Source organism: Mus musculus, chromosome 16, assembly GCF_000001635.26.
Source record: "Mus musculus strain C57BL/6J chromosome 16, GRCm38.p6 C57BL/6J".
NCBI lineage: Eukaryota > Metazoa > Chordata > Mammalia > Rodentia > Muridae > Mus > Mus musculus.
Window position 1 is genome coordinate 32586450 of NC_000082.6, and position 141863 is coordinate 32728312.

A 141863-nucleotide genomic window follows, 5' to 3' on the forward strand; every position below is an offset into this window, starting at 1 on the left:
TGCTTCACATAGGGTGAAAACATATCATATGAAATGATTACTTCCTTAAATCTCCTCAATTCTAATATATATAAGAGTCCATTTAACTTTTTCATAACCTTGAGGGTGCCTATAAGATGCTGGTAGTTCTTGTATAGTAACTGGATAAACTAAGCTCGGTTTTCTAACAACCTCGGCCCATCCCTCTTCAGTTTCATCATGCAGTGGCACGATATGTTCTTATCTAAATTTCTGTCTGTGTCTAAATATTTTCTTATTTTCATCTGTAAGTCTCTCTAAGACTTGTATCTTATCAATCCACTTATCATATTTGGCCCAAAAATCGACTATAGCTAGTAAGGATAAAATATGAATTGCCAGACTAATAGTAATTATTATGGGTACTATGTCAACCTCAATTAAGCCATTTATCTTCTCATTTTCTGCTTCTATTTTCAAGCCATCTAAAGTAGCTACACAGGGTCCTAACCTATATTATGATATTTCTCATCCTTAATATGGGAAAGTTTTTTTAAATATTGTTTAACTCTCTCCTTGAGGTCTTTCCAGGTGCCTTACAAAATCTGATGACTTTTGAGTTTGTCTGCAGCTGGCATGAGTTCTGTGTCTGTGTGGTTGTGCCCAACATTGTTTTGGGTTTTTTGTTTGTTTGTTTTTAGCAAAAATCGCAATTGTTCTATTTTACCAATGAAGTTCTGGGAGCCAGGTGCTGGGGTGAAAGGCTGCTAGCTCAGAGAGGCAAAGTACCCAGCTGACCTTCCTCTTCAGCCAACGATCAAGAAGGAATGCCCTCTCTCATGCCATCTCAAAAACCTACCTTCAAACTGAATGTCCCTCCCTTCTACTTCCTGTACATCTCTCCATCTGACCTCCTGACTCCTTACTCTCTATGATTTTTTTCTTAATGTTCACTTTCTGTCAACTGGTTGCTTGCTCTGCCTCTTGACCTATGGTTGACTTTATTTAATCCTGTTTACAATATTCAAGCAGAAAGCTCTTCAATTAAAGGTGTGTGCTAAGGCTGAGCCACATTACAACTCAAAACAGGTTTTTCCAATAAATAACACAATCTCACAGATCATAGTATGATCAAATATCCTACAACAGTGGGACCTTACATACCCTCACCACATGACTGCCATGTATAAGGTAAGAAGAGACAGGTGACTCAACTATGACATGGGAAAAGGCCTAACAAGGAGTATCTAGTGTGAAAACTGTAGCTTGTCATCTCCTTAGGGGCTAGAATAGTTTTAAGGCAGAAAAGGAGAGGGGTGGGAACTGATTTTTTTTTCTCATTTTTTGGTCTGAGGTCAGCCACTGCTAGGGGCTAGGGAGGTAGGGTGTGGGGTGGATTAAGGAATGTCAGATGACTAATAATTATCTGTGTGGTGGCGATTACTGGGATTGATGGGACAGAGAGGCAAGAATCTAGAAAAACAACTCGGAACTAAGTTACTTTTATTTTAGGGGACTCTCATCATTTAACCAAAATGGAGGAGCATTCCAAAACAGCATGGCTGTTAGATTTCTGAGGCATCTTAAAGACATAGAATGTGGAAAGAGACCATAGTGTGACCTCAACAGATGAGATTGTGTTTATTAGCGAGCAGTACAAGGAGCAGCCTCTCTTATGGGAAGGAAATGGAGGGATTTGTAAAGGGACAAGGCTGCCTGGAACCCTTTTTGGGGTATGGGGTGAGGGGTTGGGAATGAGGAAATTGTTGCAGCCACGGGGGGGGGGTGCTGGGGGGGTCTGCAGTCTTTCCCTCACGAGATTATTTGCCTAAGGTGAAGGCAAATTATCTTGTGAGATGGGCTGTCTCAATGGACATTCCTTTCTGGGCTGATTATAACAATTGAGGAGGTCAGCTGCTTATAGGAATCCTATTTTTACAACCACAGCACTCTGTCATTCCAAAGTCTAAAAGCATAGAAAAGGGTGGGGAACAGAGCCATCAAAGAAGAGGGGGACAGGAGCATCGACTCTTTCTCAACTGCTTCAAGCTGAAGGGGTCCTTCTCAGAGAGGGGTTAGTTCTGGGTCTGTAGAACACGAGTTCCTCGGGTCATTTAGCGGAGGAGTTTTAACTTGATCACTGTTGGAGGAGGTCTTGTACTCTGTGTGTTCAGATGCTGATTTCTGTGACCCAAGATCTAGTTACAGTCCAGATGTGGGCATTGTCATGAATATCGAAGAATCTCCCGTATCAATGTTGCATAAAGAAATGATCCCTGATTATCTCAGATTGGCTAATAAAAGTCATTGGCTCTGAACAGCCAATGACTGGGCAGAGATAGAAAGGTTGGACTTCTGGACCCAACCAGGAGTCTGAGGGAGAAGAACCAGGTGAGGGTTCAGGAGAAGAAGGGGCATGTGGCAGATGGAGGGAAGAGAAGACAGGTATGAGAGCCTGTGGAAAACATGGAGGATTCACCTGGAGGACACACATGGAATAGAACAAGCCAGATTAAGACTCGAATGGCAAGTATTGGGGCATTTATCTGGCATTAACAGTCGAGCAGGGTTAGAATACATCAGAGCTTGCCCAACAGAATGCCAGCAGCTTGTTAATAAAAATTACCAGGTCTCTGTGTCTTTTCAGGAGCTATACAGGCTAAAGTAGACGTAGAGATGTCTGTAGATATCTGTGACATGAGACCCTACACCCTGTGAGTAGGGATTTTATAAGAAAACTTTATTTATTATTTTTATTATCTAAATGGCTCATACTCATAGAAACTGTCATTTCTAGTAACCAGAAGGCTTTCCTCCCCTTTAAAGGTAAAAGTGAAGAAAGATCTATTGTCTCTTTTTAAAATAACAGTCAACAAGTTCAAGTTCAGCTATAGGCTAGTGGGAAGGTGGTGGCGCACACCTTTAATCTCAGCACTCAGGAGGCAGAGGCAGGCAGATTTCTGAGTTCCACGCCAGCCTGGTCTACAGAGGGAGTTCCAGGGCAGCCAGGGCTACGCAGAGAAACCCTGTCTCAGAAAAGTACTTTATTTTTTATTCATGTATATGGGGGTGGGGTATTGTGGAACTGCAATGGCCCAGGATTATGGAGGCAGGGTTGAGGGAGCTTTAACACTAATTACCTCAAACATGAGGATGGCAGGAGTTGGCTACCTCCTCCTTCTCAACCTGGAACCATAAAGCTGCTCCCGCACCATCAACCTTAGTGAGAGTTTATTACCCTGACACTTCAAGCTTCACTTCTCGTTTGACCTTATAAAGTTCCCCCCACCCCCACCCTACAGCCCCCAAGTCTGTAGATGAAGCATCTTCCAACACCCCTGCCCTGGCCAATGGTACAGGACCACACAAACCTTGCCCCAGAGACTGTGGCCACCTCCCCAGGGGCATAAATACCCATTTTCCCCAATAAATGATCCAGTGTGTTCACTGTCTATGCACACTTCATTGACAGAGATCCTGCACTGCACCTAACAGCACCCAGTTAAGGTTCCCTCCCTCCAGTCCAGCTCAGTGTGCAACAGGAAGAGACGCGGCACAGCAGGGTGTGTGCAGGGACTTCTGGAGGCCAGAAGAGTTGGACTTACAGGTGCTTGTGAGCTGCCTGACTCGGGTGCTACCAACTGAACTTGAGTCCTCTGGAAGAGCAGCAAGTGCTCTTATTCACTTAGCCGTCTCTCTAGCTGCGCGCTACGTTTTGAAATCCATTAATATTTCCATTTGGTTGCCTCCTGAGAGGTCTAAGATGAAATAAAGCCCTTCCTTCCCCCAGGTTCTTTGGGTCATGGTGTTTATCACAGCAACAGAAAGCAACCTAGCAGAGCTTCTTAGCTAATTCCTGAATCTAAATTTATGACCCTCTGCGAATCTTACTCTTTCCGGTGCTAATGGATCTAAGGATGTGGGAAACTATAGGGAAGTAAAGGTGTGGCTGGACAAGAGATTCGCAAGGACCCTTTGATTTTATAAACAGCAGCACTGAAATTAAATCCGAGGACATCCATTCTGTTCTCCTGGCCGTTCAGGACTGCTGTTGTGTGGAGGAAGGAGGTGTTTTGTTTTGTTTTGTTTTAGGTATTTTCTTCATTTACATTTCAAATGCTATCCCAAAAGTCTCCCATACCCCCCCCACTCCCCTACCCACCCACTCCCACTTCTTGGCCCTGGCATTCCCCTGTACTGAGGCATATAAAGTTTGCAAGACCAAGGGGCCTCTCTTCCCAATGATGGCCAACTAGGCCATCTTCTGCTACATATGCAGCTAGAGACACGAGCTCCAGGGGTATTGATTATTTCATATTGATGTTCCACCTATAGGTTTGCAGACCCCTTCAGCTCCTTGGGTACTTTCTCTAGCTCCTCCATTGGGGGCCCTGTGTTCCATCCAATAACAGACTGTGAGCATCCACTTCTGTGTTTGCCAGGCCCCGGCTTTTTGTTTTGTTTTTGTTTTTGTTTTGAACTCAGCCCATGTTTATTTATTAAGTTCTAAAAAAAAAGAAAACCTGATGGCATTAGTAAAAATAGCATGTTCCTAAGTCTGCTGACATCAATCCAAAAGTGCCAACATGTACCTCCTGCCTTGATGGACCCAAGCTTACCTTTTAGCGACTTTTCCTTTGATTCTAACTGCCAAATAAAAAAAGCCCCAAGTTCCCCTCCTTTCCAAGCAACAGAGCATGACCTTAAAAGGTTCTCAGGAAACCTGCTTAACTTGTGAGTTCCAACACACGATGTAAGATCGTCTTCTGACCATAGCGGACCTATAAGGCTTGCTGTTCGCGCCAGCTCAGCTTGGCACAGGCCTCCTTATTACTGAGTAAATCTTGCTCAGTTTTTAAGTCTGTGGCACAGGTATGTCGGATCACCAGAACAGTTTCGAAGAAGCCATTTCCATGATTCTTGGAGCTTGGGGATATCTGTGATTGCCAAACTGTCGTCTTCTGTCTCTTCCTCTCCCCATCCAGCCCACTCTATTTTATAGTCTCTGAACTCCTCAGCACGCATGCGCCATATCTTAAGCGTGGTGCTGCCTAGCTCCTCTTCAGTCAGCACCTCACAACCTAACACAAAGGCTCCCTCTTCCTCTACCATCTCCTGTTTGCACAAGAAATCCCAGCATTCTCACAAGAGCGGCTTTTCAGTTTCATCCTTTGTTCCCTGCAGTGCAGTCTCTCGGACTGTCACCATCTGAATGTCAGCCGTGTCATCTGTGTTGTTAGGATAGGGCTCAGCAAAACCATACATATGAATCAGTTGCCAGTTAGTCATTTGCCCGTATGTGTTGAAGATTTCATGACCTTCAAGAATGGGCTGAGTAGCCACCATCCGGAGATAATCTGCAGAGAACTCTAGATTGGCATTATGATTAGCTACGTGGTTTAGTATGTCTGCAGCAGGCACCATCAAGGGTGAGTTGGGCTCCATTTCATCATCTTCCTCCAGCGATTCTTGAAAGCTATAAGCCATCACAAGGGCGAACAGTGGGGCTGAAGAGATCAGAGTGAGCCTCCATGAAGGGCAGGACGATGGAATAGTATTCGCTATGGATGTTCACCAAATCCTTCTCCATGGCCTCGGGGACACCTGTACTCTTTAGGAGTCGCAACCGCTCGTCTTCCGGCCAAAATATGGGATGCTCCAAACGTCCCAGCTCTGGCCAGAGCGCGAAGTAGGGGCTCCAGGGTAAAGCTGGGGCCTGCAGCAATGCCATCAGTAGCAGCACCCACCCAGACAGGTTCTGCTGCGCACCTTGCTCCGCGCGTGAGGGAGGGTGGGGGGGGGAGGCATGCTGCAAGCAGAGTCTTTCTTCACTAAATCTATAATAATATTTTTTCGTTGGTACTTTCTCCTAGGCCATGCAAATGTACCCCTTCCCAAAGTCCAGACATTCTACCAGCCAGATGGCCATGAAGATTTCATACAAAATGGATTTCATAGAAAATGAGTTACTGCCGGACATGCGTTTAATCCCAGTGCTTAGGAAGCAGAGGCAGGCAGGATCTCTGAGTTTGGTCTGAGGTAAACCTAGCCTACAGAGCAAGTTCCATTTTGTCTCAAAAGATAAATAAATAAATAAATAAATAAATAAATAAATAAATAAGAGTTATCCATTCTGACACTGTTGTTTCTGGGAAAGCAGACATTTCAGTCAAAGTCTGACACGATAATCTCTTCCTAATTTTGAATTCCTTTACATTTTATTTTAATATTTTTCCGAGACAGGGTTTCTCTGTGTAGCTCTAGATATCCTAGAACTCACTCCCTAGACCAGGTTGGCCTCGCTCCTGCCTCTGCTTCCCAAGTAACGGGACTAAAGGTGTTTGCCACCACTGCCTAACCCGCTAATTTCACATTTCTTAAGCTAGAACAGGATAGGAAGTGATAGGAGCAAAGAAATATGGCACTGAAGTTTCTGGCATGAAGGGGGTCTCAGCAACTGACAGGTGTCAAGACAAGATGAAGAGAGATGTTAGGGAAGTCATGGCCAATGAAGGGTAGAGTCTGAAGAAGTATTGGGGAAGAAGGGAGGGATAGATGGCAGCCATTTGGATCTTCAGGGAGAGATCGCCATGAATCGGGTGGAGAAGGTGGACAGGAGGAGTGAGGTCAAGGAAGTCAGGAGTAGAGGGCTCACTCCGTGTGACTGGGATGGGAGCTGAGAACAAGAGGTTGGAGCAGAAAACAGCATGGTTAGCTTCAAATTCACTTTGACCTCACATTTGACAGCCCCTGCAACAGTGCTCTCTGACATGTTTGAGGTCTTCCAAGTTCCAGAGCTGCATGTATACCAAATCACGCTATCATCTGACTCAGTGGCCCTGCTCAAGCTTGCAGGAGATTGGATTCTTTCCATTTTACCGGTAGACTTAAGCAAGACTTCAGGGCACAAGGTAGACCCAGATGAGTATCTCTAAGGCAATTAGATAACTTAAAATGGGCTCCCAAGCTGGGCTCCTTTGGTCCCATAGCTGCCTTGAATACCTTCATGACTGCGGGGGTGGGAGTTGGAGGTAGATGCTAAAGTCCTCACAGACTGCCTCAGCCTCCTCCTCAGACCATAGCCTGGTGTCCTGCAGAGTGAATCCATCACACAACACAAGCCAGGCCAAACCAATGTCCTCACACTTCTCAAGAAGTGGTTGAAGAATCAAAACAGGATGCGCGAATGTTTCATTTCCTTGTGAAAAGTTGGAACTCTTCCCATGAGAGTGAAGATACTGGGCTCTGTTGGATGTTAAACACTAGCAGCCTCCAAAGTCTCTTCCTTCAGAGCTTTCTGGCCTGAAGTAGTGGTTTCCCAGAGAGCTTGCTTGATTGGAGCTCAGGCCCACAAGAGTTTCATTTTAGGAACACTTACTGAAAACCTAGAGACGGCTATGGGGAGAGGCCCCAGGGCTGTAAAGGCTCTCCCCTGTATCTGCAAAGCAGAGAAGCAGAGGGCACAGGGTGCAGGAGCATCAGCGTTGAGAAGGAGGAAGAAGAACCTTGCAATACCCTGGAACAATACACCTTGACCAACGCAGGAACAATCTACCTTGCGGGTTAAGGGTTCTGTGTGCAGTTAAGGCAGTTAAGGATATGTTGTTCATTTGTCCTGTGCTTGTTTGACCCATCTGCTCTGGGTTTGCTTGAACACACGTGGGCAGGAGGTACGTGTACAGGAAATAGGTCAGGATGTATGCTTTCCCCTGACTGGAGCTGATGAGAAATGTGGTGAAGTATGGGGTTTGCCTTTTAAGTCTCTGCAAAACTCATGGCCTTTTTCTGAGAGCCTCAGAGAGCTCTCCTCCTGGCCAGTATTAAACCTTACTTCAAACTTGGCTTAAATTTGTGGTAGTGGTCTTATTCTCGCCCTGTGGGATGAACAGATGCTGGGCTGGGTTTTTTCGTTTTTGCTTTTGGTTTTGGTTTTTTTGGTGGGTTGAATTTGGTGGGTCACCCAGGCACCTGAGAATAAGACTCTGAAATTTAGAGAAAGCACACAAATACATACTTATACATGAGGAGAGAGAGAGAGAGAGAGAGAGAGAGAGAGAGAGATCTGACCCTCAGCTCATCACATAATTAGATAATGCTTGGTAATTGTAGACCTCAGAGCTAGTTTGTTTCTACAAAAGCTCTTAGAAGGGGGTAATTATAGAAGATTTTAGTGGTCCTTCTATGTTGTCCATTTGTCTATGACGTCTAATCCTAAAACAAGACTATGTCTCTTAATATTCCAAATGCTTCGATCGCTGGACAAGAAAGGTGCACGTGGGAAAGACCTCTCCCCTGCAAGCACTTGATGGATCCATCATCAGAGAGAGCTCAAGGGTTACTCTGGAGAAACTCTTTGTTACTTAGTTTCAACGTGGCCTGCTGCACAGCGGACACCTGATACTTTATCAAAACACCAGTGAAAAGAGGAAAAGAATGGGGACATGAGCTATGAAGGCGCAGCCAATCTTAGTCATAGAATCTCTTCTGTGAACAAGTGGAAAATCAGAGGCATCCCTGAGACAGGAAGTAGGGGGCAGACAGATGGTCTCAGAGCAAACTCAGACTTCACGATGAAGCACTACAGTCTCTGGTACTGCATAGGTGCCCTCTGCGGCTCAGGTCTCAATATAGATTTGCACCCAGCCCAGTGACTGTGCTTACCATCTGGCCAAGACCAAGGCTGCATCCCCTCTCCCTCCAAAACTAACTGCCCAGAGACATTCAGATGGGCTGGAGTGGTATCTACAGGTACAGTTCTTGAGAAAGTTCTGGGTGGGTCAGAAACATCCTGATTAGAGCCACCGTGACGGGATGATCTATCCCGTCTATCCTAGGCAAGAGTTGATTGATGATAAGTTCCAGCACCCACCCTCCCTGCCTTCGTGAGCTTGCTTAGGATCAGACAAGTAGAAAGGGGGAAGTAGGCCCAGTCTATTGCCACACTCAACAGAACTTTCACCCGACTCCCAATCAAGGTTCCCTAAATGTGCACTTCAGGACCCTTCCCTTCGTGTCTTGTGACTATGGAAGTGGGCAGCGGGAGGGGAGTTAGGCAAGATAGTAATTTTTGTCTCTTTCCTAGCAGGATTTGTTTCTTTGTTTGCAATTGTGACATTGATAGTATTTGCTTTAGAAACATCCTACTCTTGCTCTAGCCTGCTCAGGGTCCATCTACAGGAGCGTCCCAGAGCAGAGCAGTGAGGGCTGGCTAGTCCCCAGCCCGCAGCCTTTTCCAGGACACTTGGTGGAGTTCCCAGGTCGTTCCTCTGGTTTATAGTTTCAGAAACTCCATTTTATTAGTTCATTCAAGGTTATCAAGTAATCTGTACCCAAGGGCACAGAACACAGATTTACAAGGCCAGTTCATGAGTTTGTACCAAGCAAGAGAACCAGTGTGTTCTTCAGAATGGGATCTAGTGTCTTCTCAGGAGGGGAAGTCCTCACAAGAATTAGGACAGGTGGGTTGCTGGGTAATTTTAGACTCCCAGCAAAGGTACTGAGTGTTTTTGAGGCTGTTTTATTTAACTTTGAGTGGGATGGCCACCAAAAATTGTCAGTGTCTGTACTGGCTAGTTTTGTGTCAACTTGACACAGCTGGGGTTATCACAGAGAAAGGAGCTTCAGTTGAGGAAATGCCTCCATGAGATCCAACTCTAAGGCATTTTCTCAATTAGTGATCAAGGGGGAAAGGCCCTTTGTGGGTGGGACCATCTCTGGGCTGGTAGTCTTGGGTTCCATAAGAGAGCAGGCTGAGCAAGCCAGGAGAGGCAAGCCAGTAAAGAACATCCCTCCATGGCCTCTGCATCAGCTCCTGCTCCCTGGCCTGCTTGAGTTCCAGTCCTGACTTCCTTTGGTGATGAACAGCAGTATGGAAGTGTAAGCCGAATAAACCCTTTCCTCCCCAACTTGCTTCTTGGTCATGATGTTTGTGCAGGAATAGAAACCCTGACTAAGACAAATTGGTACCAGCATAGTGGGGTATTCCTGAGACAACCTGACCATGTTTTGGGGAGGACTGTGGAAGGACTTTGGAACTTTGGTCTTGAAGATCCATTCATTGTTAAGAGCTCTGTGGGATGTTGTGTAGGAGCTTGGAAGATAATGTTGATAACAGTGCAGAAGATGGAGGCCTGGCTTGTGAAATTTCAGAGGGAAAATTAAAGACTCTTTTCAGGGCCATTGCTGTTTTGATTGTGAAGATTCTGTAGTTCTGGTTAGCTGGGGCTGAAGAATCAGCTGTGATTAACAAGATACCAGAACTACCAAAGCAAAAACTGCATTACTGGAACTATTGATGCTGGTTAGCTGGAGCTAAGAAATTAGCGGTGATTAAGAAGAGACCAGCATCATTGAGGTGAAATCTTCTGGGAAGTGTTTTCTGAGAGCACAGTGGCTGTGTTCCAGATATAGCCAAAGTTGTACCTTGTGCTGTGGCTGGACTTGGTAATGTGTAAGGGTCACGCAGGTGGTACTGGTTTTGAAGGCATGAAGGAGTTGAGCAGAGCAGCTGAGGCTTGGCACTGTGAGAGGCCATGGAAGGCCATTGGTGAAAGTCCAGCCTCAGTTGCAATTGATGGCCCAGGACTGAAGGGGTCATGCAGTGTTTTGGAGATGCCAGTACCATGAGATGACCACCAAGAGCAGCAGCAGCAGTGGAGTCCAGGCATCTGGAGCCTAGAGAATGACGTGTGTGCTACAAAGGGCATGGCTGGAGAAGTGACCCAAGCCCTTGGAGGAGCCCAGAAGATTGTGAGTTGGATCCCAGACATTGGATGGTTAGAGATTGACTTTTGCTTTTGATTGTGACTATGCTCTGATATTTTCCCTCTTGAAGGAAGAAACTATTTTAGTGGAGCCCACAGTTAAGAGATTTTTAATTGTAAAAAGACTTTGGATTTTAGAAGATATTGGACATTTTAAAGGGATTGACTTTTAATATTAAAGACTGTGGGACTTTTAATGTTGTTTAGATCTTGGGGGTGAATAAGAAATTAAGGGTTGAGGCTTACTAGTGATGTGTTTGTGTGTCAAGTTGACAAGGGGTCAATTGTACTGGCTAGTTTTGTGTCAACTTGACACAGCTGGGGTTATCACAGAGAAAGGAGCTTCAGTTGAGGAAATGCCTCCATGAGATCCAACTCTAAGGCATTTTCTCAATTAGTGATCAAGGGGGAAAGGCCCTTTGTGGGTGGGACCATCTCTGGGCTGGTAGTCTTGGGTTCCATAAGAGAGCAGGCTGAGCAAGCCAGGAGAGGCAAGCCAGTAAAGAACATCCCTCCATGGCCTCTGCATCAGCTCCTGCTCCCTGGCCTGCTTGAGTTCCAGTCCTGACTTCCTTTGGTGATGAACAGCAGTATGGAAGTGTAAGCCGAATAAACCCTTTCCTCCCCAACTTGCTTCTTGGTCATGATGTTTGTGCAGGAATAGAAACCCTGACTAAGACAGTGTCATCGAAAAAATTTAAGACTAATTTTTAGACTAATAGGCCACATAGCTGGGGTGGGGGGGAAGCTACCAGGCAGATATCATGCCAGCTGGCCACACAGCTTGCCCTGTCTGTGAGGAGAATGGAGACAGTTAATGTGATTTCCTCCCCTGCAGCCCTGTGCTGCAGCTCAGCAGCCCTGGCACCACCTCGCTGTTAGAAATGCAAAGTCATCCCCCACACCCTTGACCTTCCAAAGCAGAATCTGCGTTTTTAAAAAGGCCAGAGCCTTCCATGCACATTAAAGTTTAAGAAGTGCTGGGCTAGAATCAGGCTCCCTACAGAAAGGCACTTTCCCCCTCCCTACTGCAGGGTAGTCTGCTGCTATAATGTCAGCGTGAGATCTCCATCTTAGCCACAGTGGCTATGGGGCTCAGCAAAATGGGCTTCTTTCCCAGAATCTCCTCTGTCCAGCTCTCAATGCTGTCACCGCTCACTCTGAACTCCTGGAGTTGACTTTATTACAGAAGCCAAGGGTCCTCTTCAAATGCTCCAGTTCCTCACTGAAACCAGTGTGCCTGTGTGTGTGCCTGTGTGTGTGTGTGTGTGTGTGCCTGTGTGTGTGTGCCTGTGTGTGTGTGTGTCTGTGTGTGTGTGCCTGTGTGTGTGCCTGTGTGTGTGTGTGCCTGTGTGTGTGTGTGTGTGTGCCTGTGTGTGTGTGCCTGTGTGTGTGTGTGCCTGTGTGTGTGTGCCTGTGTGTGTGTGTCTGTGTGTGTGTGTGTCTGTGTGTGTGTGCCTGTGTGTGTGCCTGTGTGTGTGTGTGTGTGCCTGTGTGTGTGTGCCTGTGTGTGTGTATCTGTGTGTGCCTGTGTGTGTGCCTGTGTGTGTGTGTGCCTGTGTGTGTGTGTGTGCCTGTGTGTGTGTGTGCGCCTGTGTGTGTGTGTGCCTGTGTGTGTGTGCCTGTGTGTGCCTCTGTGTGTGTGTGTGTGTGTGTGTGTGTGTGTGTGTGTGTGTGTGTAAGACAGGCACTTACTCTGTAGCCCTGTCCTGGGCTAAATTGTAGACCAGACTAGCCTTGAACTCACAGAGCTCTGCCTCTGCCTTCCTGGGATTAAAGGTTTGTGCCACTTCACTGGGCTCTGAAGCAGTAATCATTTACTTATTTAATCTATCTGTTTATTTTTTAAGGGTGACTTATCTTTTATTTTTGTGCATCGGTGTTTTGTCTGCATTTATGCCTGTGTGAGCGTGTGAGACATTAAAGAATCTTAAACTTGGGTTCTGCTATTAAAAGCAGTGCCACTTGTAGCCAATTATTTTGTCATCTTCATCCATAAAATGGGTACAATACCTGAGGCTAAATAAGATGACAGAGACCTAAGTACCAGCTCTGAACCTGGAGAGTTTAGGGACTCTGTTAACATGAAGTGACTCTGAGGACTGAATCCCAGCCATGGAATACAACTCTTCTGACATTTAGGATGCCCTTGACATAAACCAAAGGAAGCCAGGCCAGCCCTCCCAGATGTGACCACCAAAAATTGGCCTCCTTGAACACATTTCCATGTGGAAATGAAACTCTGGGCAGAACCGGTTACCAGAGGGAAATTTTGTCTACTATGTGTATTAGGCCAAGGAAACCAAAAATTTTCTGATGATTCAGTATTTTTCCTGCATATTGAATTTGCTTACTTGGGATTTTTATTTCTGGTCTTCTTATAATTCTCCTTATCCTTCTTCTTCTTCTTCTTCCTTTTCCTATAATAACTTTAATTGAACTCAGATAGTCAGGATTGGCACCAGGCTCCTTTACCTACTGAGATAGTCTGCTGAGCCAAGGAGCTTCTTTTACACAGTTGTTCATTTTCTTCAATTATATAAACAGTTACAACTTCTTTTCAAAGGCCTCTTTTTTGTCGTTGTTTTGTTTTTGTTTTTTCAAGACAGGATTTCTCTGTGTAGCTCTGGCTGTCCTAGAACTTGGTGGTAGACCAGGCTGGTCTCATACAGAGACTCAGGGACCAACCTGCCTCTGCCTCCCAAGTGCTGGGATTTGGGGTATAAGCAACCACAAACTAGCTTTCAAAGGACTCTTCTTAATCAAAAACAAACAAACAATGATATGTAGTTCATCTAAAGTATTAGGACATCAGGTTTCAATTATGGAGGGAGGGCAATTCAGATAGAGGAAGGCCCCGATGTCAGAAGAAGGAAGATGAGGATGTGAAAAGCCAAGCTGACATTTTAGAAACCAAATTGTACATAATTCTTTTAGCTCAGCTCTCAGCAAAGGCAGGTGTATGGATCCTGGAAACGTAAAGTTGTCAGGAAGCAGGAATAGGCTTGCACGGAGAATGTCAAGTGGGACCATCAGCAAAGTTGCACTGCAAAGTCAAACTTTTTAGACTTGGCTGGGGTTGCCTCTCATTTTAAATATGAGTGCAGGTTTTGAATTGAATCTGGGGTTTAATAAAATGGATCTCATAGATACTGAATCCTCTCAAATTGTCCCACTCACGTGGTCCCTGCAGCTATGTAACTGGAGGGCAAGGTAGGTGGTGCTGAAGTCTAGATCGTGACTGGGTCTGTAAGGAGGCAGGCTGTAGAGTTTTAGAAGCTAGGTGGCCTAGCTTTGAATTCTGGTTTAGTTTAGACAAAATATTCAACGTCTGTATAATGGCAGCTGCCACATCTGGGAGATGGTGATAATATTGTAACAAGGTGGCAGGCCTTAGTAGGCCCTCAGACCTTAGCACAACTGACTCCATGATGGAAGTACCACTCAGGCTGTAACACTCAGCAGGCAGACAGCCCCACCTGCCAAAACTAAAACAAAAGCTGGATCCATCAAAGTCTACATAGTTCTGGGAAAGTCTCTAAATGTACTAACCTTGCTTTTTGGCTTCTGTAGTTCTGCTTCTGGTTAACTGTTCTTGTTAACTGAAGTATGTCAACCTAGAACGTGTTTTTCGTGTTTAGAAGCTCACTATGAGCAAGGTTCACACACTTATTATCTATGCTTCTGTCAATCAGCCCGGGACCAGGCCTTTAACACATGAACTCCTTTGTGGGATGGGGGGAGGCTGTGTAGTCCCCCTAAAACAACAATATGTTACTTCGTATCTAAACAACATAGTCCAAGCTACCCAAGACTCTGAAAGGAATTGTCTCATGAGAAATTACAGATTTACTTTCACTGGGTGAGTAAGAGAGAAACTAGTCATCTGTATGAATGAAGTAGTGGGATTTTAATAATCCAGCCTTCATTTAATGAGCACTTATCCAGAGTGAACACATGAATTAATGTTGCTTCCAAACTGAAAATTCTACCATGGAATTAGTTCTATCTTGCCCAAGCACAGCTAAATCTCATGCCCTATATTTTCACATCATCATATTAGTTGGTATAAATATCCTCATAATTAATTAAAAATTAATCACCTTCCTTCCCTCCATCTAAGTAAGCTTGGCCTTTTGCTATAAAGTGGGGCAAACTCCTTCCTGTCAGTCTAGCCTGGATATTGCTTCTGTTCTATCTTCTTGCATGAGTTGTTGTTTTTTCCCTGGGGAAACAAGGCCATAATGTAGTCATCAATAGAGTTTCAAGTCAGAACTGTCCCAAGAAGGTGTGGAAAGGGAAAAGGGGGGAACCAGAAAACAGTACCACCATTAAGACTGTGAGCTGATTCCCCGGGCAGTGTTGATGTACCTCCTTAATCCTAGCACTTGGGAAGCAGAAACAAGTGGATCTTTGTGAGTTCAAGGCTATCCTGATCTACAGAGAAAGTTCCAGGTCAGCCAGAGATACTCAGAGAAACCTTATGTCCAAAATAAAAAATAAAAAAAAGGGGGGAGGGTCACTAGAGAGATGGTTCAGGGGTTAAGAATACTGGCTGTTCTTCAAGAGGTCCCAGCAATTCAATTCCCAGCAGCCACATGAAGGCTAAACTACCATGTGATAATTTCAGATGCCCTTCTCTAGCCTCCATGGGTACCAGGCATGCAAGTGGTACCCAGACGTACACGCAGGCAAAATGTCTATGCAATGTAAAATACAATAAATAATTTTAAAAAGCTGGTCAGCACTTGGCAGGCAGAGGGAGGCAGGTCTCTGAGTTTGACATCATCCTGGTCAATAGAGCATGTTCCAAGACAGCTTACACAGAGAAACCCTGTGGTGAACCTCCCCCACCTCCAAAAAAAAAAGGAAAGAAAGAAAGAGAGAGAGAGAGAGAGAGAGAGGGAGGGAGGGAGGGAGGGAGGGAGGGAGGAAGGAAGGAAGGAAGGAAGGAAGAAAGGAAGGAAGGAAGGAAGGAAGGAAGGAAGGAAGGAAGAGAATGTGATAAACCAATCCCACTGCCAATCTTTGGACCCCATCCTGCTCCTACACAGTAGAGTTCCACATTTTAGTTTTATGAGTCTGGATCTAAAGTTATTTCCCTGGACTTCAATTCCATGGAAAAGAAAAAAGGAGACGGTATGTTACACAGGCACTGTGGTCAGAACTCACTGTGGGTTGGAGTGGTTTAGAGGTCTCTAGGAGGACCTGCTGTGCCTTAACCAGCCACAGTGTGGGCCACAGCTTGAGAGCCTTTGGAAAGGCTCCTGTATCTGCACTTCTGCCTCAGCCTCCCAACTTGAAATCCTAGGTCAATATTTGTTCAAGTGCAGGGTGCCAAAGAGGAGAAACAAGGAGCCAAGGACCAGGGAGAAACCTTAACTTGGAGCAAGCCGTTTATTCTGCTCCCCGTGAAGGCTCTGGCCTGAGATTGAAAGCCTGAGAGCCCCTCCTGATGTCATCACAGACAGGTCATACTACCTGCCAGTACATATGTACATAGTAGGAGTATTGTCATGGAACTTTCATTTCAGTTTCACGTGTGCCCCTACACACACACACACACACACACACACACACACACACACACACACAGAGAGTGAAGACAGACATTTTTCCTTGAGGCCTAGTTTAAAATGTTTGAGAAACACTGATTGAGGTGACCCTACCACTGATTTGGGCCACATGTAGTACTCCATAAGGAACATTTATTAAGTGGACAATAAATACTATTTTTGTTTGTTTGCCTTTTGACAGGGTAGGGAAGAGCTGAGACAGGGTCTCACTATATAGCCCTGGTTGTCCTGGAATTCACTATGTAGACCAGGCTGGCCTTGAACTCAAAGAGATGGGCCTTCCTCTGCCTCTCGGTGATGGTATTAAAGGCATGTACCATCACACCCAGCCTGGAATTTTTTGTTTTTAATATCATAAAATGTACACAACATAAACAGATTAGTTCAGGGCTATGGTAGCAGCACAGGCCTTGAATCCAAGCATTTGTGAGGGAGGCAGAGGAGGCTGGTGGATCTCTGTGAGTTTCAGAGATCTCTATGAGAGATCCTGTCTCAAAAACTAAACCACCCAACCAAAATAACCAAAAAAACCCGACAAGTCAAGCAACCACAGAACGACCAACGAATAAGCAAGACCTCAAGCCTTTCCCCTCCTTGTGCCAGTCACCTGGCTGAACTGCGCTCCCAGTGCCTTCCCTACCCAACTTTATTGCTTTGCCCAGTCTGTAGCTCTGGTGAGATATGTACTATGTCTTTGCTCTTGTAGGGCAAGCAATGAAGGTTCTCTTTTAGAGCTGGGACTGAAGAGGAGAAAGTACTTTCATTCGGTTTTCTTTTATGCTAGCAGGCAGTGGTGGTGCTTGCCATTCATGCCATCATCAGAATCAGAGGCAGGAGGATCTCTAGCAAGCTGGGCAAGAAGGGCCTACATAGCTAATTCCAGGATAGCCAGGGCTATAGAGAGACAGAGACCCTGTCTCAAAGCAACAACAAAAATAAATAAATAAATAATAAATAAATAAATAACCTTTTCCTGGTTTCTTATTGTACCAGACACGCACATATTAACTAGAATCTAAGCCACAATTTGGAACAAAATAGAACCACATATGCCCCTCTGTGAAGACAATACAGTCCTTTCAACTGGTGCATTTAGTTGTCACAGACTGTGTCTTGCTTTTATTTTTTGTTCCTATTCAACATTTACATGCTGGTTTGTTTGTTTTTTTAAAGATTTATTTATTATTATATGTAAGTACACTGTATCTGTCTTCAGACACTCCAGAAGAGGTGTCAGATCTCATTACAGATGGTTGTGAGTCACCATGTGGTTGCTGGATTTGAATTCAGGATCTTTGAAAGAGCAGTCAGTGCTCTTTACTGCTGAGCCATCTCTCCCTACATATGTTTTTTTTAAACTTTATATTTAACCCATACACGAAAACATGAAAAGTGGGCAGGTGAAAGGGCTCAGCGGTTAAGAGCAGTGACTGCTCTTCCAGAGGTTTTGAGTTCAAATACCAGCAACCACATGGTGGCTCATAACCATAACAGGTCTGACACCCTCTTCTGGAGTGTCTGAAGACAGCTACAGTGTACTTACATTTAATAAATAAATCAATAAATCTTAAAAACAAAACCAAAAGGCATAAAAAGTGAACCTCAAGACATTTTGGTGAATTTACACAGTGTGTAATGTTTAAATCAATCCAGACAGGTCTCCTTAAACGTTAATTTTGTCCTTATGGTAAAAACATTCAAACTCCTTTCTAGAGGCTACGTGTTCCTGACTGCCTTTAAATTCCCTGTGTAGCCGGGCGTGGTGGCGCACGCCTTTAATCCCAGCACTCGGGAGGCAGAGGCAGGCGGATTTCTGAGTTCGAGGCCAGCATGGTCTACAAAGTGAGTTCCAGGACAGCCAAGACTACATAGAGAAACCCTGTCTCAAAAAAACAAAACAAAAAAAAAAAAAAACAAACAAAAAAACAAAACAAAACAAAACAAAAAAAATTCCCTGTGTAACCTAGGCTGGCCTGGAACTTGAGATTATTGTGAGAGATCGCACTACAACCCCTTGCTCCTATATTTTCTTAAAATACCTTGCTGGGAGGCAGAGGCAAACAGATCTCTGAGTTGAAGGCTAGCCAGGTCTACAGAGTGAGTTCCAAGACAGCTAGGGCTACAAAAGAGAAAACCAAAGAGAAACCAAGCAAGCAAACAAAAAATCCTCCATGGAATTGTTTTCCTAGGAATGTGTTATTTGGGACAATTAGGGACTCCTGAGCTGTGCTTTGTGTTGACCAAGGTAACAATGTTATTATGTATTGAGTAATGTTGTATGATGGGAAAAGACATGTAAAGAATGGAGTGGGTTGGGAGAAGCCTTTAGCACTGAAAAGACAAACAGCAGAATGTGTACTTAAAGAGTAAGCAAATAAGAGCCGTGGTAATGGGATTCCAGGCTCGGTGGTACACACCTTCACTCCTACCACTCAGACACAGAGATAGGAAGATTTCTGAGTTCAAAGCCAGCCTGGTCTACATAGGGAATTCCAGGATAGCCAGGGCTACAGGAAAAACACAGTTTCAAAAAATAAAACAATAACAGCAAAAAGAAATGTTATCATTTGTAACAGCAAGGATGGAAGTTGGGAACAGAGTGGTGGTTGCCTAAGTCTGGGAAGAGAAAGGGGACAGGGATGTAGGAATGAGGTCCAGTTAGACAGAAGCCAGAGGGTTGGGGAGACGGCTCAGTGGATAAGGCTCTTGTCCATTCAGATGTCAGAACTGGAGTTCAGATCCCTAGAACCTACATAAAAGCTGGGTGAGACCTGGTATCCCATCTGTAATCCCAGCGCTTGGAAGCCGAGATAGAGTTCCCAAGGCAAAGTGACTAGCTAGACTATTGGAAAGACCTAGCTCCAGGTTCTACGGGAAATCAATTGGAGAGTGGATAATCCCTGGCCTTCCCACCCATATGCACACATGTGCTTGTGTAACTAGACACACACATGAAAACACACTCGATCACACCACATATACACTTGCACCTTTTTATACACATTTGCATTATAGACACTTTTGGGTTTTGAAGACAGGGTTCCTCTGTGTAGCTCTGGATGTCCTGGAACTCACTTTGCAGACCAGTTTGACCTCAAACTCACAGAGATCCACCTGCCTCTACCTCCCAAGTGCTGGGACTAAAGGCATGAGACACCACGGCCTGCCCATCCTTTTTGTTTTCGTTGTTTTGTTTTTTTAGAGAGAGTCTTAGCCTGGCAGTGGTGGCACATGCCTTTGATCCCAGCACAGGGAAGGCAGAGGATCTCTGAGTAGGAGGTCAACTTGGTCTACAGAGTGAGTTCCAGGACACCAACTCCCAGTGATCTGTCTACCTCTTCCTCCAGTGTGCTTCCATTAAAGGTGAGAACCACCCAGCCTGGTTTTGTGAGAACGCTAGTGCATATGATAGTGAGAACTCTAGTGCATATGATAGTGAGAACTCTAGTGCATATGATAGTGAGAACTCTAGTGCATATGATAGTGAGAACTCTAGTGCATATGATAGTGCGCCTGTGCACCTTTTGGTGGAACTGGAAGAATCCTTTTGTTGGTTTTTATTTTGAAAAGCAGTCTGCGGAAGATTGACTTCTGAAAATGGGTAGTTTAAATAAAAGTTATCCAAACTATGTTTCATGTGGCCCCCACCCCCACCCTGCCCCCACCGGCATGGCCTCACTAAGTGGTTCTGGATGTCCTGGTGTCCACTATGTAGACCAGGCTCACAGAGATGGCATTAAAAGCTAACCAAGCATGTTTCATTTCAATCCTGTAAACTACTGAGCCTCCTGGAGTAGAAGAGAAAACGCTCACTTTGGTTGTCATGCTAACAAGAAATGACAATCCATGACAAAATAGGTGAATGTATAGAATAGGAGGCAAAAGAAATGGTTTCTTTTCTATTCTGTTATATACAAGCTCTGCAACAAAGGAAGACAAATTACCATTCATTTTCTTGAGGTTGCAGAGGAGGGGGAGCCTGCAAACCTCCCGGCAAAAGGGGTTAGTGGGGGAGTTAATCATATCGAGTCCACTATCACTCGATAATGCATGAAAAGAAAATTATTACCACTTCTCGGCCTTTTGGCTAAGATCAAGTGTGAAAAGAAAAATATTGGCATTCTCTTTGATGTTGACTTTATAATTTCTGTTAGTTAGTATAAAACTACTACTTGCAATTCCATAGAAACAAATAGTATTCAATTGCATTTCCTAAACCATTTATTTATTTATTTATTTATTTATTTTCACAAAGGTATCAAATTTTCACCCCAGGCTTGGTGCAGCTCAGTTAGTAGAGAGCTTGCCTACCACCCAGGATGCCCCGGGCTCCTTCTTTAGCATCCTGGGTGTAGTAGCATAGGCTTGTACTCCCAGCACTTTGGAGATGGAGACTGGAGGATTAGACCAGCCTGGGCTACATGAGATCAAGTCTCCCTCTCCCCCTCCCTCTCTCTCTCTCTCCCTTTCTTTCTTCTTATTGGATATTTTATTTATTTACATTTCAAATGTTATCCTCTTTCCCAGTTTCCCCTCCACAAACTTCCTCTCCCATCTCCCCGAGACCCAGTCTTTAAGAAAAAAAATTTTTTTTTTTTTTTTTGCCATAAGATGGCCCAGTAAATACCTATGTTTGATCCTGCACAAGATGGGAGGCAACCAACTCCCAAACATTGTCCTCTGACTTCATGAGCACCCAGGTTCATAACCACACACACACACACACACACACACACACTAAAAATAGAATAAAAAATTTAAGTGAAACAGAAAGACCTTCACTTCAAACTGCCATCATTGTTTTCATTTGTTTTTTGAGATGGAGGTTCTTGCTGTACAGCCTAAGCTGGCCTGGAAGTCACCCATCTTTCTGCTCCAAATTCTGAGCTATGGGGGTACCAAACACTGCTGTGTGCTTCTGTGCTTCTCTTACAGGGACTCAGTCTATAGCCGGAATCATTATTTCTTCTTTTTTTTTTCTTCTTCCTCTTCCTCTTCCCCTTCCTCTTCCTCTTCTCTCCCATCCCCCTCTCCCTCCTCCTCTTCCTTACCCCCTCTTCTTCCTCTTCCTCTTCCTTTTTTGTTTTTTGTTTTATTGTTTTTAGACAGGGTTTCTTTTTGTAGCCCTGGTTGTTCTGGAACTCTCTATGTAGACCAGGCTGGCCTGAACTCAAGAGATATGCCTGCTCTGCCTTTCACTGGAATTAAGGCCTGTGCCACCAAGACCTGCTTATGGTCTGAATTTCAGAGATCTCTCAATGGCTGTGTGCTCTGGCTTTATATATATTTTCTGGAGTAGTACAATTTGGACAAAGAAGGGTCTAAAGGGACCAGCAGTTAGTAAATCCCAAATACGCGTTGAATTTTAGAGCAGATAAGCCAAAGGTCAAATTCGTGGCTGGGAAGTAGATTAGTACTTTAAAAGACATTCCCAGGGTCCCTAAGGGCTCCATCTGGGAGCGCGCTATCTGTAGTCCTGTTGTGGTTTAAGATACCACTCTCTTTGTTATTTGTAAATTTACCACAGGCTGGGCAGTAAAGTACAGATAGGAAGAAAAGAGTGTGAACGTTTGCAGTTTTAACAGAACTCCTTTTATTTGCTATGCATTGCAACAACCCTCTAAAAGCAATAATGGCGATAAACATGCAAGTTAATCTACAACTTTATCACCCTAGTAAATCATTGGTTCCTATTTCCCTTCCATAGGCTGAACATAGTGAGCACTGGTAGCTCTTTGCTTGGCTTAAGCGCTGCTTGTTAAAATCTAAAAAAAAAAAAAAAAAAGATTTGCAGTTTTGCTTTAAAGTTTTTCCTTTAAAGCATCTCTGAGCTGCAAAAACTCGTCTTTAGGATATGGTTTTGGCGGAGACCTAAGCCTGCAAGTAGGAATATTTTAAAGAGTAAAGGCTGATACTTTCGAACTTGCACCGCAGGGTTGGGTGTCGGTCAAGGTTAGGCGGAGGGCGACAGGCCAACTCCAAAGACACGGCGGGGGAGGGGTGCGGTGGAGAAAGCGAGCCGCAGCCAATCGCACGCGCTCTCCCGACACCTGCCGCCTTGGCGCCTTTTCTAGGCTACTCCGCGCACGCACTGGCTGCGCGCGCAGTTCGCCTCCAGCGGTCTTGGGGGAGCACCTCGGTAGGTGTACGTGCGGAAGGAAGTGACGTAGATCCAGAGGGCCGGCCGGGGGGTGGGGCCGAGCTATAAGCTTTGGGTGGGAGGCAGCGCTGCCTTCAGAAGGCGTGCGGAGCGCGGGCTGCTGCATTGCGGACTGTAGAGGCGCTTCCTAGTGAGTGACTCCCTTGTCAGCGGCACGGCCCATCGTGGTCCTCGCGTGGCGGGCGGACCAGAGCGAGACGCCAGGGCCTGGGTGGTGCGGGCGGGGAGGCGGAGGGGTGTCGCGGAGTCCGGGGCTGAGGAGCGCGGGTTGCAGGTGCAGCGCGGTGGGTGTGGGGAGCCGCTGTACCCTGCGCCCCTCGGGTCCTCCGGGCCTTCGCAGGCCAGTGCTAGGCCGCGGGTTCGAGAGTCACCACGCTGAGGCGCAGGCTTGTTCCGCCGGGAGCACGTGGTGGCGGCTGGAGGAAGTCGCCCCAGGGAACGGCTGTCGGGGTACGTGGGTGACCTTGGGGCCCCTCGCAGGAGGGCGTCACAGCTGAAAAGGACAAAGCTGTTTTCTATTCGGTTACTAGTGTCACGGACATTTAGAGGGGCGGGGGGAGCTTCCAATAACTGCACGTTGGAACTTCGGCACCACCTGGTCGGTTTTTTTGCCAGTCTCTCCCTCTTGGCCCAGCGTGTGGAATCTCATTTTTCTAGGGCAGAATAGGTCTGAACGCTGCAGGTAATACTAAGAACGTCTCTAGCATCTCCTAAGATGGGAGAACGTAGAAATACGACCTCTTTGTACGAGCTCTTTTAGAACTAGCTGTAGAGAACCAGCGTGCACCCTGGTGTTGGACAGCTCTCTAAAATGGTGTTTGAGGGTAAGAAAACTGCATTTGCAAATTTTTCAGTTAGCACACTTTGTCCCGAGCGTAAAATGAAATGATCTCCTTATACTTAGGCAGAAGACTGGACTGGATTGCTGTTCAGTTTCTGTGCTATTTTTTTAAAATAGGATTTAAGTGGGAAATAGTTGTGTTACAGAAATTCTCGGCTATTCTGTGCTATTTTTTTTTAAATAGGATTTAAGTGGGAAATAGTTGTGTTACAGAAATTCTCGGCTACCTGATACTTTTATTCTAAGATTAGATGAGTTGGCTCTGAGCTGTGAAATATGACCTCTTTGACAAAGACATTTAAGCTGATTCAGGATGTTATCTACAAAGAAAACGGGATTTAGCTTGTGTGGGTCCACTTGCATTTATTTTCTGTTAAGGATTATAATAAACTGCTTTATACAGGAATCCAATATCAGCTGTTTTTTATATAGAGAGCATAATACTTTTTACTTTGAGAGAGGATGTTGTCAAGGAATGGTGGCTGTGAACCTGGCCTGTGTTGACTGGTTAGATCTGTCTGCCTAACCCCACCCTAAGGCTAAGTAGTTATATGCTTGTGGCAATGTGCTTATTTATAATAGGGCAAGATTATGGGCTAAATTTGGGTTAGACAACAATGAAAGTTAATTAAACGACCCTCAGGCCTTGGGTCTACTATGTGTAAGTGATTTCCTTCTCTCCCAGATGAGTGCTATACAAAATAAACTTCAGTGACCTCAAGTGGTTTTGACCTTTTGGTTGCTATTCAGAAAACTATGGAAATGAAAACCTGCTACCTATTTCCTATTGCCTTTTCAATTTCCCAAAGAAGGTCTCCCCTATGAATCCATGGGTAGCCTTGAACTCAGATCCACCTGCTTCTGTTTGGAGAGTGATAAGATTAAAGGCAAGTGCCACCACACCCAGCAAAGTAGGCTCTTAAAACTAAAACCTTTGCAGTCGGGCATGGTGCCACACACCTTTGGTCCCAGCACTGGGGGGTAAGGCAGAGGCAGGTGGATCACTGAGTTTGAGGTCAGCTAGTGCTGAAGAGTAAGAGCCTGTCTTTAAAACATCTCAACAGCTGGGCAGTCGTGGTCCATTCCTTTAATCCCAGCACTTGGGAGGCAGAGGCAAGTGGATTTTTGAGTTCGAGGCCAGCCTGGTCTACAGAGTGAGTTCCAGGACAGCCAGGGATACACAGAGAAACCCTGTCTCAAAAAACCAAAATATAAATAAATAAATAAAGATTGGGAGAGAAGTCAAGGATCTCATAGGTGGTCAGGGAGCTACAACTGCAGTAGTAAAGAAGTAGGACTTAAAAGAACAGGGCCGGCACTAATTTTGAGGATCTAGATCGGGCCCTCAATTAAGGAACTTCCTTTTGTGTGAACTCAGAATTTGAAATGAAATGTGCTTGTCAGAACCATTGCATGGCTTATTTTTTAATGAAAAGTCTGGCTAGTATCTGCTTATCTTCCAGCTTCCAGCTCAAAGTTAAGGTCATAGATCAAAAGAACTATGTCTTTATCTTAGTTGTATCTTAATTTTTATTAGAATTGAATGGTTTTCCTAATGTTTGGTAACATCAAAGGTGTGTAAGTAAAAGTGAGAAATCAAGATTAACTTTCTCTTGGCAAAGATTGTTGACATTGGTGACATCTTGGACCAAATGAGAATTGTTTTACTTTTAAATGTCCCATCAACAGCTCTCAGTTAGGCTGTTCTATCTGGTTTGTCTTGCCATGCTTGCAGAGTATAGATTTGACAATTTGAAAATTCAAAAAGCTATATAAATAGGTATGTTGCTATATGTAAGATTTTAAATGAGTCAGTTAAGACTTAAAGAATAACTGGGTTTATTTTATCTTGTCAGGTTATCACTGTGTAGACCAGGTTGACCTTGAAAACAAATTCTCTGCTTCCCAAGTGCTGGGATTAAAGGCGTGTGTCACTAGCTCTGACACTGGCTACTTTGGAACTACTATGGTGTTCACAAATGCAGAGTTGAGTGTTGGGATTAAATGGAAATTTCATGTCTTTTTTTTTAACTTTCCCTTCTACACAGGGCTTCTCTGTGTAGTCCTGGCTGTCCTTGTAGCTCTAGACTAGGCTGAATTCAAACTCAGATCCACCCACCTAAGTGCTGAGATTAAAGGCATGTGCCACCACTGCCCAGTTCTGAATTGTTGGGGTTTTTTTTTTGTTGTTATTCTTAATTTTAGTTCGATGAATTAAAATCGAAATAACTTGTTTCTTAGAAAAATAAGGTGTAATTGGGTTATAAAGCCAAATTTAGACATTAATACCAACAGCCTGTTTAGGCTCAAAATTGTTCAATCATTTTATTAGTATTATTATTAATCATATCAACTTGAGACCTGTTTGGGAAAGCAGAATATTTTAGGGATAGCTATTTCAGACAAGCATTAATGTGTTAGCTGTTTTTTTCCCCCTAGAATATGATTAAAATTGGCTCAGGGTGGGGCCTTCTAGTTCTGGCTCTAGCGATTGGGTCTGTTTCTGGTGAGGTGGTAGTGATAAACTGTAACAGAAGGGACAAGAGATTGGGCTTCTGAGAACATGTATGATCTGGTATGTGACTTTAATCATTAAAGCATGGGGATTCAAAAATACTAATGAATAGGCCTTAGAACTAGTCCTGAGTGTTTTGTAAAATAACAGTCTTAATTCTCCTAGTTTCTGGATTTTTTTCTTTGTCTTTGGATACTAAGTTTAAGCATTTATTTGGACAGAGTGGTGCCCACTAGCTGTTCTATTCTAGTACTTGGGAGGCAAGAGGCAGAACGAACATGGCCAGCTTGGACAACTTAAGAAAACTGAAAGGCTTGCCATCCTAGTTTTTCTTTTGATTAAACACACTTATATTCTAACTAGTTTTCTCTATCCTTTGGGTTTTGTTTTGTTTTTTATTTGTTTTGTAGCTCTAGCTGGCTGGCTTCGGAATTGCCTGCCTCCCAAGTGCTAGGATTAAAGGCATCACAGTCACTACCCAATTGATATCATGATTCTTAATTCAACTTCTAAGAACAAATTATCACACTCTGAATCTAACATGGAATAGCATTATCCATGTTCAGATATCTTTGTCTCAAGGCTCAGGTTTATCCTTTGTAGCTTTCTTTTTGCTATCCCACCTCTATTCAGCATCCAGTCAAGGATCACTGAGTTGGTTATCAGTAAATTAAACATTTTAATTAATGTCTAGGAGACAGGTTATGGTATAGTTCTCAGTGCTGGGAAGTTGACATGGTAGGATCTCAGTTCATGGCCAGCCAGAACTTTCTGGTGAGATCCTGGTTCAAGCACTACAGAGCTTTTCTAGAAAAGTAACTATATTTAGGAGTAAGTTTGATATAATGACAATCCCATCGTAAGCCTTCAGTAACCTGATGCATTGGTCTCTGTTTTAATATCAGGTACTCCCTTGTAGCAGCTGAGAATGATGGATCAAGCCAGATCAGCATTCTCTAACTTGGTAAGGTACTTTCATCTATCTGAAAAAATGTTCAGTAAAAAACAAAACAAAAACATGACTTCACCCAGTGAGTACAAGATGATACCCCCAATTTTTTTTTTTTTTATTATATGTATGTACACTGTAGCTGTCTTCAGACACACCAGAAGAGGGCGTCAGATCTCATCAGATGGTTGTGAGCCACCATGTGGTTGCTGGGACTTGAACACTGGACCTTTGGAAAAGCAGTTGGGTACTCTTACCCACTGAGCTATCACACCAGCCCCAATACCCCAAATTTTGACCAGCCTTTTTTTTTTTTTTTTTTTTTTTTTTAAATCTGAACTAATGGTATTAAGGTGAAACAGATTGCACAAAAGAGGTACTAGGTTTTTCTTTGAGGCAAGGTCTTTCTATATTGCCTCAGGTTGACCTTAAACTCCAACTTCCTTTTTTTCCCCAAGTGCTGGAGATTGTAGACAGATATATACAACACCCCAAAACAAATATGTTTAGTTTCGATTAAGATTCATTATGTGGGGCTAGAGGGATGACTTAGAGGTTAAGAACACTGCCTGCTCTTCCAGAGGTCCTGAGTTCAATTCCCAGCAACCACGTGGTGGCTCACAACCATCTGTAATGGGATCCGATGCCCTCTTTCTGGTGTGTTTGAAGACAGCTACAGTGTCCTCATACATAAAAAAAATAAACAAACAGATCTTTTAAAAAAAAAGGTACAGTGTACTTATACATTATATAAATGAATGATTCTTTAAAAAATTAATTATGGGAAATACTTATGAAGAATAGGGTAGCTTTGGCTGTTTTGGAAACGTTATATAACAAGGTAGAACTAAAATGTATGCCAGTAATCCCAGAGGAATCATTAGCCAGTCAGGGCTAGTCTGAGCAATGTGGCAAGATAAACCCATCTCTTTAAAAAAAAAAAAAAGTATTATAAATAGAAATGTTATAGGAAACAGGAAATAGAAACCCTCGAAAGGCTGAATGAAAGAGTATTAGTGGGCTGGAGAGATGGTTCAGCGGTTAAGAGCACTATCTCCTGAGTTCAGTTCCCAGTGACCACATGGTGGCTCACAGCCATCTGTAATGAGATCTGACGCCCTCTTCTGGGGTGTCTGAAGACAGCGACAGTGTACTCACATAAAATAAATACATAAAGACTGTTAGTTAGCCTTCATCTACCATTTACAGAACTGGGCACAGAAAGGAGTTCATCAGTTATAAAGGGTAACTTTCCATATGAATGTTTGTCATATTATTATGCATATAGTATAATGACCAAACTACTGTAATGTCTTAATATTTGTATCTCTTTTCTCTTTTTTAAAAATATCAGTTTGGTGGGGAACCATTGTCATACACCCGGTTTAGCCTTGCTCGGCAAGTAGATGGAGATAACAGTCATGTGGAGATGAAACTGGCTGCAGATGAAGAAGAAAATGCCGACAATAACATGAAGGCTAGTGTCAGAAAACCCAAGAGGTTTAATGGAAGACTCTGCTTTGCAGCTATTGCACTAGTCATTTTCTTCTTGATTGGTAAGAATGAGTGGCCATTCAGAAGGATTTCTTATGACTAACTAGTTCTTAGACTAGCTAGTTCTTAGACTAGCTAGTTCTTGTTTCTTTTGGATGAGGAGATGCTTTGTACTTTAAATGGCACTGGGGCTCCCTACCTGCCGGCAGATTAGGTCCTGCAAGATGGGAAACGTTTACATTATGGATGTTTTATTAGAGATATGCAGGACATTTGGAATAGTACTAAGAAAGGCTTCCAGTAAGACAAGGTGTGCACCCATGTCTTAAACAGGTCACTGTAAAATATGACTTAGTTGTGGTAATTTAAATTCCATTAAACTCAGGTTCATAATTTTCTATTAGATTCTCATAGTTTAATTAAAAGTTTTCAGGGATAAGTTAAAAATGAGTTCTGTGAGTTTAGCTCTAAAACTTCCTGTTTTTAGGATTCATGAGTGGCTACCTGGGCTATTGTAAGCGTGTAGAACAAAAAGAGGAGTGTGTGAAACTGGCTGAAACGGAGGAGACAGACAAGTCAGAAACCATGGAAACAGAGGATGTTCCTACATCATCTCGCTTATATTGGGCAGACCTCAAAACACTGTTGTCAGAGAAGTTGAACTCCATAGAGTTTGCTGACACCATCAAGTAAGCTCAACTTCCCAAGTTCAGTCCTGATGGAAACGTTTTTGTTGGGGGGGTAGGGAGACTTGAAAGGCTTTCAGAGGGTCCTCCTGACAATGTGGAACTATGCTGACAGGAAATTAGGACTTACCTGGAGAGCCTCATAGCCTCCTTTTTCTTCAGAATCGTTTTATCAGTTGTAGTTTAGTGTGGGATGTCAGATTTTCTTCTGTTCTAATATTCCTTTTAAAAATTTTTTAAAATTAAAATTACTTTTTATGTATTATGAGTATAGCCTGCATATATGAATGAATGTGCATTACTAATTACACTTATCTCCTAGTGCCTACATAAGCCTTATAGATGGTTGTGAGCCAGCATGTGGGTGCTGGAATCCAAAATGGTTCTTGCAAGACCAAATATGTTACATCCCAGAGCCATTACAATCCTCTAGCTCTCTTTAAAGATTTTGATTTGTATTTGTGTGTGCCACTGCAGTACCTCTTGGATTCACCAATAGTGTTTACAGTGTTTGATCTTGCTTCTCCAGATCTCCTAGATGGTGTTGTTTATCATTCCCCTAAAACTCCTATACAGATATATAAGGATGGGGCTTTTTTTTTTTAATTTTTAAAAAAGATTTGTTTATTATTATATGTAAGTACACTGTAGCTGTCTTCAGACACTCCAGAAGAGGGCATCAGATCTCATTACAGATGGTTGTGAGCTACCATGTGGTCACTGGGATTTGAACTCAGGACCTTCAGAAGAGCAGTCAGTGCTCTTAACTGATAAGTTAATAATAAGTTAACTGATAAGGTAATAAAGGTCCCCTATGAAAAGGGTTCAGACCCAAAGAGTCAGAGATCCACAGGTTGAGAACCTCCTGCCCTAAATCTTGTTGCTCTCCTTATTCAAGACCACTCCTGTTGCAGTTGCTCTTAAGCATGAGTATGCTCCCTTCTGAAAGTCTCCATAGCAGCCATCTCTCCAGCCCCAGAGTGAGGCTTTTAAAGGAATCTTCATGATAAATAGAATTTTTAAAAAAGTAACTGAAGTTACTTAAGGTGTTAAGGTACATTTTATTCCCTCAGTAACTGGTTAATCTAGCAGTTTTGAGTCATACTTCATTTATCTTGACTTTGAAGAGTAAGATATTAAAACAATTTGCTTGATCCTTGAAGTAAGTATTTAAATAGACATTTTAATGCAGACTTTTTTTAGTTGACTGGTGGTGTTGCACGTGGTCAATCCAAGTACTCATGGGAGGCAGAGGCAGGAGGATCTCTCTCTAGACCAGCCTGGTCTATAGAGCAAGTTCCAGGACAGCCAGGGCTACACAGAAACCTTGTTTCAAACAAGACTTTTATCCTTCCAGGCAGCTGAGCCAGAATACATACACTCCTCGTGAGGCTGGATCTCAAAAAGATGAAAGTCTTGCCTATTATATTGAAAATCAGTTCCATGAATTTAAATTCAGCAAAGTCTGGCGAGATGAACACTATGTGAAGATTCAAGTGAAAAGCAGGTATGTTGTAATAGTAGTAGCTCATTTTATAGAGGTAACTGCTTTGAGATGGTCAGTAGATGAAACTTGCAAAATGAAAATCAAGGTAAAAATTTAGAGATTACTTTTCCTAAGCTAATCAATGCAAGTCAAATGCTATGTATACTAACTTGGATTTTTCTTTTAAGGACGGCTTTAACTTTATTTTTTATCTTTTAGCATTGGTCAAAACATGGTGACCATAGTGCAGTCAAATGGTAACTTAGACCCAGTGGAGTCTCCCGAGGGTTATGTGGCATTCAGTAAACCTACAGAAGTTTCTGTAAGTAAAAATAGTGAAATTGACTTTCCAGTGTCTCACGAAGGAAATTAGATATCCCGGTATAAATTACTGGTTATGAGATTATTGTTCTTGGACCTTTATTACCTTTGGATGAATTTTAAGGTCCCATTTTGTTTTGTAAGACCCTAAATCAGTTGGTTCTCAATCTCCCCTTTAATATAGTTTGTCACTGTGGTGATCTCTAACCATGAAATTACCTTTGTTGCTATTTAATGTCTTGCTGTAAATTCTGCTTTCCAAGGGTCCCCTATGAAAAGGGTTCAGACCCAAAGAGTCAGAGATCCACAGGTTGAGAACCTCCTGCCCTAAATCTTGTTGCTCTCCTTATTCAAGACCACTCCTGTTGCAGTTGCTCTTAAGCATGAGTATGCTCCCATCTGAAAGTCTCCTTATTAGTCACAGATCAAGAGAATGCCCTACAGCCATGCCAACAAGGGACATTCCCTCAATTTAAGTTTCTTTCTAATGACTCTGGATTCTGTCAAGTTGACAAACAACACAGCACCTGAGATACATAGGTTGTTTTTTGACCTCTGTATAAGCCACATGTACACACAATCACAGTTTCTGTGTTTTCAGATGCTTTAGATTCAGATGTGGAAATATGGAATAAGTGCTTACATGCCTGATCTGTTTGTTTATCCTTTCCCTAGATATAGTTGAGGCAATGTAAAAGCAGAATGAGATGTAGAATTCATGAAGCCAGAACTCTTAGATTTTTTTTTTTTCCAGGAACATTGCTTACTTTAGAATTGTCAAAAGTTTGGAATTTTATTTTGCCCGCCCCTCTCCTTTTTTCTCTAGCTCCCTCTGTGGAGCAGGCTGGCCTCAAACTCAGGGGGATCCACATGCCTTTGCCTCCCAAGTACTAAGATTAGAGGACTGCCACTAGCACTGCCAGGCTTCAGTTGTTTTTCTCATGAGTCGTCTTGTCTTTCAGATTCTATAGCAGTTTTGATACAGTGATCTTCATTAAACCTAATGTCTTTAATTTTAGGGTAAACTGGTCCATGCTAATTTTGGCACTAAAAAGGACTTTGAAGAACTAAGTTATTCTGTGAATGGATCTTTAGTGATTGTTAGAGCAGGGGAAATTACTTTTGCAGAAAAGGTGAGTATGAATTATTAAAAATTGTCTTATTTTTGTAGATTATATTGTAACTATTTCCCTTCTTTCAGACGTACCTGAATGCTTTCCCTTACTTATTTATAATTTTATTTTTGTTGTGTGTATGCCTAAATATATAAATGTAAGCTTAGTCAGTATGTTGTATGTTTCAGGGCTGACCGTTTGGTATTTAGTAATTAGTTGGTGTGCTCTTTCCTGGGAAGATTTCTCTGTAGTAGTGTTATTTTCATTTTGTATGAACTGATTTTCATATCATTCATTTTTGTGGTCTTTTTTATTTTAGGTTGCAAATGCCCAAAGCTTTAATGCAATTGGTGTCCTCATATACATGGACAAGAATAAATTCCCCGTTGTTGAGGCAGACCTTGCACTCTTTGGACATGTGAGTTCTTATTTCTGAGTCAATGATTTCTCTAGGTGTTCTTACATTCTTTCAGGAGACGCTTAGCAGGAAGTAAGAAGGCAGTTGCTGAGAATGCTTAATTAATAGTACTTCAAATTGAAAATTTTTTGGATGCACTAATTCTATATTTTAAGCTTCATTTTATAGAAATAGTTAGACTTTATTTAACTCTTTAGATTTATTTCTAAGTAATTTGGGTTATAGCCTCACACCCTATCTAAGTCTTATAGGCAACTTCCTGAGTAAGTGTTAGAACTAATTATTAATACATCTCTGTTTACTAGGCTCATCTAGGAACTGGTGATCCATACACACCTGGCTTTCCTTCTTTCAATCATACTCAGTTTCCGCCATCTCAGTCATCAGGGTTGCCTAATATACCTGTGCAAACAATCTCAAGAGCTGCTGCAGAAAAGCTATTTGGGTAAGTTACATGGTGAGGTTGTGATTATGCAAGGGAAAAAAAACCCCTAAGTTTATTTAATAAAAGTGGCAGTTGGCTATAATGTTCACATTTGGAAATTTGGGAGAAGTTAATTGCTAACTTGTATAGTTTTTTTTTTTAATGAGATTTTTTTTCTCTATAAATAAAGTGATCTTGACAAGGGGTTTGTAACCTTGTTTACTCAGTGCATTCCTACTGTGGTGCTTTTGCTTTGAATACTTTCTATGTTGAGGTGAAACACTCGATTCCTTTTGACAAGCCATTCAGTTACTGTAAGAAATATATTGTAATTCTTGATGAACTGATATCTAATGGTGTAATAACTATTAGTTGCAAATTTTGGGCCAGACAGTGGTGGTGCACGCCTTTAATCCCAGCACTTAGGAGGCAGAGGCAGGCGAGGCAGAGGCAGGAGGATTTCTGAGTTCAAGGCCAGCGGGATCTACACAGTGAGTGCCAGGGCTATATACAGAGAAACCTGCAAATTTTTATTTTTGGCAGCACAAAATTATTCTAGTGACAGTTTCTAGTTGCTTTATGGTAATAATTATTCTGGTTGCCCTTTGTCGTTTATAAGTGCCTGAACATGCTTTTAGTCACAGCCCGAGCAAGTGGATAACTGAGCTCAAGGCCAGCCAAAGAGCAAGTTCCTAGCCACCCAGGGCTGTGAGATCCTTTCTCAAAGTGTGTAATTAAGCTTTCTTTCTCCCTCATTATAAGAGTATCTAATTTAGAACTTTAATCCCAGCACTTGGAAGGCAAAGGAAGCTGGATCTCTTGAAGCCAGCCTGGTCTACAGAGGGAGCTCGGGGCAACTATTGCTACACACACACACACACACACACACACCACCCATGTCTTGAAAAACAAAAAATTATCTAATTTAAACCCATTTTTAAGCACTTGTTTATTATGTAACAGGAGTTACTCTAAGCCCTCTCTCTGCTCTTGTTTCTTCAATTTAGTTGGAAAACTAGAATAGTCACAAATAAAGAACATCTCTATGTGAGAATTTTGTGAAGCACTGAATGACTCTTACCTGAGAAATATCAGGCAGTAGTAGGTGATTCTTACTAACTCGTGCTACCTAGCACTTGTCTCTGGATTTATAAACCAGAGGAAAAAATATTAGCTCAAAATGCTAATACCTATTTTTTTCTATTTCTAGAAAAATGGAAGGAAGCTGTCCTGCTAGATGGAACATAGATTCTTCATGTAAGCTGGAACTTTCACAGAATCAAAATGTGAAGCTCATTGTGAAAAACGTACTGAAAGAAAGAAGAATACTTAACATCTTTGGAGTTATTAAAGGTTATGAGGAACCAGGTAAAGACCTGCTTTGTACTTTTTCACTTTACTGTTTTGCTTACTGTAGATAGGTCTAGTGCAGGAAGGAGAAGGATGCTAGCTTGGCATGAACTGCTATATCTTGTTTGTCCTAATGTGAACTTTGTAATATATGTGTATATAACACATAATATGGCCATGTAAGTGTATGGAGAGGCCAGAGTTAAGTATTAAATATCTTTCTGTAATCATTTAAAATTTTACATATGAAGGTCAGTGAACAGATTGAAGGAGTTTTGTCCAGGTGGGACTTGGATCTAAATTTTTTACAATGCCTGGCAGCAAACACCTTTTTAATCAACTGAGCTGTCTCCCCAAATAAAGTGAATGTGATATCAGCTTGTGGATAATTTTTTTTTGTTGCTTTGATAAGTGGTTTTCTTACAGGATCACATACCAGTTCTGTCCATAGCATTAAACAAACATAACTGTCATGCAGTAGATTAATGTGCAGGGCACATCCAACAGTCACATTTATTAATAGGACAAAAAGTTGGACCTTATATGTAGCACACCTATAATTCCAGTGCTAGGAAGATCCGGGTAGGAGATCCTTAGTTCGGTGCTACTTAGTGAGGGTTTGTTTCAAAAAACAAAAGCTATGATGGTGTGTTGCCTTTTTTCTTTTAGACCGTTATGTTGTAGTAGGAGCCCAGAGAGACGCTTTGGGTGCTGGTGTTGCGGCGAAGTCCAGTGTGGGAACAGGTCTTCTGTTGAAACTTGCCCAAGTATTCTCAGATATGATTTCAAAAGGTACAATAGAAAAAAAAATTGGGGCACTCCATGTTATTCTGTCACTTATATTCTGTCTTGTTCAGTTTTACTTGTGATCTTCTTAAATTCTGATCAGACAAGATCAGGGACATTTGGGGTGGTATGGCCAGACAGTCCTGGCTGTCCTGGAACTCAATCAGATCTGTCTGCCTCTGCTTCCCAAGTACTGGGATTAAAGGTATGAGCCACCACTGCCTGTTGTGTTACACTCTCTTATGGTAGATTCTTTCTTTTTTTTTTTCTTTTTTTTTTTCCAGAGCTGAGGACTGAACCCAGGGCCTTGCTAGGCAAGCGCTCTATCACTGAGCTAAATCCCCAACCCCGGTAGATTCTTTTAATACAGAACTATCTATCTTCATTAACTCATGACTTTGACATGAAGTTTCTTCATTGAACTAGCAATCCTTATTCTTTGAAAAACTGTATTTATTAGTATTAAGCTAAACCATATTCTTAGTTTAACATGAATAGAAATATATTATTCCAAGACCTAAAAACCCTTATAATTCTACTTCTAAGACTTTTTTCCTGATACTTGGCTCACACAAAGTAAACCAGCCCAGGATCTTATATTCTTTTAATTGAGGTCTAAAGTGTTGCTTTTATACAAGGTATGTTGTAGAAAAATATAAAATCGGGCTGGCAAGATGGCTCGGCACTGACTGCTCTTCCAAAGGTCCTGAGTTCAAATCCCAGCAACTACACGTTGGCTTGTAACCACCCATAATGAGATCTGATGCCCTCTTCTGGCACATCTGAAGACAGCTAGAGTGTACTTCTGTACAATAATAAATAAATCTTTTTTAAAAAAAAGAAAAAAATATAAAATCAGGGCAGTTGGTAGTCATGTACTGCTTAAAGGAATTGTCACAAAGTACTTTTTTTTTTTTTTTTTTTTTAAGATTTATTTATTTATTATATGTAAGTACATTGTAGCTGTCTTCAGACACACCAGAAGAGGGAGTCAGATCTCGTTACGGATGGTTGTGAGCCACCATGTGGTTGCTGGGATTTGAACTCTGGACCTTCGGAAGAGCAGTCGGGTGCTCTAACCCACTGAGCCATCTCACCAGCCCCACAAAGTACTTCTTAAAACTTATGTATAAGCTGGGCAATGGTGGCACATGCCTTTAATCCCAGCACTTGGGAGGCAGAGGCAGGTGGATTTCTGAGTTCCAGGACAGCCTGGTCTACAGAGTGAGTTCCAGGACAGCCAGAGCTACACAGAAACTCTGTCTCAAAACAAAAACAAAAAACCCCACAAACCTAGGTACAGCCTAGCATAGTAGCATTTATAGTCCCAGCTACTTGGGAGCCTAAAGCAGGGTGGCAGAGGGGAAGGGGGCATTGCTTGTGAATTTAAAGCAAACCTGGACAACATAGATTCTGTCTCAGAATAAGGTAAATAGTCCATATTTTAAATGATAGACTTCTAAGCAGATTGCTCTCACAGAAGGTATACATCATAACAGTGCAACTGTCCATTGATTAAGGAACTGAAATAAAGTTGTGAGGGCGTAACCACAATAAGGTGCCCTGCCATGTACTCAGAACATTACATACACGTGCTGTCCTACAAAGATTATCTTCAAAAAATTGTTGCTGCTCCTTCAGTAGTCTCACCTGGGGCTTCAAAAGGAAAGGTGTTTGAATTCAATTAATTCAGGAGCTTCTAAGCGTCTTAGTTACCTGCCTGCCTGTAACCTCTCTCAAGATGAAGCAATGTCTTGTCTTCCAGATGGATTTAGACCCAGCAGAAGTATAATCTTTGCCAGCTGGACTGCAGGCGACTTTGGAGCTGTTGGTGCCACTGAGTGGTTGGAGGTATGCATTTCATAGTCTATATCTAGGGTGTGTTAGTCTGTATATTCCAAGTTAAGCTGTCCTACATCTCTGTGCCATTTTTGCCTTTGTGTAGTATGTATCAGTGGAATCTAGATTTCAAAGTGGATCCCTCCAACAAACACTAGGTTTCTAAGTCATTGGTTCGTGCTTATTAACAATGTATACTTTACTAGATGTTAGTATATTAACAATGTGTCCTCTCTTCTAGGGATACCTTTCATCTTTGCATTTAAAAGCTTTCACTTATATTAATTTGGATAAAGTTGTCCTTGGTAAGCATCTGTTTTTTGTTTTATTTTGTTTTTTAATTTGGGTCAACTGTATAGGGAACAGAGACTTTTAAAGCAGCACTTGTTATGTTTTATAGTGTACATTGGCCATAACTGAATCTAATCCATCAAACTATAGAGTTTATTTCTAGTTAATATCAATCTTGATATTGTTGTGAGGCTACCTATCACAGATCGTTTTTCTCTTGTGTAGCTTTGTAGTGTCCTGGAACTTGCTTTGTAGCCCAGGCTACAAAGATTCATTCACCTTCTGCCTCCAAAGTGCTGGAATTAAAGGCATGCACCACTACACCTGCGTTTCCTTCGGTTCTTTGGTTTAATTTTTTAGAAGGACTGTGGGTTCCTTTTTTGTTTGGTTTGGTTTGGTTTGGTTTATGAGTGTTATTTACTAGAAAAACCTATTTCTAGTTGTGGTTTGGCTTAGCCCTAGTATACACCTTTAATCGAAGAGTTTTTTGCTTTAATATTGTAAATATGACTAAATGAAGTCAGCTGTAGGTCAAAAGGTAGAGCAAGGAACCAGTTGACGGGTAAACCTAGGGAACAAAACAAAACAAGAAGTCAGAACTAAGAGAGGTGTACAGGTAATAAAGGGAGGGGCATTCAGTTTGAGGGGTTTTTGAGGTAGTGTGATACTCTTTGACTTTCCTTGGCTATTAAGGAAGATCAGGTGGGTGTTTTCTCTGCCTCTCTGAGGTAGCACACTTTCACCCCAACATCTGGCTTCCAAGTCTTTGGTAAAATTGAACTATTGAGATTTTGTTAAAAGCAACCCTCCTGCTTCCCTCCTGCTTCTGCCTCCTGAGTGCTAGGATTGGTATCTGTCATGTCTTCGTCGGGTAGTTTTAATTATAGAATTGTTTATGAATACTGTTGTCTAAAGAGGGAATAATGCTAATAATAATTATTTTATAGGTACTAGTAACTTCAAAGTTTCTGCCAGCCCCTTATTATATACACTTATGGGAAAGATAATGCAAGATGTGAGTATACCTAGTTACAAAATTGTATGCCTTTTTTTTTTTTTGTCAAAGATAAAACACTCAACAGTAACCAGTAATAGGAATTGAATTGAAAGTAAATTCTATAGTCATGTTCTTGACTTATTGATCCTTAGTCTACTAACTAATATATGAAAGATTCTCAGAATACATCATTAGGATTGTTGCCCTGGGACCTGAACTTACAGGGAGATTGTAAGCTGCAGGAAGGTTTAGAAGGACTTGAATAACACCAGAGGAAATATGTACAGACATGATCAGTTTTTAATGAGATGGAAAATTAAGTTTTTATGATGTATTTCTCCTTTTACAGGTAAAGCATCCAGTTGATGGAAAATCTCTATATAGAGACAGCAATTGGATTAGCAAAGTGTAAGTAGAGAAAAGAGCAAACACTGCACTAGACAAGTTTCATCCTACCTGCGTGCCCAGCTCTGCCCGGAGGGTCTGATTACCAGAGAACGGGTATGGCATGCATGGTAGGACCACATTTTAGAATTCTTGGTGACGATGGTTGTTTCCTTTGCAGTGAGAAACTTTCCTTTGACAATGCTGCATATCCTTTCCTTGCATATTCTGGAATCCCAGCAGTTTCTTTTTGTTTTTGTGAGGTAAGACTTAAAAACTCTACAGCATTTTCATCAGATCTTGGATTAACTTTGAAATCAAAACTTTCAGTATTTAAAAATTTTTAGCATGTGAGTTTTTGCTTAGTCAGTGAGATAATTTTAGTAATAGGATTTAATAATTTCTTATAGCACAGGGATATGATATTTCCATTTAAGATCAGCTGAATAGGGGCTGGAGAGATGGCTCAGCAGGTAAGAGCACTGACTGCTCATCCAAAGGTCATGAGTTCAAATCCCAGCAACCACATGGTAGCTCACAACCATCTTTAATAAGATCTGATGCCCTCTTCTGGTGCATTTCAAGAGACAGCTACAGTGTACTTTGATATAATAAATAATAATAATAAATAAATCTTTAAAAAAAATGATCAGCTGAATAGTACTCTTCTAGATACTAGGTGTTCTCTTAAGCAGCAGCAATACAAGTATAAAGTGATGATGAGACAGAACATTGAATTGATCACATTGTTATAAGAGCCAGTGAGAAGGCCAAAAGGCCAAGAAGAGCAGAGTTAAATGAGAAAGAAGAGATCCTGGGGAGCAATGATGGAAATTACTGAGTCAATTTGGAAAGTCAGGGGATTTAAGAAACATCTGAGCTGGGCATGCTGGTGCATGCCTTTAATCTCAGCACTTGGGAGGCAGAGGCAGGCAGATTTCTGAGTTTGAGTCCAGCCTGGTCTACAGAGTGAGTTCCAGGACAGCCAGGGCCACACAGAGAAACCCTGTCTTGGAAAAAAAAAAAGGGGGTGGGCATCTGGATTTGGAGACTTGCATGGCTGGAATTACTTGATATGCTATTAAAACCATAGGATGAATAAGTGGCTGTTTTAATACATATGAAGAACTAAGTGTCAGGGCCTGTGGGTCTAAGGACTTACTTCATAGATTTTTTTTTTTTAAGATTTATTATATGTGAGTACATTATAGCTATTTTCAGACACTCCAGAAGAGGGCATCAGATTTTTTTACAGATGGTTGTGAGCCACCATGTGGTTGCTGGGATTTGAATTCAGGACCTATGGAAGAGCAGTCAGCATTCTTAACTGCTAAGCCATCTCGCCAGCCCCTCATAGGTTTGGGTTTTTTTGTTTGTTTGTTTGTTTTTGGTTTTTTTTTTTTTTAATTAATATATGTAAGTACACTGTAGCTGTCTTCAGACACTCCAGAAGAGGGAGTCAGATGTTGTTGCAGATGGTTGTGAGCCACCATGTGGTTGCTGGGATTAGAACTCTGGACCTTCCGAAGAGCAGTCGGGTGCTCTTACCCACTGAGCCATCTCACCAGCCCCAGGTTTTTTTAAACTATAGTGTGTAGGTACATGTTTGGCCTGGTATATGTGGAGGTTTGAGGATAACTGGCAGTGAGTTCTTCCCACCATGCTTGTTGCCTTGATGGTAAACCCAAAAGGTAAGGCTCCTGCTCTAAATCCACACTAGTATAACAGCCTTTCTTTGTCTTCTAGGATGCAGACTATCCTTATTTGGGCACTAGATTGGATACCTATGAGGCATTGACTCAGAAAGTTCCTCAGCTCAACCAAATGGTTCGTACAGCAGCGGAAGTGGCTGGTCAGCTCATTATTAAACTTACCCATGACGTTGAATTGAACCTGGACTATGAGATGTATAACAGCAAACTACTGTCATTTATGAAGGATCTGAACCAGTTCAAAACAGATATCAGGGTAAGCACCTAAATTTTCTTTTATTTAGATCTCTTATACTTTTAAACCTTCCTAGTTACCTTCTGGTAACTGTCATTTCTTCTCTCAACTTGTATGAAATTATGGGTGTGGGTGTGGGTGGGTGTGTGTTTTGTGAGTTCTGAGGCAGAGATTTAATGTTAATCAGACTGGCCTTGAACTTGGAACAATAATCTGCCTCAGCCTTCAGATCTTGGAATTACAGTTGTCTGCCACCAGATCCAGCTTCCCCCTCTCGTGTGCACTGTATTACAACAACACTTGGCTAGATCAGCCTTTTGTATGGCACATGAATGAGATCATGTAGCAGGTGTATCCAACCTGTGGCCCAGCACCACATTTATTTGGTCAAGGATTTCTATGACTGCAGCCCAACACAATGATAAACCTTAACTTGTTATGTCTGCACTTTAAGTTCACCTATGTCATCTTGAGCATGAACTTTGTAGATGCAACATCATTTCCCAATGTCAAAAATCGGACATATTGAGAATGGTTGTTGTGTGTGTGCAATCCTAGTACTTGGAATGTGCAGGCAAGAGCATCCTAAGTTTAAAGCCAGGTTTAGCTACATAAGGTATTTAAGGACATGGCATCCTTTTAAAAAAAAGGTTGGACATGTCTGATAGTGTTTGTCTTACTGTGCCTGACATTTACTTGTTACAAGTGAATGTGTATACATATTAATTGCATTTTTCTCTACATTTGTCAGTTGCTGTGTAGGTCATTTCCCTCTGTCGACTATTACGAATAATATTTGCTTCACACAGTTGAGAAATCTCTTGTTTCATGTCCCCAAGAGGTTCCTGTTGCTGAAGTATCAGCATATGAAGTCTTTTCTTTTTCTTTCTTTTTTTATTTTTTATTTTTTTAAGATTTTATTTATTTTATTTAAATATACTAGCTGTCTTCAGACACACCAGAAGAGGGCATCAGATCTCATTATGGATGGTTGTGAACCATGTGGCTGCTGGGAATTGAACTCGATCTTCAGAAGAGCAGTCAATGTTCTTAACCTCTGAGCTATCTCTCCAGCCCCCCACCCCCCACTTTCTTAAGATTTTATTTATTTATTATATGTAAGTTGAAGTCTTTTCTAGGAGGAAATTGACTTAAAACCCACAATTTATTTGAAAAAGTTGTTGGGCACCTGGGATTTCAAGTGTAGGGTAGACGCCAGTGTTCCCACTGCAGAGCTGTATCTTCTGTCATTTGTGACCCATAAGAAGGTTGGACCTGGCTTGGATAGAAAGAGTATGCAGAGCTGGTACCTACTGGGCTTTATGGTTTTTTGTTGTTGTTACATTTTTATTAGAGGTGGGTATCCTATGGCAAATGTGAGGGTCAGGACAGCTTGAAGACACAAGCAGGAAGTGTTTGTGTCTGGTCTTGGCGTTTCGAATGCATTCTTCAGGCGTGATGGGCAAATACCTTTACCTAATGAGCAGTTACATTTGCCCAGCTACCGTGCTACCTGCTGTCTAACCTTAGTTGTTTTTTTAAATTCACATTAGTAAGTTCTTCTCATCTGACTGTTTTAGATAAGAAATTGAGGGTTTTTTTGGCAGCCTAGGCCACCTTAGTGACTGCCAGCTAGCCCTGGGCAACAAATATGTGACATTGCTGACACCCTACTTTAAAAGGAAGTATAACTTCTAATGAACAATTTAATGTTCGTCTTTGACAGGATATGGGTCTAAGTCTACAGTGGCTGTATTCCGCTCGTGGAGACTACTTCCGTGCTACTTCTAGACTAACAACTGATTTTCATAATGCTGAGAAAACAAACAGATTTGTCATGAGGGAAATCAATGATCGTATTATGAAAGTAAGTGTGCTCTTAGGAAAGAAAGAACTAATGTATATAAACTTTTAGTTAGCAATGCTTCTATTTATATAAAGGAAAGTGGGTAACACCAGGTGCCTACATCCTTTGCTGCTTTAGAATTGAATACAGATTTTGGTTTGTATCATGATCTCAAAGTGTCCTATCTAACCTGGAAATAGAAAAGACATTAATTTTATGTTAATTGTTTTATACTTTTTTCTGAGACAGGGTTTCTCTGTGTAGCCCTGGCTGTCCTAGAACTCACTCTGTAGACCAGGCTGGCCTCGAACTCAGAAATCTGCCCGCCTCTGCCTCCCAAGTGCTGGGATTAGAGGTGTGCACCACCACTGCCCGGCTGCTTTATACTTTTAAAGCCATTTAGGAACAGCATGGATAGTTCAGTAGTGAGTGCCTAAGATGCTTATGTGTATGTTTTGCCCACATGTACATATATGTACCTGTTTGTACCTGGTATGGAGAAAGCCTGAAGAGGTCTTCCAGTCACCGAGGAACTGCACTTAAAGCATTTTTAAGCTGCCTTGTGGGTTCTAGCATCTAAACATAGCATAGTGAGAGTAGCGAGTGGTCTTAATCTCTAATCACTGAGCAGTTTCTGCAAACCAACCCTAGCAATTTTTTTTTTTAGAAGAAATTTTTTTTTTAAAGTTTATTGTCTATATGTGAGTACACTGAAGAGGGCATCATCGGAATCCATTACAGATGGTTGTGGGCCAAGATGTGGTTGCTGGTAATTGAACTTGGAAGAGCAGTCAAATGCTCTTAACTGCTGAGCCACCTCTCCAGCCCTAGGGAAAAAAAAATCTTTAATGAGTTTTGGGCATGAATGAAGCCCTATTAATTATCATAGACAATTTAGGAGAAATTTAAGACTTCCATATGCTAATTAGGCAGGGTGTAGTGGTGTGCACTGTAATCCCAGCACTGGAGGCTAGGCAAGAGGTTCTGAGTTGAAGGCATACATAGCAAATTCCAGATTGGCCTGGGCTTAAAAGTGAGACTTTTATCTTGAACAACCAACCACACCAAAACAAATAGACAACTGAGCAGGTAAAGTAACTAAAACCTCAGGTGCCTAAATGAGGTTCCAGGAGGCCTTGTAAAGGTGAGCTGTGTTGCTGTGCCCTGCAGGTCACACTGAGCTCACAGGTCCTCCTGCCTGGGCCCCACTGCTGGGATTAAAGACAAGGCTATAATTAGGTTTTTATTATTATTATTATTAGATAAATGCTATCCCAAAGCCCCCTATACCCTCCCCCACCCTGCTCCCCAACCCACCCACTCCCGCTTCCTGGTATAATTAGTTTTTAATTTAAAAACCTCAATACCATTTAATTTTGCCTCAGACTTAAAAATGGTAATGTAACTGAGTTCTCAGTAGTCTGATTCAGAGAGGTTTTAACGTTTGAAAGAAGACACAAGTCATAGCACTGTTTAAGCAGTTTCATCTTTGTTACAGGTGGAGTATCACTTCCTGTCGCCCTATGTATCTCCAAGAGAGTCTCCTTTCCGACATATCTTCTGGGGCTCTGGCTCTCACACTCTCTCAGCTTTAGTGGAGAACTTGAAGCTTCGTCAAAAAAATATTACTGCTTTTAATGAAACCCTCTTCAGAAACCAGTTGGCCCTGGCTACTTGGACTATTCAGGGAGTCGCAAATGCCCTCTCTGGTGACATTTGGAATATTGACAATGAGTTTTAAATGTAACATGCATAATTAAATAAGAGCAGGGTAGTCTGTTTCTAGACTTGTGTTGGTTGTGCTAAATTTTCATTAGAGCTCTAAAATCTAATGTTAAAATTCTACCCAATCATCTAATGTCTTAGGCAGCAGCTTTTAGTGCGGGGTTGGACCTACACTTCAAGTACAATGGATAACACTTTCCATGTTTGTGATATCTTCTCAGATTATCTTTAAAATTTTTGAGTCCTTTGTAATAACTTCCTCTTTGCTTCATGGTCATGAAAATGTCAGAACCAGTTGTAAGAACAATGCTATATGTCCTGAGGGCATTAACTAGTGTCTTTTGAGGTAGGAGAAAGAGTGTGCTTGTGGAGGGTCAACGTGGTAGTTGGGTAGTTGGAGATTGCCCCGTCTCCATCTGATCTTCCATTGAGCTGTATGCCCTTAAGGATGTAGCTGGTTTGCATTTCCCTAAATTAGACAGTAACTTTCAGAAGAGATGGAACTTGTTTTCTTGCCAGCAAGGTTGAAAATAGGTCCTTAGCTGGACCAATTTGTCTGTTTACAGGAATAAGTAAGGCCTTACTGGTTAACCTTGGTGTTCTTTATGATGAGACCAGAAGCCAAAGACCTCAAGTTTTCTCTCCTCTTGGCATCTGCCCTATAGTCTTTAGTTCTTTGTTTTTATTTTGTTTTTCTTTTTTTCCCAACATTTTCTGAAAAAGAACAAGTTTTAGACTCAATTTGTCAGACTTGAAAAGAACACACTGCCAAGTTTTGGCCAAAGTGTTAGTCTTCAGGAAAGCTTTCTATCATTTTGGCACTGAGATATTTATTGTTTATTTATCAGTGACAGAGTTCACTATAAATAGTGTTGTTTTTTTTTTATATATAGAAGATAATTATCGGAAGCAGTGCCTTCCATAATTATGACAGTTATACTGTCGTTTTCTTTTAATAAAAGCAGCATCTGCTAATGAGACCCACAGATACTGGAAGTTTTGCACTTATGGTCAGCACTTGCAACTTTAGGAAGGAAGAATGCCACAATCCAAATAATATGAGCTAGAAGAGGATTGGGTTAAATAAGAGATTCCTAATTGAGTTGGGGAAAAAAATGATAGTTTTCCTAAGTGCAGTGAGTTGTGGCCAAGTTAAATGTCATTTAAAGGCTATGGTAGTACTTACATCTACAAAATTTTACAGCTCAATTTATTCAAGATGTAACTCAAAATCAATTTTGCAAAATTTCCAGTACCTTTGTCACAAACTTAACTCACATTATCGGGAGCAGTGTCTTCCATAATGCATAAAGAACAAGGTAGTTTTTGCCTACCACAGTGTCTATATCGGAGACAGTGATCTCCATATGTTACACTAAGGGTGTACGTAATTATCGGGAACAGTGTTTCCCATAATTTTCTTCATGCAATGACATCTTCAGAGCTTGAAGATCGTTAGTATCTAACATGAATTCCTAACTTCCTGTAGCTCCTTAGTTTTAGTTGCAAAAAACATTTGTGGTCATTGAGCATTTGGTGGGTAAAATCAACTGCTGTAAAATCATTACTTCCAAGATCCTTTTTTAAAATGTGGGTATTTTGTTATCTCTGGTTTATGGAATAAAAGCATACGTTTATAATGTTTGCTGGTGACAAAGGAATTTAACTATCTCCCTTTATTTGCATGTTACATGTTATTTCCTAAATGTAGTTCTTAGAAGTTTGAATTCATTTTTGGTTTTTGGGAGGGTAGAAAGTAGAGAATAATGGGTGTTGGGAAGACAAAGCTTGCAAAAGGATCTTTATGTACCTGCTCATCACTATGGTGGCTATGAATTATGTAGGTAATGAGCAAGATCACATTAACAAAGACTAGTTAACCATCATTACGCATCTAATCAGTTTTGCCATGGGGTCAGTTCAAAGCTGCCACCTGAGAATGTCACTAGGCTCTCAGGGTCTTGGCACCACTCGCCCAAGTTATATCCACCAGATTATTTTGAGCCTCACTGAGTTGTTTTGCTACTCAGTCCCTTCAGTCTTCACAGTGTTTCTCTTGTACCAGTATGAGTATCACCGTGCATAATGGGATTCCAAGTCTTGAATGAAGGCATGCATTTTACATAGACGTCTCTGTGAAATAACCTTTGTTGTAAGTGGTGTTTCCAGTCAAAGCAGTAAGTTGGTAAGGTTTAGTCTTGGGTGAAATGTGGATCTGAGTAATAAGTAGCTTCTGCTACTTATCAGGTTATTGTTGGTTAAAATGTAGATTTTGAAGATAAAAATAGATCTTTTGTCATGACTCACTGCTAGAATTTGCATGACCTTTACTGTGTTAGCTTTTGAATGCCTTTTGGTTTGGACTTGCCAACCTATACTGTCTTTGCTGAAATGCCCTTATAAATGTATACAGCTGGTATGTAACAATGTGAAGATTCCTTACCTGACTTAATAAAATACTTCGATAATACTGACTTGTCGGACTCATTTCATAGCAAAACTAGCTATAGAGTTCTTATATCCTCCTCCACTATCAACCTCACCAGAGTAGTAGTTACGCAGACACACTGATCTCTTGATAGAGATTCTAATCTAGCTTCTTGTCCTTAGTATATTTACATAGATTCTACAGCAACAAAAATTGGTCTTATTTTGAGCCTCACTGAGTTCTAAAAATTGGGCCTGAAAAGATGGTATTAACTGGTCTTGCAGAGGGCCTAGCTTCTTAGCACATATTTGGTTTACAAGTGCTTATAACTCCAGCTACAGGATCTGTTTGTTACCCTCTTCTGGGATCCACAGGTACTGAATGCATGAGGTGCGATGGCAGGCAAATATGCATACAAAAATGCCCATTGCATTGAGTCTCATTCCCAAAGTGTTTTTTCTTTCGTGTCTTTCTTACTCTATCATTGTGGCAATCCATCATGACAGGGAAGAGAGACATGATACAAGTGTGAGGTGACCTATCATTGTCTCCAGACAAAGCATTCTCAATTCTGAAATTCCAGGGGTTTGGGCCTGCTCAGTTCTGTCTGGTGGGCCAGTCCACTTGCTCCACATGAACCTGGGAGACCTGGGCTTAAAAATGAACAGACTAGTCTCATGTGGTAGCCAACTTTATTCAGGACATAGTTTAAAAGGATAACCTGGGTGCCAGAGAGATGGCTCAGCAGTTAAGGGCACTGACTGCTCTTCCAGAGGACCAGGGTTCAAATCCTAGCACCCTGGCAGCTCATCTGTAATGTCTGTAATTCCAAGATCAGACACTCTCACATGGACATACATGCAGGCCAAAAAAAAAAAAAAAAATGCACATAAAGTTAAAAGAGAGAAATCTGGAATGAAAATTCTGCTCAGCTTCTGAGGTCTCTCTTAATGCCACTTCCACTTATCCATGAGCATGGGGAATATCTTTGCAAACTTCATGGGCCATTTTGGCAAAACAAAATGTGCCTTCTCATGGTAGGCCCGGATACTGCATGAAATACAACAGTTCTGTACTAAACCGAAGCTGGTTGAAATAGTGACCACCGTTCCTGTCAATGGGTTCCCATGGAGGCTACTGAGTTCAGCAATATTATCCTCATGCAGCTGGGCTTGGTGGCACATGCCTTTAATCCCAGCACGCAGGAGGCAGAGGCAGGTGGATTTCTGAGTTCAAGGCCAGCCTGGTCTACAGAGTGAGTTCCAGGACAGCCAGGGCTACACAGAGAAACCCTGTCTCAAAAAACAAAACAAAACAACAACAAATTATCCTCACGGTGTGGGATCCAGGTGAGCTCAAGATGAGGTCCAGCTTCCAGAGTACTCGAGGTTTGACCTTGGCAGTTGACAACAATGGCAGAGAGCAGTGTGATGGAGGTCCAGGAGGAGCTCATGAGAATCCTGGCCAAGGGTAGCCTCTGAGATGCTGTTCCTCTGGTGTTTGCCAACAAGCAGGAGTTCAAACTGCCTGCAGGAAAGTGGCTGAGATCACAGACAAACTGGGGTGGCACTCTACACCACAGGGTTAGTTCAAGTCACTCGAGCCACCCGCAGGGATGGGCTTTATGGAGGACTAGACTAGTTGTCCAATCAGCTCAGGAGACAGAGTTCCCTCCCTCTCCCTCCTGTCTGTCTTCTGTTCCTCTTTTATGTAGCAAACGTGACTCAGTGGCACGCCTCTCTTGCACTCCTATGAGATATCACTGAAATTATTATTATTATTATAAAAAAGAGAAACCGCCTCACTATTGGTGCCAAGAAAGGATTTTGGTGTCTAAGCATCTGGCCTCTGGGAACCAATGAGCTGAAGAGTGGCATGAGAGTCTATTTGCTGGTTGGTTTTTTGAAACCAAACTCGGTGCATTTAAAAAATTAAAATTAAAAAATGCAAGACAACCAGAGGCTAGAAAGATGGCTCAGCAGTTAGTGCTCATTGTTCTTGCAGAGGACCAGGGTTTGGCTCCCAGCTGCCAAGTGAGGCAGCTCACAGACACCAGTTAACTCCAATTCTAGGGGATGCATTGCTCATTTCTCAACTTGGTAGGGACACACACGATGAAAACAGATTTGCAAGGCTGGAGAGCTGGCTCAGCGGTTAAGAGCACTGACTGCTCTTCCAGAGGTCCTGAGTTCAATTCCCAGCCACCACATTGTGGCTTACAACCATCTGTAATGGGATCTGATGCCCTCTTCTGGTGTCTGAAGATAGCTACAGTGTACTCACATACATAATAAAAATAAATCTGAGAAAAAAGAAATAGATTTGTAAAACAATATGAAAAAGATGGCTTTAATTCCAGCACTTGGGGCGGGAAGGGGGGGTGCAGAGTCAGGAGAGTCTCTGTGAGCTCAGGACATCTAGGACTAGGAAGAGAGATACTATTATCTCAAATAAATAAGTACATAAACAAGCAAGCAAACATATAAATAAAGCAATGCTAGACAAGAAAATTTGGACACACAGAAGTGCGACTGTGCCCAGTATAGGTTTTGCTTGCCATGTAGCCCGAAGTTAGTCCATGGGATTGGTTATTTCCTCCTGGAAACCTCCATCCACAGCTTGGCCACAGCAGAGTCACTTGCCTGTGTTTGGGTCACCTGTACTTCACAGCACTGAGCTTGTATTCATGCTCACACTCCACCTACTGGTGAGCTGGAGACCTCTGGGAGGGGGTGAAGAGGGTAGGGCCCAGCCTTGTTTTTGATTGATGAATGGTTGGGCAGGGGCCCAAATTCCCAGCTTGCTCTTGGACCCACTTGGGCATGCTGCCACTAGGCCTGGGTCTCGCCAGCAAGAACCTGTGCAAACTGGAAGGCTTTGTCTACTCCATACCGCATCTCTGAGTATACATACTGTCTCTACCTGGGAAGTAACTTCTTCCCTCAGCCTGAAAGAGTCCAATTTACCAGCCTAGGGTGATGGCTACTTTTTCTTTTGAATATGAAAAGCACCAAAGAAGTTGGCATTGTTTCTTTTCTTTTCTTTTTTTTTCTTTTTTCTTTTTTGGTTTTTCAAGACAGGGTTTCTCTGTATAGCCCTGGCTGTCCTGGAACTCACTCTGTAGACCAGGTTGGCCTCAAACTCAGAAATCTGTCTGCCTCTGCCTCCCGAGTGCTGGGATTAAAGGCGCGTGCCACCATGCCCGGTGGCACTGTTACTTTTATTGATGGAACCTTAGGACTGGCATTCTTGGCCCCATGGACTCTTCCACTGCTTTCAATAAACAATTAGTAACCAACCAATAAGCAGACAAAACACAGGGCACCTTATCTTTTCATCCGAGCTGCTGCAGGTGGCCTGCCTCAGTTTACCCTGCGGACAGCCTTCCAAACCTGAGTGCATGTCCTGATTGCCCAGGTGGTGTTCCTCTGAAGCCACTGCTACTAAGGTGTCTTGGATGGTGTCTTAGTTATTGCTGTGATGAGACACCATGACCAAAATGACTCTTGGAAAGGAAAGCATTTAATTGGGACTGGCTTACAGTTTTGGAGGACCATTATCATCATGGAGGGAAGTATGGCAACAGGCAGGCCGACAGCATGCTGGAGAAGGAGTGGAAAGTTCTACATCTGGACTGGTGGGTAGCAGGAAGACTAGGTCTGTCTTGAGCTTCTGAACTCTCAAAGCCCATCCCTAGTGACACACTTCCTCCAACAAGACCACAGCTACTCTAACAAGGGCATACCTCCTAATAGTGCCATTCCCTGTGGGGACCCATGGGGGCCATTTTTATTCAAACCACAACAGATGAATAAAGTAACATTCCAGGAACTTGCTGGCTTGTTAGGCACATGGTTGTTCTCACAGAAGTGATACATAGGTCAGCGCCCTCACTCTTGGGGATTCACCTCCCCGGTTTCTTTATTCCTTCCTTCCTTCCTTCCTTCCTTCCTTCCTTCCTTCCTTCCTTCCTTCCTTCCTTCATTTTTCTTTCTTTCTTTCTTTCTTTCTTTCTTTCTTTCTTTCTTTCTTTCTTTTTATTATTGATTTATTTTATGTATATGAGTACACTGTTGCTGTCTTCAGACACACCAGAAGGCATCAGATCTCATTACAGATGGTTGTGAGCCACCATGTGGTTGCTAGGAATTGCACTCAGGACCTCTGGAAGAGCAGTCAAGGCTCTTAACCGTTGAGCCATCTCTCCAACCCCACCTCCCTGGTTTCTGACATGCCAATTGCCGTGACTAGAGGTTAACTCACAGACCTGCCTTGGCTTCTATTGTCACCCTGTTGACCCCTGGGTACCTGATTTCCCACTCTGTTACTGTCATGAGTCAATCCCATGGGTCTTACCCTGTTTGGGATTACCAGGGAGCAGCCCTAAGAAGCAAGAGAGGGATGTGATGAAATTGAGGTTTAGGAAGATTAACAGCAATTAACAGGGAGGTCCAGAGTCAGCAGGGTCATCTAAAGAACACTCACCTTAATGACATCGTTCAGGGGTGTAGCTAAGGCAGCTGTTATCTCTTGTAATTCCTCTGAGAGAGGATCTGAGGACCAGGCTGGCTGGGCTGGTGAAGGCTTCTCTTCCTGTCACATCTGGCATTTCAAAGGTGTGTAATTACCATTTGAATGAAAACTACTGGAGAGGAGGCAAGGGCTTGGGACTCCTGTTTCTCTGGGTGGACTGAAGCCAAAGAAGTGAAGTTAGAGGCTGGAGCCCTGAGGAACGGAAGCTGCTGTAGCGCACGGAAGGGGGAAAGAAGCTGCCAAGAACCAGACTGGTGGCACATACCTTTAATCCCAGCACTCAGAATGCAGAGGCAGGTGGATCTCTGTGAGTTCCAGGACAGCCAGAACTACATAGTAAGACCCTGTCTCAAACACAAAACAAATAAGAAGACCCAGGGTCTGGTTTCTGGTTCAGTGAGAGAGACAGGGGTGGGGTACGATGCTGGATTTGCATTTGGGATATTGTTCACGCCTCAGGTTCATGTGACCAAACGGAAATGCCTGGCAGTCAGCTGAATGCTGGTACCAGGAGGGCATCCAGGGGTGCAGGGAGAGTAACATGTGTGCACCTAATTAGCTCAGGTGTAATAGAGTGTCAGAGCAGAGCTTACTAAATTATCCAGAGGAGCCAAAAGAGACTGCAAGAATGGGTGGCCCGGGATGGGCATCACTGGGGCAGAAGGAGAAACGCAGCAAAGGGTTGGTTAGTGTCTTCATTATAATTGAGGAAAGTTGGGCTGGAGAGATGGCTCAGTGGTTAAGAGCACTGACTGTTCTTCCAGAGGTCCTGAGTTCAATTCCCAGCAACCACATGGTGGCTCACAACCATCTGTAATGGGATCCGATGTCTTCTTCTGGTGTGTCTAAAGAGAGCTACAGTGTACTTATATATAATAAATAACTAAATCTTAAAAAAAATAATTGAGGAAAGTTGAGCAAAGAGAGGAGCTGCAGGTACACAGGTGAGAAAAACAAAACAAAAACCAATCGAACCCCTAAAACCTCAGCACTAGGTGAGTGCTGACCGCCACTGAGTGGGGTTCGCAGAAAGCGGGGCTCCAAGGGTTTGAGAGTCCATGAAGCTCTAAGGACAGTTCTTGGCACGATTAGTTAATCTTGGATTTCCAGAAGTTTTGTTTTTTGAAACAATTATCTCCTGTAGTTTTGCTGACCTCCAACTCCCTGTGTAGCAGAACATGACCTTAAATTTACCCTCCTGCCTCTACCTCCCAAGTGCTGGGATTACAGGCAGGGCTCATCACACCCAGCTTTTTCAGTGCTGGAGACTGTATGTTAGGCTAAACTACATCCGGACCTCCTGACCATGATAATGACTGATAAGTGCTGAAATGCAGCTAGACAGCTGGAAGAACACTATCCTTACTCTAGATGTCCACCAGGGGGCGCCGGGACTCAGGACTCCATGGTACTTTAACAGTATAGGCGCTGCTGACCTCAGTGGCTCTTCTGGCTCTTAATCCAGCGCGGCAGAGGAGGCAGGCATGTGGGAGACACTGGCAGCAAACCAATCCTCTCTATGCCCTAGTAAGGTTTTGAAAACTGAATGGCCCAGGGGCGTGTGAACAGGACCTGCTGAGCAGCTCTCCCGAGAGCCCTGACCTAGTGATAGATGAAGACACAGGCTGCTCTTGGTTCTGAAAGGGCATGACATGGGTTCGCGGATGTTCCCATAAATATGGAACCTTCAGAGTTCCTCCCTTCACCTCCCAATCCCCTTCCTGACTCCACAGCCTTTGCTTTGTCCAATATTTTCTCTCTGATACCAGCATCTCAGTTCCCAGTGACCTCAGTTAATACTTGTTCCAGGCCCAGGGTATAAAGACATCAATATCTGGTCTCTCTACTCACTTTCAGCAAGCACCGTCCATTTCTGGTAACATGCTGGAACCACCTGGGGAGCTTTTAAAAGCTGCAGAGAAGGACGGCAAGACAGCTCTGGGAACAGAGGCAACGCTTGGGGAACCCACAACTTCCCGAACGTATATGATAAAGTGAGAGAGCCAAGTTCACATGTTGACCTTTGACCTCCATGTATGTAAAATTGTGCACACACACACACACACACACACGTACAAAGAAGCCGTAGACGTGAGACGTTGAGTTCAATCTCAGATGTACCAATTTAATAATGCTAGTGTGGGCCTGTCTATCAGTAAATTTGTGGGTTTTTTTTCCATGATATGAGCTGGAAAAATGGCTCAGCAGTAAGAGTATTTGTTGCTCTTAGGCAGGACTCAAGTTCAGTTCCCAGTCCACAACCATCCATAAATTCAGTTTAAAGGGCTGGAGAGATGGCTCAGCAGTTAAGAGCACTGACTGCTCTTCCGGTGGTCCTGAGTTCAAATCCCAGCAACCATATGGTAACTCAAAACCATCTGTAATGAAATGGGATGCCCTCTTTTGGTGTGTCTGAAGACAGCGACAGTGTACTTACATATAATAGATAAATAATAAATCTTTAAAAAGAAATTCAGTTTAAAGGGATCCAACACCCTCTTTGACCTTCTCAGGCATTGGGCACAAATGTGGTGCATACACATACACAGGGCAAAACCCTTGTGCACATAAAATAAATAAATCTAAGAGAATTAAACATAAAAAATGCATTTTTTCATGGACCTACCTGAAAGTATGGTGAAAATGTAAGGCCTCATATTCTCTTTCAACTGGCTGAATCCAAACCCACCTCTCCACAAGATGCCCATGTCATTGAGAGTTGCTGGCCCAGTATATGTACATTTCATTTGCTCTTAGTTGTAGGATTATCCATGTCATGGCAGGGGCTGTCTGAAGTTTTTCACTGTGGCCTACAGAAGGCAATGGATCTTACACCAAAGTGCAGAACACACACACACACACACACACACACACACACACTGAATCCATAATGTCAGAAAAACAATATGCTCACTACCTCTGATACACTCATCCATTCCACAGACATTCTTGGCGTCTGAGTTGTGTTAGGCAGTAGTCCAAGTGCGTGTGCATAGCACAAAAATTCCTGTTGTGGTGGAGTTTATTGTCTCCTGGGGTGGGGAAAGGAAAGCGTCAGGAGGTCAAAAATAAGCCATGAATGTAGAAGGCATGCTGGAAGGTTAGTAAATCTTCCCTTATTAAACAACATCTTGAGGAAGGCACCGAGGGAGCTGGATAGGTTCCAGGACCCGGATGTGAATAGCCTTCAGAAAAATTCAAGCTTTTGAACTTCTCTGGATCCATTTTTGTACATTTTGAATTATTTAGATTTATTATAATTTTTTATTGTTGTCATTTCGGTTTTTCGAGACAGGATTTCTCTGTGTGTCACCGTGGCTGCCCTGGAGATCATTCCAGCCTCAAACACAGAGATCTGCCTCTGCCTCTGCCTCTGCCTCTGCCTCTGCCTCTGCCTCTGCCTCTGCCTCTGCCTCTGCCTCTGCCTCTGCCTCTGCCTCTGCCTCTGCCTCTGCCTCTGCCTCTGCCTCTGCCTCTGCCTCTGCCTCTGCCTCTGCCTCTGCCTCTGCCTCTGCCTCTGCCTCTGGAGTGCTGGGATTAAAAACATGTGCCACCACTGCACATTTTGTATTTTAAATCCAAAGTAGAAACAAGTTCTGTTTTGGTATTTTAACTGTCATTTGATTTTTTTTAAAGGGGGAGGGGCTGGAGAAATGGCTCAGAGGTTAAGAGCACTGGCTGCTCTTCCAAAGGCCCTGAGTTCAAATCCCAGCAACCACATGGTGGCTCACAACCATCCGTAATGAGATCTGACGCCCTCTTCTGGTGTATCTGAAGACAGCTACAGTGTACTTAGATATAATAAATAAAATCTTTAAAAAAAAAAAGCCGAACTAATATACACTGGATTTAATTAATCTCTGGGTGGTAAGCTACAGTAGTTGTTGTAGAACTTTGCTCTAGTCAAAAAAAGTAAACGGGGAGCTGGGCGTGGTGGCGCACGCCTTTAATTCCAGCACTTCGGAGGCAGAGGCAGGCAGATTTCTGAGTTCGAGGCCAGCCTGGTCTACTAAGTGAGTTCCAGGACAGTCAGGGATACACAGAGAAACCCTGTCTCGAAAAACTCAAAAAAAAAAAAAAAAAGCAAACGGGGCTTAGTGGGGTGGGGGTGGGGGTGGGGAGGTGGGGGGGTGGGGATGGGGACGGACAGAGGCAGCCACAGCAAGGGTAGGGGCGGGGGGGGGCGGGTGTTGGCAAGGAACAAAAACACTCAAACCCCATTGGAATGATTCCATAGCGTCCTGAGTCTTGGCTGAATATCGTCTGCAGGTGAGAGGCAGGATGCCTGACACCCCTGCTTTGGCTTCTTGCTCACCCCGCAGGGCAACTGTCTCACAGTGGATATTCTTTAGGGAGCCACCAACACCACCCTGGAGCAGGTTGGCACACTCTGTTTCCAACGAGACCTGACAGGCCCTTCTCCCCGCAGAGTCAGTCACTCCGAGGTAAGCAGCTCTCTCCTTAAAGTTCCAGGTCTGGAAAGAGTCTCAGGCACCTGAGTCCCCGAGCCTTCAGCTTCTAACCTGAAGCTCCTTTCCTTCCTCCATATGCCATGGAGGAAAAGCTCCTGGCTGGCAGAGCAGTCCCTAGCCACTTGAACTGCCATCCTGGGATGATATGGAAGACAGAGACGGCCTTAGAGAAATCTCTGATTGCGGTTCCAGCACTAAAAGCACTAGGGCAGGATGGAACGCAGACTTCCGGCTCCCTCGGATCGGAATCTCCAGACAGCCATGCACTGGGAATGGGTGAGGGCCTCGGGTCTTGCTCTCGAGGGCAATCAGATGAGAGCGGGGAGGAGAGAGGCAAAGCTCCCCTAAGAATTCGCCTATCAAGACCTTCAGGATGGACTTGCTCTAACTCCCCTTGTTCTGTTTGACTTGGAGCTTGATTTACTGGTAGGAGCATTTTGGCCAAATCCGTTGTTTGCATCTATTGACCACGAAAATCTCGTTAGACCCCGTGTTTTCCTGCAGCCTGCCCCTGCATTGACATTGTTTTATTGCTTGAGTGGTTCAGAGAATGGATTATACAGTCAGACACTTGGATGTGATTTCTGGCTCTGCGACTGGCGACTTGGAGATTCTGGAAAGAGCCATTTAGTCTCTCAAGGCTTCAGTCCTATCGCTGTACACTGAGACTGTGAATGTGTGTGTGTGTGTGTGTGTGCTATTGCTACGGGTGACAGGGTGACAGGAGAACAAGGAGAGCGTAAAGCCACGCACGCACGCACGCGCACAGACTCTGTGAATCTTAGCCACTGTCGTTACTGAGGCAAACAGTACAAGGGAGGTTGGTGCACTGAACCCTTTTTTCCCCCTGTGCCCCTCTCACTCAAGGGCGAGCTGCGATGCAGAATATTCACTCCTCTGCTCCCAGGCAAGAGAATGGGCTGTATGAAGTGATTCAGCACGTTTCTCTGCTCACCTTACAGAGCAAGCCACCGTGACCCAAATCTGCCAAGCTTAGGCTCTGGGTGGCTTATGTGGCCGTCCTATCTGCTCACCCCTCTGGCCACAACCTTTGGTCCCAACGAGACTCAGAAGTCAAGGGTTGAAGGGGGGAAAAAAATCAAGTTTATTAAAATGTTTACCCCCAGGAGACGAGTGGAGGGGCTACTGTCCCCCAAGATGACTAAGTGCACAAAACACAAAAGCACTCTTATTAATCAATTAATTGATTAATTAGAGACAGGGTCTCTCTGTGTAGCCCTGGCTGTCCTGGAACTCACTTTGTAGACCAGGCTGGCCTGGACCTCAGAAATCTGCCCGCCTCTGCTTCCCCAGTGCTGGGATTAAAGATGTGTGCCTCCATCTGACAAAAAGGAGCTTTTATAAGTCTGGTGTGGTAAATGAGCAGAAAGAAGTCTTCCTCATCCAGGGCCAGCATCTTTTCCTTTCTTCCTATCTTTCTTTCTTTCTTTCTTTCTTTCTTTCTTTCTTTCTTTCTTTCTTTCTTTCTTTCTTTCTTTCTTTCTTCTTCTTCTTCTTCTTCTTCTTCTTCTTCTTCTTCTTCTTCTTCTTCTTCTTCTTCTTCTTCTTCTCTCTCTCTTCCTTCTTTCTTATTCCCTTCCTTCCTTCCTTTCTTTCTTTCTTTCTTTCTTTCTTTCTTTCTTTCTTTCTTTCTTCCTTCCTTCCTTCCTTCCTTCCTTCCTTCCTTTCCTTTCTCTAGCTAAGCTATGTTACATTTGACCTTGACTGCCTGGGGTGAGCTCCTGTAACTTTTTTTTTTTTTTTTTTTTTTTTTTTTCCGAGACAGGGTTTCTCTGTGTATCCCTGGCTGTGAGACAGGGTTTCTCTGGGTATCCCTGGCTGTCCTGGAACTCACTTTGAAGACCAGGCTGGCCTCGAACTCAGAAATCTGTCTGCTCTACCTCCCAAGTACTGGCTAAATTCAGACTCTTATTCCAGGACTTGTTCTCACTTGAATTTATTAATCGATGAAACCTCCTAATTTTGAACTTCATTTTTTTTTTTTTTGAGTGTGTGTGTGTGTGTGTGTGTGTGTGTGTATGGACCAGGGCCCTTTAAGAAGGCGGAGCGACCCCAGCGGGCCCCACCCCCTAGGGCGGCGCAGGCGCGCGCGGGCTCTGAGAACCCGGCTGGAGGGCCGCCGGCTCGCGGGGCCGCAGCACCTGCGGCGCGGCGCCGGGGTGGCCGAGGTCGAGTGTGGGCGGCGAGGGCGGGACGCCGGGCCCGCTTGGGGCCGAGGCGGAAGCCGCGGGGCGGGGGCGCGCAGGGCAGCACCATCTGGAGGGGCGGGAGCGCGCGGCCTCTGGGGGGCAGGCGCGTGCGCGGCGCGGCGGGCGCGGGGGGTCGGCGGCGGGGGGCGCAGGAGGAGCGCGGCGGGCTGAGCCCCGCGCTGCCGGAGCAGCAGCCGGCGCGCGTCGGGCGGCTCAGCTGGGGCCCGCAGCTTCTTCGCGGGCTGAAGCTCGGCGTGGAGGAGCAGGGCGGGGTGGGTCCGGCCGTGCAGGAGGAGGGCGGCGTGGGGCTGGGGGTGCAGGAGCGGGGCGGCCGCGGTCACGAGCCTAGTCTGGGGGTGGTGTGGGGGCCGCCCGACGCCGCGGACTGGAGGCGCCGGGCGCGCTGGACGGGTTCGGCCGGCGGGCCGGTGGCGCAGGAGGAGGGCCTGGGGCCCCGCAGGCAGCAGCAGGAGAAGGGGGGAGGCGGCCCCGCAGTGCAGGAGCGCGGCGAGGCCCGTGCCGGGGTGCAGGAGCGCGGGGAGGGCAGCCCACGCAGGCTTCTGCGGCAGCCAGAGGAGCTGCCCGAGTTGGCTCACGGCCCCTGCCCGCGCACGGAGGAGCTCGAAAGTTCGGACGAGCGCAGCTGGGAGAGCTGCAGGCATCTGGGCGGGGAGGCGGTGGTCCTTGGAGCATCCCTAGCGAGTGGGGACAGACTCGAGCTGCTGGGGAGAGCCAGGCCTGTAGGGCCCCGAGGGCCTGAAGGAGAGGGGCGCCTGGGGGTGCAGGAAGCAAATTGGCTGCCCGGGGTGCAAGAGGGCCAGGTAGTGTGGGCTGTTCAGGAGACGTATCTGAACGGTAAAGGGTCCTCAGGGGGAGAGGGATTCCAAGAGGGACACAGGACCCGCAGGCGCAGACGGCGAAGGAGGTGGTAATCGGCAAGCTGCCTTCCTTGCTGGCATCAGGGTTGCTCTAGTGCCAAGAGTAATGCAGGAAGATGTAGGGGATTGGGGAGCAGAAGAGCGCTGTGAACCTGACCTTTGGAAGATATTGCTGGAGGGTAGGCACTGGCCTGCAAGATCCTTTCTGCTACCTCAAGTCTGAGCATCCTCGAAGCAGTGTCTGCCTGGGGACAGCTGGAAACTCAGGTACGGATGGCCAATATTGTTATCGGAGTTGATATGATTAGAAGCATCGGAGAATGGGTTCCAAACATCCCTTGTCCTCTCTAGTTGACCAACCTGGGCATCACCCCTCACGAACACACACATACACACACGTACGCACGCACGCGCACACACACACGCAAGCACCCACCACATATAATTGTAAGTAGCAGCTGCTGTAGTGGAGTAGTCACCGCTTTCAAGTCTAGACTGGATGTGGAACCATTTGAGTGGCTGCCTGGTATAGGCAGAGGGAAGAGAAGGCAGGATAGCCCCAGGGACTAAGTCATCCCCTTCACCTATCTGCTGGTGGAGGTAGGTGTGTCTCTGTGCAAGCTGTTGTGCAACCTGCATCACCGGCCTCAAGTCCTCCCGAAAGGGAAAATGGATAGTGTTGCATTAGCCGCTGTGCCTTATCTTGTAGTCCTGTTGATCACGTGAGTGTGGCAGCCAGTAGTGACTTGGGCACGAGCCTGGCCTGCGCCTTGCCACACGGTTTTGTCACGGTTGATTATGCTGTGGGCCCAAAGCCAAGGATGGGTAGAACTGCAGAGAGCAACTGGTGAGGTCTTCATTTCTGAATGGAATGGGAAGGGAGGTTGTACCAGCGGCTGCTACCCATGCCTTGACCTCACTCTAGAAGCTGGCAAATAGAGAAGCCTGTGGTATCCTATTAAGACCTCCTCACCTCCCCGCGACCGTGGCTCCTTCTTGGCGCCGCCTAGAGGTGGAGCCTGCAGGCCAATGGGTAGATTTGATTTCTTGTTGGCATATGAACCCACCTCTTTCCTGGTTCAGGTGGTCTTGGTTGACAGCTTACAGCCTCTGTCTTTATTTCCCTAGCCGTGTCAAAAGTTCTTGCACTTCCAGCCCACCTGTGGGATGGATCCAGAGTTACTGTCTCAGAGCCTTCACCAGGAATATCTCTGCCCTAGCCTACCGTGTGCCTATGAGTCAGATGGACTCCCATACCCGGGTTCTGAACAGACCTGGGTGGAGATAGGGTTCTCCTGTGGGGGCAGAAGAAGGGGTAGTGGTGGCTTGAACTGCTGGAGGAGCCGGTTTGCCGACTCTGGCAAACCCAACCCGTCTTTCAGCTTTATCCCGTGCCAGTCACATTGTCTCTCAAACATTCAGACACCGGAAGTTTAACTGCTGTGTCCACGGTGCCAAGCTCTCCTGGAATGACCAGAGTGGTTCTGGCTCACTGGTTTCAGTGGAGAGAATTCTGCTCTCAGCGCATACATAAAGCATACACCTTCACACTTCCTTTAGGTTGCCTTGCCTGCACTTTAGGATGAACAGGAGAGCAACTGGTCTGCTCTTTGGGACTCCCTGAGCTTGCTGTGCCTAGGAGTTTGTGTAAATGGAAGTCAGTTAGTGACCTTTTAGAGTCTGGCTTCTCTGGAGCAGCATCCCTGTTTCACATCTCCCCCGTGTAGTATCGTGTTGCATGTATCACATTGGTTCATTCCCAGTCATTGTCAGCGGTCTCTTATGTGTGTGTCACTCGGATTTGGTATTACAAGCACAGCTTCTTTGAGTGATTGTGTTTGTTTTTTTGTGGATATTGGCTTTTATTTCTCCCAGGTAAATTCTTAGGGCTAGAATGGATGGATTATATTTTAGATGAGCATTTTAACCTTTAAGGGACTTCTAGACTTATCACATAACCCATATTTACAATTAAATAAACCAGTTAGAAATAAATTTAAGTAAAAATATATCTCTTTTTCAAACAAATAGCTGAGCCGGGCGTGGTGGCGCATGCCTTTAATCCCAGCACTCGGGAGGCAGAGGCAGAGGCAGAGGCAGGTGGATTTCTGAGTTTGAGGCCAGCCTGGTCTACAAAGTGAGTTCTAGGACAGCCAGGGCTATACAGAGAAACCCTGTCTGGGAAAAAACAAAACAAAACAAAACAAAACAAAACAAAACAAAAAAACCCAAAAAAACAAAAATCATAAAACAAATAGCTGGCTTTGGTGGCATGTACGTAGGCCGAACTCCTTGGGATCTTGGGGCAAGAGACCAGGAGCTAAAACCCAGTCTGAGCAACAAAGCAGGACCCCAGCTCAGCAAACAAAAAGCACCCCCCCAAAAACCTCAACTCCCTCCCCAAACCTATAGGACAGACTGTCTTTCAAAATGGTTGAACAATTTTATACACCTATCATGCATTGTTTTGTGGTATCTTTAACTTTAGACATTCTAAGAGGTCGGTGGCATATGACTATGGCTTTAATTAACACCCTGAGTGACTAATGTTGGGCGTCTTTTCATGTGCTCATTTGCCAAGTGGGTGTTTCTGATAGGGTATCTGTATACATTGTTTACCCATTGTGCATCTTTCTCATATTGTTTTAAAGGATTTCTAAAATATATTAAGATTATAAATCTTATGAAGTGCGTGGTTGTGTATGCTTTCTTGTAGTTTGCGGCTTGCATTTTAACCATCTTCTTTTTCCTAGTTTTTCCCTTCACTGTACTCTGCTGTTGTTTTGACTTAGTTTTATTTACATTTATTTATTTATTTATTTATTTGTGTGTGTGTGTGTGTGTGTGTGTGTGTGTGTGATGCCAGAGAAGAACTTTTGGGAGTCAGTGTTCCTCCATGATGTGAGTCTAGGAACCCAATTCAAGTGGTCAGGCATGGTAACAAGTGAACCATCTTGCTAGACCTTTTTTGTCTTTTATTTTGAGAGAGGATCTTATGTGTCCCAGACTGACTTCAAACTTCCTATGTAGCTGGCCTTGAACCAATCAGATGCACATGTGGTCAGAGACAGCTCTCCAGAGTAGGTTCTCTGGCCAGCTGTGGGATCTAGAAATGGAACTCAGATTGGCTTTCAGTTCTCAGGCCTGCCTGGGTGCCTGAGTACCACACACAGTGACTTTTTTTTTTTTTTTTTTTTTTTTGGACAGGGTTTCTCTGTGTAGCCCTGGCTGTCCTGGAACTCACTCTGTAGACCAAGCTGGCCTTGAACTCAGAAATCCGCCTGCCTCTGCCTCCCAAGTGCCCAAGTGCTGGGATTAAAGGCATGTACCATCACTGCCCAGCTACACAGTGACTTTTGAAGTCCTGAAACCTCTTGAAACTGACTTAATTCTAGCAGTTTTTAGCTTTTCTGGAGGATCCACTTTCTCGGTAGTCTCAGGGTCATTGACTAGCAAAAAAACAGTTTTATTTTTCCTTTCTAACCTCTGTCTGCAATCTGTTTCCTTTTCTTGTCTGTTCATTACAGCTACATCATCTGTCATAGGAGAATGGATACCTCAGTGTTGATCCCTGAGGGAAACACTTTAAGTCCTTCACTGTCAAGCATGCTGTAGCTTGTAGGTATTTCATGTACAAATGCATCGGCTGGAAAACTCTCCTCATCTGCCTGTTGATGAGAGGTGTTTGTTTGTTCTTTGTTTTCTGTGACAGGGTTTCTCTGTGTAGCCCTGCTGTCCTGGAAGTCGATTTGTAGACCAGATTGGCTTCAAACTCAGAGATCTACCTACCTCTGCCTCCTGAGTACTGGGGTTAATCAGTATATGGTTGGTTGTTGGACTTGAGGCTTTGTGTCGGTCAGTGGAATTTCTGTTTTGATCTGTTAACATGAATTACATAATAGTATATAAATATGTACCACTTGTAAGTAATTTGTTAACTTTTGTTTTTGTTTTTGTTTTTGTTTTTGTTTTGAGGTTGGGCATCTACAACCCAGACTGGCCTTGAACTTGCTAAATAGCTTAGGCTAGTCTTGGAATCTGCATAGCCTCCTGCCTCAGCCCCTGCTTCCCTAGTGCTGGGATTATAGGTCTGCACTCCACGCCTGGGTTGCTAAGCTCTTTTGTGGAGTCAGGCATAGTGTTGCATGTTGGTAGCCCTGGCACTCAGAATGGAGGCAAGAGGGCTGGGCACTCAGAGTGTGCATCTTTTACTTTCTGTAGTTTACTGTCAAGTGATGTTAGAGTAAGAACCTGAAATGATATGCCATCATTTCTCCTCTCTTTGAACCAGTTATATTACAAAACCCATACCACACTGGCACTGGTTCGTTTAAATAAGAACCTTAACTTCTAAGCTACAATGAGTAATAATAAAAATAATAATCTCAATAGTTACTGCTGAGAGCGAGCAAGCACTCTCCTGGAGTGGTAAGTGCTCAGCACCATTTTCTTCCTACCCCCTGGGTGGTCCTTCCCCAGTCTTGTCAGTTTCTTCACGTGCTGAGAGCCATGCTCAGCAGATTCCTGAGGGGACCTTTGGCAGAGATCTCTGGGGCTGCTTCTTTTCTAGTGCTCTGAATTGTAAGCACTGTACCTTCCCTGGGGTTTCAGCTCCGTCTTCTCAACTTAGGACATTTTTTCCCCTCTTTCGTCTTGGAAAGCTAGCTGCCCCTTATTCTCTTTCTTCTTAGATTTTATTTATTTTTGTGTGCATTGCATGAGTGTTTTGGCAGCATGGATGTATATGTACCACATATGTGCCTGGTGCCCAACAGGGGCCAGAAGGAGGTGCCTGATCCCCTGGAACTAAAATTGCAGACAGTTGTGAGTTGCTGTGTGGATGTAGGGAACTTGACCCAGGTTCTCTGGAAGAGTGGCCAGTGCTCTTAAGTGCTAAGCCATTTTTTTTTGTTTGTTTTTGTTTTTCGAGACAGGATTTCTCTTTATAGCCCTGGCTGTCCTGGAACTCACTTTGTAGACCAGGCTGGCCTTGAACTCAGAAATCCACCTGCCGGGCTAGCAAGATGGCTCAGTGGTTAAGAGCGCTGACTGCTCTTCCGAAAGTCCTGAGTTCAAATCCCAGCAACCACATGGTGGCTCACAACCATCTATAACGAAATCTGATGCCCTCTTCTGAAGTGTCTGAAGGCAGCTACAGTGTACTTTCATATAATAAATAAATGAATCTTAAAAAAAAAAAAAGAAAAAAGAAATCCACCTGCCTCTGCCTCCACCATTGCCCGGTTGCTAAGCCATTTTTTTTAACCCCACCCCCCCTTTTTTTTTTTTTTTAAAGATTTATTTATTACATGTAAGTACACTGTAGCTGTCTTCAGACACACCAGAAGAGGGCGTCAGATCTCGTTACAGATGGTTGTGAGCCACCATGTGGTTGCTGGGATTTGAACTCTGGACCTTCGGAAGAGCAGTCGGGTGCTCTTACCCACTGAGCCATCTCACCAGCCCAACCCCACCCCCTTTTACAAGAGGATTTAATTAAAAAAAAATTTTTTTTTTTTGAGACAGGGGCCTTACTTTGTATACCTGATTGGCCTGATATTCACTTTATAGACCAGGCTAGCCTTGAACTCACAGAGATCCACCTGACCCTGCTTCCCAAGTGTCAGGATTAAAGGTGTGCAGCACTATTCATGACTTTTAGGTTTTTTTTTTTTTTTTTTTTTAACTCATTTGACACAGTTACACAAAGAAAAATGTACTCCAACTCCATAATAGAACCATATTACTAAACACACAGCAGGGGCTAAAAAGCAGAACTGTAGAGCAGGTTCCAGGATTCAATGCAAAAATACCCTGGGCAGAAAGGTTTCAGGCTTCTAACCAAATCAGATCAGTATTAAACAGACTTCATTTTTCCTTTTCTCTCTTTCTTCCTTCCTTCCTTTTAATTTTTTTTTTTTTTTTTTTTTTGATATAAGGTTTCTTTGTATACCCCTGACTGTCCTGGAACTTACTCTGTTGTTCAGGCTGGCCTCAAATTCAGAAATCTGCCTGCCTCTGCTGGGATTAAAGGCATGACAGACTCTTTTCTTTCTTGACAGGGGTCTCCCTATGATGTAATCAGCGGTCAGGAGATACAGCTCATCATGGGGCTGGGGAAGGTATGGTGGCAGGCAGCTCCTTCCATGGTAGCAGGGCTGTATGGTATGGCTCACTTCTCATTTCAGGAAGCAGAGAATACCTGTGCTGGAGTCTGGGCTGTAAATCCCCCGTTCCCCCAGCTAGCCCCATCTGAAGTTCCCACAGATTACCAAAACAGCATCACTAGCTGGGGACCGTATACCAGAACACTTGAGCCTGTGGGCCATTTCCTGTTCAAACCATACTTCCTCCTCTTGATGGTTTTGGTAGCACACATCCTGTGTAGCTTCCTGAAGAGGAAGCCTTTGATAGTACCCATAGCAGGCTATGCTTAGTTGGTGGTTACATGAATAGAGAGATCTAGGTCAGAAACTGCTTCCCTTCCAAGTCTTGAGGGTGTGAGCCATTGTGTTTCAGGTTTCATAGTTTGCACTTACTTACATGAGTTATTTTATCATTGTGATAAGGACATAAGGAAATCAGCTTGAGGGAGGAAACGCTTGGAGAGATGGCTTCGGTCTGGGCTTGGATAGCTCCATGGCTTTTGGGCCTATGGTGAGGCAGTCTGTAGCTGCAGAAGGGCATGGCAGGGCAATGCTTGGAACTTCCTGGAGGTAGGAAGTTAGACAGGAAGGGGCAGGTGTCAAAAGCACGTCCTTAGTGACCTGTTTCCTTTTGCCAGATCCATCCATGGCTTGCTAATGGCCTCAGATCGTGACTCAATCAAATAATTGATTCATTGACCAGGTCAGACACCTCATGATCCAGTCACTCTCGGTAACACCAAAATGCCATTGACCACGCCTTGACCATGAGCCTTTCTGAGAACACTTCCTATCCAAACCATCAGAGTGTTGAGTGTTGAAGTTTAAAGTCCTTTGCTGCATGAAGAGCTGTTGAAACTATACTGTCCCATTAGCTAATCTATAGCTCCCTAAAAGATGTCTCCTTCCCAGAGAGCCTCGACTCACTGAAACTTAAAAGTCACGTTTAAAAGAAGATTGTGTTTTGAAAGGTCGGGCTGAGTATGGGAATCTAGCAAGGGAAAATTCTCAGAATAAATTCCTTCTCCACTCATGTTAATGAGACTTGGGATTTAGAACGATCTGAACAGTGAGTAGGTCTACAAGCTGATGTTGATTTTCGTGATGTGAAGATGTATTTTTTAATGGATTGGCTAGGCCAGGAAAAACGACTGCAACAATTAGAGGTTTGTCTAGAGCTGTGGTTCTCAGCCCAAGTTCAGATCCATCTAAAGAGGCTTCAGGACTGATTAGACCAATTTGATTAGAATCATACGGAATGGAGTCCAATGTTGACATTTTCAAAATGCCTAGATGATTTCAATGCTCAGCTGGATAAAGAACTAAGAGCTAAGAGATCCTTGTTTTCAGATGGTATTTTATGGACCAGTGACCACAGCATCTCTCAAGAGCTTGTTGTAAATTCAGACTCTTGGACTCAGCCTTTATCTTTGAATTCAGAATCTGCATTTGTGGCTTGTGTGTACATTAGGTTTAAAAGACAGTGGCCAGTGGAGCATAGTGGTGCACGCCTTTAATCTCAGTGCTTGGGAGGCAGAGGCAGAGCAGTCTCTGAGTTCGAGGCCAGCCTGGTCTACAAAGAGAGTTCCAGGACAGTCAGGGCTACACAGAGAAACCCTGTCTTGAAAACAACAACAACAACAATAACAACAAAACAGTAGCCTGTACTTAGAAATGCCTGCTGTGAGCCTGCCTGCTATTTGGGGTGGATATGGATGTTTTCTCCTTTGTCTGCTCTCTGTGTGTGTATGTGTGTGTGTGTGTGTGTCAGTATACATGATTTGTCTGTGAATGTGGATGTTCACATGCTTTGCACATGTAGTTCATGTGTGAAGAGTAAGGGACAACCCTAGTTTTCTACTTCATTTTGAGCCAGTGAGCCAGTGCTACTTGCTGGCTTTAAAGTGGGGTTGTGTAGATTCTTAACACACACACACACACACACACACACACACACATACATATATATATAAATAAAATTTTTTATTTATTTTTATTTTTTGGTTTTTCAAGACAGGGTTTGTCTGTGTAGCCCTGGCTGTCCTGGAACTCACTTTGTAGACCAGGCTGGCCTCCAACTCAGAAATCCGCCTGCCTCTGCCTCCCAAGTGCTGGGATCAAAGGTGTGCGCCACCACTGCCGGGCAGATTCATACACTTTATACAGATTCAGGTTCTTGCACTTTTGCAGCCATCTCCCTAGCCTAGTCTGCTTTCTTACCGGTGATCTTAAAACAGTACATGCATGCTGTGATGGCCCATGTGTGGCCATTAGAAGATAGCTTGTGAAAGTTGGTACTCTTCTTCCACTGTGTTTCCTGGGGATCAAACTCAGGATCTAACCTTAGGTGGCAGGCTTGGAGGGCAGGCATGAACCGTAAGGGCTGAGCCTTCTCGATAGCCCAGTTTTTGATACTTTGTTTCCTTGGTTTAAACACAAAAAACGGCCCTTGTTCTTATTTTGTGGATACATTTTATCAGTTCGAGCATATTACTGAGAATTTTCTGTCTGAAATTTTCTTCTCCAGAGCCTGTTTTTTCCCCCTCCTCAGTTGCTTTTTTGCTCTCCCAAGTTAGAGGCTTTATTTGGTATTTGATAATTTTTGTTTTCGCTTCTAATCAAGGAAGACGCTTGTGAGGCTGTGTGGTGCTGGGTGGATTGTTGACCGTTTTCTGTGGTGACTTGAATAGGCCATTTATTGGAAGCCTCTAATTTGAGTGTCTATATCTTTCTTGGCTTGCTTGGAGTCCAGACATCCCTTGTCTTGCCAGCAGGGAGCCCCCAGGTTTCTGGAGCAGGAAGAGAAGGGAGCTGTGATCTTGGCATTTACTGTGTGATCTCCCTGTCGTCAGTAGAGCCTCCTGGGATACTGTGCAGAGACTTAGTGTGTTTCTCTATGCAGACAGAAGGGCCTCTGCAGGGTAGTAGAGGGCCCGTCACTTGGAGTTTGGGAAGATAGTTAGTTCTTAAAGTTAACTAGCCATACTCTTGAATTTGAGCATTTTTAGCTTTCTCTCCCAACACCTCACCTCACGTGGGATTTGACATTCACTGACACTTTTACTATTCCCAGACTCTCCTGGGGCCTCAAGCCTGCAGTGGTGCCTGTGTACTAGTTGCTGGGGCTTTGGTCGGAAGGGTGTGGGCAGTGCACGCTGCACAGCTCTGGTGCATCTTTGCTATTGCTCCTTTCCTCACCCCTCGGCCAGGGCTCAACAATAGGCCACTTCAGCTCCAGGCTCTTGCTGAAGGAGTGGGGGTGGGCAAAGCTAGAGTCAGAAGTAGGCAGGGTGGCCAGCTGGGTGGCTCTACCCTGCCCTGGAAGAGCTCTGGCAGTGGCCGGCTGCATTCTCCTCTTCCCCCTCCTCTCCACACACACACACACACACACACACACATCCTTTCTCACACACACACACACACACACACACACACCCTTTCTCACACACACACACACACACACACACACCCTTTCTCCTGGAGCCAGTGATGGGTTTTGGTGCTATGAGGGTGCCCTGGGCAGGGCAGTGGGTGAGAGATCTGCAAGTTGATATCCAAGCCCTGGTGTAAAAGTTTGTGTCACACATGGGCTAGACAGCTACGGACATTTGGCCTTGGTCACACATTGCTGGGGTGTTGATAGGAGGAAGACAGAGATACAGGACCATGATAGGATGCTGTGGATCTCAGTGTGCTTCTCTTTAGCTGGAGGAGCACAAAACAACTTCATGGTCCCATCGAGACCATCATGTGGGTGCTTAGTGCAGGCTGAGGAGGCAGAATCTCCCCTCTGAAGTTGAAGGGGATTCACCGTGAAAAGGCTTCCATTCTTATGACGCTTCTATTCCTGCTTCTGTACCCCACTCTTCCCCTGGCACTCTATTCTCCCTTCCCCAGTTCCTCAGGAAGTCTGGGATGCCTCATAGATACAGGCGTCCATCTGGTCGACCCATGTGGCAGTCTGAGCCCAAATCTGGTTCCCTGTAGTCCAGTAAGAAAGCTGTTTTATGCCGGGCGGTGGTGGCGCAGGCCTTTAATCCCAGCACTTGGGAGGCAGAGACAGGCGGATCTCTGAGTTCGAGGCCAGCCTGGTCTACAAAGTGAGTTCCAGGACAGCCAGGACTATACGGAGAAACCCTGTCTCAAAAAAAAAAAAAAAAAAAAGAAAGAAAGAAAGCTGTTTTACACTCTGCCTGTGTTGTCCTTGGGTAGGGCGAAAGTAATTGAAATGATTGACAGCCCCTCTTTCCATAAAGGAATTGTCTTCTTTGGATTGAAAATAGTGAGGAGCAACAGGGCCTGGTGGTACACACTTTTAATCTCAGTATTTGGAAAGTCAAGACAGTCAGAGTTTGAGGCCAGCAAGGGCTGCGTCATGGTAGGGGGAAGATGATCTGACTTGTTCCTGGTGTCCACTGGGCAGCCAAGTGGCAGCAGCTCCTGGGGAAGGAGGCTACCTTTCTGTCTACGCTGTACCTACGCTGTCTGTCACAAAGGCTGAAGTCCTTCTAAGCTCTCTTTATTATATATATCTCTTGCTGGATTCTGGCTATTTACAAGGCACCAACCACATTAGAATTCTGTGCTAATGGTTATCACAATAGAATTATGCAATTACCCAAAGAGTTACACAAATAATAACTCTTTAAGGACTGGAATATACTATTTTTTAAATTTATTTATGTGTTATGGGCGTTTTCACTTGAATGTCTGTCTATGCACAATGCACCACACCAGTGCAGTGCCCACAGAGCCCGAAAGAGGGAGTGATAATCCCTGGGACTGGAGTTCTAGACACTGTTGTAAGTAAGCTCATGTAAGTGCTAGGAATTGAACCTTCGTCTTTTGGAAGAGCAGCCAGTACTTTTAACCACTGAGCCATCTTTCCAGCCCCGAGATGAATAATTTCTAAAAATACTTTTGGCTCTTCCATGCAAGTTTTAAGTTTTTCTTCTTTTATTTATATGCATTCCTTTAACAACCCAGGGGTGTTGGTGGAAGCAACTGTTCGAGGATAGAAGTGGGAGCTTAGAGAAATGATAGCATTTGATTAGTGTCTTAAAGATATATAGGAATTCATCTTGAAGGCTAGGACACAGGTATCACAAAGACCTTTCCAGGGTAGGTGGGAGGAGTGCTGAAGAGGTTAAAGTGGTGACTGGGTGGTGACCTGGGGTGGTTGGTGTGTGTGTTTGCCCCAGGATGCTGAGCAGGTATTGGAGTAGCTACCAATCAGGAATAGTGTGGCATCCCAAGCAGGAGGTGACGGGCGGGCGGGTGGCACTCTAGGTTGGGCTGTGCAGATTAAGTTAACCAGTGCTGCATCCTGCGGGGACTGCTCTGTAAATTTTGACCTAGGAGTGGGGACAGTAGGGTGGCAGTTGAGGACCTAAGAGTGAGGAAGCGGAACCCCAGGGGGTTAATCATTCTTTGTGAGTGGAGGGAAGGGTGTGGTCTGAAGTCTTTAGAAATTGCTGTTGGTAGGTAAGGGAGTGCCATTTTCCTTTGGGGTGTGGCCACGGGTAAGTAGCTCTTGTTCCAGTGGATGGCCTCAGACCCTTGAGCACTTGGGCAGCATTGGATTCCGTGGGTTATAAAAAAAATGACAATGCAATGACAGAAATCAAAGACGTACAGCAGCTCAAAGAGTGAGTGGTGCTCAGGAAAGTGTGTCGTAATTGTAAAGACAAACCAGCCTAACGTTCGGAAAATACCACCGTGTGTGCTTTAAAAGGTTCTCTAGTTCTCTAAGTATGATTTCCTTAATTAGATTTCCAGTAAAATATTTTTTTAAAAAAATACAAGGATGATGGTGACGAGGTTTCAGGGTGACCTTAGTCTGTGGGCCCGGTATCCCTAGGGAAAACAGCTCAGCCTGGCCCAGCCACAGGACCTCAGCCTCCTTGGGAGTGAGTGGGCCCCTTGTCTTGAAGAGGGAGAGGGTGTGGGCAGCCCTGGTGTGCGACTGAATCACTCCCTTCTCTTCCTTGGCCTCTGGCCAGCTGCCTTCTCAGACCAGTGATGTCATAACACGCTGACCTGAAGGTGTGGGGTTGCTTGGTACAGTTCCCTCTGGGATGAGGTCTTGAGGGGAACCAGCCTGGCCTTCATTCAGAAGCCTGGGCCCTGCATACATAGAGGTGAGTGGAGCGGGCCGACGTGGTGGGGTGCATATGAGAGGTGGATAATCCCGTGTTGTAGCTTGGGGAGGAGCTGTGACCTCCACTTCTTTGCCGAGATGTTATTCCTCCTGTGGTTACCAGAGGAGGGAAGCTTGCTTGTTAGGTTGCCATATATTCCTAAGAATATGGTAGGTTGTTTTGGAGGGGAAAAAATCGTCTTGGCTGGAAGTGGCTTGTCACATCTACTTCTCTGTGGGAATTTGTGACTTCGCTGTTGCTGTTGGAGAGAGAGAGCAAGGTGGGCTGGCGCCTTTTAGCTACATGGTATGGAGAGATAGAGGAGAGATTGACGCACAGTGCAGGTGCTTGTGTGGACTGGGTCCCCAGACCTCAGAGGCAGTTTGGGTTCTGTGGATTTCATGGCAGTATAGTGTTGGAGGTGAGCTGGAGAAAGCAGGGAGGGGGAATGGTTTTGAACCTTCGTTCAGCCCGCCAGGGCAAAACAGGATGGGCGAGTCACACTCAGCCTGCTCTCGCATCAACCCGCCAGCCTTGGATCCTTGTAGCTGTTCTGAAGACTAATGTCTGTCATCGCCATGGCGAGATACCAAGGCTTCCGTACAGATTAGAACCCAGGACCTGGCAGAGCCCTCTCCCTGCCACAGTGGCTCCGAGATGGGCGGTGTGAAGAGGAAGCCTGCTGGGAACTCAGTACCCTCCCAGAAACCCTGTCCTTTGCCTTGGGATAATGGCAGGAGTTTCTAGACATTTTTTTTCTCTGCCCTGTCCCAGGAAGGGGGAGTGCTTAGAGCTCAGCTGAGCTCTAAATACTAGTTGGAAGGAGTCAGAGGATGCCTCAGATGCCATAGGAATGAGAAGGTGCATGGGGTGCGCGCGCACACACACAACACACACACACACATGTTACCTTAGGGCCCTGAGGGTTGGCGGGAGAGAAAAGCCTCTGCAATGGCACTTGCTGACTGGCCGTAACCTCACCCCAGGACTCACTGATGCAATCTTTCCCAGCATGTGTTGAAGTGACCTCTCCAGCAGTCTAGGCTCTCCAGTTCTGAGGTTGGCCGAGCTCTCTCAGTCCCAGGCTCAATGCTGTTTTGAGAGGAAAGGTCCAGGTCTGGATAGATGAGGGCAATGGGCTAGGCTGGGCTGGGTCTGTCATCCTGCCCGTGAGGGTTGGCATGGCGGTGGGGGTGGGGGTGGGGGGTGGCTTCCATGAGGAGTGGGTTAGGGAGCTACCAGTTAGAACTTGTAGGCTTGCCCACCAGGTTGGCGCCAAGTGTTCTTGGCGTTGAGTAGGTGGGTGCTGAGGGTAATGGAGGAAGATGTTTGAGTCCCCAGGATTGGTCGGATGGGCTCGGTGAAGTAGGAGATGAGTGTCTGTGGTTTCTTAGTTAACCCTCATATTGTATTGTTGAGCATCAACGTGTTTGGATGCTGGTGGTCCTGGAGGCGACCTGGGGTTCAGAGAAGCAGTGGTTCTGAAATTAGAGTGGGTGGAGCCTCGCTCTGGCTTCCTAAGGGTCGCGGCTGGCACGGCTTGCAGGTTAGGTGCCTGAAGGACACCCCTACACTGAGGAGAATAGAAGCTAGGGAGGGGGCTGAGGTGGGGAGGGAATGCCTGTAAATTCAACCAGAGGGGAGACTGATAATCTGCTGGCTGTGGACCTGAGTCTTTAGAATTCATGCAGGTGCCAGGATTGGAGCCTTTCCAGCCTAGGCGCTTTAGCAGCCCCTCCCCTCCTGAAAGATGCTCGAGGCCCGCCCCCCCCCCCCCCCACCTCCCGGACGTAGGGCAGTGACGCTGCGGGTGCTGCTGCTGCCGCCGGTGCGGGTGGAGGGGCGGGGGCTACGGGCAGCATCGCTTTCCTCCCTGCCCCAGTGGTGGGACTTCGGGCCCAATGGGGGAGAGATCTGCTTACCAGCGCCTGGCTAGGGGCGAGGAGGGACAGCAGGTAATGGGGATAGCGAGATACGTGGGGCTCCGGCCTCGTCATCTGCTGGTGATCCGTGGGCCCAGCTCTGCTCTCTGCAGCAGGAGCTTCTGAAGAGTCCAGGGTGCCTGCGCTTTTTTTCCTCCCCGGCCCACTCCCAATCCCTAGATCTCTGGGGCCAGGAGGCTGGGTGCAGAGTGGTGTGTGTGTGTGTGTGTGTGTGTGTGTGTGTGTGTGTGTGTGTGTGTGTGTTGAATATGTCTGAGGTGATGGTGGTGGTGAATTATTGATGCTGGTATCTGACTCAGTAAGCATGGATCCCTAGGGGCCCAAATAAGCCGCCCTTTAGGCTTTCGGCGGTGCAGTTTAGGAGCCTAGGACACACAACTAGTATGCAGACTCACTCTTCTGTGGAAAGAAGCTGTGCCTTAGGGAGGCACATTAACTGGCCGTTGAGTATGTGTATCAATGTAAACATCCCCGTGTGCTTTCGAAAAAGGAACCGTATTCACAGGGCTGCTTCCTTTCCCTTGGAGATCCAGCACTTTCTTTCCTAGCCTCCAGAGGGCAGTAGCTGTCAGGAGAAGGGGGAATGTGCCTGGGAATTGAGAGGCAGAAAGGTCAAGGCTGTTTTCCCTGGGGAGAAAGAGGCCCAGGAACTGTTGCCTGCTTTGGGGTAAGCTGCCAGGTCGTTTTATTTAGATGTCTGAGAGTTCAGACATGGGGTTCTTGGTGGATTTGAGGCATGCATTTTTGGGGTGCCTAGAGTTTTTAAATTGGCCAACCTAATCAGCCTCAACTTGCAGTAGAGGTAATAAACCTGATTAATTTACTGATAACTCCAGGCTCCTAGGTCTGATGGATAGGCTGTAGTCTTCTCCAGCTTGAGGGTGTGGTCAGCTAACCTGTGAAGAAAGACAGTGTCCATAATCCTGAGTCTGACCTCAGTCCTCACACTCATTATTTGCTGAGCCTTGAAGAGAGGCTGTACTTGACAATCCACACTCTTTGTATGAATAATGTCAGTGGGGAAGGGCTATTGCTGGGAGGCCCCCTCCCCCAATTAGAATAGGAAATGGTTGTCTTTCCAAGTAGAGAGTTCAAACTCTGGAAGAGATCCTGGAAATAAGAGTCTGGGATGCTGACTCCCCAAAACTTTCAACCTCAGCTGCCTCCCTCGTGAGCCAGCTGTGTCTCCCTGAGCTGGCAGCCAGCTGGATGGGGACAGACAAGAAAGCAGTATACAAGAAACAGGGGCTCCTTAGGCATGGCTGGGTGTGGGGAGCTGGGACCTGGGGAGCAGAAAAGAACTTCCTGCAGCTGTCAGGTGTATGTGTGAGCTGTAACAAGAGGGTGTAGAGCAGCTGGCACTTGTGAGGGGCATAGGGACCATTTGTCAGCTGTAAGAATATGGGGGCACACAGGAGCTTGACGGAGTGCCTCCAGATCCCTTAAGCTGAGGCTGTTGTGTGTTTTGGGTGCTGTACAAGATACATATCCAACAGCCTGATTCCTATAGCTTTGAGGTAGAACTATCCCAGTAGAGGGCTTAGGACATGTTTGTTTATTTAGAGGGAGTTTTGGATCTTTGCCAGCTAATCTGGGGAGTAAGCACCCTGGTTGTCGTGGGCATTACACAAGGCAATCCCAGGGGAGGGGTGGAGATTCTCATCATCCTCCCCCCAAGCTCTTGGCTGGATTGTCCCACTCTGGCAGGCTGCCTGCCTCCTATTTCCGTCGGGCACCAGGGTAACAGGGCCACATTAGCGTCTGAGCCAGGAGACATCCAGCCAAGGTTGGGATGTGTGTGGGGGAGGGTCTCTGAGGGATCTGTCTACAGAATCTGGGAAAGACTCCCATAGACCCAGAAAAGCCTTTAGGGGGCTTGTAGCCCCCTTTTATATGTGCTGTTTGATTCACAGCCACACTGAGATCCCAGGGGTTCTCTGCACCTACGAGGGAGACAGGGAGCCTTGTGTAGGGGGAGTCAGAGGGACCAGTGCTGGGAAGAAGAGTGCCCCCCCATCCCTGCCCCCCCATTCCTGCTGTCCTCTTGGCTGAGATTCAGAAAGGTCTTTTTTCAGCCAGTGTCAGAGCCGCTCAGCTGGGGAGGGAGGGAAGGAGGACAGGCGGGCAAGCAGGCGGTGGGGGAAGCCTGGGAGTAGGACCAGAACTGTGAGCACTGCACTGGAGACAGGACAGAGGACCCAGCCTGCGACCAGCTGTGGAAACCCAGCCGGGCTTGCAGGGGAGCAAAGCCACCACTCCATTCTTCCATGTTTCCTTCTTCTGTGTGGGATCTGGGGGATTTCTAGGACAGGTTCCCCCCCACCCCCACCCTCTGGGCAGAGCATAAAACTCAGAAGCTGGGGCCCTTGCCTGCCCACTTCCGAGCTAGGCCATAGCCCCCGTGACTTAGGGGCTTCAGTCGTGGAGATGCCGGCAGCCCGTGGGTTTCCTGGCCTTGAGCTCTCCTTCCCTCTCCTGGCCAGACTGCGGCGACGGCTGTACACAGTGAGTGGGGGCCCGGGGGCGGGAAATGGATTGGCTCTGGACAGGGTTAGCCCCTCAGTAGCAGCACTGTACAGAGGGACAAGAAGTAGGCAGGACTGAGGGACACCTTCCTGAGGTCTGTGGGTTGGAGTGCTTTTCCTTTCTGTCAGCTGCATTCATCCGTGTGTGTGTGTGTGTGTGTGTGTGTGTGTATTAGGGTCTGGGTGGTCAGTCTAGTGTGTGCTTACATGCAGGCCATTGAGCCCCGTGTGTCACACACAGCTGGTGTAGATTCCACACCAGGCTGTGGGCCACACACACAGAATTGGAGGCTGCCCGAGCTAGAGGTCACTGCTCTAGTGCCTGTGCCTCACAGACAAAGAGACTGGGGCTGGGGGGGAGGCTTAGGGGGGAGTCACTCCAGCCTTAGCAGTAGGAACGGGACTAGAACCCCACCCGACTCCTCTTTCTTCACCAGGGTCCCTGTGTCCTTCCTGGGCTTCACCCCCCCCCCCATCAGCCCTGTTTCTGGGCTGAGGAGCAGGGAAGGGAGCTGAGCTGAGAGGTTTCTTAGCTGGTTGGTCAGGGGAGGGGAACGGGCTGTGCTATGTTTTCTAAGTAGCTTCAGGAGAAGGGCCTCTGGGTTTCACTGAGCCCTCCCTGTCCAGGATAAGACTCTGACCTGTCACAGGAATGGGGAGCCTGGAGCCCAGGGCTTGAGGAGGTGGGAAGGGAGGGAAGCCTGCCGGCTGCTTGTCCTCATGGGGGTCAGGAGCCCCTCATCTGGTAGCCCTGCTACATAGCCAGTGGGTTCTCTTTGCTCCGCAGCCGAGGCAGTGGATGGTGGAGCCTGGCCCATGGCTTCTCACTGCACACCTGTGGGCAGTGGCGCTTGATATTCTCTGTTTGCAAACAGATGGTTTTGTTGAGGATAAGAGAGTCGGTACAGCTAATGGTTAGACCTGGCATAGTAACTATAGTTTTTCGATTTTATTTTATTATTTTATGTATATGGGTGTTGCCTGCATGTATGTCTTTGCACACCGTGTACAGTTCCTGAAGAAGCCAGACGAGGGAGTCAGATCCCCTGGAACCCCAGGTGACTTTGAGCTGCCATGTAGGTGCTGTGAATTGGATCTGGGTCTTCTGGAAGAGTGGTCTTGACCTCTGAGCCATCTCTCTAGCCCCATAACTATAGTTTTGAAGTATTAATATATTATTTTTGTTGCCCTTCACAGAATGTTACGTACTAAGTATATATAGAGTCAATAAACATGGTGTTAACTAATAATATTGGAGGATAGGAGGGAAGTCGTGTGAAGCGTTTACTGGTTGCAGTAGGAAAGAGCAGGGACTCTCAGACCTCAGCAGAGCCACTGAGGGAGTTTCAGCATAATAATGGCACTTTCTTCACTAACGTCTTTCATCCAGATAGCGAACTTTTGCCATGCTCCAAATAACGTAGACTTTTCCTCAGGTTACATGGTAAACATTTTACACAGTTAGAGGAAAATCCAGTCCCGTTGAAACTACAAAAGTATTTTCTTGTTTAAATGTAAAATGGGATCTAAGACTCCGGATTCTGATCATTCTAACAGTTTTTACTGGCATGAACTAAGTTGTGTGGAATTTGTATGTTCAGCTCTGTCCACCTGCTAACTGTCACTAGCCCCGCCTCCATACACATGCACCATGACAAGCAAACATACCCCCTCTCTGGATGGTTGCACAGTCCTTAGGAGAGCCATTCAAATAAAGGGCTACAGCTAACACCTGTCAGCCCAGCTGCCTGCCTCACAGTCCTTCATTGAAGAGCCAGGGTTTGAACCAAGGGTTTATCATTCTCATTGTAACTCTTTGTGCTGCACTGAGCTGCCTGGGAAACTCTGAGCTCCTGGCACGGTGTTGACAGGACACTGGAAATTGCGGGAGCAGGAGGCTCATGCTGGGCCTGGGTGGTGTGTGCCTGTGTGCCTGTTCTTACTGCATCTGTGTTGAGAGAGTGCTGTGTTCAGGAGAGGGTCACCTGGTCTGGGCTCAGTTTAGCTGCTCCAGCTCAGCTGTTTTAGGTAGCAAGAAGGTGCTTTGAATGCTGTAGGATGCGGGTGAGCCAAGGGCACAGATGGGCAAGCCTGCCATCTGCTCACATCCCTTGGCTGCTCAGCTATTCTTTCGTTTCTACAGAGGCTGGGGAGCAGCAGCATGCAGCCGGAGGAGGGAACGGGCTGGCTGTTGGAGCTGCTGTCCGAGGTGCAGCTACAACAGTATTTCCTGAGGCTTCGAGATGACCTCAACATTACCCGCCTATCTCATTTTGAATATGTCAAAAATGAAGACCTGGAAAAGATTGGCATGGGCCGGCCTGGTAGGTAGCCCACAGGCCTTGCTTTCTCTTCTGATCATTTACCTCGTTTGTATTCATCATGGCCCAGCACAAGAAGAATCTCTTCATCATGGTGGTGGCTGTGAGTGGGAGGCAGGTGGAGAGTGCTGTTCACAGGGTGCCCAGGGAACAGTTTGCAGTTGAATGTAAATGTGAGTTGGAAGTTGAAGAGAACAGAGTCTTAGAGCTGTGGTCACTCAGAGTTAGTCGGATATACCTTTTTTGGCTTTCTCCCAAGGTGCTGGGTACTGAATTTAGGGCCTCACTTGTGCCACCTGGGTGCTCTGCCAGTGAGCACACCCCAGGCCTCCCTGCCTCCACCCCTTTTTAAAGAGATACTAGGAATTATCCCTAGGACCTTTCACGTGCTAGGCAAGGGCTCCACTACTTTAGCTCTGGCCCGTCCTTTCTGCACTTTGTGGTTTGGGGGCAGAATGTCAGTAAGTTACCCAGGGTAGCCTTGAACCTTTTATTGCTCTGGCAGACCATGGACTTAGCCTCCTCCTGGCTCAGCCTCCCTGTGCTACCAGGTCTGCTCTCTAGTCCTTCCCCATTGGTGTTTGATCAGATATTTGTAGATGTATTTCCTGTGTCTCTTCTGTTTCATTCTGAACACCAGTGGGGTTAATGCCAGCAGATCCACATGAGAAGAGAAGACAAAAAACCCTCAGATGGGGCTAGAGGGATGGCTCAGTGGTTAAAAGCGTGTACTGTTCACTTATAGAGGACACCAGTTTCGTTCCCACATCAGGTAGCTTGTAACTGCCAGTAGCTCCACAGATCTGACACCTCTTCTGGTCCCTATGGGCACCCTTACACATAAGGAACACACACAAAATACATAAAAATAAAAAAAAAATCTTTTAAAGAACATGTTGTTACTTTAAACTTTCCCTTCTTTCTAAACTAAAACTAGCAGTTACCATCTAGAAATGAGAAATTTATCATGGGTTGTGGCTAGACCTCTCTTGCTAAAAGATATTGTTTATTTAACGTCCGTGAAGTTCTGGGTTTAATTCCCAGCACCAAAACACAAACATCTCAAGAGGTGGAGGCTGAAGGATCAGTAGCTCAAGGTCATCCAGGCCAGGCTACAGTAGACTATCTCAACAACAACAACAACAACCCACAATCAGAAACTTTAGTGTGTCCAACTCAAAATAGCCAAATGTTTTACAAGCTAAAAAAGAAAAAGACAGTAACGTGTGCTGCTTTTGCTTAGATAGTTGATTTCTGCCCTAGTTAGGGACACCGCAGCTGTGTGACACCATGAGCAAAGCCGCTTGCTAAGGAAAGGATTTATTTAGTTTATACTTTCACATCACTGTTCTTGAAGGAAGTCAGGACAGGAGCTCTCAATAGGACAGGAACCTAGAGGCAGGGACAAATGCAGAAGCCATGGAGGGCGCTGCTTACTGGCTGGCTGATGCTTTGCTGAATCCAGGGCCACCAGCCCAGGGATGGCACCGCGGACAATGAGCTGGGCCCTCCCCCATCAGTCACTAGTTAAGACAATGCCCTGCAGGTGTGTGAACAGCCTATGGAGGCGTTTTCTCAACTGAGGTTCCTTCTTCTCTGATCTAGCTTGTGTCATATTAGCATAAAACTAGCCAGCACAGCGTCTGATGTCAGTAGTGTAAGAATATTTTAAGGGAAGGAAACCTTAGAATGGAGACAGGTGTATGTGTGTATCTCCTTACCTGAGTTGTCTGGAGAGTTGGCGAGGTAACTGGCCACTTCTCATTCTGCTTTGATGAGTAAACACCTCCAGCCAGAGGTAGAGTGTAGAGATTGGGTGAATGAAATTCCTAGTTGGCAACTGATCCCGTTGGTGGCATTGGGTTGAGTGGTGTCCCAGGAACTGAGGAAGTCAGTTAGGTGGATAGCAGCCTCGTTGGGAGGGTGTGAGAGCTGTCTGACAGACCTCGTTCACTTTCCCTGCTTGCAGGCCAGAGGCGGCTGTGGGAGGCCGTGAAGAGGAGGAAGGCCATGTGCAAACGCAAGTCATGGATGAGCAAGGTGTGTGTGAGAAGGGTGTGAGGGGGTGGTGGGGCACCCAAGGGCCTCCCGCTGCTGGCAGGCTCAGGAGCCTTCTCCTGCTGCCCAGAGGTATAATCTCACCGATTGCCTCACACTTTGTACAGACTTTCCTCCTCCAAGCTCTTATCTGACAGGACACTTGTGGTGCTGCCTGGCTAAGTGTCTGTCTCCGCCACAGACAGACCGGTGAACGGCCTGTGTGCAGTAAGGGTTTCACAGCCTCTCTGGGTGCCGGAGCTGGGACTTGTTGATAAGTGTTCCTTCCTTTGAGTGTCAGGCCAGTGTCCAGAAAGGGGTAGAGGGGACTGTCTGGACATCTTTGCCTTGTTCTGTCTGCCCCCCAACACTTCCCTGTGCTCTCCGCTCTTCAGGTTCCTGTGGTCATCTGGCTCTGCTGACAGCTTCCTTCCCCACAGCTCCTCCCCACCCCCTAAGTTGGGTCTTTAGTGTTGTGAGTCCCTGATCTGACTCAGTGGAACTTTGCCCATTGTCTGGAAGACAATGAGAGAGGAAGTGAGCCAGCCAGGGCCTCTCTCTCTACTTCTGGCCTCAGAACTGGGGTGAGGGGTGAGCAGGGCAGAACAGCTGGACTGGGATTGGGCAGTAGAAATTTTCTGGCTGCAGTCTGGCAAAGGGGCTGTCTCTTGAGAGCCTGTGGCCTTTTCTGGGGACACAGTCCTGGTCCATCGCCCAGGTTTTTGCAGAGGATGAATGTGTGGCGACCTATTGACAATAGAGAAAAGCAGTGTGGGAATTTTGGATCTTACCCCAGTTCATAGTAGGTCTCTGGGTGATCAGTGGTCCTTTCTAAAATTGTCATGTCTTTGGTAAACCAGCATTGGCTCCATTACCCAGCTTACCATGTAGGACTGTGCAAAGGGCCTCGTGGCTGCAGTGGCGAAAGTAGATCTTGTAAATTGAACTTATTGGCAAATATTAGGAAAATACTGGGAGGAGGGGACAAAGTCCAAACAGGTCCTCAGATTTGAGCTGCCCTTAGTGTTTGATTTCGGGACAAGGGGCTGAGGGGCATATTTTACATACCAAAGCAGACCTGGCCTCCAGGGTCTCCCAGCATCCCTCAGTCCCTACCTGGCATACTCTGCCCGCCCCACCCCCCACCCCCAACTCAGAACTTTCCAGCCCAGGGGCTGCCCTTCTCCCAGAGGCTCTTCCCTAGTAACCCAGACATTTCCATCTCTCTCTGACTCTTTCTGTCTGTCTGTCTATCTCCTTCTCTCCCTCCCGCCCCTTTCTTCTCTCTGTGCACACCCTCTCTTTCTTTCTCTTTTCCGCCCATACCCCCACTTTCCCCATGACCACTCTAATGTGGCTTGAGTTGGCTCACTTCACCAGCTGGGGAGAAAGAACCTATCACTCAGCACACACGGGTAAGGTTGGCCAGCTCTGAGGGCAACGAGAAGAGTCTGTAGCCTGGCACTAGAGCTTTAGATGCCCAGTGGAGGGGCCAAGTCAGATTGCATGGCCAGGTGAGTTCCTTCATAGCCCCCCTCTTCCTGTCTCTTGACCTTTGGCCCTTCTTTCTCCAAAACAGGCCTTGGAGACCCCTCTAGTCTTCCTTCCTTCTCAGCCCTTGGCTCTAGGCGCCCCTCCAGAAATCCAGCTGTCTTTCCAGGCCCTTCTCCAGCAAAGACTGGCTTCATTTGCACTACATACACACACATAACACATACTCATGGGTCAACCTCAGACTAAAATTATCTTCTCCCCTGGGCAGGATGAAGGGCAGCCGACTCCCCAGGGAGGATAGAGACAGACAGTGCCAAATGGTTAACCCAGAGAAGGGGCCAGGGCTAAAAATGGACAGGGAGGTGTTTGGAGGGCCCCTCGGGCTCCTACCCTCTCTTTGTATGCTAGGGGCAAGAGGCTGTGCCGTTTAGGAGGTTCAGGAAGGGAAGGGTAAGATGGGGAGGAGCTGAAGGCCAGGGCTGCCAGGGCTGGGGCTTGGGGGTGTACCTGGAGGGCTTTGGGCTATCTCTGTCTTCACAGACCGTTTTGGGGTTAACTTCATCCACAAGCAGCATCTTCATCTGTTTTTGACGACTACCCTGAGGCTTCAGCTGTGGGTTCCCCGTTAGGGTGTACGCTAGAAGTGTGTGCCTTTAACAGGCTGCCCCTGGCAGCTTGGCAAAGCCAGGAGCTGTCTGAGGCTTACCAGTAGGGTGGGACTGAGTGCCTCTGGGGCCCTGGGTTCCATCTGGCTTCTGGCTGCTTTCAAACAGGTGTTCAGTGGAAAGCGGTTGGAGGCCGAGTTCCCTTCCCAGCACTCTCAGAGCACCTTCCGGAAGCCCTCCCCCACCCCAGGGAGCCTGCCAGGGGAGGGGACCCTGCAGAGCCTCACCTGCCTCATTGGGGAGAAAGACCTACGCCTGCTGGAGAAGCTGGGGGATGGCTCCTTTGGCGTGGTGCGCAGGGGTGAATGGGACGCCCCCGCAGGGAAGACGGTGAGCTCTGGGGTGGGCACCTCTCCCCTTCTGTCAGGCGACAAGTGACTAGGGACAGTTGTGAAAGTACTCACCTTTTGAGCCATGTTCAGGTTTAACTGAGCACAGTGATTTCTTTTTTTCAAGTCTAAAGATAGTTTGCTTACTATGAAAGATTGGACACGGAAAAATGAAAGGCAAAGGCCTGCAGCTCCCACTGCCCGGCTGAGGCAGGGCTGCAGCGCCCCCTCCTGCCACCCCAACCCCTGCAGGGATTTGTTGTGAGACAGCATCTTGGGTAGACCAGGGTGGCTTTGAACCTGCAGTGACAAAGTATTTTCTGTCCCTTTATCCTTTCCTTCCTTCATGGTCTTGGATCAGCTTTGAAGCAAGTGCTGTGCCACTGAGCTATGTCTCATCACTAAGATAGAAATTAGATTTACATATTTAAGTCATAGCCTTTTTTCTCTTAATTAAAACTCCCTAGTGGATAACCACACACAAACATACACGTATGGGGTGTGGGGGGATACAGATTATTGTAAATATATAGGGCCAGATGCACTTCCCAGACAGTATATTAATATTGCTAGCACCCAGCAGGATTTGTCAAGCCCTGGCCACTCAGCACCCCTTTTTCCAAGGTGGGGGGCATCCATAGATTATGGCATTATAGTTCAACTATATTATTGTTCTGTCTTTATATTGCTCATCTCTTAATTTATTGTCACTGCTAATTTGGGAATTTGCCCAGAAAGAAGAGGCCCACATTTAGTGACCTTTAGAGGTCAGTCAGCTGCCACCCTCTTGCAGTGCAGAGGATGTAGGATATAAACTGATGGCATGCTTGTGCACTCAGATGAACAGGTCTGACGCAAGGGGCTTTACTCTGAGTTGGAAGGTGCAGTTAGCTCAGTGTTGGGAACCATGAAGGTCTAACGCCCTGCTAATCCTGCACTGGGCAGGTGAGTGTGGCCGTCAAGTGCCTGAAGCCTGACGTGCTGAGCCAGCCAGAGGCCATGGACGACTTCATCCGGGAGGTCAATGCCATGCATTCACTAGACCACCGAAACCTCATTCGCTTGTATGGTGTGGTGCTCACACTACCCATGAAGATGGTGAGTGGCTGGGTGGGAGGGAAGGCCAGAGGGCTACCTGCAGTCTGGGCTCCCAGACGCACTCTTCCTCCTGCCTGCTCCAGTTTCCCGCCACAAGTGGCAAAGGGGTTTACCAGGGTACTGCCTAGTGCTGTCATCTCTGGATTTTCTACTGCTCACTGGCAAGATGTGCCCATAGGAATGGCTGGCCCTTGACATGAGTTATCTTTGGAGTTTTTAGCCTGGGCCTCTTTGGAATGCTTTATTCTGGGGTTTAGATTCTTGGGGGTGACTGAAGGGACAGGTCAGAAACGAACATGGAGTTCGTTCATTGGAGCTATGGTCGACCTCCAGAAAGAGACTGGGAACTTTGCCTTTGAGAGAGTGGCATCGATCTACCGGATTTATCCTGTCTGTCTTCTGTGTGGCCTCAGGTGACAGAGCTGGCACCTCTGGGATCTTTGTTGGACCGCCTACGTAAACACCAAGGTCATTTCCTCTTGGGGACGCTGAGTCGCTACGCTGTGCAGGTGGCTGAGGGTATGGCCTACCTGGAGTCCAAGCGCTTCATTCACCGGGATCTGGCTGCTCGAAACCTGCTTTTGGCTACCCGGGACCTGGTCAAGATTGGGGACTTCGGACTGATGCGAGCTCTGCCCCAGAATGATGACCACTATGTCATGCAAGAACACCGCAAGGTGCCCTTTGCCTGGTGAGGGGCAAGTGTTGCTGGCTTGTAGGGCCCAAGCTCCACTCCAGTCTCAGCAGATCCACACCTCCAACTTCTGGGGCCTCTGTTACCTACCACAGGACTGTCTGCCTCGGCCTGTCCTTCTCATTTCTGGGCCTGGGTGCCTTTCTTGAAGACTTACATGTTTGCACATCCACCCAAGGAATTCTCCAGGAATACTGGAAGGCACAAGCAATCTAAAGGGCATGTACTTGGTGGGGGATTAAAAGGCTTCCTGGAGGACTTGCTGTTAAGTTTAAAACATATGGCAAGCAGCCAGGCCAGGATGGTCAGTAGGCTTATCTGTGTAGAGCTGGCGGCAGGCGGGAATAGATTGCACCGTATCTTGTAGGCAGTGACTAACTAGTGACCTCCACGTTGCTGCTTAGCCTGCCTTGGGTCCTTGCTGGGCAGATCCTTTGCTGAGATCGTGGAGTCTCCTAGTGCCAGAGGCAGCTAAAGGGGTGGCAAGGAGAGGTCCCAAAGAAGCCGTCCCTTTGACCTTTGTTTTTTTTTTTTTTTTTTTTTTTTTTTTTTTGCCAGGTGTGCCCCTGAGAGCCTGAAGACACGGACTTTCTCCCATGCCAGTGACACCTGGATGTTTGGGGTCACACTGTGGGAGATGTTCACCTATGGCCAGGAGCCCTGGATTGGCCTCAATGGCAGCCAGGTGAGGCAGGGTAAGGGGTATGGTTCCCATAGGGCAGGTGGGAGTGATCCGTCCCTGGTCCCCAACCTGAACAGTTGCAACTAGTTCTTTTCTGGTAGATTCCCATTTCTTGCACACCCGATATTGGTGTGGGATCTCTGAGAGCTTAACAAAAGAGAAGGGGTAGCCCAGAATGTCCCAGGACAGGCACGGGGGTAGGAGGACAGGGATGAGACATGAGTCCTGGGCAGGTCTCAGGCTGTGGGGACAGAGCTTTCCCAGGGTGGGTGGCCATGTCAGATGGTATCTTCAGCTGTAGGACAGGTCAGAGGGAAAGCAGGAAGCGAAGAGGCAGGTGCTCTGCTGCCTCTAACCCCTGCCCCACCCTGGCTGGCAGATCCTGCATAAGATCGACAAGGAAGGGGAGCGCCTGCCCCGGCCGGAGGACTGCCCTCAAGACATCTACAATGTCATGGTCCAGTGCTGGGCCCACAAGCCAGAGGACAGACCCACATTTGTGGCTCTTCGGGACTTCCTGCTGGAGGTGAGGGGCAGATCTGCCCAGTCTCAGGGGAGTGCAAGCAGGTGTGGCGGTCCGAGGCTTTGTCCTGGGCTGAGCAGTGACCTGTTTCTGCCCCCAGGCTCAGCCCACTGACATGCGGGCTCTTCAGGACTTTGAGGAGCCAGATAAACTGCACATCCAGATGAATGACGTCATCACTGTCATCGAGGGAAGGTAGGGCTGTGGGCTGCACTGAGACTCCGTAGAGGGCACAGATGGAGAGGCTCCCATGGCAGCAGGCAGGCAGGAGTGGGCAGTGTCAGAGGTGACAGGCCCCACACTGCTGAGAGCTGCTTCAGTGGGATTTTCCCTGTCTAACCTCAGCCCCACTGCCCTTTCCCACTGGGGCCCAGCCCTGGCTGTGTGTGTATTAGGGTCCAAAAGCCCTTGTGCTGAAGATTAGGCTGCGGCCCAGCTTGGCCTCAGAATTGGAGGCCAGACTAGAATTGCTGGGTGTTTCTCGTTCTCCTCCTCTGGTGTCCCCCAACACCCCCACCCCAGTTTCTTGAGAGAAGGTCTTATATAGCTCAGGCTGGCCTTAAACTCCTCATCCTCCTGCCTCGATCTCTCAGGTACTGGGGTTGTAAGTGTGAGCTGCCGTGCCCACACATAGGAGTCTGACCATTTCTTCTGGTGCCTTTCAGACCCCAGGTCCCCTTGCCCTGCTCTGCCTCATCCTTTCAGCAACTTCCCATCCCTCCTGTGAGCCTCCTGGGGTGTCCTAGTCATGGGCCCCCTCCATCCACCGCCCCGCCCTCCCGCCCCACCCTTCTCCCAACCCTTCCTGGTGAGGACTGCTGTGTGTCCGACCACTGAGACTCTCCATTCCCGGCAGCCTCCCTTGAACCAACTTCCTATCTGCACCCCCATGTTTCTAGACCGAGCACCCCACCCTCTGCTGGCCCTTCCTCCAGTCATCTGATCCCCAGAGTGTCTGAGGAACTGTCTGGGGCCTGGGTTTTGGCACTGGGTGAGTGTGGAGGACCAGGAAGAAAGTGATGCAGAAGGGGATTCCCTGTACTCCCTCCTGACTCAGAACTGGGTCAGGATGCCTGTAGGGCGCCTTACTGGGGTTAGTGAGTGGGGTGAGTCTCAGCCTGAGTCAGTGGAACGGGCTCTGGTTGTCTTGAATTTACCTGAACCCATTGTGGCCCCTGTTCATTGCCGCAGGCCAGGGCTCGCTCTCATGTTGGGCTCATGTTCCATTCTTGGAACAAGAATGATGTTCTAGCAGGTTACAGAGAATGAGAGTTGGTGGAGATAGAAAGGAGAGAATTGTTAGGTAAGACATGGAAGCAGGAAGGAGCCACATGTGGGTCTGGACCTGAGGGGAAGGGAGGGGTGCAGGACATAGTAATCTGGGAACAGCCTAAGATAGAAGAATGGGGCTGGGTGGGAGCCCTCCTTGGCGGTACCTAGCAGAGACTACTTAAAGCCAGAAGTTGGCCTGTGGCCATCCCTACATACTGGAGCCAGAAAGGCCCGGATCCACCTCTGTCCTGTGCTCCTCTGGCCCCAAGTCTCTACCAGTCCTATTTCCTGCTCCGTTTGGAGCCTATGTTCCCTCGGGGCAACTCAGGAGCTTCCTGTGTGTCTCTAGTAGTGCCCTGGGTCACTGAGAGCACAGCCAGCTGTAGGAGGGGCCGGGGGAGTGGCTCTTCTGGGAGGTTGTCCTGGGTGCACCCTGTCTTGCCCTTCCGCCCCAGGCTCCTGCTGGCTTCAGCTGCTAATACTGCCACAGCGGATGGGTCAACTTCTAGACTGCCTTCTTCTGAGGTGCCAGCTTTTACTCGGTCCCTAGAACTGCTCAGGAGGTGGGAGGTGAGAGACATGAGCCCCAGCAGCCTCTGAGCTCTTAGGAGTGGGCCTGTGTGCCTCTGGTTCCTGGAACATTCTCCCCTCTCACCCCCGGATTGCTGTTGGTTTGCCTGCCTCGTCTCCATGTCTCCAGGTGCATGGGCGTTGAGTGTCTTGTTGGATTAGGTCTGTCTGTGTGACTCTCTCTTCCTCTGGCTCCTGACTTCCGTATCTCTTGTCTCTCGGCCTTGTATTTCTCTTTTCTGAAACTGTCTTTAGTGTGTTTCCTGGTCCCAACTCTCTGACTCTGTAGTTTTAGACTCTGTAAGCTCCGTCTGTAAGCTCAGTCTCAGGGTTTGGGGCAGATAGAGGACACAGGTTTTCCATGAACTAGGGGGGTCTGTCTAGACCGAGAGGTATGCCAAGAGCATGGTGGCACATGCCTTTAATTCCAGCACTGGGGAGGCAGAAACAGGAGGATTTCTATGAGTTTGAAGCCAGCCTGATATACAAAATGAATTCCAGGACAGTTAGGATCACATAGAGAGACCGAGTCCACAAAAACAAACACTACTAAACAGTGAAAACAGCCTTGAAGATAAAGGGATGGCTAGCCTCTCCTGAGGGTCTCATGGGGAGCGCAAGGTGGCTAACAACTCCTTTGTGTGATTTTTCAGAGTGGTATTGAGAAGAGGCAGAGGTTTTGAAATCCATTGGCAGGTTCTTGGCCTGGCCTGGCCTGCAGCCTCCACTTCCTGTGGTAGGAGGGGTGGAAGGCATTGAGTCTGTGCCCTCGAAGGGACAAGGTAGGGCTGTATGCTCTGAACAGAATGTTCAGGTAACATCTTTACCTCGGCTGCACCTCAGAGATGGGCAGAGTTGAGTCTGGCCTAGTGCCCCGGGAAGTGTGGGGCTGCCTTGTGGAGGAGAAGCCAGGGTGTGGGGCGGGCGTACTGTTCTGTGCGTCTCACGGGCCGCCCTGATTGTGGGCTACGGTCCCTTTCTCTCCTTGGAATGGATCTGCTATTTTCAGAGAGGACTTTTCTTTCTCAGGGTGTTGTCCTTTCTCCTTCCTTCCTTCCTTCCTTCCCGGCCCTTCCTACCCTAAAGGCAGGGAGTAATGACAGGGTGACTGTGTTTGTGGTGGGCCAGCAGGCAGCCTTAGTGACCAGAAGGCAGCTGTGGCAGTCCCCAGCCCCTCCCCAGCTCCTCTGCTGTGGCCGTGTTTCCCGGGAGGCCCTCTGGCTCTGGGACAGACAGGTGATGTGAAGGTGAGGAGACAGGCAGTGGTGCTGTGCTTGTAACCCTGCGGCATGGTTACTTCAGCTGGTGCCTTAGCCCAGCGTCTGCCCGAGTCGTCATGTCCGAGCAGCAGATGCAGGGGCCTCCACAGTCAGCTTCGGGGCATGTGGAGTATCCAGAGAAGGCTGTATTCTTTCCCACTTGCTCACTTGCTGTGTGGGCCTCAGCTCGGGCTCACATTGGGTCGGGTCCAGGTTTGCTCATGGTTTGTCTGCAGTGTGGACTGAGATCTTCACGGTTCACCATACCAGGAATTCTGACTTTCCCTTCTGGACTCCATATTGTAAGGCAAGAGTAGGCCCTATCCTGAGAAGATGGGGAGGATGGCAGGCCTGGGTCCCCACAGCTCTGCCCTCATGGGGTGCAAAGTCCCAGGAAGAAAAGGCCCAGGTTTCCATGTGTTCTGTATGTTGAACATGTTCATTCGAGGCCCGAGAAGAAACTGGAAGGCATGGGTCCTAAACTCACGGGATCCCTTTGGCTACTTGTATCACTTAAAATTCCTAGAACCCTGCCAAGGAGTGAATCTAGTGGCCCTAAGGAGACCAGGGCCAGGCATTGGCTGGAGGAAGGGAATAGGTGCATTGTGGACCATGCTGGTTTTACAGGCTTAAATTGGTCTGAGTACTGGCTCTGCTGCGATCGATCGTTCTGGTAAATGTACCTGTCATGTCCCGTTTCCTTATTTGTAGACTGTAGGGAAAGCTACCGACCTACCCAGAGGAGCTTAGGCTAAGGCTGAGCAAATAGCCAGGCCCTCTTCAGGGAGTGGCGGGTTATGGTGTTGCTGTTGGGGAGAATGGGCTGGTGGCTAGACTTGTCTTGAGCTCTTATCTCCAGTGCTTCGCCTGCCAAGGTAGTTAGGTTCCATGAGCAGGGACCTTGGTATGAGAAGGGTCCCTTTGTCTGGGGTCACTTTCACCCCCTATACCCGGTATTTACCACACTATCTCTGTCACACAGGGCTGAGAACTACTGGTGGCGTGGGCAGAATACGCGGACCCTGTGTGTAGGACCCTTCCCTCGAAATGTCGTGACCTCCGTGGCTGGCCTGTCAGCCCAGGACATCAGCCAGCCTCTACAGAATAGCTTCATTCACACAGGACATGGTGACAGTGACCCCCGCCACTGCTGGGGGTTCCCTGACAGGATCGATGAGTGAGTATCTAGAGAGCCGACGACCTAGTCCTGGGCTCCTGGGATTTGTTTGTAGCCCCTTACCATACCGCACACAAGATCTCGTATGGAGGCTCCAAAGATTGGGCTGTCTGTTACTGATGGGTGAAGGCTGGAAGTATGCTCTGAATTAAAGTGCTCTCAAAGCAGACAGCCCCAGGAGCTGCCAGAGGCCATCCCCAAGTCATTTCCCAAGTCAGAGTGCCAGGAACAGTTAAAGCCTTATCTTGTTGGCTTTTCCACCAAGTGGGGTTCATTGTGGAAACTCTGGATCCCAGTTTTTCCTAGAGTGGGAATCTGGTAGTCAGTGAGACAGCCTTTGCCCCTTGACTATGGACACCTGCAGAAGGTGTTCCCATAGTACATCTTGAAGCTTACACACGCTCTGGTCTCCTGACCCAAGCCTATTGCCGACACTGGTCCTCCAGCCCCGCGCATGCACACAGTTCTTCCTGTCATTAGCTGCCTTTCTCTCATGACAGGGTGCCAGTAACAGGCACAGATGGGAACTTTTCCCACCCCTGGGCTTCTCATTTGTCCTCAGGATCCTTCCTTTGGTGTGGCGTGTCCTCACTCTTTTCATTGTGACCAGCTCCCTCACAGTGTGCGGTGGCTTTCACCTCAGGGGTGATGTGCAGGTGCAAGCAGAGATCTGTCTGCCTCGCTCTCGGCTCTGCATGAGTCTTGTCTCAGCTGCTTTGCTCCAGAAGCTCACCTACTAGACAGGAGTGGGGAATGGAGGCGGGTTGGGACAAGGTGTAGGTGCCAGAGAGGCCCAAACTGGCTGAGTCCTAAGGATGCGCTGGGGTGGGGAGGCCAGGGCGGTCCTTGCTGGGCCCTTGCTTGTCATCATATTCTCCCCAGTATAGCTCTGCACATCTATGGGGCAGGGGAGGAAACCCCGGAAATGAACTCATTCTGATTTGTTAAAATGGCCCGTGTCACCCCAACAGAGGAGGCTCCCCATTTTGGCACACGGGAAGACACTTGATACCTGCATCTCCTTCAGGGGTTTCCAGAGTTTAGGGCCCTGAACCTATGAGGTCAGCTCTCGTGTTGTGTAGACAGGTCCAGGCAGGAGTGAGCTTACTTCCCAGAGCTGGGAGCAGGTCTGGAGGGATTCCTGGTCTCCTTTTGGTAAAGGAGGATCACTGAGAGTCATCTGGGGACAATACAGAGTCAGGCTCTTCTTGGTACTCTGTCCATCCTAGTTAGCCTCTGTCAGCTCTTCTGCTAGCCCTCCATGCTCAGTGGCCCTTTCTCCAGCTGCCTCCTCCTGAGAGTATGGTAAAACAGGCCTTTGTTTTCCCTTGTCCCATATCCTAGAACATCAGGCCCCTGCCTCACAGGAACCAGGTAAGGGGGAAGGGAGGAGAGGGGGGCCCTTACAGCTAGAGGCCTGCACCCTCTCTCCCACTTTTGCTGTGCCTGAGCCGGCCCAGCCTCATTCTTCCAGGCTTTAATCAGCCTTGGTGACTAAGCCCCAGATCCCAGATAGCACAGGAGCTGGGGTGAGGCGGGAGCTCACTGCCCAGCTCAGCAGGAAGCTGCCTCCTGCCCACCCTCCTAGGGGCTAACAGCAGATGTCCAGTCTCCCGGAGGGTCTGCAGAAGAGTGTGCCAGCAGGTAGACACCTGGCATGGGTTGTCAGTTATCCGGGACCAGCTTTGTCCTTGTAAGGTACTGGAGCCCTCCGAGGCAGAGGCTTCCCAGGGGCTTTCTCCTTGATAGGCACATCTGGTGTAGAGACTAGGATCTACTCTATGTAGATAGACCCAGGACTCTGGGAGCCTCGTGACTCAGTCTGCCACTCAGCTTCCTCTCAGATATGTCTTAGTCTTTGTATCTTTGTATTATCCCCTGGACAATCAGGAGGGGTGTGTGTGTGTGTGTGTGTGTGTGTGTGTGTGTGTGTGTGTGTGCGCGTGTGCGTGCGTGTGTGTGTGTGTGTGCTGGGGTGGCCTGGTCCTGTGTGTGTGTGTGTGTGTGTGTGTGTGTGTGCGTGCGTGTGCGTGTGTGTGCGTGTGTGTGTGCTGGGGTGGCCTGGTCCTGTGTGTGTGTGTGTGTGTGTGTGCGCGTGTGCTGGGGTGGCCTGGTCCTACATATCTGCCAAAGGCCTCCCTCTCTGCTTCACCTCCTGACCTGGTTCTCCCCAACAGACTGTACCTGGGAAACCCCATGGACCCTCCTGACCTGCTGAGTGTGGAACTGAGCACCTCCCGACCCACCCAGCACCTAGGACGGGTGAAAAGTAAGATCTCTTCCTTCCTAGGTGTTCCCCATTCACTGGCCACCCTGAGCCTGCTGTTGTACTCTGGGGACAGTCGGGTCAGGGCAGCAGGTGGGACAGCTGGATCCCTGGCTCCGGCTGGGCGTGGGGCGCGAGCAGAGAGGCAGCTGTATCCGCCGCCGAGGAGGGGATCCTTGGGCTGGCCCTGCCCTGCCTCTGCAGCCCCAGCTTCCTCTTCCTCCCTCCCTCCTCACCAGGCTCTTCAGATCCTGGCTTTCCTTACTGCCCCCAGTCACGCTGTACCCCCTCTTCGGGTTCCGTCTCAGCCGGGAGCCCCACCCCCTCCCAGATCCCGTGCCTGTCATTCTGGAACACAGTTGTTCCGTCCGCCTCCCCATTCCTCCCATCTTCCGTTGGGTCGCGCATTTTCTCACTCCTGTTCATCTCTCTCTCTCCCTCCCTCTCTCCCTTTCTCTCTCTTTCCCTCTTTCTCTCCATCTCTGTCTCTCTCTTCCCCTCTTCTTTTCTTTTGATCTCCTGCTCGCTCCATCTCTCACCTTTTACCTCCTTCCCTCCCTCCCTTCCTCCCTCCTTTCTCTATCTAAACCCTTCCCTCTGTCTGGCTCTGATCTCCCCACCTCACCTCTGCCTTGCTTGGCCATCCTTCTTTTCTGCCTCCCCTGTCCGCATGGCCTTTCTTACAGGGGAGCCTCCACCTCGCCCACCTCAGCCTGCCATCTTCACTCAGAGTAAGTGGGGCTGTTCAGGATGCCTTGGCCCCTGCCCCCACCCCCTCTCTCTTCTCTCTCCTCTCCTGGAAGGTACAGAGCCCTGGCGGGAGGCTGTGTGCAAGGGGAAGCGGGTGTGTGCTGTGAGCTCTAGCTGCTGGACTGGCCCGGCATGCCTTCCTCCCTCATCTTTGCCCTCAAAGCCTGGCTTCCTCCTGCTCTGCTGTCCCTTGGCCAGCCTCACACTGCAGAGGCAGAGGGCGAGGTTTGGGATGCGGTGGTAGCTGTGGTAGCCATCGGGAGCTCAGTCCTCTGAGGAAGGCTCCCGTTGGCCCGTTTCTGCTGTAAATGTGTGCTGCAGTACGGGTGGGGATGTAAATGTGTGCTGCAGTACGGGTGGGGAGAGAGAGATTACTCACCGGGGCAAAGAGCAGGACTCTTGTGTTAGCAACGAACTCAGAGACGGGTATACATGGCGTGTTGCCTGCTCTAGCTTAGACAGAACTGCGGGTCTTTCCAGCCCACACTGAGGCCTGAAGTTCTGCAGAGAAGGTTCTGTCCTGTTTGAGTAAGGTCAGGTGTGCTCTGGGCAGCAGGGCTACCTGGAGGGGCCTTGCATGGCACGGTTGGGGTGGGGGGCACTTGGCTAGGGGAGTTGACAGTAGTTGGGGAGACACTTGGCTTTCTTTCTCCACACTTTTACCTCCCCTCTTCCCCATTCATATCTGACACCATCTCCCTGTTGGGGTCCCCCTTTTTATCACAGAGCCAACATACGACCCTGTGAGTGAGGACCCAGACCCCCTGTCCAGCGACTTCAAGAGGCTTGGCCTGAGGAAGCCAGCCCTGCCTCGAGGGCTGTGGCTGGCAAAGCCCTCAGCCCGAGTGCCAGGCACCAAGGCAGACCGCAGCAGTGGGGGTGAGGTCACACTCATCGACTTCGGTGAGGAGCCTGTGGTCCCAACCCCTCGGCCCTGTGCACCCTCCTTGGCACAGTTGGCCATGGATGCCTGCTCCTTGCTGGACAAGACACCACCACAGAGCCCCACACGGGCACTGCCACGACCTTTACACCCCACCCCTGTGGTAGACTGGGACGCGCGTCCGCTGCCCCCGCCCCCTGCCTATGACGACGTGGCCCAGGATGAGGATGACTTTGAGGTCTGCTCCATCAACAGCACGCTAGTAGGTGCAGGCCTCCCTGCTGGGCCTAGCCAAGGCGAGACCAATTACGCCTTTGTACCTGAGCAGGCGCAGATGCCCCCTGCCCTGGAGGATAACCTGTTCCTTCCACCCCAGGGCGGAGGCAAGCCGCCCAGCTCAGTGCAGACTGCAGAGATTTTCCAGGCACTGCAGCAGGAGTGTATGCGGCAGCTACAGGTCCCCACTGGCCAGCTGACCCCCTCCCCGACCCCAGGAGGTGATGACAAGCCCCAGGTGCCACCCCGGGTACCTATTCCCCCTCGGCCCACGCGTCCACGTGTGGAGCTATCTCCAGCTCCCTCGGGTGAGGAAGAGACAAGCCGGTGGCCTGGACCTGCCTCGCCCCCCCGAGTGCCTCCCCGGGAACCTCTGTCTCCTCAAGGTTCAAGGACCCCAAGCCCCCTAGTGCCACCTGGCAGCTCTCCACTACCGCATCGGCTCTCTAGCTCACCTGGAAAGACCATGCCCACCACTCAAAGCTTTGCCTCAGACCCTAAGTATGCCACTCCACAAGTGATCCAGGCTCCTGGCCCACGGGCAGGCCCCTGCATCCTGCCCATTGTCCGCGATGGCAGGAAGGTCAGCAGCACTCATTACTACCTGCTGCCTGAGCGCCCTCCTTACCTGGAACGCTATCAGCGCTTCCTGCGGGAGGCCCAGAGCCCGGAAGAGCCGGCCGCCCTGCCTGTGCCCCCGCTGTTGCCCCCGCCCAGTACTCCAGCCCCTGCTGCCCCCACTGCCACCGTCAGACCTATGCCTCAGGCCGCCCCAGACCCAAAGGCCAACTTCTCCACCAATAACAGCAACCCAGGGGCACGGCCACCATCCCTGAGGGCCACGGCTCGGCTGCCACAGAGGGGCTGCCCAGGGGACGGGCAAGAGGCTGCTCGGCCAGCAGACAAGGTCCAGATGGTGAGTGCCAGGCCCTCTTCAGGGTGCAGGGCAGGGGTCTGAGGGACCCAGAGGAATGGGCCCGAGTGGTGCTGATGGGTGGGTGTGCCCAGCTGCAGGCCATGGTGCATGGGGTGACCACAGAGGAGTGCCAGGCGGCCCTGCAGAGCCACAGCTGGAGTGTTCAGAGGGCTGCCCAGTATCTGAAGGTACCATCACTTCCTGCCTGCCCTGGCATTCAGGGGCCCTCAAAGCTGGTTCTGCTCTACCTGACCCTACCCTCTGGCTCTGAGTCCCGTGCCCCATTCTGTTCTGGTACCCTTGGCGCCAGTGTGTCTCATGGCAACATCACCTCTGCCCCTCAGGTGGAGCAGCTCTTTGGGCTGGGTCTTCGGCCACGGGTGGAGTGCCACAAGGTCCTAGAGATGTTCGACTGGAACCTAGAGCAAGCCGGCTGTCACCTTCTGGGCTCCTGTGGCCCTGCTCATCACAAGTGAGTGAGACTGTGCCCCACCTCTGTCTCCCAAGAAGTCTGCTACTACTATGGGAAAGCCTACTTACCTCTGAAAGGCCACATGTCCCCAGGGAGTCCTCAGCTGGTAGAGAGGGCAGGTACAGGGCCCCAGAGGCAGGCCGTTTGTCTGGGAAAGAACCCTCCTATAGACGCTTGGGCTTTCTCATGAGTTGATGAATGAGAGAGGCAACCGGAGCCCTTGGGTGAAGGAGGCTGGCATCTCTGGCTCCTCTCCAGCTGCCCAGGTGCTTCACAGAGCAGCATTTTAGTCCTGATTTCCTAAGCCTATATATACACATACATAGACGGAATTTTTTTTTTAACCTCTATTATATTTAAAGTGACAGTTGGTGCTGGGGAGAAGAATGGTGGCTCAGCCAATGGGATACAAGCATGAGAGCCTGATTTCGAATCCCCACAACCCATGTAAAAGCCGGATGCATAGCTTGAGCCTTTGTAATCCCACTGCTCTTACGGGAGAGACTGGAGACAGACAGGTTTAAGGGCAGCTAGCCTGGCGTACAGTAGCAGAAAAACAACAGACCTGGTCTCAAGAAAGTTCCCTCTGAGCCAGGCGTGGTGGCTCATGCCTTTAATCCCAGCACTCGGGAGGCAGAGGCAGGCAGATTTCTGAGTTCGAGGCCAGCCTGGTCTACAAAGTGAGTTCCAGGACAGCCAGGGCTACACAGAGAAACCCTGTCTCGAAAAACCAAAAAAAAAAAAAAAGTTTCCTCTGATCTCTGCATACTTCTGTGGCACATGCATGCCTGTGTTCAAACACAAATGCTCACTCTCACCCCCCCACACACACACCTTTCTTTATATATAATACTTTTGAAAGAAGAAACATCCAAAGAAAATCTTATTACATTTTTACTAAAAGTTTATGTATGTGCACACTTACAAAATAAAGCATACAGATTAATATTAATTGAAACATTTATCAAACCCAGAAGTGGTGAGGCAGGCAGGGTTGAGGTCAGGATCCTCTCAGGAAGCAAGCGTGGCCCTTGGGGGGTGGGGGTGGGGGTCCGCCAGCCTGTGCTGCAAGCTTGGGCACTAGTCAGAAGCAAACATAGTGTGGCCCTCAGCAAGCAGCGACACCCTTTACTAAGCTGTAGTGCCCTCTGCTGGTGGTTGTCCCTAATTTATATCCTGAGAAACTTCCTGACCTTAGATACTCCAGCACACAATAGTCATAGTTTATCAAAAAAGATACTTTAGAAAGTTCTGGAATTACCGCCTAAAACTATTTTTTTAATACTTTGCGTGATGTCTAAAGGCAGTAACTCCCTCTGGTGACCTTGGATTTCTGGTTAGCTGTTTAACTAGCTCCCGTTCTCTTGTTGATGGATGAGCTTTTGGGTTATTTCCTGTCTTTCAGACGCTGATGGTTGACTGGAGAGCAGTGGTCTGCCCTAAAAGAACCTCTTGAACCTGTCTGTGGGACAAGGGTGGGGGAGCTGCCCTGCCTCAGGCCCGAAGGACCCACAACTGCCTGCGGCTCCCAGGGGACAGTGAGACCCAGGCAGCAGGAGGCTGGGAGCCTCACCTTGCCCACCTCGCTCACCCACCCAGCGCTGTTCTGCACACCTTGGTTCAGCCCTCAGTGCCCCAAGAGGTGGGACGTTCCCAGCCTTGTGAAGGCAAGACAGGAAGCTGCCTGGCAGGCTCTGTGTGGCCTGCCTCTGGCTCCAGATCAAGGCTGGGCTGGTGGCTAGAGTGTGCCCCAGGCTTTCCTCTGGGGGATTAGACTGACAGGAAGCCAGGCTTGACATGGACAAGAAGGATGTGTTGGCCACACAGCAGGGCGAGCCAGCAACCAACAGGCCCTCCTCAGGGCTAGGCCCCTTCCCAGGGAACCCCTGTAGGAGTGTGGAGTGTTGGACAGAATGTGACCTGTAGCTTCACTGTGAACTTGTGGGCTTGGCTGGTCTTAGGAACTTGTACCTATAAACAGCCTGAAGTGGCTCAGAAACAGAAAAGGTGCCAGGATCTTCTCTGGCAGGGACCAGGGCCCAAGGCCCCGGATGTGGAAGGAGACCCCAGTGGCACCAGTACTTTCCTGTTTGACCTGTTCCTCCCCTGTTGCTATCTGATGTGTTCCCATCAGCCTCTGTTGCCAAAGTCGTGGCCCCAGCTATGGATATCTGCTTCTTCCAGAGAAATAAAGCTTGTTTCTATTTTATGTTACTCTCGCGTGCCCGCCTGTTTCTTGGGTTGTGCCCTCCAATCTCAACAGAGTGCTGCTGTCCAGAGAAAGCTGTTTATCACCACCTATAGGCAGAGGAAAGAAGTGCAGACCCAAAACATCCTATGCCTGTACCCTTACAGAGCTGTCCTAACTTGCTTCATGGTCTGGAACTGTCACAGTCTCTGCGGGCTTCTGTAGTGCAGGACACATTTCAGGAGACAGTCTAGTAGCTCAGTCAGTTGGAGCTGGACCAGAAGCAGACGTCACCCAGGGCTTCAGTAGGTACAGCCATTTGTATTTTGTTTCTCTGAATAATGTATTTAAGTGATTCTGAATTCAGAAGGTACAGAGAGTACACAGCAGGGCGTCCACCTCAGCTGCCCACTTCCCTCATCCTCTCTGCCCTTATCAAAGGTTCCTGTGCGTTCCCCCCCCCCTTTTTTTAATTAGGTATTTTCTTCATTTACATTTCTAATGCTATCCCAAAAGTCCCCCATACCTTTCCCCCACTCCCCTATCCACCCACTCCCACTTCTTGGCCCTGGCGTTCCCCTGTACTGAGGCATATAAAGTTTGCACGACCAAGGGGCCTCTCTTCCCAATGATGGCCGACTAGGCCATCTTCTGCTACATATGCAGCTAGAGACACAAGCTCCGGGGGTACTGGTTAGTTCATATTATTGTTCCACTTATAGGGTTGCAGACCCCTTTAGCTCCTTGGGTACTTTCTCTAGCTCCTCCATTGAGGGCCCTGTGGTCCATCCAATAGCTGACTGTGAGTATCCACTTCTGTGTTTGCCAGGCACTTGCCTCACAAGAGACAGCTATATCAGGGTCCTTTCAGCAAACTCTTGCTGGTGTATGCAATGGTGTTAGCATTTGGAGGCTGATTATGGGATGGATCCCCGGGTATGGCAGTCTCTAGATGGTCCATCCTTTCGTCTCAGCTCCAAACTTTGTCTCTGTATGGGTGTCTTTGTCTTCCATGGGTGTTTTGTTCCCAATTCTAAGAAGGGGCAAAGTGTCCACACTTTGGTCTTAGTTCTTGAGTTTCATGTGTTTTGCAAATTGTATCTTATATCTTGGGTATTCTAAGTTTCTGGGCTAATCCCCTTATCAGTGAGTGCATATCATGTGAGTTCTTTTGTGATTAGGTTACCTCACTCAGGATGATGCCCTCCAGGTCCATCCATTTGCCTAGGAATTTCATAAATTCATTCTTTTTAATAGCTGAGTAGTACTCCATTGTGTAAATGTACCACATTTTCTGTATCCATTCCTCTGTTGAGGGACATCTGGGTTCTTTCCAGCTTCTGGCTATTATAAATAAGGCTGCTATGAACATAGTGGAGCATGTGTCTTTCTGTTCTCCTTTTTTTAAACAGATAATTTTTGGAAACTTCCTTAGAATTTTGGTTGGTTTGGTTCTTGGCCATCCTTAGCAGTTACAGCCACTGTGGCAGTAATCTGGGTGTGTGCAATGTTCTCACTGGCGAGACTGGATGAGGCGTTGTGGGTAGTGAGCTCCAGGGCCGTGATGGAGACTGTGAGATTGTTCAGTGGTTCCACCAGCAGTGAGAGTTGTGGCCGCGTCGTAAGCAGCTCCCTGGCCCTACCCAGACTGCCTGGTGGCAGATCGTGGTGGGAGTTTTCCGTTTGCATGCCTCTCCAGAGTAAGTAGACTTCTCAAAAAGTAAGTTGTGGGACTGGAGAGATGGCCCAGGGGTTAGAAGTATTTACTGCTCTTGAGGCCACCTACGTGGCAGCTCACAACCAGCTGTAATTCCATTTGCAGGGGATCTGATGCCTGACCACTGTGATCACCACACACACATGCAGTGCATATACTTATGTGTAAGCAAAATAGACACACAAACACATTTTTTAAAGTAATTTGAGCTAGACGAGATGTTGCAGTGGGAACAGTGCTCTGCACAGGCATGGAACCTGGATTCGAACCCTCAGCACCACTGTAAAATAAGTAAATAAAAAGTAAGCTGAGGCCAGGAGTGCCGGTGCCTGTCTGTAATCTCAGCATTCCGGAAGCCAAAGCAGGAGGATCGGCGTAGGTCCCAGGTCAACCCGGGGCTGGGTTTCATCATAAGAGCCTGTCTCAAAAACAAACAGAAAAGGGCGGCCAAGTAGATGACTCCGTGGTTGAAGGCGTTTACTGTGCAGGCCTGGTAACCTGATTTTGAGTCGTGGAACCCATGGTGGAAGGAGAGAACAGAATCCCAAAAGTCAGTCCTCTAACTTCACATGTGTCCACACACACACACACACACACACACACACACACAGCCCCCCCAATAACAAGGAACAAGTAAACTCTCTCATGTTCCCTTTCTCTGTGAATTACCTATTAATATCTGTGGATCTTTTTAAATGTAAGATTACTAATCTCTTGCTGACTTTTAGGAAGCAACTAGATCCAGGAAGCTCCTTTGAATCCTACAGATGATATAAGCTTTAGGAAGCAAGATAAATCACGGAAAGTAAATGGACAGCTGGGATTCGTTAAAGACATTGGAGGGAGGCATAGTGCTACCAGGCAGGGAAGGGAGGCACTCAGGCATTGAAGCCAGAACCAAGTTCAAGGTCTGCTTATGGGACTTGACACTATTTAAAAACAGCCCGCAGAAACACTCAGGGTGCTGAATCATGCTGGTGCTCTTGACTGCAGTGGGCCAGAAGCACGGCAGCTCTGGGGGATGGAGCCTTCAGAGCCCACCATGCTGCAGTTAAAGGGACTGGTGGACTGTGCCCAGGGGCCGTGTCCTGCTGAGTTCTGGAATAGCCAGCTGCAGATTTCAGGCAGATGTTGTCCCAGGCTGACTGTTCTTCACCCTCTGGAGACAGGAAATGGCGGCAAGTGGGCAGTGCAGCAAGTGGACTGACTGCTCCTCCAGAAGTCCTGAGTTCAAGTCCCAGCAACCACATGGTGGCTCACAATCACCTATAATGTGATCCAATGCCCTCTTCTGGTGTGTTTGAAGAGAGCAACGGGTTACCCATATACATAAAATAAATCTTACAGAAAGGAAAAAAGTGTATGTGTGTGCTGTGTATGTGTGTACATGTCGTGTGTGTATATGTCATGTGTGTGTCTGGGATGTGGTACGTGCATGTATATATGTTTGGTTTGTAGATGTGTGTGTATATGCCTAGGTGTGTGTGTGATAAGTGTGTGGATATGTGAGTGAGTGTGTTTCTGTATGAGTGTATGTGATATGTGAGAGTGTCTGTGTGTATGAGTGTGTATATGTGTGGTGTGTGGCTGTGTGTGTATATATGTATGACTGTGTCTATGTATATGATGGTGTGGCTTGTGTGTGTGTGTGTGTGTGTGTGTGTGTGTGTGTTAGAGGAGGGAGATGTAGAAGCCTTCACATAAATGAGAAAGCTGCCTCAGACCTGGGATCCCAGGCAGCCCCATGTCACACTATGCAATGTGTGTGGTCCTTTGCCATGCAAACCCTAATTATACTATTAATTGCGGTATGATGTCTTAAAGAAGTATAAAAAAGATGGATTCTAGTTAAGATGCCTAGAATCTAAAGTTCAACTCATGGTATAGATCCCTTACCTAGAATGGAGGAAACTTGTTAGTTAAACAAAAATCAAATTTTCAAACTCTAAAAATAGTTGTAGGTCACGTCATGAATGGGGAAATAGGCTGTATGGGGCCTCAAGTCCTTTTTTTTTTTTATTTTATTTTTTCAGATGTTCTTCATCTCAAAACAACAACAACAACAACAACAAGCCATTTAGTCTGGGACGGGAGCTGCTGCTGCAGTAATTAAAGAATTTATACTGGTCTTACTGAGGATCTGAGTTAGGTTCCCAATACCACATACAGTGACTTAGAACTGCTGTGACTCCATCTCCAGTGGCTCCAAAACCCTCTTCTGGTCTCCACAGGCACTGCATGCCACGTGTGCACGCCCACACACAGACAGGCATCATTTAAAACAATAAGGGGGCGTGGTGGCAATCTTCAATCTCAGTAATCGAGAGGTAGAGGCAGGTGAGTTTGAGCCCAGCCTAGTCTACAGCTTAAGGTCCAGGCCAGTTCAGGCTACATAGTGAGACTCTTAATAAACAAAACCTTTAAAAGAAGGAGAAGACAGCAGCATTTAAAAAAAAAAAAAGCCAGGCGTGGTGGCACATGCCTTTAATCCCAGCACTTGGGAGGCAGAGGCAGGCGGATTTCTGAGTTCGAGGCCAGCCTGGTCTCCAGAGTGAGTTCCAGGACAGCCAGGGCTATACAGAGAAACCCTGTCTCGAAAAAAACTTAAAAAAAAAAAAAAAAAAAAAAAAAAAAAAGAGCACTGGCTGCTCTTCCAGAGGACACGGGATCAATTCTAAGTTATTGCATGGCAATTCAACCATCTATAACTCCACTTCTAGGGCATCTGATTCTCTTCTGGCCTCTGCAGGTGTGAGGGAGACAGACACACGGTGCAAAGACCAAGGATGCAGGTCAAGTCCACGCACATAAGATAATAGAGTAAGTGTCGTCTGGCCTGCTGATCTTTTGGAAGGAAAGAGTGGCTTTACCTGGAGAGCATGGCTCTGGGCACTAGAGCTCAGTAAGGCAGAGAGGACATTCTGCCGAGTGACAGGCCACCCACTAAACGAATCCTGCCGGTTCTGACAAATCAGGAGCTTAGCATCAAGCATCAGCCACTCTGCCCCAATCTCCACCCTAATGCTCTCAGTTTGCCTTAACAAACCAACAAGGCCGCTTTTGGCAACAACAGTTTGTTGTTGTTGTTTTGTTTGTGTGTTTGTTTTGTTACACTCAGAGATATCTTATAGATCATTTTTTTTAACTTTAAAGATCCATTCATTCATCATATGTGAGTGCACTGTAGCTGTCTTCAGACACACCAGAAAAGGGCGTCAGATCTCATTATGGATGGTTGTGAGCCACCATGTGGTTGCTGGGAATTGAACTCAGGACCTTTGGAAGAACAGTCAGTGCTCTTAACTGCTGAGCCATCTCTCCAGCCCTATAGATCATTTTTTAACTCTATTTAAGAAAACTTAAAAAAAAACAAAAAACAAACAAACAAACAAACAAAACACTGTTGCGTGAGTTGCCAGCATGTAAGAATCTGTTGTAAAGAGTGTATTTCAGAAGGCTTTTGTAGGAGCAGGACACTGCGGTTGTTTGTGTGTGTGTGTGTGTGTGTGTGTGTGTGTGTGTGTGTGAGAGAGAGAGAGAGAGAGAGAGAGAGAGAGAGAGAGAGAGAGAGAGAGAGAGAGAGAATGAATCAGGAATGCAATGCACTGTTTTGGCTGTGTTTCCTACACCCCAGGTCTTCCTGTTGGTTTTTGCCTGGTCAACCTGCTAGCTCTTGCAATGTTACTGTGTGTAGCAGAAGCCGATTCGGGTTTACCCAGCCTGGGGAATAAACTCAGGGTTTGTTGGGCAATCTGTCAGCCCTGTTGACAGAACACAAGCTGAATAGACAGTCTGTGCCCCTGGGAGTGACATCATTGTGGCAAAATGGCAAATGCTCTGTGTCATTGTGTACCCAGGGAGGTGGTTCCCCAGAAAGCGACTCTGCTGACTTGGTAGATAATAAAATTACCAGGAAAGTGACATGGGGTGACCGTGTTTCAGTGGTTAGCTGTTAGCTCACAGAATGGACTGGCTTGCTCCTGACCCATTCTCTTTTTGTTGGGGTTTGGGGGAGAGAGGTTGAAGGTTTGAAGGTGCTTCTCATATCCTGGTGAATAACAAGCCTGCTGGGTTCCTTTTGGTCTGTAGATGGGGGTGGAGGAGGACACTCTCTTTAAGCTGGATTGATCCACTTAACAATAGTGTGGCCAAAGGGAAAGAAGAATCTAGCATGCCCCCCCCCTTGCACTTTGGAGGCAAAAGGTGTTTTTAATTTGAAGCAATTTAGTTTTTATGGAACTTTGAACTTGGAGAATGGCTCCCCTGGCTTCTGGATGCAGGAGTTCTCAATGGCGGTCCCGCAGCTGCCAGCCGCCGCCAGGTAAAATGCTAAGATGAGAAACTAAACTGTGCGGTTTTTCCTTAAATTTATTCCGTTTCTCAAACATGTATGAGACAGATGTAAGTAGTGGAGGTAGTAGATAGTACCTTTGCTCCCAGGGCCTTATATTTGGATACTCTGTATCAAGGATTGCTTGAAACTGATCTGCAGAACCTGAGCAATTGCACGTTTGTGTCGACAGCGCCACCTACCGGTAAGATGAGACACTACCCATTTGAGTTAAATTTGAGAGTGTAGGGGGCTAAGGTTGTATGAAGTCGTTTCCCAGCAAATCATTTAAGAGTCTAAACCCTGCTGGTAGGGACTCAGCCCAGGTAAACTTGGGAAGGAATATGTTCGCCTACCATCTGGTACAAAACGGGGATCAGCTAGGGTCTAATGCAAAGAGAAAGGACATTAGAACCCTGTTTCTATGGACAGTTATGGAGGCTCTGAAGGAGGCCAACCAGAGCCAGGGAGAGAAACCAGTGCTCCAGGAGTTAAGTGCTAGGATATTAAAGGCTCAGGCAGAGCACGCAGCGACTCCACCGGAAGTCCCGGCACTACTCCCTTGTGCTGTGTTGACCTTCCTTCTATTTGTCTTCTTTGGTTTTTGTTTGTTAAAGTTTGTTTGTTTGTTTATTATATGTAAGTACACTGTAGCTGTCTTCAGACACCCCAGAAGAGGGCATCAGATCCCATTACGGATGGTTTTAAGCCACCATGTGGTTGCTGGGATTTGAACTCAGAACCTCTGGAAGAGCAGTCAGGGCTGTTTTGTTTTGTTTTGTTTTGTTTTTGTTTTTGTTTTTTCGAGACAGGGTTTCTCTGTACAGCCCTGGCTGTCCTGGAACTCACTCTGTAGACCAGGCTGGCCTTGAACTCAGAAATCCGCCTGCCTCTGCCTCTGAGTGCTGGGATTAAAGGCGTGCACCACCACGCCTGGCTACTCTTTGTTGTTTTTTATGACTGCTGTAATGCCCATTGTAGAATTGGGACAGTCAGCAGAGCGCATTAGAAAAGTTAATTAGTCAGAAAAATACGTGAAACTTGATATATTAGTTTTATCTGTGCAGACATGTATGTATTAATCTTATAAAAATAAGTACATCTGGTGAATGTTAAATTATAAACTGCTTCTTATTTTTTTAAGATTTATTTATTTTTATTTTATATGCATGAGTGTTTGCCTGTATGTCTGTGCATGTATGTATGTATGTATGTATGTATGTATGTATGTATGTATGTATGATTTCCTGTGTGTATGCGTATGTGTCTGAGACGAGAAGAGCGCGTCAGCTCCCCTGGAACCGGATTCCAGGAAACTGTGAGCAACCACAGGTAAGTTCTGGGAACAGAACATGGTTCCTCTGCAAGAGTAGCAGACTCTCTCATCTACTGATCCAATATCTCCAGCACTGTAAACTACTTTTAAATTGTTCACGTTTTATGCTACTGACTTTTCATCTTGAACATCCTTGAAACACTACATACTTTGCCTTCTGTGGATAAACTCTTGTTGTGTAAGACATTATTTTGTTAACATTTCTCTTGCACACGCTCAACTGGCCAGGAAGAATGACGCTGCAACAGGATCCTTCTGCACACGTTTACTGGGAGAGCATTGATTGCATAGGCGAAAGAAGAACAACCCCAAACAAGGAAAATGATGCTGCTTATATACCCCTCCATGTGACATGTCAGCTCCTGATTAGCTGCTCACTCATTACCCCACTACTACGCCCCGGGATGGGCAGTAACTTCGCACGAATTTACTCTTGCACCTGCGCACATTACTTGTTTACCAGTTAGGCACAGCGGAGGCTTGTGATGGCAATTGCTCACGGCTCTCCACGCATTTCTATGTTTTTTTTTGTTTTGTTTTGTTTTTGTTTTTTTTGAGACAGGGTTTCTCTGTGTAGCCCTGGCTGTCCTGGAACTCACTTTGTAGACCAGGCTGGCCTCGAACTCAGAAATCCACCTGCCTCTGCCTCCCAAGTGCTGGGATTAAAGGCGTGCGCCACCACCGCCGGGCTCATTTCTACGTTTTTAATGAATTATTTTGACGTGTTTATGAATGTATTTTCAGGAAAGTAGATCTCTTTTTCTCGAGTCTGTATGTTTCTAAAGGAAAGAACTGAGATTCTTAAGGTATTTTTAAAGATCCCGGGGAACGTGAGAGGGGGTGGGGCCTCACAGGATGGTGGCTGTAGACTGGCAGAGCTCAGCTCTCAAGGCTGCACAGCCTTTCCTCTGGTCTCCCGGTGAGGAGACGCCCTTGCTTCAGCTGTCTTTTCTGGAGCTGTTTTGAAGATGTCTCACTTTTCTACAGCCACCACCAGGATGGCCCTGGGGAATGTGTGGCTTTCCACTGATTGGCCCTTCTCTGGCATCTGAGGGAGGGAAAGAGCCACCTGTTGTGAGGAACTGGGGAAACCCCTCCAGGGCTTTGGAGGGACCCCCACACATGGGCTAGATGCATCAGTTTGTTTACCCCTATCCTAGAAAAAATGATCATGTGAGGGCTGCAGAGATGGCTCAGTGGTTAAGAGCACTGACTGCTCTTCCAGAGGACCTGAGTTCAATTCCCAGCACCCACATGGTGGCTCACAGCCATCTATAATGGGATCTGTAATGGGATCCAATGTCTTCTTCTGGTGTGTCTGGAGACAGCTACAGTGTACTCATATATGTAAAATAAATAAATCTTGATGGGCGTGGTGGCGCACGCCTTTAATCCCAGCACTTGGGTGGCAGAGGCAGGTGGATTTCTGAGTTCGAGGCCAGCCTGGTCTACAAAGTGAGTTCCAGGATAGCCAAGGCTATACAGAGAAACCCTGTCTCAGAAAAAAAAAAATTAAAATAAATAAATAAATAAATAAATAAATAAATCTTTAAAAAAAAATCATGTGAGGCCAGCAGCTCAAGCCAGCAGTACCTGGAAGCTCTACCCTGAACCTGCTAGACTGAAATCTGTGCCACCAAGATCTCTAGCCAGGAACTGTGGAAAGCTTTGGATGAGGGTAGCTCTGCTCTGACCCCACAGAGCTGGTAGGCCTTGGGGGACCCTGCCTGGCTCCAGGAACCCCCCTTGGTCCTCAGGAGAACCTGTGCTCCATGCTAACCTTAAAGATGATGCCTTATCTACTCCAATATCTTTGAGTAAACACATTTCAGAAGTGTGTGTGTGTGTGTGTGTGTGTGTGTGTGTGTGTGTTGTTTTATACACAGGTTCTCACAGGCTACCCCTGATGACCTCAAACTCTAATTCTCCTGCCTTAGCCACCCAAGGGCTGAGATTAGGGGCATGTGACATCATGTCCAGCTAAATGTTTTGTTTTTTTTTTACCGTAAACCACATGTAGGTTAGGATTTACCATTGTTATCATTTAAGTGCTCAGTTAATGCAAAACTCTGGCTCTACCATTAACTCCCAATGTCCTCAGGCCCTGGTGGCCACCAATTTTCTTTCTGTCCCTAGGATTTGTTTTCTACTTTAAGCACTCTGTGATGTGTTTATAAAAAGATAAAGAGTTATAAGAATATGTTCTATGGGGGTGTGGTGAGGTATGGGGGAGGGGGTGCCTCAGCAGGCCCATGCCAAGGCATACCTCCCCCCACCCCTGAGGGACCAGCCACAAGACTGAATAGTATAGAATAGAGTTTATTCAGGGCATGGGGAAGGGAGTTAAGAGGGTAGTAGAGGCAGAGAAAGGCAGAGAGAGGGGGGAGAGAGTAGAGATGTAGAGGCCAGCCATGACCACATGGAGAGAAGGGGGGAAGGGAATGCGGAGAGAGGGGGAGCAAGAGGGAGCAAGAGAGCAAGAGAGAGAGGCAAGAGAGCAAGAGAGAGGGGAGGGGGCAAGCAGCCCCTTTTATAGTGGGCCAGGCCTACCTGGCTGTTGCCAGGGAACTGTAGGGTGGAGTTTACACAGAATGCTAACACTCTGAACTAGAGTTATGTTGCATCCATCCTCCTGTGTCTGGATTATTGTCTCCTTAAAGGCTGTCTTAGTGTTTCTGATGCTACTATAAAACATGACAACTAAAAGGAGTCAGGGAAGGAAAGGGTTAATTTTAGTTTATAGTCCCAATCCCAGTGCCCCATGAAGGGAAGTTGGGACAGGAACTCAAGGTAGGGACCTGGAGGCAGTCACTGATGCAGAGGCCATGGAGGGACACTATTTACTGACTTGCTCAGCTTGCTTTTTAAAATACACCTCAGGATCACCAGCCCAGGGGGGCAGCACACACAGTGAGCTTACATCAACCACTCGTAAGGGAAATGCCTGGCAGGCTTCCTATAGGCCAATCTCACAGGCACATTTTCTTAATGGAGGGTTTCTCTTCCCCACTGACTCTAACGTGTGTCCAGGTGTCATAAGAACTAGCTAGCACAAGCCAGGTGGGGTGGCACATGCCTTTAATCCCAGCACTCAGAAGGCAGAGGCAAGTGAGTTCAAACTCTGAATTCGAGGCCAGCCTGGTCTACATGAAGAGTGCCAGGACAGCCAGGGCTGCTCAGTGAGACCCTGTTTCTACAACATTTCCCCCGACCCCCCAAAGGAAGCCAAAATCTAGTACAAGGTTCAACCATGTTATAGCTTGGGTCCGAATTCCCTTCCTTTTAAAGGCTGAATCATACCCACCCCCCACACACACACTACATTTTCTTTCTTTCTTTCTTTCTTTCTTTCTTTCTTTCTTTCTTTCTTTCTTTCTTTCTTTCTTTCTTTCTTTCCTTCTTTCTTTCTTTCTTTCTTCCTTCCTTCTTTCTCTTCTCTTCTCTTCTCTTCTCTTCTCTTCTCTTCTCTTCTCTTCTTTTCTTTTCTTTTCTTTTCTGAGACAGGGATTCTCTGTGTAGCCCTGGCTGTCCTGGAACTCACTCTGTAGACCAGGCTGGCCTCAAACTTAGAAATCCGCCTGCCTCTGCCTTCTGAGTGCGGGGGTTAAGTGCTACCACCTAATATTTGTTAATTTTCCAGTGGGATGGATGCTCTGGTCTATTTTTCAGGCAGTCTCAGACGCTGCCGTGGGAGTTGTGCCTTTGATATTGTGCCTGCCATACATAACTCTGCTACTCTGAGACCACAGGACACAGAAACTTTGGTGTTCTTTGGTGATCATCGACTGCTTTGAGTTTGTAATGGTCAGTGCTGTGCACACTTCCTCACACACGTATAGCATCAGACAACAGGTGTGTTTAAGGCCATTTCAGAAGGGTTGGGGAATTCTGTCCTAACCCTCAGACAAGATGATGAAACTCAAGGGAGTAATTCAAACATCAACGCCAAAAGTCAAACACAGTGACGACACACCGAAGGGTCCCCGTCTGCTGAGGAATGAGAGTGAAGACATATAAAGCTCAGGCTTTGTTTTATTACTACTAGCATTTTAAGATTTATCTACTTTATTTTATGTGCAGGAGTGAGTGTTTTGCTGACATTTGTGCAACATGTGTGTCCTGTGTGTCTGGGGAGGCCAGAAAAGGAAATTGGCTCCCCTGGAACTAGAGTTATACATGCAGGTGAGCTGCCGTGCTCTAGAAGAGCAGAAAACACACACACACACACACACACACACACACACACACACCAGTATAATTCATATTGTTTAGTTTTCAGTTCTGTTTTAAAAAGTAGTCTCATGAAAGTTGTTTTTTTTTTTTTAAAGATTTATTTATTTATTTTATGTGAGTCCACTGTCCCTCCCTTCAGACACACCAGAAGAGGGCATTTGATCCCATTACAGATGGTTGTGAGCCACCATGTGGTTGCTGGGAATTGAACTCAGGACCCCTGGAAGAGCAGAGCCAACTCTCCAGTTCATGAAGTTTTTTTTGTTTGTTTGTTTGTTGTTTTTGTTTAACAGTCACAGAATATAAAAATTGATAAATCTAGGCACTTTCCAGATACATCAGCAGAAATATCAGCTAGACGGCTTATTGCAAATCGAGGAGACCTCTGTAACCTTCAGATGCCATCTGCCGTCCTTCTTAGCTTTTGGGTTGGTGGAAGCCAGCAGTCTATGACCACATCACCGTAAGTTCATGTGATAGCCACACAGTTACACAGATGTTAGGCCATATCTAGCCAATGATTACCTAAAAAGGAGCTAAAGATAGCCCAAGATGTCTCAGCTCCAGATCTGCAATAGTCCAACTCTCCACCTTCGCTCTGTAGAGTTGTTAACACAGGGATGACTGTTGTCTGGGTACAGCAATGAGTCACTTCTCATTCCACTTTACTTCTTTTAATATTTCATCTATCTGCTATGATTTTTCTCTTTATGTTCACGTCAAGAGTATTTCTTTTGTTGGAGCATGGTCATCATGGCTGTTGGGTACTGATATCTGCCTCCTTCACAGCAGTTACCTGTCAAGTGCTTGTCTCGTGAGAAGCCAGGTTTCTCTGGACTCACGTGTACTGAGCAGTTTTTGGTTGGGACACAGACACCGTGTCTATTATAAACACGGCCATACCTAAGATGCATAGAGAAATGCTTGTGTGTTCGTTGGTTTTAGCAGGTGATTGTAATTTAGGGTACATATTTCTCTATAATATGTATAGCAGGTATGTATGTGTGCACGTGGGGTGGATGCCAAAGGTCAATGTCCGCTACCTCCTTCAGTGGCTTTCCACTTTTGAAACAAACAAAAAAAAATAAAACAAACAACAACAAAAGACTGGGTCTTTCACTGAGCCTGGAGCAGAACTCACTCGTTTGGCTAGGTTGACTGACCCTTAGCTCCAGGAACCAGCCTACCTCTGTCTCTCCCACGTGGGGGTCAGGGTCACAGCTAACATGCAGCTGAGCCCAGCTTTAAATGTTTTGTTTTTAAAATTACATCTCTCTGTCTCTCTGTCTCTGTCTCTCTGCCTCTCTCTGCCTCTCTCTGTCTCTCTCTGTCTCTCTCTATCTCTGTCTCTCTCTGTCTCTCTCTGTCTCTCTGTCTCTGTCTGTCTCTCTGTCTCTCTGTCTGTCTGTCTGTCTGTCTCTCTCTCTCTCTCTCTGTGTGTATCTCATACTGTGGCGTGAGTGTGGAGGATATCAAAGATGATGTAATCTGTCCTCATGTGTGACTGCTAGGTGTCTCCCCCCACCCCAGCCCTCACCTGATCTTCTTTCCCTCAGTTTCCCAAGTACTCACTGTGGACAGCGCCCATCTGAGGCTCAAGCAAGCCAGAATGGGGATGGGTAAGGAACCTTAGTAGGTAAGGGTGCTTGCTGTGCTAGCGAGAATGTGGGTCCCAGCACCACATAAAAAAGATGGGCATGTTCACACATATGCCTCTAACCCCAGTGCTGTGGGATTGGGTGACTGGGTCCAGATCTAGGTTCAGTGAGAGACTCTGTCTTAAGGGAGTAAGGAGAAGAAGGATAGAGAGGCCCCTAACCCTTTTAGGCCACAGGCACACCCACATGCATACACCCTGGAGAGTGGAGTGCACTTTAGAGTGTGAGAAACCCGGGTCAAGAACAGTTAGAAGGTCCGATGCCCGTGTCTAGTGTGGGCACCTGGGACTGGCACCACACTGGCAGTGCTGTGAGAAGTTCCAAGAAGCTAACGGCTCTTGGTGAGGTGCCAGAGAAAACAGACAACTCCCTCAATTTTGCACAGTGGTTGAGTTCCTGGAAAATTCAGGTTGTCTAAAAGATGTACAAACCTTCCTTTGTTCCATATACTACAGGACATTTTTTCTCAGGCATCCCTGTCCTGTGTTGTGGGGGGTCCCTGCCCTTGTGACCCCGGCATTGTGATAAAAATAGCTCTTGAACTTCTCAACTTGTCCCCTAGGGGGAGCTACTGTCCTCCATTAGAATGCATGTCTTTTCTGATGACTACCTGTGCTTGGAATTCTCTATTTATTGGATCCTTTCAGTCGGCTTAAGATGTCAGTGCTCTTCTCAAATTCAGCGAGATGGTGGTGGCACATGCCTTTAATCCCAGCACTGGGGAGGCAGAGGCAGGCGAATCTCTGAGTTCAAGGCCAGCCTGGTCTACAGAGTGAGTTCCAGGGCAGCCAGGGAGGTTACACAGCTGATAAGTATGGGTCTCGATCTAGGATGATCTACATCCAAACTCCTATTTTCCGCTCCAGGTTACTTCTAACAGTAAAGAATAACTATGTGTTGGGCTCAAAGGAGCCTGGTTAACTTGAGGCTGAGAGCTGGCAGGCCCTTTGGAGCCACAAATGCCTAGCAAAAGCAACCTAAGCAATGGTCAACTTCGGTTCATGATAGAGAGATTATGGGGCACAGAGCATGAGGTAGCTGATCACTTAGCATCTCCAGTCAAGACATGGAGAGACATGCATGCATGTCTGTGCACCAGATGCATGCAGTACCCTTGGAGACCAGAAGAAGGTGACAGATCTCTAGAGATTGGAGTTAGCTGCCATGAGGTTTCTGGGACCTGAAATTGAGTCCCCTGCAAGAGCAAGAAGTGCTCTTAACCCCTGAGCCATCTCTCCAGCCCTACATTAACTTTAGCTGTGCGTGTGCGTGTGCGTGTGCGTGCGTGCGCGTGCGCGTGCGCGTGTGCGTGCGTGTATGCGTGTGTGTGTGTGTGTGTGTGTGTGTGTGTGTGTGTGCGCATGTGTCTCAGTGCATGTGTGGAGGTCTGTTCTCTCCTGTCAGGGATTGACCTCAGGCTTGGTGACTAGTACCACAGTGATGGCCTTGGTGAGACTTTTTCCAAAAGCAGTCCATGCTGTTCTGGCAAGCAGCCAGGATTAGACCAGGGTTAGTGCTTTGAATTAGCCTGACCTTGAACCAGCTGTTTGGCAGGTGACTACAGGAACCATCAAGCCGTGGGATGAGGTGGAGAAGGGAGACTGGGGAGGCTCAATTCCCCATTGCAGGGTCTCCCAGACTGAGTGTGAGCCAGAGCGTCGGTGTGCTACGCCTGCGGAACCTTGCTAGGGGTGCCCCGCTGGGGAGGCCTGGCTTGGGGGTGCCCTGCTGAGGAGTCCTTGCTGGGGTGCCCTGCTGGGGGTGCCTGGCTTGGGGGCACCCTGCTGGGGAGGCCTTCCTTAGGGGTGCCCTGCTGGGGCTTTCCTGCTGGGGCACCCTGCTGGGGAGGCCTTCCTTAGGGGTGCCCTGCTGGGGCTTTCCTGCTGGGGTGCCCCGTGTGTGCTTCTTCCTGCTGCAGAACCACATGCTACCTCTGGCATTGGATTTGGCGGTCTGAGGGTGTGTAAACGTGTGTGACCCTGTCGCGCTGGCCCAGAGGCTTCAGGAAGCAGTCATAAAGTTGGAACTGAATGCTGCGGGTCACCCCAGGGGAAGTAAGTGATTGAGACAAACCAAGGAGGAAGAGCAGAGAGGGGTGAAACCGCCATGCAAGTCTGAACCCAAGGGAAGGAGGAAGAGAAGGCAGAGAGGAATGTCTGCTGGCTCTGTCATTTAAGGACCATTGTGCTTGCCTCTCCTCCCTGTCACTGCCTGAGAGGCACTAAGTGGACACTGCCTTGCAAACATGTAATGGGGCTCATAGGTCTGCAGAGGGCCTGACAATCTAAAATCCTTTCCCACAGACGTCTCACCAGCGTCCTGACCGGGAACATTAGGTCTCTGAGCTGTGACTACCTGGTACACCCCACACATGCACAGTAAACTCTGAAAGGAAGCACTTGATTCACTGATCGATTCACTTTGAACAAATTCCTGTAGATGGGCCAAGGGGAAGACAGTGCGAATGACCTGGGGCCGGGCGGAGCTTACTTCCCAGGGGACACAGCCACTTTTTGTGCCCTCCCTTTGAGAAGTCCCAGCGGGACTGAGGGAGGGCTCTAAACAGAGCACTTCAGGGAGGAGGAAGATACCTGGGCAAGCCAAGGACACTCTCAGGGCTCCATGTCCAGGTGTTTGCAGCTGTGGGTCTGCTCTTCAGGCACCATTAAGGTCTCCTGCGCTGTCTTCCTGTCTGGCAGCTGCCGCTGTCCCTTGGATATGGTTAGGCCAGACTAGTGTCGTAAAATGCACTTGGACTTCAACGACACACTGTGAGAAAAGTGTAAGCTGTCTCACACATAAATTTTACATCACTATGTTGAGATAATAATATTTTAAATAGACTGTGTTAAGTAAGAATTATTAAGATTGATTTTATCTATAATTTTTTTTTACAGTTAATGTGGTGAATAAGATATTTAAGATTCTATTTCCATTCTGTCTCTGCTGCACAGCACTGCCCTGCACCCGAGCTCACATATCCTTTTCCCACAGGACCTGTGGTGGGAAACGTTGCAGCCCCTCTGCCTTCGTGGAACAGTTGCTCTTCAGAGACCATATGGGATGCAATTGCATGAAGATTCTCTACTGAGATCTCACTGCTTGGTGAGCTTCCAGAGTCCTCTGGAATCCTGCCCTAAGAGCTTCAGGTCTTCTGCCTCAGGGCACAAGGGAGCTCCAAGGTTGACCTTCCGTGTAGTCAGAGATGGGGATACTTGAGTCATACGGAGTAGCCTAGATGTCACAGAGCCAGGGGACTCATTGTGTATGGATGGAGAGAGCCAAGACTTTGATGTTGAGGAAAACCCTCATCTGGGAGGAGAAGGAAGAGGGAGAGGAAACAGGAAGTGAACAGACCAGTCAGAGAGTGATTTAGGAGCCAGAGTGGCTCAGCCTGAGGAGGTCAAGAGGTGAATAGGACTCAGACCAGGAGGAACACCTCCAACAGAGTGTCCTGATTACTTAAAAGGTAAGCCATTCCATGTTAGCCTGTATTGTTCATATGGTCGCTGCTGAGTCCTGCCTTGTCTAAGAGTCAATAGTCCCAATGCCAGCAGCCTTACAGCATAGACAAATCTATTATAAACAAACAAGCAAACCAATAAGACTTTAAAGGTGGCTCTGAACGTCAAGAATGAAATATGATGGTGCCTGGGGTGGGTAGTGCTACACTGTCCCCTTTCTGTGAATAGCATCAACATCAGAGTAGAGATTTGAACATGAAGAAGTCACCACTGAGAGAGATAACTTGGGGCAGCAGCTAGGCTATGTGGGCTACAGTCTGGCTAGGTGGACAGGAAGTGATCGGGGAAGCTCTGCAGAATGAGGTGACCTTTGAGGTGAATTTCAATCCATAAGTTCCTCTTTGTCAGGGCCAGAGCCTGGTGGCTCCGTGGGCTGGATGAGGTACCATGTAAGGTAGCACTGAGAGTGAAGAGGGCACATGTCCCCACATGGACCTAGGAGCCTTGATGACAAATGTGGATATTATCCTGAAGGCCATGAATCACTGAAGGGATTTAAACAAGATAGAGACTCCATTAGCTATGAAAATGAAGGCTACTTCTACCACTGGGTAGACAGGAGAGCCAGGGCCACATTTCAGGGGTCTGGCAATGTCATCTAAGTGAGAAAGAAAGGTGTTCTGAAGTAGGGTGAGGCTCAAGACAATGGAGGACAGAAGAAAGGACAGGAAGGACAAAGCATGGGGTAGAAGTCAGACTTCTGCATTGTCTGAGGGTTCTGATGGCTAGTGGGAGGAAAACTCAAGGAGGCCATCCAAAGGGCTGGTTTAGAACCAGGTAAGGTGCTTGATGCCGAAGGAGGAAATGAGAGCAGGTTTGGAACCAGGTGTGATAAAACCCACACAAAGAGATCTTTCACTATAAAAAGGGTTGGCATATGTGGTGGTTTGAATATACTTGGCCCAGGGAGTGGCATTATTAGGAGGTGTGGCCTTGTTGGAGGAAGTATGTCACTGTGGGGGTGGGCTTGGAGACCTTTCTCCTAGCTGCCTGGAAGCTAATATCCTCCTGTTTGCCTTCCGATCAAGTTGTAGAACTCTCAACTCCTCTAGCACCATGCCTGCCTGGATGCTGCCATGCTTCCCACCATGATGATAATAGACTGAACCTCAGAACCTGTAAGGCAGCCCTTTATAAGAGCTGCTTTGGTCATGGTGTCTTTTCACAGCGATGAAAACCCTAATGAAGACAGCATACTAAAGCTGGCTACAGCATGGACCACCTTGATCATATTCTGCCAAGGGACTACAGCATGGGCAAATGTTGGCTATATTCCACCAATGGAATGAAATCAGAAAGAAGACCAAATTCCATATGGTTCCATTTAGAGAAATGTCCAGAATAGGACACCAAGTGACAGTTTGCAAACTAGTAGCTGCCAAGTGGTAGGGCAACCAATGAATATATACCCATATAATATATATGTGTGTATATATATATATATATATATATATATATATATATATACACACACACACATATATATATACACACACACACATATATATATATATACAAACACACATATATATACATATATATACCTATCCAATATATATATACCCATCCAATATATATATACCCATCCAATGGGTATAGGATGCTGGGGTAGTGGCCATAAAAACCTTGTGGAATTAGTAGTAATGGCATTGGATATTTCAACCCTACTCAAAACCTTGCAATTGTAAGCTTAAAATGCTAATTTTATGTTAGAATGAACCAATCAATGTAAAAAAAATATAAGGCTTGAATCATACCTCCTCCCTCTTTCCAACCTTGGGCAGATGGGTGTGCAGATGTTTCTGGAAGCTTCTCCTGATAGTTTGTTGTGGAGTATCCATGAGAGAAGACCGCTTGGACATGGATTAGGCCAATAGAAAGTTTTATTAGCCAAATGATGACTATACTGGGTTTTGGGGCCCCAGTGTAGCTTAAATCTTTCTCAGGGTAAGCTCTTAAGCACAAAAACCACATTCTGGGTTGACAAACTTCAATTAACAAGAACAGTTACACAGAAGTAGAACTATAGAAGCCTAAAAGCAAGGTTAGTAACTCTAGGCACTTTTTCCGAGCCTGGGCTTTGATGGATTCTGTCTTTGTTTCTGGTTTGGCAGATGTGCTTTATGGCCTGAATGGTATTTCCATCATGGAGTCAGTTATGCTAAGGTCTGGGGGCCTACTAAGGTGTGGGGCCTGTTACATTCCCCTCTAGTCTTAGTGAATGAGTCTAATTGTGGACTCATCACATTGTAAAGAGGTGTGGTTGGTCCTAAGGACCATTAGTTTTTCCGAATTGATACATAATTGACCATACAGCTTAAGATGCAGGGCCTCACCAGTAATTCAATAAGAATGAGAATTAGAGGCCCAACCAGTGCTGATAGCAGAGACAGTTAGCCAGGGAACCAGACCAAGAGGACGGAGACTGGTACCAGTCATCACATTAATGTCTTATCTCTTTTTCTCTTTTTGAGTTTTTTTTTTTTTAAACCAAGGTAAGATTTTTTTTTTTTTAGTTACTCCTGATCAATTAGTGTAGAAATGACAGTTTTTCCCCCCAAAGCCAGACTTAGTTTCCTGTATTCATGAGGAGTAAATCTAAGCCTAATTTTGTATAACTAATTCTGCAGACGAACTGAGCTGTGGTTTTAATACCCCTAGGTTCTGATGTCTACCTTGGCTTGGATAGCATCAGAAGAGGCACATTTAGTCAAACCACTAATACATCTCAGGGGCTCGGTGATATTGCTGTTGACCAGAGGCATTAACCCATCAGGCAAAAGAATGGGCATTAGAACACAGGCAAGTGCCGGGCGTGGTGGCGCACGCCTTTAATCCCAGCACTTGGTAGGCAGAGGCAGGCAAGATTTCTGAGTTCGAGGCCAGCCTGGTCTACAGAGTGAGTTCCAGGACAGCCAGGGCTGCACAGAGAAACCCTGTCTCAAAAAACCAACCAAACAAACAAAACAAAATAAAACAAAACAAAGCAGGGGCAAGTGCCTAGGTTAAAGGTTTTGAATGTTAGACAAGGTTTGAGTTGGTCATTTTATTTATTTTATTTTATTTTATTTTATTTTATTTTATTTTATTTTTTACCACAGAGTCGCAGGATGCACAGGGTCAGGCTAGGCCCGACTGGAGAGTCGTTTGACTGGCACCAGTTCAACAGCTGGCAGTGGAAGCCAAACAGTTTCCAGGAAGGTTTTTGCTGTTGTTGCTGTTTGAGAAGTTCTTTTTTTCTATAGAGCTGTGGACATACACAGGACAGGAAAGTGAAAGCAAATATACCCTCCCCCTCTGCAAGAATGCTTCTGTTGAAGTAGCTACAACTTTGAAAAGCCTTTCCTCTGGTGACCTGGAAGCCCCTGGAAACCTTAGCTCGGAGTTCCTTGCTGTGCTTTGCCCTTACCCTACCCTAGGGGTCATGGCGACAGCTTTGACAACATAGGGCCAGTGATGAAGCCTGCTTGGAAGTGGAGCCAGTGCCTGGTATGTTGTGGTGTTATTACCTAACCAAGCGGAACATATACTCCACGTCTAGGATGCTGAAGGAGATAAGTGGGCCTCCTAGTGAATACGGCTGTTAAGAAATATCTTTGCTATGAGTTTGTGCCTCCCAGTAATATTAGAAACTATACCCGTAAGTCTTACCAGCATGACTGCTCAACGTGAGCAGAGCCAGGAGGACAGCAACAAACACACCAGACTGCGCAGGGAAAAGCCCAGAAGGCCTCAGCCCTACAAAGAGAGCTACAGACAACCGAGTCAAGCTGGAAGCAAAAGAGGTGGCCCCAGGAAGAGCGTGACAATTGAGTGTCCAGTGCCAAATGGTCAGCCCTGAAGCATACATACAAGTAGTATATAGTCTCACAGGTTATATTTGTAAACACACACACACACACACACACACACACACACACAAGAGCACACACACAGAGTAATAAAAACTTATCCTTTTTTTTTTTAAGAATGTTTTTAGTTGGTTGTAGTGGCACATACTTTAATCTCAACACTTCAAAGGGTGAGGCAGGAGGATTGTTGCAAGTTCAAGGGCAGCTTAGAATATATAACAAAACCCTGTCTCAAACAAACAAAACAAAAAATCCAAACCAAACCAACCAACCTACCAAAAACCAAAAAAATACCCAAACCAAAACCAAACAAAAACCCCCAACCAACCAACCAAACAAAAACCAAAGACAGGATTGGAGAGGTGGTTAAGTGTCCTGGCTTCTCTTACAGGGAACCCAGGTTTAGTTCCCAGTTGCTTACAACATATGTTAGCTTCAGGCGATTTGACGTCCACAAAACCAAACCACAGCATATTAAAACTTTTTTTTGGAGAATACAGTCCACAGCTTCCATGAAAACTCCAGAGAAAACGATCTGATTTCATTTTCTTTGATGATTATAGAGTCCCCCCCCCCGCCCCCATTTCACATCTCCATTTGGAATTCCCCTGTTGGGGTGCAGCTCAGTGGTGGAGTGTGTCCTTAGCACGCCTGAGCCCTGGGTTCACTACCCAGGACCACAGAAGAAAGAAAAACAATTCATTTCCTTTATCAACCGGGGTGAAAGGTTTATGCGACCATTGAGTTAATCCCTTACCATGCATTTGAAAGTACCAGCGCAAATATTTGATCTCTTCTTCTCCTGCCTCTGATTTTTTTTTCAGTTGAGTGGGTAAGAAATCCAGTGGAGGTCATTTCCTCCCATGAGCCTTACCCTCAATCATCTTAAAAGAATGGATATTGATGTTTCGTCTTACAGTTAATCAGGCAGTGTATTGATAACCACCTGGCAGGCCAGGCACAGGCACTCTTCAGGGCCAGTGTCCTTTGTGTCCAGTATTGCAGATCCCCAGTTAGGGTGGGTTTGGACTTTCTTTTTGCTTTGAGACAGGCTCTCACTATGTAGCCCCAGCTGGCCTGGAACTTTCTCTACAGTCCTGGCTATGAGACCTGCTGTCCACTGCCTCCCCAGTGCTGAGATTCAAGGTATGCATCCTGACACTACACTTCTTTCCTGGTTGTTTTTCTGTTGTGGTGGCGGTTTTGAGAAAGGGTTCATTGTAGTCCAGCTGGCCTTCAACAAGGTATGCAGCGGAAGGTGACTTGATTCTCCAGTCTCCTCCTCTGCCCCCAACCCCGCCCACACCCTCAGTGCCAATGTTTGCCATCAGGCTGAGACAAGGTTGTTTGTTTGTTTGTTTTTTAAATCTGGTAAAGACTAATATTTTATAAAACTTACATCTTCAGAAGGCAAATTTCTCATGGTGGCAAAAAAGGTATCATGATTGCAGGAAAGATGCGAAGAAAGGAGAGTTAAACAGGTATAGCACATGGATTTTTTCCTTTTCTTTCTTTCTTTTTCTTTTCTTCTTTTCTTCTTGGTGGGGGGCGGGATGGTGAACTTAAACTTATTCTCTCATTAAAATATTATCAGGCTTGACCCTGCTTAGCTTCTGAGATCAAACAAGGTTTGGCCAGGCTATTGCAGCTCATAACTACCTACAGCTCCCGCTCCAGGGGAATCTGATGCCCTCTGCTGGCTTCTGTGGGCATTGCATGCATATGGCGCACATACACACAGACTCACACACATAGACACACACACACACACACACACACACACACACACACACACACACACACACACTAATAAATAATAATCCCTACCAATCTTACAGAACACCCAGCTGCAGAAGATACTGCAGCCTTCAACCTTCCAGTTAATCTTCACAACTATCCTGTGCTGTGTTTTATGTATGGGAAGCGGGACACAGAGACAGTAAAACCCGAGTGTAGGGTGCATTGTGCTCCCCATAGAGAGTTCTAGATGTGACTGTGTGGAGCCATCATTCCTCTGGATCTCAGCTTTACCATTTCAGTAACGAGGGCCCTGAATAATGACTTTTTTTCTTTTCTTTGAGACATAGTTTCTCTCTGTAGCCCTGGCTATTCTGAAACTAGCTCTGTAAACCAGGCTGGCCTCAGACTCACAGAGATCCACCTGTTTCTGCCTCCCAAGTGCTGGGATTAAAGGCATGCACCACTGGTGACATAAAGATGTTCCCTATGCTAGCTACAGAGGGAACAACAAGGTGCTTCCGAGGAAAAGCTACCTATGAGCAGAAGATGGTGGGCAGGCCCGAGCATGCGTGGGGGACAGACACAGACAGGCAGCAAACATCACTTGGAGCCATCATTTCCTGGAGGTCTAGAGAAAAGGCTGATTAGGTCCCATCGCAACACAACAGATGCTGGTGCTCTGGCGGTCAGGACAATGCTCTTGTGCCATCTCAGGGCCAGCATCCTGCCACAGAGCTTCTTAGGTTCCAGGCTACACAGGTCCCTCTGCTCGGTCTGAAGCCCCTGTGTCAAGCTAAATATGAGACCTGTCCTTTGTCTTCTGGACGTCCGTCTCCACGCCCCCCTCCACAGGACACTCAGCCTTGATGGGACATCGACAACAGGCTCCTGGGCACAGCCACGCTGCCCAGCAAACAGCTGCTTGCCACAGAGTAGCATTGCCACCTGCTTCTGGCTCCTTCTACCCATTCGTACTTACAGCCAGACGAGGTTCCCCTTCCTGTTGCTGAGACTGAAAATAATAAGGATGGGTTGTGCTGATCTGAACCTCACTGAACAACCCCAGTGTACACCTGCTTGAGACTGTAAGGACAGGTACAGGAAACAGTACACTTTGTGGCTTAATGTGAAATTGACATATATAACAGTTGGTTTGTTTTTACCTGTTAGATCGGCCTCATCATCCCTTGCAAGCCCCACCCCCCCCTTTCCCGATTGCCTCGATATTTTATGTTCTACTTGCGGCATAGCTGGACAAGGTTGGCTCTCCGCACACCTCAACCCAAAACTTGGCTGCGGCTCACACCTGCACATCTAAATCCCTCTTTCCTGAGCAGCTCAGGGCTCTATAGTTGGGTTTATTTCTGTAATCCCTTCAGCCTGTTTCAAGAGCGTCCCTCCCTGCTCTGGTGCTGGAGCAGAGGCTGCCTGAAGCACAGGAAGGCTTGTGGCTGACAGCAGGGTGCGGCAGCCCTGTCCCAGTTTAGATGATGCTGATAGTAAGCTTGAAGAGCTTGCCTTTGGTGGTGGCCACGGAAGGAGGGAATTGGAACCGACAGGATGGGCCAGCGGGAGGAAGCAGTGGACACCGGGACCCCAGTCTGCACTCCTCAGAGATCTGGGACCAGTGCTGGCCACCCAGCCTTCCTCTTGCGTAGAGCTGAGGAGGTCAGCACTTCTGCAGTGTTTCTCTAGCCTTCCGTTTCCTCCCTCGTTGGAAATGAAAACACGTGTTGTGGACTCCCAGGCAGAGGCAAGCAATAGCTCTCCCTCTGCCAGCTCACCTGAGTGTGAGGTTCTTTAGGGAAAGTAGCTCACGTTAAGAGTCCTCTGCTCTGCGAAGCGTACCTTACTCTGTCCTCTAGGCTTGTTAAACTACCTAACTTATCTGTAGATAGCCAGACGTTGTAAAGAGGGAGTCCTTACCACTCTCAGGGGCGCTAATCCTCCCAGGAGGGGCAGCTCCAGCAGAGATTCAGAGAGCCCCACAGAGAGAAGAAGCAACAAGCCTTTGGCTGTTTAGGAATTCTGTGTTATACTGTGGGTTAACACGCTGGCCCAGAGTGGACCTCACAAGCAGAAATTATTGGCCCAGAGAGATAAGACCTGCTCCTGGGCAGGGTGCAGACCCCACCTGGAAGTCCTTATCTCCCACAGAGCCCTTTTGGACTCTATAGAGTTTATGCAGCATGAAATCTTCATTAATATTCACTTAAACATTGCTCTGGGTTAAAGAGGTCATCATAGGGCAGCCATGTTAGCAACGGCGAAAAGCCAGAGGCACAGGAGGAAGGAGAGACCAGAGAGCGGCATGGCCCAGAAGGGGGTGGGGGTGGGGGTGGAGGTGGTGGTGGCGCTGATCACAGAGACCAGCAGTCACACAGGCAGGTGGAGCAGGCACCAGACAGGAGGGTGGCAGGACCTGGTGGGTGAGCAGCTGGTGGTGGGATGAAGCCATCTGATAGGTGCTACATAGTCTGGAGGAGAGGCAGGTCCTTGCCCGAAAGGGCTGGGTAGGGAGTGTGGGTGGGGAAAGAGTAGAGCAGAGGCGGTCCTTGGGGGAGGCTCCCACGCTGAAGACCCGTGTGCTCCCACATAAGACCGCTGTGCTCCATTTTTTCCATACGGATGTCCCTTCAGCCATTGTCCTAATCCTGTTTCTTTGGCCCCTCCTGGTTGTGTGAAGCACAATCCCCCGTGGGACCCTTCCACAGGGTAGCCCTCCCCACCTCTGGCAGCTCATCCCATGTCTTCCGTATAGCCAGGAGAACAGAGCATCTACGCTCCTCCCAGCAGACAGGAGCCTGGACAAGCTCATCACCCCTCAGCCAGCGTCCCAGCCTGCCATAAACCCATCACGGTTCACTTCCCACCCACTTCTCAGAGCAACCTAGGTGGAAACTTAACTTGAGACACCTCCTTACTTCCTTGTTCCTTTTGGCACCTGGACTGTCTCAGTCCCAGCCCCAAATCCCCACTGCGCCGGGGAGGGGGGGGCCCTCCGGGATTAGACCCACCCAATGTGCCCCAAAGCTTGACAGCTGAGCAGGAAGAGATCCACCAGACCAGTAAACCTGGAGTGGGAAGCAGCTGTCTTCCCCCCCTGCCCCCCCCAAGTCACACAGCAGGAAGTCTTTTTGACTATGGAGACCTCTCTGACCCCTGAACCAAAGTAGCACCCACATATAGAGCTCCTAAGATCAAAAGCCAGACTGCCTCTCTGTCTCAGGAGCTCTGCAGCACAAGGCCCACCAGGGTCCTAGGGCACCTTCAGTCAGACTGACTCTACGCCTTTCTAGGCCCCATTCTGATCTCATGGAGGCAGAGGGTGACTGGTTAACCTCACGGAGCCCCAATGTGTGTTCAGGAGCCTAGAGGGACCAGCTCCAGGAACTCCTTCTTCCTCAGAGTGGTTATGTGGAACTCAGGGAGGCGCTGAAGCAAAGCAGTGACGGAATGACTTGGAACGGGGCGCTAACCCTGTGGGGCTTGGCGTATTTGCTTTGCCAACATCTTATTGTTGTTAGTATACAGGCCATTCCACTGGCCTGTTCTCAGGGACCTAGTTACTTAAGTCATCGCCTGCCACTGCCAGGAGTGCCAGGTGTGTGCTGTGGATAAAAGGGCCCCCAGTCACCCCAGGTCTCTCCCCCTCTCCTCTTCCTCTCCCAGTTGTGCCTTTCTTAGGGGTACATTTTAGTATGGGCCTGCCAAAGGCATCCCTCCCTACACATATCTTTTATCATAACCATTGTCACACACCTGTACTTTGCTTACTCTGTTTCCATACCTAGAACACTCTTCCTCTATCCTTTATACCTATCTGATAGAGGATTTGTAAGCCGTATTCCTCCTTGTATGTGTGTCCACGTGTGTGTGTGTGCAAAAATGTGTGTGTGGTGGTCAGGGGTAAACCTTGAGTGTCCCTCTTCAGGAACTGCCCACTTTTTAAAAAAGCGTTTTGTTTTATGTATTTGTTTCTGAAGGTACGTACATATGTGTATGTAGCTTTGGATCTTCTGATCCCGGAGCTACATTTAGTTGTGAGCTGCCATGTGTGTGGGAGGTGGTGGCACTCAAACCCAGGTCCTCTGGAAGGACAGTCAGTGTTCTTAACTGTTGAGCTGTCTCTCCAGCCCTTCACTTTGTGTTTCTGAGACAGGGTCATTCACTAGCCTGGGACTCACCAGTTAGGCTAGGCCAAGTGGCCAGCAAGCCCAGGGCTCCTCTAGTTACTGCCTCCTCAGCACTGGGGTTACCAGGCCTGGTTTCTTTCTTTTTCTTTCTTTTTCTAAGGTGGGTTCTGGGGTTGAATGGCGAGCACTTGACTGCAGAGTCAGTCACCTCTGCAGCTCTCCGTATTCCTCTTAGGGAAAGACAGGGCCCTCTGTCCTCTGGCTTGGAAGTTAGATAGAAGCAGAATAAAGTCTTTTTTTTTTTTGCTTTTGGTTTTTCGAGACAGGCTGTCTCTGTGTAGCCCTGGCTGTCCTGGAACTCACTCTGTAGACCTGGCTGGCCTAGAACTCAGAAATCTGTCTGCCTCTGCCTCCCAAGTGCTGGGATTAAAGGTGTGCGCTACCACTGCCAGGCTAGAATAAAGTCTTGATTCTGCCGCTGCTACACGACTTTGGTTGTATAGATCATTTTTCATCCTCTGCCTTGATCTCTTTGTGTTTTTTCCAGATCCTTATGTAGACAGAAGTCTAGCACCTCCAGAGCTTAGTACATGCTAACTTGCTCACAGCACCCATCTCCACCCGCTGCCTGGCTAGCTCCTCCTGGCTGTGTCCGGCCTAGGTCCCTGTGCTCACACTACCCACCGCTCAGTAAGCACCCCTGCCTTGAGACCCTAAAACACTAACTAGTTCTTTCTAATGCTTACTGCCGTTATTAGGACATGTTTGTCTTCCCATGTCATCGCCGAGCCAGACGGGTGGGAGTGGACACTGCCTTTACTTCTGTTTCTAATTCTGTCTCTGGGCAGAGGCACAGCTTGAGCAAAAGAAGCGCTGGCTACCCTTCCTGTTTGATTTTAGCATCTGCACAACAGGCTAGCTACACCCACCACAGGATTTCCAACAAGAAGAGATAATTGGTCGCAGGAAAGAAAGGAAGGAAGCTGGAAAGTTCTTCTTTCCCAGCTTTCACGGTGCTGGAGGGGCCCATGTGAGACAGCAGGGGATAGCAGAGCCAGCGTGCTACATGCCAACCTGCCTGGAAGGTGAGCCTCCTGGTGCAATAGTGGGGTACCTGTTATGAGGTCACATAGCTTCCAGATGGGCTTTGAGGCCCGCTCCACAGGAAGGAAATCATGTCAATCACTGTAATTTTGGTTAACCCTTTCCTGACCCCTTCCTCTCCCCCATGCCCACTCCCATCTCCACTTTTCTGTCCCTAGTATTCTCTACTTTATTTTCACATGACACGTCTTCAAGTATTGACCCCCTTACGAACGCCACCACCACCTCGTCACCCCCTTTCTAGGTCTCTGACCTCTACTCCAACGTAAACACACAGATCTCAAAATTAGAAGCTAGAATCCACCCATGAGAGAGAAGACGTGGCCTTTGTCTGTCTTAGCCTGAGGTTACCTTACTTAACAGTTTACAGCTCCATTCATTATCATACAAATGTCATGCTTCCTTACAGCTGAATCATTGTGTATATGGATGTGTTTAGTATCTTTTTAAAAATTATCTAAGTGTAGGACCATGAAAGTCAGACTGTTTTCTGGTTGAGCTAGGTTTAAAACCCCAGTGACCCTGTAGGTGACCCCGCAGGGTCTCGTGCAAGGGATGGTAGGCGTTTTTTTGCTATGATACTAGACACCAGGCTCCTGACACGAGGCTGTAGCTCTCCACTCCATAGGTCTGTGGCCATCAATCACGCAAGGGCAGCGCCTCAAGCCGGTCTACAGGTAGAGGACTTGACCACAGATCCCGTAGCCACAAGACAGATCTCCATTTTAATGAGGTACCTAAAGACCTGGAGGCGTAGCCAATAAACTCTCCTTCCCAGACACTCCTCCCTGCAAAAGGTATTTAACCTCAGGCCTGCCCTGAGAAAATGGGGTTCATTTTTTACTTATCAACTCCCCCCCCCCATGACAATAATGTCTTAAAACTATGGACTGTCTCTTCTCATGGAGATCTGAAGCAATGGAGCAGGCCTTTCTCGAAAGAGCTGCATCTAATCTCCCTCAGGAGGCCTCACTGTGCTCTGAGCCATGGATGGACTCCACCAAGCTAAGCCGCCCCCGCCAAGGATGCTCCTCCCCAAGGGACCCAGCCAGAGCTCTCCTCCCCCCTTTCCCCTTGGGCCCTGGGCTAGAGCCAGACTGCGGGTCCCCACTCCTTTCTCAGCTCTTCTGTGGCATCCAGCGGCATCTGTGGTGCCCAAGAGTCTGAGAACCTGCCATCCCTGGCCCCCCCCCCCCCCCCGAGGCAAATCCAGCAATCCCCCAGGACCTTAGATTGTGCTTCCGCAGCTCTGGAACAGGGTTCCTCGGCTTCTCACAGTCCAACGCCCATCCTGTGACGCCATGGGGAACGAGCAGTCAAGACTTCCCTTGTCCTGCCTTGCCGAGCGGCCCAAGCCCCAAGCGGTCCTGGGCCATCTTTTAACCCACATCTATGCACCCACTGATAGACATCTGGGCTGTTTCCGTTTTCTAATTGTTATGAATGAAACATCAGTGAATATGAATATGCAGGTTATAGAATTCTTTGAAGACATACCTAGGAATGATATAACTTTGTTTAATTTTTATTTTTTTGAGACAGTGTCTCACTGTATCCCTGGCTCTCCTGGAGCTCACAGAGATTTGCCGACCTCTGCCTCCTAGATGGTGAGATTAAAGTTGGGTCCCACCATATCCAGCAATATTCTGTCACTGACAAAATCACTTAGACTTACACAAAAAACTCAATGTTTTAGTAGACATGGGTACCACGGAATGGCTACATTGTGATGCATATTACTTCATGTTTTATAATTCTTTGTAGAGAGAATATTTAAATGTATTGTCTTAACAATTTTCAAACTTATAGCATGCTGCTACTAAGCTGCTTTAAGCATGTTGTGGTCATTGTGATATATATATATATATATATATATATATATATATATACACACACACACAACTCTCTTGAACTTAGTTCTCCAATTTCACTGAAATTTCGTGTCCTTTGGTCAACGCCTCCTTAACCTGGTCAAGTTGAGCCTTTAGCGCCTACCATTTGACTGTGGGCTTGTACACATTTGATGATTTTAGAGCCTGCATAAGAGTGAGTTTGTTTTTCTGTGGGCAACTTTTTATCACTTAACACGGCATTCTCCAGGTTCATCCACGGTGCAGCAGATGACAGGACGTCATGTTTGTCCAGCTGATTAGTATGTTCTTTTCATATGCACCTCATCTTCTGTACCCACGCCCTGTATGTTTATCCAACTGTCCACTGTTAAGGGACACAAGGTCGCTGCCATCTCTTGGCTGTGGCGTACGCTGAGTGTAGATGTCTCTTCAACATACCAGTCTGACATCCTTTGGATAAACACCCACCTGAAATGAGATTGCTGAATCCGGTGGTTGTTGCGATTTTAGTTTCTTGAGGAATCTCTGCATCGTTCTTCAGGATGGCTAATTCTCATCCCTCCTGAGCACGCTCGAGGGTTCCATTTTCTCTCCATTCTCACCACCGCTTACCTTTCTTTTCGTTGATAATAGCTGTTCTGATGTGTATGAGACCTTCATTCTCTGTGGCTTTAATGTTTATTCTCCGGCTATTATTGGTGTTGAGCCAATTTCTAAATGCCCTTTGGCTATTCCTAATCATACCTCTGAGAACGCCTGCCCAGATCCTCTGTCTATTTTTAAATCAGGGTATTTGTTTTCATGATTAAGTCATTTGGCGTCTGTAGAGGTGTTTGCAAAGAAGCCTTATTGGGTATGGAGCCCACAGCTCTTTTCCCTCCGTGCACAGGGATGCCTTGCCTGTGCTATTTGCTTTGCTGTGCAGGGGTTTTTAGGTGACTGTACAATCTCTCTTGTTCTCTTTCGCTTTCATTCACTTTGTTCTTGGGATCATGGCCACCCCCCCCAAAAAAAAAACCAAAAAACAAAAAACAAAACAAAACAAAAACATGGCCCAGATCGATGTCAGAAATCTCGTCATGTTTTCGTCTAGTAGTTTTGTGGCTTCAGGTCTAGGATTTCAGCCTTTAATCCACCCTGAGATGAGGTACATGGTGTGAGAAGAGAGGGCGCCTTCATTCTCCTGCCTAAGACAATCCAGAGCTCTCAGCACATTTGTGGAAGAGACTCTCCTTTGCACCCTGTTCTCAGCATCTCTGTGGAAAATCAGTTTATTTCTCAGCTCCTTACTCTGTTCCACTGATCTGTGCCTATTTTGGATCTGGGGTGTACTATTTTCATTACTGAGCTTTTAGAGTTCGAGAAAGGTAATGTACTGAAATGCTAATTATAGTAGAGAATACATAGTTCTTGTGGGGTGTGCGTGTACGTGTGTGCGTGTGCGTGTGTGTGTGTGTGTGTGTCCACTTTCAATGATGGCCAATGCTGGGGTTGGATGGCAAAGGATTTGCTGCACAAGCCCGAGAACCTGAGTTTGGATCCCCTGAATCTAAGAACAGACATAAATCCCAGTGCTCTTATAGTAAAACAGGGGTTAGAGACAGGGGGATTACCAGGAGCTTGAGGGCCAGCTAGCCTGGTGTATATGTCAGAAAAACAACAGAGAGACTGTCATAAATAAGGAGGACGGTGAGGGTGCACCCACACAGTGTGCATGTGTGTGTATGTGTGTGCGCATACAGGCATGTGCACGCACACACAGAATATAAACTTTTAGAAGAAAGAAAAAAAATTAAAACTATGAAAAAGTAAGATAATGAGGATAAGAAGGAGGTTGGCCTGGAGTTTGTGACCGTTCCCTCAGCTGGATAGTTATGTTTTATTCTGTCACCAAGCAGGAGGTGGCTTAAGCTATTGCCCTTCAGGAGACTTTGGCTGCCTTCAGGTGCGGACCACTATGGAGACAGAGACTTGTGTGGCCTCAAGGTACCCTCTGGAGGACCATGAGGAGCTGGAGGCAGGCAGTGCCCTGAGGCGCAGAGGCTGCTGGCTCCTCAGTCTCAGGCTCTCGGGGATGGAGGAAGCTGGTGCTCGCCAGCCCTTATAGACAGCGTAGCTAGTTATGAAAGGCACCCTCACCCTTTCGGTTAGAATCTCCCCAGGCTAGAGGGCCTGGGCCTTTCCTTGGGTAGATGTGCAGAGCTGGCGGTTCATTGGTGGGGGAAGAATGGATGGGTATGGTGGCCCCGGGGTGGGAATTCATGTTTTAACAGATTGGGTAGCTAGAACGGTATCTGGAGAAGAGGCAGTAGTAGAAAGCGGGGTGTGGGGGTGTGGGGGGATGGGGGCTCAGAACTGGGTGTCAGAAGTTAGTCATGGAGTTGCAGAGGGGAGTAGAGGGTCAGTGGATTGGGGGAGGGGTGAACTGAAGTGCTGCGTCCGGGAGGAAGGCGGGGACTAGCTGGATATATGATAAGGACCGTATAAGAAAAAAAGGTCTTTTAACAGTTTGCATCATCAAAACCGAGAAGGAACGGACTTCTCTTGGTCCCCTTTGCTGAAGAGGCTCTGGCTGCCAGCATTGCACAGAACCTGGCGGGGGCGCTGTAGAGCAGCGCTTCTCAATTCCGTGTGAGATCCACTCCGTCGTTCCTCAGGAGCTTGTACACCTTTTGGGGAGACAAGGTCTCTTACTGGGATCTGGGCTGATTATAGTGTGCTGGCCTGCTGTTGAACCGCAAATTTCTTCCTGTCCCCACCTCTCCAGTGCTGGGCTGGGATTATAAGGGTGTACCTCCATGCCTACATTTTTGCGTGTGTGCTTGGGACAAAGGAAGGTCCTCATGTTTGTTCAGTAAATACTTTTTGACTGTACCATCTCAGACCTTCAGACTTTAATTTTAGATAAAAAACGTGTGTGTGTGTGTGTGTGTGTGTGAGAGAGAGAGAGAGAGAGAGAGAGAGAGAGAGAGAGAGAGAGAGATTTTCCCTGCATCTATGTCTGTGTACTAGGTACATGCCTGAAGCCTGAAGAGGTCGGAGAGGGTATTGGACCCCTGGAACTGGAGTTACCAATAGTTGTGAGGCACCATATGGATACTGGGAACCAGACCCAGGTCCAGGTCTTCTGCAAGAGTAGCCAGTACTGTTAACCTCTGAGCCATCCCTCCAGCTCCCCACCAACCCCAGAGCCCCGAGAGGCTGTGGCAGTAGCCGCTGCTGCTGCTGCTGCTGCCGCCCTGCTGGTGGTTGGTGGTTGGAGATTTTCAGATGATGAGGATCATACTTGCCTCAAGGAAGTCAGCTCCCCTAATCTAACAATATCAATGCCCCCTTTCCCCCTAACCTTCTCTCTCTCCTACCTAGTGTTGTGGGGTCAGAAGGGATGAGGGTGGAGTAGGGCTGCAGAGAAAAAGGAATAAAATTGTCAAAAGTACAGTTACACACAAACCTGCAACAACAGACATGCCATGTTGCCATAATCCATACAGATACGCAGATCATCAAAACACAGGAGCCAGTTCACCTCAGCTCTCCTAACGGTCCTTGGTGTAGCCCAGGGAGGCTCTGTGGTTGTGCCAGGAGGTCCTTTCGGGCAGGACTTTCCCGAGGCCTCCTGTCTTTGCCTGTCACTGCCTGCCTTCACCCAGTGGCTGACCTCCCAGGAGGTTCCCGTCAGTAACAGCAACTGAGGCATTTAAATGAAAATCTTCATATTTAAAACCCATAAAGTGACTGGGGCAGATAAACCTTCGTTTTTAAAACCCGTAAAACTTTTTAGTATGAAAAGGATACTGTTAGGAAAAAAGCCAGAATCAAAGAAAGAAGGGGGAAATGGAGAAGGAGGATTAAGTGGGAGAGAGAAACTGAGGAGGGGAGGGGAGAGGGTCAGGGGAAGGGTGATTAACACTCAGGATGTTTGAAAAAGCCATATGGAAACCTACTATTTTATAAGCTTCCTATATATGTTCCTATAAAAGAGTTTAATTGGAACGACTTCACACAGGGGAAAACACTCCTCCCAGAAGCCACAGGTTGTCAAATAAAAATCTCAGTGCCACGTGTGGGAGACTACCTCACGTTGTAGGTCAGAGGTATCCTAGAGACCCAAAGAGACTCTTATTTTCTCCGCCACTGTCTGTCCACAGTCAGAATAATGACCATATAATAGCGGGGGCATGGGAGAAAAGTTTAATGTTGATGCTGCATTTTCCACCCAAAACTGCAGCTAGGATAGGACTCTGCCCTGACCCTTCCTCTCCCACAAAGCCTGGCTCCTTCACTGCCCGGTGTGAGACTGGGTCGGCATAGTGTGTTGTGGGGTCGTGTGTGTGTGTGTGTGTGTGTGTGTGTGTGTGTGGTGCATGCACTCAGGCTGAGAAGACTTCCCAATGGCTTTGTACCTTCTGCTCCCTCACTCCCACCCCTGCTTTGCAGGGTTCTCAGGAAGGTTCTAGAAAGTTTCAAGCCCTGCTTGTTGGCCCTCACATGACAAAACCCCATCCTAGCCCCCTGTCTGCATCCTAACTCCTGTGCACTCTCACTGTCACAAAACTCCAGGCTCTTCTCCCTGTGTGGAAAGCAGAGTAGTCATGTGGTCCAATTCAGATCTGGAAGGAAGCTCATCCCACAGAGACGCCAGGGTCTGACGGATGAGGTTCAGACACAATGGAAGACTCTCGAAAGGGCGTGGGCAGCCTGGATAGCCGTCAGGTTAGTGCCTCAAGTCCTTTCTTTGGGGGAAGTGGGAGAATATTAATGTGAGGGTCAGATTAGGAGCCACGTAGGGAAAATAGCATTTCCAGGGTCCTGAGTCGAGCAGCCTGGTGTTTTGGTGCCTACAGGGGTCCAAGTCCCTGGGATGATGCTCTTCTATCTTCAGGGCAGGATGTCCCAGGTTTGAGTCAGCTTTATGGTTGACAGCTGGCTTCTGGAATCATCTCAGACAAGCAATACTACAGGAATGTAGAGCGAAGGGCAAATGCTCGGCCCGAGCAAAGGCATAGGAGAAGTATGGGTAAAGTCGCAGCCAGCCACGGCCTGTCTGTCACCTGCCTTTCTTTCTTAAGTCAATTTATTTTTAAATTTTATTTTATAAACTTAATTAGAAAAAGAATTCTCGCAAGTAAATAAAAGTGTCTCACACCAACATCAAGCAGACCCAAGTCTGAACAACTCGATGAAGTCTTTACGGTTGGAATAGGCATTTAGAATGGAAGCCGTGTAGCTTCACATTAAATTTTACACCTTCAGAATCAAATACATTTTATGCATTTATCCACCACATAAAACAAAATTCCCATGATAGAATTAAAAACTAGAAAAACACTTAGCTTTATATTCTTTTTCATAGCTCACGTCCATTACTTGCATTCAACCTTTCCTGTTTTTTACATATTATACGGTACCTGCGTATACTATGTATACCTGCACATTTGTTCAATATATATATATATGATATGACTGGCTAGATTCCACTAATGAGAGAGAACATGTGGCTCTTTTTTCTTTTCTTTTTTTAAAGATTTATTTATTATTATATATAAATACCCCACCATAGCTGTCTTCAGACACACCAGAAGAGGGCATCAGTTCTCACTACTGATGGTTGTGAGCCACCATGTGGTTGCTGGGAATTGAACTCAGTACCTTTGGAAGAACAGTCAGTGCTCTCAACCGCTGAGCCATCTTTCCAGCCCCGTGGCTCATTTTTCTTTCTGAGATTGTGTGACCCTCTTAATGTTATACATTTTAGGTCTCTCCAACTTTCTTGCAATTTTTTTTAAAACTTCCTTTTTTTTTTTAGATCACAGAACAAAATTTCCATTATCCATTCATCTGTTGTGGACAGCTAGGTTGATGTCAATTCTTTGCTATATGAATAAACAATATAAATACATATATAAATAAAATATTTATTATAATTATATAATTATGTAGTTATTATAATTACATTAACAAACATATACATTTTGCTATAACTATATAAATATATGAATAAATATAGCAATATTTAGAAATAAATAAATAAATGAATAAATAAATAAATATAGCAGTAAATGTGAGGGTACAAACAGTGTGGAATTTTCTGGGTGTAGAGGGGTTATTTTTATTTTTATTTTTATTTTTATTTTTTTGAGGAATCTCCAAGCTGATTTTCACAATGGCTGTATTAATTTGCAGCCCCACCAGCAGTGAATAAGGATTCCTTTCCCGCCATCCCTCCACATCCCTCCAAGGTTGTGGTCAGGTTTGTTCTGAGTGAGGTGAGGTGATTAGTTCAGAGTAGCATTAATTTGCACTTGCCTGATGGCTAGGGAAATGGGATGCTTTAAAATAGTGTTTTGGCCATTTATGTTGACTTTTTGAAAACTATCTGTTCGGTTAACTTGCCTACTTGTTGACTGGTAGTTTTATCTCCTTGGTGTTTAATTGCAATTCTTTGTAAGTTCTGGATCTCGGCCCCTTGGGTTGGTGTAGCTGGGGAAGGCTTTCCCCTCTTCTGAGGGCCCTGTGCTCTGAGGATTGGGTCCTACACTGTGCAGGCAATGTATTGTAACATAGCCCTACCTGTGACGCTTGGGGTTCGTCCCTGCGCTGCTAGTGTGCTGTCCAAAAAGTTCTTGCCCACCCCAGTGTCTTAAAGAGCACTCCCGTATTTCCTTTTAAAAGTTTCAGTGTTTCCGGTTTTAAATTAATATCTTTGATCCGTTTTTGAGTTGACTTTTGTATCAGGTGAAGGCTATCGAGTTTCATCTTCTGCATGTAGAAACCGGTTTTGTCAGCACCATTTGTTGAGCAGTGTATCCCCCCCCCCCCCCACCAAAGAATGCTTTTGCCTCCTGTGTCAAAAATGAAGTGGTCACAGCTGTGTCGTTTTATAGCTAAATCTTCTATTCTATCCCATAAGTTTACCTGTCTGTTAAACCAGTACCGGGGTGTCTTCATGACTGTAGATCTTTATATAGTATGACTTCTTCTTTCTAGAGAAAACAGACTCAAAGGGCTCGCTTGGGCAGCTCAGCAGTGGAACACTTGCTTAGCACGCACAGGCTCTGAGTTCAATCCCCAGCACTGCAAAAAAAAAAAAAAAAAAAGAGGAGGAAGAAGAAGAGAAGGAGGAGGAGGAAGAGAAGGAGGAGAAAGAGGAAGAGGAGGAGAAGAAGAGGAGAAGGAGGAGGAGGAGGAGGAGGAGGAGGAGGAGGAGGAGGAGGAGGAGGAGGAGGAGGAGGAGGAGGAGAAATCTGGCCCAAAAGTTAAGGCAGTAATGAAGACCTGAGCGTAGAGATGCCAAACCTTTTTGCCCCATTGCAGGCCCAAGGAAGGAGTCACTATTTTCAACAACAACAACAAAAAAAGGCTTTCGACCCTGGAAAAGTAGCCTAGGCAACCGTTACCATTATAACCCACATATCTGAGTGTTACTTACAGTGTGGCTGGCTAGTCAAGGGACTAATAATGTGCTAACCAGCGAGTGACCTTCACACTCAGCCAGCATCCCTAGAGGAGGAAGAGCTTAGTGTCTCCACTTTCTAGCAGGAAGCAAGAGAAGGAGGAAGACTTGAGCTGCATAGTCCAGGATGTGTGATTTCCCCTGAGTTCTCAGAGGTGGGTGGGTCTTTGCATGCAAGTAGTTTGCAACACCCTGGGCGAAGAAGACGGTCAGCTGGCTGCTTTGGTCACTGAACCAAAGCAAGAAGTAGTATAAAAAGAGGGAAAGACGCAGAGGCAGTTTGGCTAACTAGCTGATTGATGGACAAGTATATTGATAGGCAGGCTGGCTATGGGGTGGGGGTGGGGGTGGGGATGGGGATGGGGTGCGGGGTGGGTTGGGTTGGCGGACACCTTAGTATTAGTTACTTACGGATTCTCTGGGAGGCCTTGAAAGTTAGGCCATGCAGAGTTTATGAACTTGCACGGTTGGTTCTTCTCACAGTTCCTCCTCACATAGGTGGGTCCCCACCCCTTGCTCTTTAGAATCTCACAGAAACTTCCTCACAGGGTTAGTGTGATGGCAGCAGTCTGAGTCAATCCTTTTGAACATTAGACCAGTCAGTGCAGCTATAGCTCTCAGTTCACAAACTTGTTCCAGCAAGATCGTGTGTGTGCGTGTGTGTGTGTGTGTGTGTGTGTGTGTGTGTGTGTGTGCTATCAGAGCATGAGAAGAGCGCTGTGTGCAGGAGTAGAGAGTTCATCTTTGGAAACCATCACTACATAAGAGAGCAAGAAACTGCATCTAGTTGAACTGATTCCTATAAAAATGTGAAGAGCCACACATCCATCGCATCAGGGGCGGTCCCAACTCCCTTGGGTCACCTCATGTGTCATAAGCCACCTCATTCCGTGTGTGGTATCAGATAGACCTCCTTCCACCCTTCCCACCTCTCCCACACCATAGCCAAAGACCAATTGCATCTCTTCCTGGAGACAAACTGCTCTATTGGTGTAGCAGAAATGTGTTTCATGGCCTTTAACTGTGTAAATACACTACCACTCTTATGAGGTGTATTTATTTATTTGTTTGTTTATTTTGTTTTGTTTTGTTTTTAAGATAGGGTCCTCTATAAGCTCTGACTGTCCTGGAATTTGCTATGTAGATCAGACTAGGCTGGCCTCAAACTCACAGATCCTCCCACTTCTACCTCCCAGGGCTGGGATTGAGAGTGAACACCGTTGTGCCTGGCTAGACATATGTTTTTTTAATGCACCAAAGATGTAGTTTTTCAAGGATGAGAGTTAAGGCAGGGTCTTGCTAGGTAGGCCAGGTTGACCTTAAATTCAAGACCCTCCTACTTCGGCTTCTCAAGTATGGCGACCACACCTAGCCACCAATAAGGTTTTTGAATCCTGTCTACCTAACTCCATTTCCCCCTCTAAGTTCCCAGTGTTTTCCCACGACTTGAACAATGTTCTGATTTTCAGGAATGTATATGTAGTGTCACCACCAGTGTCACCACCAGCACCACTGCATAATTGGAGCCCCGTCACAAACCTTCCAATGTCAAGATGTGACAGAGTACCAGACCAAGCAAGCATGGTACCTTTGTGAGCGGGAGCCATGGGGGGATGGGCTGCCTAAGCTGTGTGGATTCCTGAAGTTAGCTGTAGCCACAGAACTGACAACTTCAGTACTCTCTGTATTAGTGCACCTTTCAGTGTGTGAGTGTGTGTTTGTGTATGTGTGTGTCTGTGTGTGTATTTGAGTGTGTGTGCTTATGTGTGCATCTGAGTGTGTGTGTGCTCATATGTACATGTGTGTGTAGGAGCGTGTGTGTGTGTGTGTGTGTGTGTGTGTGTGTGTGTGTGTGTAGATCAGAGGACAACTTGTGGGAGTCAGTTTTCTTCTACTGCCTGAGTCCTGAGGATTGAAGTCAGTCCACAAGTATTAGCGGTAAGTACCTTTGTGTTGTTAAGCTGTCTTGTTGGCCTGTGTTGTAAGCTACATTGTTACCCTTTGGTTTGACTCTGAAATGTCTCCCAAAAGCTCTCATGCTTTTCGAGCTCATATCTTTTTTTTTTTTTTTTTTTTTTTTTAGGATGTCTTTTGTTTATTTTATTGTTTATCTTCTAATAGCCCACAGAAGTGACTGAAAATATTTGCAGGCTAATTTTAAACAGCATGAAGTAGAGAATATGCACTAAATACTAAAAAAATAAAATAAAACTTTTACCTTACTTATTAAACTAGGAAGAATTTCCCTGAAATGCACCTGTTAAATTAGTCTACAATATATTAATGAACAGGGGACATGTATTTCCTAGTAAATATTTTAAACATGGAGTATACAAGCAAAAAAAAAACCCTCAGGATATGAAATTTTTCAAGTCATAATCCCCTGAACAAACTAATACAAATTTATTTTCCACCTGAATTCAGAAGTGCAAAATCATTAAAAAATAAAAATATTTCTACTGTTCTCAGAAGTCTACAGATAAATCCCACAAATCTTTAAAGGCTTTTCAACAGAACGAGCCCCGGTCCTCTTGGCAAGCTCCTTACGATCTTGGAAGTGGGGCTTGGCATTCTGTGGGCAAGCTGCACTGTTAGCAGAGCTCCAGTCTGAAAATCACCTTCAGGGTGAAGACCCAGCAGCGACCTCTGTCAGCATACACCACTGCCTGCATACCTGCAAGTCTGCACCAAAAGGTCCCTAGGCAGCTGCAACCCTCAGGACACAGATTCAAGACAGGAAGTAGAGGCCAAACACCCCAGTTTACAGATGCTATTCTTCATAAAAATGCCAAGGGCTTTTGTATCAGAAATGGGCAACATGTTAAAAAAAAAAAAAGTCGAGGCAACTGGGTAACGTCAGTGCTGGGGGTTAAGATGAGGGTTCAGGGTGCTCCTGGCACAGGTGAAGACACTTAGCTGCACGTCTGCACATCGAGCCCATATCTTATCTCCTGGCCCTGTTGGCCTCTATTCACGTTCTTCACAAGATGAGACGCCTTCTCTACCACACCCTTTCTCAGGGCTGTTTGGGGCTAGCTGCCTGTGGATTCACCCTTCTGAAATCAGAAGCTCAAATAAACCTTTCTTCCTTCCTTCCGGTTGTTTCTCTCAGGTGCTCCCTACAGTTACTGAACCCATGATTGACATAATTCTACAAACACTCGGCACCCGTCAGTTATTCATGTGTCCCTTTGACAAAGGTTATCCTCTGAGGGATGGTGGCTTGAGGAAAGGGGTTCTGTGATACCTGTGTGAGCCACTCACGAAAGCCAGAGACAGGGAAAGAGCCAACAGCTCATGCTAATGGAGCCTTGGTCTTCCCTGGCTCCTGGATGTTGGGAGACATTTTTTTCTACAACTCAATCACATTTCTGCAAATTTTAAGAACAAATGCATTGACATTTTGTCCTTTTGTTTTGGGATCTTCCAGAATGTTCATACAGCGAGAGCATTGGAAGACAAGGCAGTGTCTCCCTTTGTGCAGGAGGCTGATCTGTTTACTGTCCAACAGCACAGAGATATCGTTTAGCTCTGGGGAAAAGGTTGGACAGGTTTGTTTTATAGCTGTAGATAAGATATTGGTGTTCCTAGCCTGGGTAGCTGGGATGTAAGCTCACTTTGGCTCATAGAACACATCTGGGCCTGCCTCTGTATTGTCTCAGGGCAAGTAGCAGAGGAACCAATGAACCCTGAAGCTGATGTTAGCGGCTGTAACAAATCGCTTTGCCTCTAACCCAGGGTCTGCTGTGAGTGGCTTTGTTCTTGTTATGGTTTTTTGTTTGCTAACATCTGTAAAACTGTGGCAGGCCAGCTTGTTAGTTCACTAGTGGATATAATATCAGACCCTTCATGGTTGTTGGCATCCATCGGTCTGTGTTTTCAGGCCAGTTGTCAGACAGTGAAGTAAATCCAGCTGCAAGTGGGCAAGCCTGGACACCCGGCACCTCTGGGGTTCTCTGTAAAGACTAGGGTGGAATAGGTAAGGAAGTTAAGGGCTGACTGGAGACCAGGCTGGTCTCATAGTGCCACAACTACTCTGTATTGCTTAAACTTCAGTCAAACCCAGAGGCTCTTTGGAGACCAGCCAAGGAGAGTGATGACCACAAAAGGCCATCATTGCAAACTTTCTCTTCCCTGTAAGGAGAAGGAAGACCCAGAGGGAATCCCTGGGGCATCATGAGTGTGTGTGTGTGTGTGTGTGTGTGTGTGTTTGTGTGTAGTGGTAAAGGGGACCTGGCCCAAGCTTCCTGAGGTGGGTGAGAAGGACAGGCCTGGGGTCTAGGGGATTCTGCAAAAAGGTCCCTTCCCTAGATGGTCACATTCACATGGTACAATGTATCTTTCAACTCTCCTATGAACATAAGGATTTGAACTAGTGAGAAAGCAGAGAAGCACCAAGAGTGGATGCCCTCCGGTCAGAAGCCCCTGACCACATCCTAACAAACTTCATGTGTCTGGACAGCAGCTACCATTCTGTGCACAGCCCCTAGGCTCTGCTCCATAGCATCCCCCCTTTTCTGCAGCTGCCCAGTAGAACCTGGGGTTTAGCCAGGTATGTGAAGGCCTTTATCTACATTCAGGGGAACCTAGACCAGTCAGCCCCTGTGCACCTCATATTCCCCAGTATGTCCCATGGACCACCTCACCAAGGGGATTCTGGACTCACTGCCTAGCTTACTCTTCTTAGTACTTCTGAGCCTGAGTTGGGCCCACAGATGTCTGACTCCTAATCCACCCTAGACGGGATTGCCTTTCCAGAGCCTATGAACCTAGTCCCCTCAGTGGTTCAAGATCTGAGCCCCAAGCCCGAATAGAACTTGCGAGCGTGCTTAGCACTTCCCAGCTGGCTGCCCCACTTCCTGCTGGCTTTCCTTACCTTTATGTGTGGGACAGAAACACAGACTTAAGGCCCTGAGGAAGACACATTGCTGCTGTTCTTTAATGCATACAGATGTGTAGAAATGTATAGAACATGAGGGGCTTTTCATCTGACCTCTCATTCTGAATACTCAACAGAAGTTGAGGATTAATATTGGAGGCAGAGTGAGTGGCCTTTACTCTGAGGCCTGAGGTGAACTGTCTTCTCTACAGCCAGAGTTCTCAGAAAGCCAGGCCTTTGCAGGCCAGAAGCCCCGACATTTGACATTCGGCTTCACAGACCCTGAAGGTGTCACCTGGGAGGCGGGAGGGCCCAGTTAACCTAGGGCAGTTGGCTTAATTGCCTCAAGGGAACCTGGGGCTTGAGGTGTCACTGCCCAGACATGTTAAGAAGCATCAGACATTCAGGGCCACCTCAAGCAATAACAGCATCTTTTAAAAGACTGAGACACTGCCCCCCCCTACCCTCAACCCGGTTTTGTTTTGAGTTTGTAGTTTTCTCAGGCTGGCTTCAAACTCACAATGCTCCCACCAGCCTTGGGAATGCTAGAATCATAGGCATTCTATTACAGCCAGCTCTCTTAGAGCCTTTCAAAAGTCACTTTCAGATGAACTGTGACCTGTTGTATGTTCTATATACATATACTGAATGGCTAGTAGAGAGTACATACTATATAGACTCCAATACATAGTTATACAGCAGCTGGCTCTGTGTCATCAAGTTGTATATTAATTACTATAAGACAGGGCTTGAAGCCCATTGGAGCCTGGATTTGCTTTATTGTTTGGTGGCATCTCAAGCTTGAGACTTGCTCGAACTGCTCTGTGAAATGGTCTAGGGTCAGAAGTTTTTTAAAAAGCCTCAAGTAAGGGGCTCAACAGTTAAGAGCACTGGCTGCTCTTGCAGAGGACCTGGATTTGATTCCCAGAACCCATGTGGCTTCATGAAGTGCACATACACACATGTAGGCAAAGAATATTTGTGTGTGTGTGTGTTAACACACATGTAGGCAAAGCATATGTGTGTGTTAAAGAATTTAAACTTTTTAGTTTAAAAAAGTTTTCAAGTTAATTTGGTCACATTCTTTCCCCTCTTCCAATACTTCCTAGATCCCTAACCCCACTAACCCAACTTCATGTTCTCTGTCTCTAATGGCAACAAAAATCATTTTTATCTTTATGAGAAAGATTCTTTTCATGTAACTCTGGCTGGTCTGGAACTCACTACACACACCAGGGTGGTCTAGAATTCACAGAGCTCCACCCACCTCTGCTTCCTGAGCTCTGAGACTAAAGGCTTGAGCTTTAATACCTGATCTCAATCTAAATAAGTGACTCTTTGCTCCTTCCCAGAGACAATCCCATCTCCTGGTGTAGTGCCAGTCATACCCTCAGACATGGATGAGGGCCAGGATGAACAGATTGGGCCATGTTGTACCAGGGCTGTCTTTAACTCTGGCTTAATGGATTCTATTGCCATCTTCATTGACCTCAGCTACATGGTGTACACATTCCAGTGTGACTCTCCTCCTGGCTAGTTCAACAGAATAGCCAGGTCTGAGAAGAGAAAATGTGTCATCATCAGGAAGGTCATCTCCATCTTCCAGGAGAGAGACCTCCAGCATCAAATGAGGTGATGCTGATGCTAAGTGTGCCATGGAGTCTACTGGTGTCTTCACCACCATGGAGAAGGCCAGGGCCCACTTGAAGGGTGGGGCCAAAAGAGCCATCATCTCCACCCCTTCTGCCAATGCCCCTATGTTTGTGATGGGTGTCAACCATGAGACAACTCACTCAAGATTGTCAGCAATACTTCCTGCACCACCAATTGTATAGTCCCTGTGGCCAAGGTCAACCTTGACAACTTTAGCATTGAGGAAAAGACTCATGACTACAGTTCATGCCATCACTGCCATCCAGAAGACTGTGGATGCCCCCTGAGGGAATCTGTGCTATAATGGTTGTGGGGCTTCCCAGAACACCATCCCTGTATCCACGGGTGATGCCAAGGCTGTGGGTAAGGTCATCCCAGAGCTTCCCAGGAAGCCCACTGGCATGGCTTCCCATGTTCCTAGCTGTGGATCTGACTTGCTGCCTGGAGAAAGCTGTCAATTATGATGACATCAAAGTAGTGATGCAAACAATGGAGGACACACTAAAAGACACCCAGCATGACACTAAGGACCAGCTTGACTCCTGTGACTTTAACAGTGATACCCACACTTCCAGCTTTGATGCTGGGCTGGTACTGCTCTCAATGTAAAGCTCATTTCCTGGTATGACAGTAAATATGGCTACAGCAACAGGGTGGTGGACCTCATGGCGAATTGTCCTCCTGTCCCTATACCCTCTCTCACCTTTACTCTCTTGGAGTTATGCAGGAAACTATAATTTGTTAAATTCGAATTTAACTGTAGCCAGTTCACCTTTGAGAGAAGATTGGGGCTTGGGGTGGGGCAGGGATGGCTGGTATGGCTGGTATCTCCAGGGTCTTGCCTTTCTTCTTCTTCTTCTTCTTCTTCTTCTTCTTCTTCTTCTTCTTCTTCTTCTTCTTCTTCTTCTTCTTCTTCTTCTTCTTCTTCTTCTTCTTCCTCTTCCTCCTCCTTCCTCCTCCTCTTCTTATCTATCTATCTATCTATCTATCTATCTATCTATCTATCTATCTATCTATCTATTTATTTTTGTAGCTGTACAGATGGTTGTGAGCCTTCATGAAGTTGTTGGGAATTGTATTTAGGACCTCTGCTCACTCTGGTCAACACTGCTTGCCCCTGCTCCAGTCCAAAGATTTATTTATTATTAGTATATTATAAGTACAATCTAGCTGTCTTCAGACACATCAGAAAAGGGCATCAAATCTTGTTACGGATGGTTGTGAGCCACCATGTGGTTGCTGGGATTTGAACTCAGAACCTTTGGAAGAGCTATCAGTGTTCTTACCCGCCCCACCGAGCCATCTTGCCAGCCTCCCTTTCTGCTTCTATCATTTTCCCCAAGCCCTCTTGGACACAGGATGGGGGCTCTCAGCATGG

At 46.8% G+C, this 141863-nt stretch overlaps 2 protein-coding genes, 2 long non-coding RNA genes and 2 pseudogenes across 26 annotated transcripts; 4 read left to right on the top strand and 2 right to left on the bottom strand.

Annotated features, from left to right (window-relative positions):
• Positions 1 to 4488: 4488 nt before the first annotated feature.
• Gm5405 (predicted gene 5405) lies at positions 4489 to 5777 on the bottom strand (annotated as a pseudogene).
• Tfrc (transferrin receptor) lies at positions 22447 to 46345 on the top strand. Of its 2 annotated transcripts, none has more exons than NM_011638.4 (19): positions 22447 to 22587; positions 26719 to 26777; positions 28117 to 28318; positions 28744 to 28945; positions 30300 to 30449; positions 30648 to 30750; positions 31769 to 31882; positions 32184 to 32282; positions 32588 to 32727; positions 33917 to 34074; positions 34726 to 34848; positions 36608 to 36693; positions 36923 to 36986; positions 37920 to 37987; positions 38319 to 38377; positions 38535 to 38616; positions 40100 to 40321; positions 42027 to 42167; positions 43645 to 46345. In NM_011638.4, exons 2-19 carry the CDS (start codon positions 26742 to 26744, stop codon positions 43885 to 43887), a joined length of 2292 nt encoding a protein of 763 aa, NP_035768.1. In that variant the 5' UTR covers positions 22447 to 22587; positions 26719 to 26741; the 3' UTR covers positions 43888 to 46345. The 2 variants fall into 2 exon arrangements, with proteins under 2 accessions (NP_035768.1, NP_001344227.1); NM_001357298.1 differs by lacking the exon at positions 22447 to 22587 and adding an exon at positions 22673 to 22907.
• Positions 46346 to 57649: 11304 nt separating this feature from the next.
• On the top strand, positions 57650 to 97044 carry Tnk2 (tyrosine kinase, non-receptor, 2). Of its 22 annotated transcripts, none has more exons than NM_016788.3 (16): positions 58194 to 58659; positions 77290 to 77470; positions 79437 to 79507; positions 81772 to 81993; positions 82938 to 83090; positions 83504 to 83781; positions 84343 to 84469; positions 84846 to 84992; positions 85090 to 85184; positions 89073 to 89267; positions 91445 to 91536; positions 92220 to 92264; positions 93010 to 94358; positions 94451 to 94546; positions 94703 to 94830; positions 96236 to 97044. In NM_016788.3, exons 2-16 carry the CDS (start codon positions 77308 to 77310, stop codon positions 96240 to 96242), a joined length of 3168 nt encoding a protein of 1055 aa, NP_058068.2. In that variant the 5' UTR covers positions 58194 to 58659; positions 77290 to 77307; the 3' UTR covers positions 96243 to 97044. The 22 variants fall into 22 exon arrangements, with proteins under 22 accessions (XP_017172555.1, XP_011244248.1, XP_030105036.1 ...); XM_006522335.1 differs by lacking the exon at positions 58194 to 58659 and adding an exon at positions 72481 to 72633; XM_006522332.4 differs by lacking the exon at positions 58194 to 58659 and adding an exon at positions 74719 to 75126.
• Positions 78774 to 81748, bottom strand: Tnk2os (tyrosine kinase, non-receptor 2, opposite strand). Its single transcript, NR_033493.1, has 3 exons — positions 81506 to 81748; positions 79189 to 80251; positions 78774 to 78859 (listed from the first exon to the last, which is right to left on the bottom strand). It is a non-coding gene; the product is annotated as a tyrosine kinase, non-receptor 2, opposite strand (long non-coding RNA).
• A 15173-nt stretch (positions 97045 to 112217) lies between the features above and the next one.
• Positions 112218 to 117807, top strand: Gm34766. Its single transcript, XR_384827.2, has 3 exons — positions 112218 to 112346; positions 113287 to 113397; positions 116918 to 117807. It is a non-coding gene; the product is annotated as a predicted gene, 34766 (long non-coding RNA).
• Positions 140183 to 141167, top strand: Gm9556 (predicted gene 9556; annotated as a pseudogene).

What these genes read in the sequence shown, in the direction of transcription:
- Tnk2 (XM_006522332.4), top strand. Translation starts at nt 75,049, where the DNA reads ATGCCGGCAGCCCGTGGGTTTCCTGGCCTTGAGCTCTCCTTCCCTCTC. An exon ending in CGCAAGGTGCCCTTTGCCTG is followed by an intron (nt 83,782 to 84,342) that starts GTGAGGGGCAAG and finishes TTTTTTTGCCAG; the next exon opens with GTGTGCCCCTGAGAGCCTGA. An exon ending in TTCGGGACTTCCTGCTGGAG is followed by an intron (nt 84,993 to 85,089) that starts GTGAGGGGCAGA and finishes TTCTGCCCCCAG; the next exon opens with GCTCAGCCCACTGACATGCG.
- Tfrc (NM_011638.4), top strand. Translation starts at nt 26,742, where the DNA reads ATGATGGATCAAGCCAGATCAGCATTCTCTAACTTG. An exon ending in GTAAACCTACAGAAGTTTCT is followed by an intron (nt 30,751 to 31,768) that starts GTAAGTAAAAAT and finishes CTTTAATTTTAG; the next exon opens with GGTAAACTGGTCCATGCTAA. An exon ending in AGCAATTGGATTAGCAAAGT is followed by an intron (nt 38,378 to 38,534) that starts GTAAGTAGAGAA and finishes TTTCCTTTGCAG; the next exon opens with TGAGAAACTTTCCTTTGACA.